The sequence below is a fragment of the Lactuca sativa genome, chromosome 1 (assembly GCF_002870075.4).
Source record: "Lactuca sativa cultivar Salinas chromosome 1, Lsat_Salinas_v11, whole genome shotgun sequence".
Taxonomy (NCBI): Eukaryota; Viridiplantae; Streptophyta; class Magnoliopsida; order Asterales; family Asteraceae; genus Lactuca; species Lactuca sativa.
The window spans coordinates 155,692,228-155,836,406 of record NC_056623.2 but is presented as its reverse complement, the minus strand read 5'-3'; the positions used below and the strand labels follow the sequence as shown (position 1 = coordinate 155,836,406).

Here is a 144,179-nt window from a genome sequence, read left to right as displayed (position 1 = left end):
TGTTTATTGATTAAATTATGTGTTTTCTCACTTCTCTCGGTTGGTGCAAATCAACAATGCCTGACTTGAAGTTTGCAGACATCCATAACCTTGCCATTTTACTGGTTGATCCACCAACCGCACACAGTGATTTCAAGTCCATGGTTCATGGATTGAAGAGATGTTGCTTAGCTTTTGCCCTCACATCCACTCAGTGATCTACCAAGGCTTGATAAAGTAGTTTTGGAGCAAAGGCATTGTGATCGAGGAGAAAATGATGCAGTCTCCGTAGAATCAACTATCAGTGGGAAGAAGATCATTGTGATGGAGCAGATCATCCGTGAAGTATTGCAGATTGATGACAAGCAGAAGTTTCCAATAGACATTGACATGGATCATATCGAAACAATCATTGAACAAATGGGCTATGAAGGGGTGTTTCGTCCGAAAATCAAGAAACTTTTGCCACCCTACTGGAGGTTCCTAGCTCATGTGTTCGTGAGCTGCATCTCAGGACAGAGAGTCGGAGCTGATGAAATCTCTTTACTCAATATGGGGCAATTGTTGCATTAGCTACGGGTCTTGACTTCAATTATTCAAAGTACATCCTGAATGAGATGGTCGGGAACGTTAAAGGGAAGAAAAGAGACAAAGTTTTGATGTTCCCAAGATTCTTGTAGATGATCTTCAATAGCAAGCATCCAGAGATTTAAAGGAAAGGAGAAACACTTGATGTTAAATCCCTTGGTTCGAATACCTTCGGTTTAATGAAACAGAACCTCAAGGGTGAGTTCATGTTTGAAGGGAAATATCCAGTGGTGAAATTTAGTCAATTTGCTGAAGTAAGTGATGGATTTGAGACTGAGAGCTCCTATGTTCATGTAGAAACCGAAGATGAAGTAATAACTGCTTCCAAGCATGAGGAAGAACTTGTTCCTCTTGTTGTGATCATGGCAGAGGTACATGATCAAATGAAAGACGTGGAGGTGCAGGAAGATTATGATGCTGTGGGTTATGATGAGAATGATGATGGTGAGAATGTTGATGATGAGGTTGTTTATGAAGATGATGTGAATTTGTGTGGTGCTTTATCTGGTTTCAATAATGATGACATTCGTTTTGAATTCGAGAATGATGAATATTGACCAACGAATGAAGAACTCAACTCGTTCTTTGACAATGTCGATGATGTTGTGCAAAACACAACAGAGACATGGGGTTGATAATGTTCTTAAGACGACGCCTCCTTCCGATGATCACATGGTTGGTGCTTCAATCAATCCGGATGCAACCTCAAGGATTCCTCCCCTTCCGGTTGTCACTCCTATTTCTTTGCTGTCTGAGAGTGATCTTGCTATGACCTTTGCTTCCCAGCCTCCGTTGAAAAGAAGACGAGCTGACCCGAGGCCGGGAGTGATTATTAGAGATCAAGCGCCGCCAACGCAGCTAACAACCACAACCGCCGCTACACCTTCTATGCCAGCCCATGATAGTCAAGTGGGGCCAAGCACTGTTTTTGAAACCAAGATCTCTTTAGCTCCTGGGGGTTCCTCTCCTTTAAGGCTTGTGCATGACGTTGCCTCTGAGAGGCTTGCCAGGTTCTTGGCAGAACAAGACACATATCTCCCTTCTCGTGGAAAAGGCATATCTATCAGGGAAGGCAACTTAGGGGGAGCATACCCATCTGTTACATAGCTAAGGGAGGAGATTACTATCCTTAAACAGAAGCTCATTGAGAAAGACGTTCTGATAGGAAACCTCGATATTTGAGTTTCCAAGCTTGAAGCAGAAAACTCTTAGAAGTCTAAATAGATCTCCAACCTGCAGCTTAATCTTGGTGCCCTATCAGCAGGTTACTTTGACTTGAAGAACAAAATTATTGTCGAATTCGGTGACAAGTTCTAGATCGCAGTTGAAGAGCCTAACGCCACTGAAGCTTCTCCTAGTGCCCCTGTCCAGCCTACACAGCAAGATCCTATTATGGATCCACCACCCATCAGAACCACAAGAATTGTAAATCAATTCGAAACAGAACCTGCCCAAGCCAACCCACGAATCACCATCTGGCAAGCTAAATGGAAGGTTACAGCTCAGAAGAAAGAGGAATGGATCTTCATGAAGAATTCTGATGAAAATCGTTGTCGAGACCAGCCCCAACTTACAATAACCGAGCTTCAGAAAAGGAGTTTCGGCGACAAATTTGGCAATCGATCAGGGATCAAAATGTGGGGATTTCAGGATGAACTAAATATGTGGGTGTTGAAAAGGAACCTTGGCAACCCGGAATACTATAAAGATATTCACAACTTTTGTTCCTGGATGAAAGTTGATCTCAAAGAACTCTTAGAAGCTCCGTTCCACAATCCATCTCACAACCCCAAGGCCTTTGACTTCAAGCGGTTTTTGGAGAACCAGGTCAAGCAGAAGTTTGCTGGAATGAAGAATGCGAAATCACTTATTATGAATGACAAGGATGTGATCGATCCCCGAACCAACAAGCCAATGAAACTTGTGATGTGGCCTCCTACTAAACAGTTGAAAGAAATTCTTATTACCTAAAATTTTAATGAAGGATGTCTAGACACTATGGAATTTTGGGCATTTGATGAGGGAATAGCCACTGCAGTGATCAAGTTCCCAGATAGCATTATTCATCTTGTTGACGCTAAGGATCTTCTATGGTTCAGGGAGCGAGATATACACACCTTGGCTAGCCATCAAATTTACTACAAATCGGAGCTTATGGAGGTGGCTTCCAAGGATTTCAGAAGTATGGTTGCCAAAATCATTGAAAAGAGGATTTGGATGGGGGCTAGGGAGGGTCGGATGTGATGCAAATCAAGAAGACCTGATTACATGCTAGCCTAAAACCAAGGGGGATTGTTAGGTCATAATTTTGTGGTTTGGGCTAGGCAACTATCTGTATAGGTCTGAATAGGGTTTGGTCAGGTGTTTGTAGGTTTTGGGTTATGTGTTCACGGTTGTATGGGTGTTCACGGCCGTGAACCCGTTTGCGGTTTGTCGTGTCTTATAAATAGGTGTGTATCCTGTCTGTGAACAGTGACGTTGTTTATGGTGTATGTGTGTGTTTGTCAAAGTGTACCTGTCGTTTAAGCTATAAAATGTGTGCATTGCTTGATTAATTCCTTCTTTTACTCCATTCTTGTGTTTGATTCATCCTTGCTTGATCCATTGTTTGATCACTGGTTTGGTTCCTGGATTTGTGGGACTTTACAAGTTGGCAAGTTGCAAAGTGGAATTTCATGGAATAACATCATTTTCACATTTTCCTAAAGTAACTAAGATTAAGAATTTATAAAAAACATTTGGTTACTTTATAATTATCATTATACTTTTAATGAAAATTAATGTCCTATCCTACTCGTTCGGCTAACGACCCTCCACCAATCAAGGAAGTGGTGGGTGAGAGTGGACACCCATTCAACTGCCATTTTATAACCAGTTTCCTTATACCCCCTTATATATTGGCTTCACGAATGAGGCCTACTTACAGTAAGACTGACTTGTCTTATACATATACATATATATATATATATATATATATATATATATATATATATAAGTATTAACTTTTAATAATATAATAGTATAAGGTTTGAATTTTAACATTTTAAAATTGTAGGGTTTGGAATTAAATGCTTCATAAGTTAGACTTTACAAATTCCAAAACTTGAGAGCAAGTTTTGAAATTCTTCCAAACTTTTGGGTTCAACAACTTATGAGTTAAATGTTTTTAATGAATGAGACTTTTCATGTTCCGTAACTTGAGGACAAGTTATGGAACTCTTTAAAGAACATTTAGATCAATTTTAACTAATAAGTTATCATATAATTTATCATTGATCTAATCTAACTCACAAGGCAAGATAATATCAAATCAAAATTTACAAACAAATAGCTTATCATATAAACTAACAATAATATTGAAATTTTGACAATTATCTTTTAGTTAGATGAGGATAATCACTACCATATCAGAAAAAATACAGATTTTATGATACGAAACAGTTTGTGGTAATGCTCCTAATATAATTTAGGCCAAAAACCCAAAAAACTGCCAACAGACTGTCTGACTCGCCATGTCAGATAATGGGCTAGTCGAGTTCATCATGAACTCGCTGAGTTCCTTGCTGAAATCGTTGAGTTTAGTTTGGCAGAGAGCATTTTTCAGTTTGCTTCAACTTTGAACAATCAACAATGCAACAATATAATAGATAACTGCCCTAGGCTCTGATACCACTGATGGGTTTTGAGCATTATAACAATCTTATGGTGCACATCCAACCCTAATGCTTTGGATCTAAGTTTTCTCTAGTTATACATGCAAATTTCTTTTCTAAAGCATGAATCCTAAACTAGCTTACAACTTGGCACATGAATCATAAAATCTAGTTAGAAGATTACCTCTTGTTGTAGCTTGTTGTACTTGACCTTTAAGAACTTAGCACCCCAAGTGTGATGCCTCTAATAAGTCACAAACACCACCAATAGTTGGAGGATTATGAGAAAGATCTGCTAGGCACCAAAATGTGAGTATAGTATCTCTAAGATTACCCGTGTGTCAAATTTTAGGCGAAGGGGTTACATATTTATATTGTAAGAATCCAAGAGTTATGTGTAACCCTAATTCTTACACTTAGGCTTATGATCCATAAATCATATGGAATAACTCTTCATCGACTCTTACATGAAATTAGTGTTGGATTAGATGTCTAAGCCCATAAGTATAATTGGTGTGTACTTAACCCGAGAATAGCGTGGTCCATTTGGGTTGCATGGCATCGGAACAATTGGATAGACAAATGAGAAAAAGTATACTTATGATTTGTTAATATATTATTAGTTCTAATATATTAATATGAAATCATATTATTTAATTTGTATTGATCAAGAATTAATTTGGAATTAATTTTGTGATCAAAATAGACTAATTGAATATACGGGGATTGATTGTGTAAATAATTCATTCTTATATAGTGGGCTTATGATCCATGATTCATTATATTGGGTTAGAACCCACAGGGTGACCCATGGGTGCTCCATGGGGGTTAAAACCCATGGATCATGGAGAATGTGAAAAGCCATGCACATTAGGGTTTGCATGGTGTAACCCTAATTGCATCACACTATACAAGGAGCCCCTTGGTTAGCAAAATCGGCATTAAGACATTAAAAGAGGGCTAGCCGATTTTTTGTGAAAATATTCTTCTTCTCAAATTATTCCAATTGTTGGTGGTGTTGTGTGATTCCATTTGAGGTGCAACACTTGGGGCACTAAGCTCTTAAAGGTTCATGACTTCAAGCCCCATCAAAAGGTATGTCATCTAACTAAAATTTTGTAGTATAGTTCCTCCATTGTATGCTAGTTAGAATGATGCTTTGGAATATTGAATATTTGCATGTATAATAGAGAAAACATAGATACAAATCACATAGGGTTGCATGTACACCATAGGAGTGTTAGAATGCTTAAAACCTAACACTTAGCCCATCTTGGGTCAATAGCCCAAACCATATGTATCATTGATTTACACAATCAACCCTTGTATATTTAATTAGTCTTTTTTGATAACTTAATTAATTTCAAATTAATTCTTGATCAATAAATAACATGATTTCACAATTAATATATTATACTTATAATATGTTAATAAATCATATATAAATCCTTTCTTAAATATCCATCATATAAGATCGTTGTGGTGAAGGCAACCCAAAAGGATCATGCTACTCACGGGTCAAATACATACCAATTATAGTTATGGGCTTAGACACCTAATCCAACAGTTGCATCATGTGACTGAACAAGAATGCTATAGAATGGAATATGCTCTAAAAAGTGACATTGCAAGAAACATACAGTTTCTAATTTGATGGATCATTGCACCGACAACCTTTCCTACTAATACCATATCCTAGAAAAACATAAAGAGCTGATTTCATAGACAAATTATCTCTCTTTACATGAGGCTTCAAGACAAAACATGTACACCCAAACACTCGTAATGAAGAATAATCTCGAAGTTGTCCAAACAACATTTAATAAGGAGACTGCCTTGAAGTGTATGTAGTAGGAATGCGATTAATAACATAAGTGGCAGTATGAACAGTCTCTCCCTAAAACATATTTGGAACTTGAGCAGAAAGTTGTAAGGATCTTGCAGTTTCTAGGAGATGTCAATGTTTTCTTTCTACAACACCATTTTTCTAAGGAGTTTCTATAAAATATTATTGATGTACAGTGCCATCAGATGCCAATAAGTGTTTTCTTTATGTACAATAGAGTGTTGAGTCTTGACAAGAGCTCTAAATTCACTATATATGGTGAAAAAGCTAGCATGCGCTACATAAAATAAACCCACCTATAGTGAGTGTAATCATCAATGAATGAAACATAATAGTTAGCTTCTGATCTATATATGATCGTAGATGGATCCCACACATTAGAATGTACGATATCAAAGGGATCAACACAACGAGTGACACTTTTATTAAATGGTAAAGAAGAACATTTTCCTACTTTACAACCACAACAATAAAAAAAGTCATCAGTTTTCAAAGAACTAAACACACCAGTGGAAACCAAAAGCTGTAAATGAGACGTTGAAACATGTCCTGAACGAGAATACCAAAGATAAAAAAGAAGACGACGAAGGGTTTAAATGAAACGACGACAAATCGACACTGGATGTAGTAACATCAACAACATGTGGCTGCTCCAAAACATAGAGCTCCCTGAGTCTATGGCCTATCCCAATCACCCTCCGAGACTGAATGTCTTGTAAACATCAGAATGAATCAAAAAAGAAGACCTAACAACAAGATTTACACAACTGACTGACCGACGCAAGATTCAAAGCAAGTGTGGGAATGTAATACACATTGGTTAAAGATATATAATGAGTGACAATAGAACCAACACCCTCTACTGACATGAGTGTAGCAATAGCAGACATAATAGAGACATGTGTAAGAGAAGATAATGAAGGAATATATAACAAATGTGGTGGCATGTTATGAGATGCACCCGAATCCAATATACACAAGGATGAAGGAATACCTAACGTGTTAGAAGAAGACGGACCTGAATGAGACATGAAAGCTGACATGGTAGTTGGAATTGCAACAATGAACTATCTGAACCACTCAACAATATGCAGATCCAAGGCTGATGGTGGTGTAAAATATGTTTCATTCCCAACTGAAGGTGTAGCAGCAACGTAATGTGGTGGCCTAAAAGATGGAAGTGAGGGAAGTCACTTTCCTGAAGACATGTTATGTTGTGAAGGATGAGACTATGCAAGTGACCTCGTTTGTTGTTGCGGCTGATTTCCCGCGCATGTCAGCAAATGGAAATTTGCCTTCCCACTGTTGATTCGGTCTTCTTCTTACAAAAAGCACACACATCAAATGCCACTTTGGGGTGATATTGGTTTGAAGACTGAGTTTGTTATGGAACAACAAAGACAACATGAGTGGCTATGTTGGGAGCTTTGTTAACATGGGACTTGATACGAGTTTCTTTAGCAATTAACTTGTGAACAACCAAATCAACAATGGGAAGAGGTATGTGTTGCAAGATTGATCCATGCAGGCCTTCAAAATCTGAACGTAATGCCATCAAGAGTTGAACCAAGTGTTTCACTTCCCTTCTATCAATATACAGCCTAAAAGCCCTCAACACATTAGGTTCTATAAGAGCCAACTGATCCTACAAATCCAACATAGTTGCATACAATTCATAAACATTGAGATTGTTCTGTTAAAGGGCTCAAATATCAAACTCTAACTGATACTTTTGTGCAAAGTTAGAGTGAGTATACAGCCTAGCCAAGTGATCCAAAATCTCCTTTGTCATGTCATACTTAGCCAAATGAGTACCTATATACTGGATAACAAAATTATTAATCCAAGTAATCATCTTGTAGTTATCAGTCTCCCATAAATCCAATAAGGTTGCATAATCATCAGGCTTCTCATCTGTTGATTTCTTCCCGTCACCTGTAACAATCCTCCACATGGTCCTGCCTCGCAAGAAATTCTTCGTAAAATAACTCCAATAGGCATAGGTCTTTCCATCGAGTTACATGCTAATGGACTGAAGAAAATCATCTCTCGGGGACATATTTCCAATATCAGTCAAACAATAATAACCAAAACAATAGCAAATATGAATAGCAGCAGCAACAATCAAGATCTCAAAATAAAAAAATCAACAGATGAAACGAAACCCTCAAAGTCGTTGAAACGAATAAACCAAATCAAAATGACTAGAAAAGCGAGCGAGAAAACCATATACAAAATTGCAAAAACATAAACGTGAATAATGCTGATGAATAGTAACACTTATGAAAAGTGCCGGTGAATATTAACTTCGATGAATAGTTACTTCAATGATCAATATCTTTGATGCACAGTACCTCGATGAATAGTAGTGAATAGTAACTCGATGAAAAGTAACTTTGATGAATAGTGTCGTGCCTACTACAACTCACCCTCAAAACGAAAGTACAAATGATCAACCAAGCCCTGATACCATCAAAACTAACAACTAAAAAACATATAACGGCTAGGGTTTCATATTATTATCAAAGAGAAGTACAAATACAATGAAAGGGAAAAGACATAATATATAGACTAGCTAATTAGGGCTTCCTAGTGTAGCGTCTGGTTCCCGGTATGTATTTGAACTTATAAATTATTAATTTTATAAAGCAAATCGACAAGTTGGTAGCCCCAGACTCGTCAAGCAGAGATGATATGTGTCGTAAGTTTTAAGAAACCAACTCGACGTGTTGGGAGGCCTAAACTCGACGAATAGGCTGGGTGAAATGAAACCCTAATTCCGGGGCTTTTCACCCTATTTAAACACCTTAACCCCCATAAGATGACCTCATTTCTAGCCTTCATTGTTCAAAACCCTAGCCTCGAAACCCTAATCTAGTTTTGAGAGTTTTTGTCACACCCCCAAACCAAGGATGGCGGAAATGTCCGGGGGGGGGGGGGGGGGTGGACTTCATCTATAGTATCACAACAACGAGTATAATAGTGCTCAAAGTAAATACAACCAATCATAAATATAATCAGGAAAGAATTACATGGTTTCAAGTATTACATATTTCAATGATTTATCATGACATGATATAAAAATAGTTGTTCAACGCCGTAGCGTTCCATCCTCAAAAGCTTGTGGTTATTTGGTTTCATTGATTTCCTAAGAATACAAGTAATTTTGAAAAAGTGTCAACAATTCAGTTGGTGAGTTCATAAGCTTTTTAGATAAAGAGTTTGGAAACCGTTCTTTGTAATGTGTTGTGTGTTACCAAGAAAAATCCAATATTTTCCTTATAAAAGTTATGTGCTCCTAAATCCTAAGACCAAGAATAAGCAAGTATTTTCCATACATAATGATATAAACGTGGTTTTAAATCGGCATAAAACCCTTTTAGATTTGAGGAAAATCCCGTAATGAATGGCGTGTAGTCTTAAATACCAAGACCAGAAGTGTACAGTAATATCCGTACTTATTGATATAGAAAGTGATTTTAAATCGACATAAAACCACATTTGATTAATAAAAATTCCCGTAAACTTTATGTGTTGTAGACTCCCTATGTGAGTTGCTATAACCATACTATGACTGAATGAACCTACCACGACGTTTCTCAGGCATCAAAAACTGATATGACACTTGTCACCCGTAGAGCTGCAGGTCCCACTATAGCTAGCAGCAAGGAGTGGGGTATCGAACCCAATATAGATCTATACACAACTGTCACGTTCTCCCTACAAGAGACTCTGCTTATAACTACCAAGAATTTTAACCCGTACTCTAGGAGTATTGAGAAGAATGTCTCACAATTTAAGTTAACAAGTTTACGTGTGGTGTGCGTGAGAGTAAAAACCTTTTTCTGTGGGAATAAAATGTGACAACCCGAAGTTTGCTCCATCGTCGTAACCCATTTCCATCCATAAAGTTCGTCTTTTTCGAATCGATTTCGTTAAAGTTTTAAATTAAGTCATTATTTTTTAGGCTTCTATTATCACTTAATTGGTACCCAAACACGTTAATAACTCAAGAAAATATTACAAATTATCAATTAGAAAAATTGTAGTTTCGACCATATCAGGTAACGACAACTTAATCGGGTGCTTGGGCCGTAAACACCTAATAAGGCTCCTTAGCCTTCAAATCCGAATTTAAACTTTGATTTTGGACCTCAAACATGAGTTTACGGCCAAGGAGCATGCTTGGGCCGTAAACACCTAATAAGAGGGTTTTTATGCCTTTAAACCCCTCCAAACCAATTTTGGGACTTAGATACGACTATATGGCTTACCAATTCGGACTTAAAACACCTTAAACATGGTTTTTGAGGAGTAAACATGATTTTACTGCCCAAGAACAAGCTTGGGCCGTAAACTCAACATTCATGGAGAGTAAACTCAAAACCAAGTGCTTAAAAGCCATTTAAACACACCATTAGCCTTGGAATAAATTCTAGAACCAACCAAAATTAGTTTTGGGGCCTTAAACATTATAAATACCTTCCTTTTGAGTGTTTACGGCCATGACTCCCCAAGAACAAGTTCCAGGGCCGTAAACTCCTTTACATAGGTCAAATGGTGCCTAAAATTCTTCCCAAGGCTTGGAAAAATAGTTTGAATCACATGTGATTGTCCTAGCTTCACCAAATAAATTAAGGATTGAGTATGGGGGAGTTTACGGCTGTAAACTCCATGTTTACTACTATAAACTCCAATAAATGGTCCTTAAGTGAGTTTAATCCATTCCAAGACCCTAGAATTAAACCTAGCAAATTTTCCCAAGTGTTAACTTGCCATTTAGCACCATAAAACCCCCAACCATGAGTTCACGGCTGTGAACTCATGTGGTTATGGTCTTAGGGCCAAAAACTCCATAAGGAGTTTACTCTTGAAGAGTAAACTCATTTCCCAAGTCCCACACGTCCTTAGATGTCACCCGGGTCGCTCCAAACACTTGATTTGAGGTGCTTTTGCATCCTAGAGTAAATAATCATATCTAATTAGTGAATTAAAGTCTAATTAGATACAAATGTGTATCATTTCTCATTTCATAGGAACCACACGTGTTTTCAAGCCTTGAGCTAACGTTTAGCATCCAAACCGACACATTCCGCGATTGGTGAGTTCATACCCCTACCCTTTTTCCGTGTTTTTCAATGTTTTCAGGGGGGGGGGGGGGGGAATACAAGCAAAACTACAAATGTTTTCAAAAACCTAATACTGATGTATTTCTATAAAAATCTGGCTAACTTTTAAATATCTTTACCCCTTATGTATTATGTTGAGCATAACGGATGTTTTCTCGACTATAATTACGTGAATTTTAGTAAAGGAAAAAAAAAACCAAACCAATTAAATTATTATGGGAATAATTTGGGATCTTTAGTTTTTGTTTAATGAGTACAGATTTATGTAAAGTTAATAGATAAACTATGTCTGATTCAGTTTATCTTCGTTTAATTTAAAAATATATTGCCAGATAATTTCATTGTATCTAACTATTTCTACTGTATTATGTTTCGATACGATTTGTATGTCTGATAACGTCTGAGAACCCCGTGAATAACATGATACTAGCTTGTGAGATTCGTCATCATTATCAGTAAATCCTCCCCGGAAGTGTAACCAGAGTCTCCTGGAGGGAGAGCGTGGAATTTGTGGATAGATCTATTCGGGACTTATAATCCCACACCTAAACTGCTAGCTACAATTAGGCGGGCACGCCTGGGGTGACAAATTCTGGATATCGTCCGACGTCTGACAAACGTCAAGGAGGTCTCGTTGTCGTATTAGCATGGTTACCCGACTCACAATAAGTATTAATATAAGTTTATTCACGGATTGAATTTCATATCTACTTTCTATCTATAGTTCTTACATCTAGTACGAGATGGTAGTCCCATGGTTTTGTATCTTATATCTAGTACGGGATGGTAGTCCCATGGTTTTCAACCTATATCTAGTACGGGATGATAATCCCATGGTTTCGAATCTATATTTAGTACGGGAGGATAGTCCCATGGTTTTCAATCTATATCTAGTACGGTATGATAGTCCCATGGTTTTCAATCTATATCTAGAATGGGATGATAGTCCCATGGTTTTCAATCTATATCTAGTACGGGATGATAGTCCTATGATTTTCAATCTATATCTATCTATAGTTTTGTGTATATCAAACTATCTTATACTGGTACGGGATAGTAATCCCATGATTTTCAGTAAATAGTCTTATGTGTAAAACTATTCAATGTGGTTCTTAACTAAAACTTTTCTTTTAGGAAAATATAGGATTTTCCTGGGATAACAATGTACATAACCGGAATCGTGTAAGAAAACAGTTAACCAAACATTACTCTTAAGAAAATATGGGATTTTCTTGGATTTGTAACTTTTTTTGGAAAACCAAAGGAAACCTAAACATTTTCAGAAAAACAAACATCTTATGAACTCACCAGCTTTATGCTGGTTTTCAAACTGCTTGTATACTCAAGTCCGCGTTAGATAGGTACCCAGCTATCCTTTTGGAGAAGACGGAGCGTACTGAAGATCTCGTCTTATCTTTTGTTCATATATACCTATGTATAACACTTGAAATACTTTACTTTTGAACAATTGTAAATTTCAATATGTAATGTAATGGTTGTTTACTTTGCTTACTATGTGCATTGGATTTGATACTCAATGTGGAGTCTGCCCTGGAAACGTTTCCGCCTTGGTTTTCGGGGTGTGACAGATTGGTATCAGAGCCCTTGTTTATAGTGAACTAATTATACCAGACCTTACATGGTATAAGACTATAAACAATAAGGGGCCTAAGTGATCTGAACTAAAAGTATACTTCAAAGTATAAGTATTTTCAAAAGTATACAAGTATACCTAACCGTCGAGATCCGTAACTACAAGTAGAACAAAACATAAGTAAACGGGTGTTGTACGTTGTGGTTAAACCTGGGCAGTTATGTAGTCGTGTCTAGGATCAATATAGCCTGGCCAACTATATTCGTTCGAGACACGGCCAACATGTGCTTGGGAGTGACTGTGGTGTGCGGCATGCCTAAAACTTACCCAATACCCAAACAACGAACCGTCGTCACAGCGAATCATGAAATACTATGGGAGTATTTCTCGAGCCAAATTCTTTGTAGAAATCCTAATTTTAGCGTTCCTTCTCAATCATTCCTTTAGCGATAATTTATCTGCTTTGATAACTCTTTCCTGCTTTATCGCTTAATAGAATTCTATATCTGTCCTAATGAGATATCCCTTGTATCATATCTCTTGATTCAATTCAGAGGACTTATGAACCTCTCTTTCCTTATCTTTTTAGATCAAGATGCCTCCAAGAAAAAGACCCAGTTCAAAGAATAACAACAACAACCCTCCGCCACCACCACCTCCTCATCAATTTGACCTTGTATCACTTCGGTCAGTTATTACTGCCGCAATGACAACAGCCATGTCGCAAATGAACCCCGGTAGTTCAGGAGGTGGTCCCCAGCCACAAAACCAGGGAAGTAGCCAGGGACACTTTAAAGGAGTGTTCCTGTAAATATTTTATGAACGTGAAACCTACATCCTTCGATGGCACTGGAGGTGTCATTTCCCTAACTCGATGGTTCGAGAAAATCGAATCTATTTTTGAAATTTGTGCTTGCTCTGAATCGGATAAAGTGAATTTCACCGCTTGTACCTTCACCGATAAAGCCTTGACTTGGTGGAACAGCCGAGTCAAATCCTTAACTTTACCTGTAGCTAATACTATGGGTTGGGAGGTCATCAAGGATCTTCTTCTTGCTGAGTACTGCCCACGGGGCGAGATGCAAAAGTTAGAACATGAACTATGGAATCTAAAGATGCAAGGTTCTGACATAGCCTCTTATACTTCAAGGTTCGATGACCTGGCGCTACTCTGTCCGGGAATGGTTACCCCAGAGAGTAAAAAGATTGAGAGATTCATCTGGGGGTTGACCCAGCCAACGAAGGGAAATGTCTTGGCCGCGAAGCCAGACACCTACGACAGCACCAAATGTCTTGCGCAAATCCTGATCGATCACGAAGATAACCCCGATGAGGAGACCACCGATCCTGGGCTAATTAAGGGTAGTGGTGGAAGTAAAAAGGAATTCTGGAACAAGCGGAAGGCCCAAAGTACACAGGGATCTTCCAAGAAACAGCAAACAATACCAGTCCACGCTGCTACTGTCCCTGCAGCTGTCTCTACCGTCGGATCCACAACTCAGACTCCTACCAGTGGATATACCGGTACTCTTCCCTGGTGCGACAAGTACAGCTACCATCATCGTACTCCTGGGCCATGTCGCGAAAGACTCTACAACAACTGTTGCAAGAAGGGCCACCTTGCTCGAAACTACAGAAAACCAGCCCAATCAACCTACCAATCATCCTGAGCAGGAATCAGTCCGGCCTGCTACGGTTGCGGCGAAGCCGGGCATTTCAAGCGAAACTGCCCCAAGGAAGCAACAACTGGCAACACCGAGAAAGTCCTAGCTATGGGACAAGTTGAGGCAGCCGCCGATCCCACCGTTGCCATGGGTATATATGCTTCCTCGACAGCCCTTATACTTACAAACTTTTTCGATTGCATTGTCGAAAGAGAATCTGTTATTCAATCAAACATTATCTTAACCTTAGTCCTCCATTAATAACCGCAATGCCTACCGTCGAGATTTCTATCAACGAGAAAGAGGACATTAGCGATATATTCATAGGTTGAACCCTTACCCTCGACGATCATCCTTTTCCCATCGATCTTATACCATTTTTTCAATTAAGAGCTTTGAATTAATCATTGGCATGGATTGATTGAGTCTCAATCGTGCTGACATCCTTTGTTCCGAAAAATCTATCCATCTCAACCTTCCCCCGATCAAACTCTTATCATCTGAGATGATAAACTTAGTTTCAGCTGTTATATCATTTCGTACATCAAAACTCAAAATGGATCCCCCGAAGGGAGTGCCATAAATTCCTAGTCTATGTGACCATCGAGAAACAAGAAGTTGTATCCCCGAAGTCTGCAATTTTCCTGATATCCTTCCAAAGAGCTTCCAGAAATTCCTCCCGAACGACAAGTAAAGTTTCGCATCGATCAAATTCCTGGAGCAAACCTTGTAGCCAAATCTCTGTATCGATAGACTTCAGCAGAAATGCAAAAGTTACCCAGTCAGCTACGAACCCACAGGAATGATGTTTCCAAAACAGCATTCAGGACTCAATATAGTCACTACGAAGATGTAGTGATACCGTTCGGTCTAACCATTTTCTTTGGCCATGTAGCAATCGAAGAAGGCATGTCACATTCTGAAACGCGTATCCCGAGGTGCATAGAACTTTTCGAAATCCTCATTAGGATCGATTTTGTAGCATCCAAACTACGACTACCCTCAGGACTTAGAAGCATCCATCCGGCATTTCACGTCACTGTCCTTAAGAAGTACCTACCCAAACAAACCCTAGTAATTCCTTCGATGTGACCGAAATCAGCGAAAGTCTGAACCTCATGGAGAAATCAATCGAAATCATAGATCGAGAGATTTAATGTAGGAAACAAAACTGTATCCCGATAACGAAGGTTCGTTGTAATGCCATACGAAGACACAAATCCATTAGGAGCGTGAAGATCTGATAAAATTGAAGTATCCATATCTCTTTCGAAATCCTTGAGTCGTATTTTAAAGTTTGAATTTCGGGACGAAATTCCCTCTAACGGGGGGATAATGTGACAACCCGAAGTTTGCTCCATCGCCGTAACCCGTTTCCGTCCATAAAGTTCGTCTTTTTCGAATCGTTTCCGTTAAAGTTTTAAATTAAGTCATTATCTTTGAGGCTTCTATTATGACTTAATTGGTACCCAAACACGTTAACAACTCAAGAAAATATTCCAAATTATCAATTAGAAAAATTGTAGTTTCGACCATATCGGGTAACGACAAATTAATCAGGTGCGACCAAAAGCCACGTATAACGTCGGTATCGGGTAGAATTCCTCCGTGTCCCAAACTTAGAACCTATTTAAAGAGTTTTAAGCTTCCATTTGAAGCTTTTGCTCTCTCTCACTACTCTCTCTCTCTCTAACCTCTCTCCTCAAACCAAAGAACTAGGTCCAAAACTCCAATTTAAGGCTCCAAATCCTTGAGGTAACTTCCCTAACTTGTTATTCAACCTCCTTAGCCTTCAAATCCGAATTTAAACTTTGATTTTGGACCTCAAACATGAGTTTACGGCCAAGGAGCATGCTTGGGCCGTAAACACCTAATAAGAGGGTTTTTATGCCTTTAAACCCCTCCAAACCAATTTTGGGACTTAGATACGACTATATGGCTTACCAATTCGGACTTAGAACACCTTAAACATGGTTTTTGAGGAGTAAACATGAGTTTACTGCCCAAGAACAAGCTTGGGCCGTAAACTCAACATTCATGGAGAGTAAACTCAAAACCAAGTGCTTAAAAGCCATTTAAACACACCATTAGCCTTGGAATAAATTCTAGAACCAACCAAAATTAGTTTTGGGGCCTTAAACGTTATAAATACCTTCCTTTTGAGTGTTTACGGCCATGACTCCCCAAGAACAAGTTCCAGGGCCGTAAACTCCTTTACATAGGTCAAATGGTGCCTAAAATTCTTCCCAAGGCATGGAAAAATAGTTTGAATCACATGTGATTGTCCTAGCTTCACCAAATAAATTAAGGATTGAGTATGGGGGAGTTTATGGCCGTAAACTCCATGTTTACTGCCGTAAACTCCAATAAATGGTCCTGAAGTTAGTTTAATCCATTCCAAGACCCTAGAATTAAACCTAGCAAATTTTCCCAAGTGTTAGCATGCCATTTAGCACCAAAAAAACCCCCAACCATGAGTTCACGGCCATGAACTCATGTGGTTATGTTCTTAGGGCCGAAAACTCCATAAGGAGTTTACTCTTGAAGAGTAAACTCATTTCCCAAGTCCCACATGTCCTTAGATGTCACCCAGGTCGCTCCAAACGCTTGATTTGAGGTGTTTTCGCATCCTAGAGTAAATAATCATATCTAATTAGTGAATTAAAGTCTAATTAGATACAAATGTGTATCATTTCACATTTCATAGAAACCACGCGCGTTTTCAAGCCTTCAGCTGACGTTTAGCATCCAAACCGACACATTCCGCGATTGGTGAGTTCATACCCCTACCCTTTTTCCGTGTTTTTCAATGTTTTCAGGGGGGAATACAAGCAAAACTACAAATGTTTTCAAAAACCTAATACTGATGTATTTCTATAAAAATCTGGCTAACTTTTAAATATCTTTACCCCTTATGTATTATGTTGAGCATAACGGATGTTTTCTCGACTATAACTACGTGAATTTTAGTAAAGGAAAAAAAAACCAAACCAATTAAATTATTATGGGAATAGTTTGGGATCTTTAGTTCTTATTTAATAAGTACAGATTTATGTAAAGTTAATAGATAAACTATGTCTGATTCAGTTTTTCTCCGTTTAATTTAGAATATATTGCCAGATAATTTCATTGTATTTAACTATTTCTACTGTATTATGTTTCGATATCATTTGTGTGTCTGATAACGTCTGAGAACCCCGTGAATAACATGATACTAGCTTGTGAGATTCGTCATCATTATCAGTAAATCCTCCCCGGAAGTGTAACCAGAGTCTCCTGGAGGGAGAGCGTGGAATTTGTGGATAGATCTATTCGGGACTGAGAATCCCACACCTAAACTGCTAGCTACAGTTAGGCGGGCATGCCTGGGGTGACAAATTCTGGATATCGTTCGACGTCTGACAAACGTCAAGGAGGTCTCGTTGTCGTATTAGCATGGTTACCCGACTCACAATAAGTACTAATATAAGTTTAGTCACGGATTAAATTTCATATCTACTTTCTATCTATAGTTCTTATATCTAGTACGGGATGGTAGTCCCATGGTTTTGTATCTTATATCTAGTACGGGATGGTAGTCCCGTGGTTTTCAATCTATATCTAGTACGGGATGATAATCCCATGGTTTCGAATCTATATTTAGTACGGGAGGATAGTCCCATGGTTTTCAATCTATATCTAGTACGGGATGATAGTCCCATGGTTTTCAATCTATATCTAGTACGGGATGATAGTCCTATGATTTTCAATCTATATCTATCTATAGTTTTGTGGATATCAAACTATCTTATACTGGTACGGGATAGTAATCCCATGATTTTCAGTAAATAGTCTTATGTGTAAAACTATTCAATGTGGTTCTTAACTAAAACTTTTCTTTTAGGAAAATATAGGATTTTCCTAGGATAACACTGTACATAACCGGAATCGTGTAAGAAAACAGTTAAACAAATATTACTCTTAAGAAAATATGAGATTTTCTTGGATTCGTAACTTTTTTTGGAAAACCAAAGGAAACCTAAACATTTTCTGAAAAACAAACATCTTATGAACTCACCAGCTTTATGCTAATTTTCAAACTGCTTGTATTCTCAAGTCCGCGTTAGACAGGAACCCAACTATCCTTTTGGAGAAGACGGAGCGTACTGAAGATCTCGTCTTATCTTTTGTTCATATATACCTATGTATAACACTTGGAATACTTTACTTTTGAACAATTGTAAATTTCAATATGTAATGTAATGGTTGTTTACTTTGCATACTATGTGCATTGGATTTGATACTCAACGTGGAGTCTGCCCTGGAAACGTTTCCGCCTTGGTTTTCGGGGTGTGACATAAAACCTTCCGAAATGTGTTTGTTGTGTTAATGGAAACATAAACCATACCTATTATAGTTTATCACGTTTAAATGTAATAGTTATAACTTTGTTTATTATGGTTAACTACTGTACTTGTGAAGGTAAAAACCCTTTTGTTTACCGATATGTATATATACCTTTTACTAAAGTGAAGCAACATGCAATATAACAACTAATTAATTACCATACTTTTGTAGGTAAAAATCCATTTGTTTTCTGATGTATGACTATATACAAAGACAAAATGTCATCTATTTGCAAAAACATATATTCACATAAAGATATACACCTTGCTCAACATGTTACAAGATGGAATGAAATTGATAGCATTTTTCTGTTGTTAACATTTTCTTTTACTGTTTTTATAAAATTTATAGAAAATCATCAAAGGTCCAAATCAGAATCCATAAATTCTAAGAGTTTGGGAAATGAGTCTAGTTTGTTCATAATTTTTATTTTGAATTTTAATGACCTCCAACTTGTGTGAAAAAGTCCATAATCACAGACTGGTCCGGATATGCTCTTGAAATGATAGGAAGTTTTGTAAAAATAACCATAAATTGTAGAAAAATCGTGTGGAGATGTGCAAGTAGTCATTTTAAAGCTACTAACTGGAACTACTAACACCTAAATCAGTTTTGAAAACTAAAATGTTTAAGTTTCCCAAAACAGTTTGTGAATGGAGTTGAACTTTTTTGATGAAGGCTGTTAAATGAGTTTAGTTGTGTTCTTGGTGTTTTAACTTCTATTCCCCCCCCCCCCCCCCTAAAACTTAAGAAAAACATGAAAATTTAGGAATATGAACTAACCTTATATGATTTCATTGGGTGAATGTTGAAGATGAGAAGTGTTCAACTCAAGAACACTTGAAGAATCACTTGAAGATTCGAAGATCTAACATGAATGTGATGATGTTTGTGTAAAATATTTATGATTTGAGTAAGACGGAATGTAATAACCATAAGGAGGATGATGAAACTTACCAAAAATGAGAGAAAACTTAATGATCAGCCCTTAAATCTCAAATTTGAGTGGGAGGATTTGAGAGAAAAGTGGTGTTTGATACTTGGTGGAAATGAGGAAAATGAGAGAAGTGAAGAGTGAGATAGAGGGTTTTCTTGCTCATTTGGACGTGAGTTTGTTGGGAAATGAGTGGGCTAGTGCCATGAGGTGGCTAGGAGTGGTGGGGAGTACAATAGCTGGTCAAAGGAATGGGCATGGAGTTGTTGTTTGTGTCAAATATTATGGCAAGATCCACACTCCACCTTAAGATCTCACTTAATAGAGTTTATTCTTAAATAAATATTTCCATAAAAATATGTTTAAATTATGAATATTTAGGGTTTTATTTGTTAAAATATGATTTTTGGAGAAAATCTCGTGCTAAAATAATTAAAAATGGGCTTAAAACGGAGTCGTGGTCGAAAACCGGGTGAAAAATGGCAAATCCGAAGTCAGGAGGGTGACTCCGGCCTTCAGAACATTGGATCCGAAGTGGGGCTTGGCCGCTGAAGTGGGTCCGAAGGAAAAAGGGTTGCGGTCCGAGCAGCTACCGCGGTGGCTTCATCAGCAGGGAACCATAGGTGCGCTACGAGGGTCCGAATGCTAGCTGGCTGCGGCTGGTGGCTGCGGCCAGCTTGCTTCGGCTCGCTGGCTACGGCTAGTCAAGGACCTTGGTCTCGGTTTATGTGGCCTCGGTTCCAAGAGGGTTTTGGCCCCTCTAGAGAGGCTTCGGCCCTAAGAGGCTAATTTCCAAGGACTCTTCCCGTATAAAGTGGTTTTTCACCAATTCAAGTGTCGGGATGCCCCAAATGATCAAAATAAATTCAAAAGAGATTTTGAGAGAGATTTGGGAGAGATTTGACCTTCTTGGAGAGATTTGTGAAAGATTTCATATTCTTGGAGAGATTTCTCATATAAGGAGATATTTGGGAGAAATTTCACATTCTTGGAGAGATTTCTCATACAAAGAGAGATTTGGGAGAGATTTCACCTTCTTGGAGAGATTTGGGAGAGATTTTACATTCTTGGAGAGATTTCTCATACAAAGAGAGATTTAGGAGAGATTTCACATACTTGGAGAGATTTCTCATACGTAGAGAGATTTGGGAGAGATTTCACATACTTGGAGAGATTTGGGAGAGACTTCACATACTTGGAGAGATTTGACATACTTGGAGAGATTTGGGGTAGCGAGAGATAGAGCGTAAGAGATTGGGAGAGACTTCTTTTGTGACCTTTTTGAGTGCTTAGCTCCGCAACGCAAGGTCCGTAAGCCCCATTAAGCCAAGTTTAAGGATCTTACACACTCCAAATGAGTATGCAACATTGTTTTATCGGTTTTGTTCGTTACTTACCACAATTTTAGGTTAAGAAAATCTAGATGTATGAACTTTTCAATTTATGATTTCTCATTAGAATAGCGAGTTGTATAGTAATCACCTAAAGTAAGCCCTAGTACACAAGGGTTAGTTGGGTTGATCGGTTTGACTTGTTGACTTTATTTGACTTTGACTTGAGCAGAAAGAACAAGAACGTGTAGAAAGATTGTATATCAAGAAGTTGGGCTTCGTTTCTGATTTATTTGAGGCATAAAGCTTCAACCTTGTCTGTGGCATGCTTAGATCTAGTGTTAGGATGTTTTATTTTATATTTTGGTCCAAGTATTATGGTTGTTGAGATTTGGACGTCCCATTTGGGCAAATCCTTCAGATCTAAGGTCTTGAGGGGCTTTCATGGCATACAGGTGCCAAATTTGTGGCCTTGGGAGCCCCATGCAACCTCTAAGTTCTTTTTTTGGCTTTTCAAGCTCCAAATGGCCATGCATGTGGACAAAGTTTAGGACTTTACATGGTCCTTTACTCTCTAGAGTCCAGATCTATGTCCTTATGATCTATCTTGTAGTTTTGGTGGTTTGTGGATTAAGACTTAAGCATTTTAGGATTAGGGTTTGAGCTTATTTCCTTTATACAGGGGACTAATCGGTAAATTTGGAAACTTTACCCTTCATGAGTTATTTCCAGTCTAGATCCGGAATATAGAGATTTGGGTTGAAGATTAGTCGCTTAATTCATTAAGTGAGATTGGCAGACTGAGGAACTCGACGAGTCCATAAGGGGACTCGGCGAGTTGGTTTGGGGTTGTCTCGATTCTTTTGGAAAAAGAGGAACTCGACGAGGTCATAAGGGAAACTCAACGAGTTGAGTCGAAATATCACGATTTAGAGGTTTGTGGGGAACTTGGCGAGTTGATGGACAACTCAACGAGTTGAGTCAACTCGGAGTGTTGACTTTGACTTTGACTAGGGTGTTGACTTTGATTTTGACCTTGACTTTGGCCAATAGTTGACCCTTAAGGGTTATAAGTATGGAATGGTACTTTAGGAAATCTTTTATGTTTAGGAATTTGAGTTCGGTTGATATTCGGGACTAGGGACTGTTCAGCTACTTTCCAGTATTCGAGGTGAGTTACCTTCCCAATATAAGTGGGTCGAAAGCACCAATGCCGACCCACTAGTAGTTGTTATAGTAGAGATGATTGTCTTTGTGATAATTGTATGGTATGCTACTATATGTTGAGATTTATGTTTATGCTATGTTATTATGTGGTAGTGGTAGGGGTGAAATAGACCCTGTAACCGGTTGAAATAAACTGGAGGGTAGGTCGGGCACCCATATATGCCTGACATTATGTTATGCTATGTTATTATATGTTTCTGGTACCGGTGAAATAGACCCTGTAACTGGTTGAAATAAACTGGAAGGTAGGTCGGGCACCCAGATATGCCTGACAGGGTAGGCCGGGCACCCATATATGCCTGACAGTATGTTGTTATGTGGTATTATGGTGAAATTCACTATGCTTCGTGCTTACGGTTTTCAGTTTTGGTTTCAGTTTGGTAGTTGTACAATGATATTACCTTTCTATGACATGTTTTGGTTATTGGGCATACTGTTTTTTTTTTTATGATATGATTTGCACTATCGGTGTTTCAAACTACTGGTTTTATAACTACTTAATTAAAAATGAAATTTTTGGTTCTAAATTTTGGGATGTTACACCTAGCTAAAATGCCCAATCATTAAACCCCAATACAAGATAAAACCCAAAATCTTATTAGGTTAACAGATAAAATAGAAAGTTGGACGTATTTGGGGGTGCATCACCTAGCAAAATCATTGGTTTTTCAAACAAATATCATGTCAAAGGGCACCGGAGCGATGACATTTTGGTGGAGTCCTTCAATAACATTCTATCAAGTAATGATGAAATGAAGAAGCATATGGAACTTTATGTTTCTTCATATAATAAATTCCTTTATTTTGTAATAAGTTTTTTTGGGAAAAGTAACTTCGATGAATAGTAACTTCAATAAATAGTAACTTCGATGAATAATGACGTGCCTGCTACAACTCTTCCTCAAAACGAAAATACAAATGATCAACCGAGCTCTGATACCATTAAAACTAACAAGTGAAAGGCATAATACGGCTAGGGTTTCATATTATTATCAAAGAGAAGTACAAATACAATGAAACAGAAAAATATAATATAAAGATTAGCTAATTAGGGCTTCCTAGCTAAAATGCCCAATCATAAAACCCAATACAAGATAAAATCCAATATCTTATTAGGTTAACAGATGAGAATAGAAAGTTGGACGCATTTATAGGTGCATTACCTAGAAAAATCATTGGTTTTTATAACATATATCATGTCAAAGGGAACTGTATGGGAACTGTAACGATGATATTTTGGTGGAGTCCTTCAATAACATTCTTTCAAGTAATGATGAATAGAAGAAGCATATGTAGCTTTATGTTTCTGCATATATCAAATTCCTTTATTTTGTAATATCTGTTTTTGGGAAAGGGAACTTGACTAACGAAAGTTTTCAGACCAACTTTTGCGCACCAAATAATTTTCCGCAACAAACATGAAATTTTGTCTCATGTCTTTGAGTCGCTGCAGACAAACCTTTATAACAGAGGCTGAGTAGTGCCAAAATTTGAACATAAGTCAATAGATCATAATAAGTTTTTGTAATATGACATGTGTGTTTTTAAGGATTACAGGTTGTTCATGGGTTATCTAATTGTCCACTAAGAAAAACGTACTAAAGTACCATCAAAATTATTTTTTAAACTCAAAACCATTTCGACTGCAATGTATCCATTGTAATTATGAATGCATGTATCCAAGTGGGTTTTCTCCAATAAAAACCATTACACTACATTGTCAAACATGCATCCAATAACAATTTGGTAAATTGGATGTCCAATGTACAGTGTCGTAATAGAAAAAGAAGAATAGAAATATAATTTATTAATGGGTTTAGGTTAATTTTGGTCACTTAACTTTTGATTTTGTGTTCATTTGGTCACTTAACTCTTTTTAAGCTTTAAAAGGTTATCAAACTTTTGACATTGTGCTCATTTAGTCACTTAACTTTTGGTTTGATCACATTTAGTCACTTAACTTTTAGATTTGTGCTCATTTAGTCACCCAACTTTTAAAATTGTGCTCATTTAGTCACTAAACTTTTGAAAAAATTTAAAAGTTTAGTGACTAAATGAGCATAATTTTAAAAGTTTAGTGACTAAATGTGACCAAACCAAAAGTTAAGTGACTAAATGAACACAAAACCAAAAGTTTGATGACCTTTTAAAACTTAAAAAGAGTTAAGTGACCAAATGAGCACAAAACCAAAAATTAAGTGACCAAAAATGACCTAAACCCTTTATTAATATGAAAAAAATGGAAAGATGATGTTATATATGGTAACCACAAATCAATAAGGATTATATTTTCAATGTTATGTGTATGATTCTATAATCAGTTTGATTTGTAAAATTCAATGGTGTGCCAAGAAAAAGTAAAAATACAATGTTTTAATGAGCCAGAAATGAATTAATATATAACTATAATTTTATAACCAAAATGGAAGTTAAGATTTTTATTTAATATATAACGATTTATCAATAAACTAAAGGTACAATTGAAAAACTAATGTCTAAAATTAATATTTTCGAGCTCATGTTTGCAGGTGCCTATCGGCTAGTAACAAAATATCGGCTAGTAACAAAATACAAAACATATATTATGATAGAAAATGAAATTAAAAACAAAATCTATGTTTTATGTTAAAGTTAAAATAGTCATTAATCGTATTCAATGTTGCAATCATTTTGAAGGTGTGGACAAAGTGTTAAGATAATTCAATATATGGTTTATTAAAAATCGTATTTTTCACATTTCTTTTAATATATTGGGTTATAACATTATTTTTATGGATTTAAATGAGATTTAACTAATATAAACGATACATGTTGGGAATATTACAATTGTTTTCTTTTCGTTTAGAGATCGCTCCATGTTCATGAATTCATTTATGTAAGCTTAAGTTATTCTATTCAAACTAAGTATTGTGTTATTGTATAATAATTGTGGGCCAATCATTTTACTTAATTTTGGAAAGTGAATAATACATATTATTAAATTAAATATAAATAAAAAATACCAACTAATTTCATTCTAAGGGTGTTTTAGTCAATTAACATAAATTTAAAAAAGGAAAATTACATATTTTAAGGAAAATTGATTCTATTAATTTTAAAAATCTGATTGTATGGATGATAATTCTCATAATTCGAAAATTCTGACGGAATATGTTTATCAATATATTGAAAAATAACAAATATGATTGAACCATACAAGAATTATACATTCTGACATAATACATATTTTGATTTAAGGAACTTCTTGAAGAATAACAAAATTTTGGATACAAGTTAAAAAAAACTTTCATTACATTCTTAGAAAAGAAAAAAAAATTCAAACTATTATATGCGAATGTTACACTTATTAATAATACAAAAAACACAATATATGAATCATTCTACCAGAATATAATTACATATTTTTTTTTTTCATTATATTGTATATTATTCTGGTAAAATAATCCATTCTTTTTGGAAGATTGGTGGTCATTGTTCATCTTCATCCCATACAATGTTCATCTTCAAGATTCTGTTCTCACAAATTCAGAATTCAAGATTCCATTCCAGTAGAATGTTGTAAGTTTCATATATACCATGTTTTGCTTTGATATCTCTCGTTTCGTACCTACAAAAATAATGGTATTCAACACTTGATCATTATAAACCAACAATATAAGATAAAATTCAAGCATAAAGAAGCAAACCAAAATAAAGTCACGCAAAACCCATTAAAGAGAAATGGATTCGTGATTCCATTCCAACAGAAAACCATTGTACCTTACATTCATTTATATCATATTATCGTTAATCTATGCCTTGGAGCTTGTAAATGTAAGCAATTTTGCACAGGTTTCGTTCAATGCTACCATTCAATACTGTATTTTTGAATCATTCAACAGAAGATTGTATGATCATCCTACTGTTTTAGAGTGGAGTCATCAGTTTGTTATAATCACATACAGAGGAAACAAAGAAATTATCAGGACAAAATAGATCACCAACTTATAATATATATATACAAAATTAGGGATTTAAAAATCCTAATGTAATGAAGAAGAAGAAGTAGGAGGAGGATACCACATCTCCTTATTTGTTCACGAACAAACCCTCAATTCTTTTACCAAAACCAGATTTCAACCTTCTCTCTTTCAACACCGTCCAGTCCAGTCGTCCATGGAGGCAGTTTGTAGAATGTAGAAAAGAAAGTACTCGTATACAGTTTGTAGAAGTATTATGCAAAGCAAGAAGTAAAAGTTGTGACCAATTGCATGATGATGTATCCACACCAGCATTTCTGTAATGTTAACAGTCCATGTCAGCTTTCTTATTGATAATGAATTCAAAAAGCACTGGCTCAACTTTGAAGGCAGTTGATTTTGATTGCTTAATTGTAAAATTGAAACTTCACTTGCTAAATTTTTAAGAAAATGGGAAATGTAATAACATGTAAATAAGGTAAATAGTCACAGGCATTTGATTAAACAGCTTGCATACAATCTAATTTCTAATCTTTTGGTCATTCTAAGCAATTTGATTTCAAACCTTTCTATTAATTTTGAGCGGTTTTTACATCATCTAAACTTTGGATCCTCAGAAATCCAAGTCATAAGACTAAACAAATCAAGACACTTCAAAACCAGCAAACCTAGATGAACATGGTTATTAACATCAATCAATGAACCCAAACAACAAACAATTAGAAACATGAATAAGAAACAAGAGTTCTGTAAACCAACAAACAAAATAAGCAAAAGTCATCATCACTAACAATATCGGTAACCTTGAAATCAATATTTCGGTTTCAACAGAAACAGGAAAAAAAAAAGAAACCAGGAAAAGAACGAAAGTCGAAAAGGTTGAAGAAAAATGGAACCTGTAGTTGTGGGGTGCGAAGGTCTCTAGTCGTTGATACGAATTTGCTTCAGTTCATCTCCCTCGTCGCTCTTGACACAAACCTGCTTCCTTTCCCTCTCCGATTGGCTCCGCCCTCGTCTCCCTTCCAATTCATTCGCTGCTTGGGGAACCAGAACCGACACCAAGAACATCCACAACCTATGGATCGAGCTCTATAAGGGAGAAAGGGTTGTTGGTGTCACAAGTGTCAAGCCAATGCCACCGAAGCCAACGATCTTCTTTACCTTCCCCATTCGTGTGGCTGCTGATCGGGCCAGAAAGAAAAGAAAGAAAACGCCGGTGATAGTCGGTTTTCTAGTCCATGATTTAAATCGGAGAGATTAGGTCAATACCATGATTATAGGGATTAATTTTGGAAGTTACTAAACAAATTACTAAATTAACCTTATTTATTTATTTAATTATTTAATTATTTATTTAATTTTGTTTGACCCACATTTATGCATACGATAACACAATACTTAGTTTAAACAAATGAAGCTACCTCTAATAAATTAGGTTAATAGAAATTAAGCATATTTCCTTTTGAGATGATAAGTGTGTATTACATCATGACATCTAGTACTATCTTATCTTCATAAATTCATTTCAACTTTTATTTTGGACGACCACCATTATGACCCTTCACTTATCAATGGTGTATACGTTTCTTGTCTATCCTGTGTTTCTTCTTTCTGTGCTAGCAAAGATAAAGAAGTAGACAAAAATAGAATATAGTCTTTAGATTTTAGTTGATGATGTAACTTTGATTCTTTAGCCATGTGAATATTGTTATCAAATGGAGAAATTGCACAGCGTGCTAATTCAATAATGTGGACCATAGGGCAAAAACTACTACATATGGTTTTTTGAATAACCAAAATTTGTAAAGGCATACCAACTACCACTTTCCATATATACATATAAAAAAATTACAAGCTTTTTGGGAAAATATGAAAATGACCATGGGAGTTGTAAGTGGACATTCATTATCTTAAGTCTTAAGCATCATTTCTATCAAAAATGCATATTCGAGAATTCCTTTCACGAGACAAAATTTGAAATTTTGGAGCTCGTTTATGATTTCCAAACACGTTATCCGTGTCTTGGTTGAGTTTCGAAATTCTTTTATATATGTTTGGGTTGAGTTTTAAAGTTTGTTCATGATTTCCTAACATGATCTTTATATTACATACCGAATAATATAATATAATATAATAGAAAGGAGACAAGAGAAAATAACATTTCTATTTCATTAGAAAATGAAGATTCAATACAAAATATGAGAAAAGTGATGATGTCAAATGATACGAAAGAAAAAAAAAATGATGTTGCAAACAAATATAAGAGTTTGAAAATTCACACTTTAGAACTAACCAATCTTTAGTCTTTTTTTGATTTAAAGAAATGTTGTCACTTTACGAAAAGACAATAATTGAGATGATGTTCGAAATATATATAAAAGAGTTTAAATATTCACATTTTAGAACTGAGTGATCATTTATTCATATTTATTTAGAAAAAACATGGTCATTCTATAATATTCCATTATGACAAATGGTCATATTGATGAATTAACCTTTTTATAACTGCAAATTTGGTTCTTATGGTTTGCAAAATCTTTTGGATGGGGTCCAAAAAGTTTCCAGCTTGCACCGAAGGTCCAAAATCAAAGTTTTTCATTGTTTTTGGTCCAAAAAAACTTGAAAAGTCGGTTTTACCCTTTTTCATTTCATTTTCTATTTTCTTTATTTATTTTGGTATTTAAATAATTAAAAAAATAAAAAATAAAATTTCTCTCTCTCTCTCTCTCTCTCTCTCTCTCTTTCTCTCTCCTTTTACCCTTATTTGTCGGACACTATTATTCTTTACCTTCTTCATTCTACCGTCACTGCCCTTCCTCCAAGAGAAACACCGAATTTCACCATAGTCTTATACCATCAGCATCCTGTAAGCAAATATCGGTCTTCTTACTATCGCTCTTCACCTTCTTATAATCATTAGTTCTTAGATCGGATTTAACGGTTTAGGGTTTTATGCTCCCTCAATTTGGTCACTGAGATTGATGAAGCATGAATGACACATGTGTGGATCATTGATTTGCAGGTTACAATAGAAGACGGAGATGAAGGTTCAGGTCAACAATTGAAGTTCATAGGAGTCACCATCACTGTCCTCTAAAATTGTTCTCATCTTTTATCCTCACAATAAAATCAGAGCAAAAACCGTTCCACAGCCCCATTCACCGACCTTCACCACCACTCATCGATTCCGCCATTATAATCGATGATATTACAACGTTTTTTTGAAAACAGATTGTCACATGGATTGGTAATAGAAGAAAGGTTTTAGAACGAGAAAGAAGGAGAGAGGAAGAAATATTTTGGGATGAATGGGTTTTTATTTATTCTTTGGTTCTTGTCGTTGGTATGTATAGTTTCTATGCGATTTCATCCACAACTTTGAACCCTACAATCTTGTTCCTCAGACGACTTTGAATTGATGATTGTAGTTACTTCTCCAGGAGAAAAAGCTTGGGGTGGGGATGCACAAGAAATCGATACAAATATATATGTTTTCTGGACTCAATCCTATTGATGAGATTGTTTCCAGTCGATGTTGGTGCTTTGCGTTGGAATGTGAATATGTGTGTTACTGTGTTTGGCTTTCAATTTCTTTATATGGCTTGATTTTGGATTTTTTTCATCAATTTGGGGATATCTTAAGAAGATGAAGTTCATGATATTTGAGAAGACGAACGGAGAGAGAGAGAGAGAGAGAGAGAGAGAGAGAGAGAGAGAGAGAGAACGGTGAGTTGGGTGGCGATACTTTTTTTTCTTTTCTTTATTTTTAATTTGTAACATCCCGAAATATCAAGAGTAGAGTTGAAGGGCTAAAAGAGTAAGTTGTGAAAGAGTGACTCGGCGAGTCCGTGGATGGACTCGGCGAGTAGAGTCGCGACTGGGTCGCGTGCTAAGTAGCCAACTCGGCGAGTCAGTGAGGAGGACTCGGCGAGTAGGCGCTGATTGGAGAAAACCCTAATTCTCGGGATTGAGCCCTATATAAGGAACATTATGTTCCTTCCCCAGCCTCTTTACTCCCTCCTTGAGTGCTAGAAACCCTAAATCGCAGAGGAGATCCATTGTTGAATGGATTGAAGCTTGGAGAAGTAATCTTTGAAGGAATTTGTGGGAATTGAAGGCTTGGGGCAAGGGGCTTTGCTTGGAATCAGCTTCATTTCAGTTGGGGGCGTCCATTGGAGGTAATATCTCGTTCTTGGCCTGATTGTATGTTGTTTCTTCATTTTGGGGTTTGTGGGATCATGTTTAAGGATGTAAATGGATGTCTAGAGGGTAGATCTGAGGTTGCTACCTCAGATCTGGAAGGGAGGAGAATCAGAGAGCATGAAAGTCCCTGTGTTGGAGTGTTTAGTGAGGCTTGCAAGTCCCAAACCCTAGTTATAAGTGATTAAGGCCTAGATCTCTTTGGATTCACGTAAAGATTGCCACTTTACGTGATGGTTGAGTTGTAGGAGGTTGGATCTATGTTTTGGATCATTTGCATGGCCTGGAATGCTTCTGAATGGATTCAGAATGGTGGTACTCGGCGAGTCACATGGGTGGACTCGACGAGTTGCTTGAAGATGAGCTGGGACTCGACGAGTTGGAAGAACAACTCGGCGAGTCGGATGATGATAGCCTTGGACTCGGCGAGTCTGTTCTTGGACTCGGCGAGTCTTGTCGAAGAGTCCCGATATTCCCTGGTTGAGTCGAGAATCGGTGAGTCAAGGGATGACTCGGTGAGTTGTGTGCGAGTGGACTCAGAGTTGTTGGACTCGGCGAGTCTCGGAGTGACTCGGCGAGTTAGGTCGCGGATTGAGTGAAGTTCTGATTATAGAAACTCGGCGAGTCATAGAGTTGACTCGGCGAGTAGGGTCAGTCAGGGGTTGACTTTGACTGAGGACTTTGATTTTGGCCAAGGGTTGACCGTTGACTTTTAGGGTTTGGTCAGCGATGTGGCCTTTGGGCCAAGAGAGGGGTAAAATAGTCTTTTACCCTTAAGAGGGTGCATTGAGAGGATTGATTCTAGTCTCGAGAGTTATAGTCATGAGAGTTTTGCCTTACGTGTTAGGCGGTGGCGAGTTCGAGGTCCGAGTATGGAGATATCTGCTTTTGCTTGCCAGGTGAGTCTTCTCACTATACTTTACCTTGAGTAGGTAACCAGAGTTATGTGACAGAGTATTTCTATGCTATGTATGTTATGTGTTGTACTGCATTATTCCTATGTGATTTATGCTGTGCATGTTTGTAGAGTTGGAACCGAAGGGTTCCTAGAGTTAGAACCGGAAGGTTCACAGAGTTAGAACCTGAGGGTTCACAGAGTTTGGGTGCACGGACCCATAGAGTTATAGCCTCGAGTGGCTTATATGTGTTATGTGTGTGGTATTTTGGGGAACTCACTAAGCTTCGTGCTTACAGTGTTTTGTGTTATGTTGTTTTCAGGTTTCTTTCAGTATCACGGTACGGCACCGGCTTGATTGTACACACCAGAGCAAGAGTCATATCTTGGAGGATCCTGGTTTTCTATGCAAGTGAAAATGGAGCCATGTTTTGTAATTTGATTATGAATGAGATTTTTAACAAGTGTTCTAAGAATAAAATGATTATTTAAAAAGAAAATTTTGTCTTGAAATTTACGGTGTTACAAGTTGGTATCAGAGCCTTGGTTTGAGGGATTCGGATGCGCCTTCGGGTAATTCTGGACTCAAACTGAGGAAGTAAGAAAAGTTTTCAAAGAAATAATTTTCTAAAGCGAATAAGAGTTCAAAGAGAAAACGAGAGAGAACAGTGTGTACAATCAGCCAGAGCCCGAACGGTGATTTCCCAAAATACCCTTACTTTTGTGTTATGAGATATTTATGATGCACTTTATGAGATATTATTGCATGCTAGAGACAGGCTAGGTATTCCATATATTAGGAGTAGAGTGGCCTGATTTGTGATGCCTTAGCCTAGGAATTGCTGTGATATGCGTTGTGCTTTTGAGTATGTGATGAGTGAGAATATTTGATTGGAATCCTTTAGGGGATTTGAGTAGTGGAGTAATCTAGGGAAGATACCTAGATGAGTACTGTAGTACTTGGAGAAAGAATAGTTAGAGCCCGCGAGGGGAGGAGTTGCAGAGTTCGGTGGTACTTCCGAGGATGAGCAGAGCAAGCGGAGTTATCACCCAGAGTGAGTTATATATATTCTTCGATGCTCGAATGCTGCTTGCTTCGTGCTTTGTGGAACTCTCGATGATGGGAGTCAGCTACCAAGCGAATATGACGATATTCAGGAGGTAGATGGCTGGCATCATTAGGAGCTCTTCAGCAGCTGATGGCAGAGAAGTGTGGGAATCTGAGAAGAGCCTAGGGAGTAACCTTAGCCAGATGAGTGCACTGGCAGGGTAGAGAATTTCGCTGGGGAGCGAGCGCGCGATGGAATGGGTGAACGAGAAGGTCAAGCAGCTACTTAGGAGCTCCGGGATAGTCCGTGTGGAAAAGTATGGGTAGATGTGGAAGGTAGTATGGGCCCGTACTACTGAAAGCAGAGGACCCATACTTGATACAGGGAGTATTCTGAAGATTCTAATGAGCGCATTAAGGAGTGATGTATGGTTGAGTACCATACATCGGAGCAGATTGAGGAGTGATGTTATGGTTCGAGTATCATACATCGGAGTAGATGGAGGAGTGATGCTATGGTTCGGGTACCATACACCGGAGCATATTGAGAAGAGATGTCATGGGATGAGTACCATGGTTCGTAGTGAATGATGCTTGTGATTCTCTGGTTATCCGATCATGATTGATGAGGTAGAGATTGGACGCTATGGGTTTTAGGCCTGTAGGCCATGATTGAATTTGGAGAGGCGTCCCTCGAGGGGGAAGGCGAGAGCCTATCAGAGTATTTTGGTAAGGAGTTAGAGGGAGAGGAGAATTTCGGTCTGAGTTGAGCAATCAGTCGATAAAGGAGGGGTCACCTTCTATGTGAGTGGTGCTATTTATGTTCGTGTGCGGAACATGAAAGGCCTGGTGTTTAGTTTTGGGGTTTGGGGGTAAACCCTGCAGGTCGTTATTGATGATGATTTCTTCCAGAGTATCAGGTAGCATGTGTGCCGCGAGGCAGTGATTTGTCATGAGCAGATAGACAGTTGGGACTGAGATAGTCGAGGACCACACTACACCTAATTGAGTATAGTAGGATGTATTATAGTGGTATCGGTGGGGAGTTCAGTCGAGTTTAACAGTGCAGAGAGTTTTCTATCTATGTTGGGTGCTGAATATGGGAGTGGGTCCCTGTTCTTGGGATGATCCCGGTGTTGGAGCAATGTTTGATGAGTTGAGGTGAGGGGTACAATGATTTTGTGGTTCGGTCTATGAACCAGGGATGTTATTGAGCAGTTGAGTTGTTTGGTACTTGATTGGTACGAGATTTGGAACGACTAGAGGCAGTCGTGGCGAAAAGTTCTTGAGGAGTTCATCTGAGGATCAGAGTTATGAGATCGATTAATTTCCTTAAAGTGGATTATCGGGTGTTGCGTAGCACTTTCCAGGGGCAGGTGCGTTATTGCTGGTGGAAATAGTTCGTGAGGTTGTTGATGTGTCAGATAGTGATGGTTCGAACCCTAAGTGGGGGAGAACTGGGTGGTTTATTGAGAGAACCAGAGATTGGTGCAAGAGCGGTTAGGGGTTGGATGCAGAACCTGCGGCTTGAATTCATGAGATCAGGGTCATGGGTGATTAAGGAAGGTGCAGGGCGAGATAATGCATGTGATATATGTCTAAGAGAAGGATGGGTGTCTCCTCGGCGGGTGGTCAACGATCAGGAATCTGATGGTGGTCAGAGTCGTCTCAAGTGGAAGGCTCGTAATGATGGTATGGGCAGTTGAGAACTTCTGGGTTGAGATATGGGTAGCCGATTATCGAGTAGCCCATTTCCCGGGCTAGGATGTGTATTCTTGCTTGAATTTTGAGTGGTAGTGGAAAGGGTTTCGGAGGATCATCAGTGTGTTCTGAAGGGTTAGCGCCTTCCTTGTATTCCAATTGAGTGTTTGGATGCACTGGAGTGGCGCATCGTGTGATATCAGAAATTATTATGGGATTCAAAGGAAATGTATTGTCGTGAGGTATTGGGAGTAAGGGAATCAGTGGTTGTGGCAGGATCTTGTGATGTTCTGTTGGGATATTCTAAGGTATCCGGGTATGATACCTTTATTTCGGAGTTACTCGTAAATCTTGAGTTGAAACGATTTGTGGTGTATCACGTATCTACGGATCTAGTGGGAGCCCTTCGAGTATGGGCATCCAGGGAGATTATTAAGAGAATGGAACTTCGCTAGGGTGGGCATTTTGATATGTCGATTGCTTCCAGAGTCTGGAGTGTGTATTCGAGCCGAGTATGGGTAGCTACCTGTGATAGTCTGCGGAGCATGAACTAGTGGAGTCAGAGGGTGTTGTGATACTGCGGGGAGCCGTAGTACTCACTAGTCAGAGCGTGTTGTGATACTGCGGGGAGCCGTAGTACTCACTAGTCAGAGGGTGTTGTGATACTGCGGGGAGCCGTAGTACTCACTAGTCAGAGAGTGTTGTGATACTGCGGGGAGCCGTAGTACTCACTAGTCAGAGAGTGTTGTGATACTGCGGGGAGCCGTAGTACTCACTAGTCAGAGGGTGTTGTGATACTGCGGGGAGCCGTAGTACTCACTAGTCAGAGGGTGTTGTGATACTGCGGGGAGCCGTAGTACTCACTAGTCAGAGAGTGTTGTGATACTGCGGGGAGCCGTAGTACTCACTAGTCAGAGGGTGTTGTGATACTGCGGGAAACCGTAGTACTCACTAGTTAGAGGGTGTTGTGATACTGCGGGGAGCCGTAGTACTCACTAGATGGCAAGAGAATGTGATGATGGAATGATCTCCGATCAGTGTATGATGTGGAAGGGTTTTGGGCTTGAGTGTCCCTAGTATTGAGTTCTGGAGCCTGGGTGTTGAACCGGGGGCGAGACTGGGGTCACCGTCTCTGTCGGGAGATGCGGTGAGATGCGCAAGGGATATGCGCAGCAGAAACCAGAGATTAGAGTTTAGGCGATCCTCGGTTGGATTGTATTTTCTCGCATGAGGAAAAGAGAATTTTGTGACTTGCGCGTCCCTGGGCCGGGATAGTGGTCACGGGGAGGAAATTAGTGGGTTATTTGGATCATGATGATGTCTGAGGACACTTCAGAGCGAACGAGCGATTCAGACGCTCGAAGACATGCTTCGGGCATGTGTATTAGATCTCGGAGGGAGTTGCGGCACGTATTTATCTTTAGTTGAGTTATCCTATATCAACAGCCATCATTAGTGCATTTGTATGCCACCCTTTGAGCTGTTGTATGGGAGGAGGTGTCGGACCCTCATTTCTTGGGGAGAGGTAGCGCATGGACCCGAGGGCCCTTGCGAGCAGATCCAGAGCATGAGTGATACATGGAGTAGTGGCAAGGTTGGCTAGTGGTTTCCCTGGGTAAGGGAAGGGGAAGGATATGTAACCCCGGGGGGGGAAGTGTTGGTTCATGGAAGTGAAAGTAGTAGTGAGAGTGGATGATTTGGAGTATGGTGGTTGAACATTGTGTCTGTGACAGTGGTATGGAATGACATCATGTTGGGATGTCTGCTGAGGACGCGGAAGGGGTTCCGTGAGAGTAGGGCCAAGAGTCTCAGGATGAATGCAGGGAGGGAGTCGGGGACTCCCAGCTTGATTCTGATCAGGGTATTGGATATGTACTAGTGGTTCATCCTGGGGGGATGTTGGGGGATATCATCAGTGTATCGGGTTTTTCCCAACCCGAGGGTACTGGGCAAGTTCAGCATGCGTTTGTGATTGCAAGAGGAGAACTCGTGGGAGTTGTTCTGAGATTGAAGAGTGGGTCTTTCTGTCAGCACGGAATGGATTAAGTGGGATTCGGATTGGGGATCCGATGGTTCATGGCTTTCTAGCCCTTATGGGTCGAGCGGCTGTTAAAGATTTGGAGCAGTGATACATCTCGAGTACTTCTCGATTGTTGAGTGTGATTATCAGAGGGTACAACCGGTGCCCGGTTGAGACGGTGGTCAGGACACCGCAAGGAAAGAGGAAGTGAGTTCGGGTTTGATGGTTATGCTTTGAGGAGCCTGGTCCAGTTAGGGCCAGGTGGCGCGTCGTGGGAGTATTTGGAGTTGAGTTGCCATAGGCTTCGAGGACGAAGCCTAATCTAAGTGGGGGAGAATTGTAACATCCCGAAATATCAAGAGTAGAGTTGAAGGGCTAAAAGAGTAAGTTGTGAAAGAGTGACTCGGCGAGTCCGTGGATGGACTCGGCGAGTAGAGTCGCGACTGGGTCGCGTGCTAAGTAGCCAACTCGGCGAGTCAGTGAGGAGGACTCGGCGAGTAGGCGCTGATTGGAGAAAACCCTAATTCTCGGGATTGAGCCCTATATAAGGAACATTATGTTCCTTCCCCAGCCTCTTTACTCCCTCCTTGAGTGCTAGAAACCCTAAATCGCAGAGGAGATCCATTGTTGAATGGATTGAAGCTTGGAGAAGTAATCTTTGAAGGAATTTGTGGGAATTGAAGGCTTGGGGCAAGGGGCTTTGCTTGGAATCAGCTTCATTTCAGTTGGGGGCGTCCATTGGAGGTAATATCTCGTTCTTGGCCTGATTGTATGTTGTTTCTTCATTTTGGGGTTTGTGGGATCATGTTTAAGGATGTAAATGGATGTCTAGAGGGTAGATCTGAGGTTGCTACCTCAGATCTGGAAGGGAGGAGAATCAGAGAGCATGAAAGTCCCTGTGTTGGAGTGTTTAGTGAGGCTTGCAAGTCCCAAACCCTAGTTATAAGTGATTAAGGCCTAGATCTCTTTGGATTCACGTAAAGATTGCCACTTTACGTGATGGTTGAGTTGTAGGAGGTTGGATCTATGTTTTGGATCATTTGCATGGCCTGGAATGCTTCTGAATGGATTCAGAATGGTGGTACTCGGCGAGTCACATGGGTGGACTCGACGAGTTGCTTGAAGATGAGCTGGGACTCGACGAGTTGGAAGAACAACTCGGCGAGTCGGATGATGATAGCCTTGGACTCGGCGAGTCTGTTCTTGGACTCGGCGAGTCTTGTCGAAGAGTCCCGATATTCCCTGGTTGAGTCGAGAATCGGTGAGTCAAGGGATGACTCGGTGAGTTGTGTGCGAGTGGACTCAGAGTTGTTGGACTCGGCGAGTCTCGGAGTGACTCGGCGAGTTAGGTCGCGGATTGAGTGAAGTTCTGATTATAGAAACTTGGCGAGTCATAGAGTTGACTCGGCGAGTAGGGTCAGTCAGGGGTTGACTTTGACTGAGGACTTTGATTTTGGCCAAGGGTTGACCGTTGACTTTTAGGGTTTGGTCAGCGATGTGGCCTTTGGGCCAAGAGAGGGGTAAAATAGTCTTTTACCCTTAAGAGGGTGCATTGAGAGGATTGATTCTAGTCTCGAGAGTTATAGTCATGAGAGTTTTGCCTTACGTGTTAGGCGGTGGCGAGTTCGAGGTCCGAGTATGGAGATATCTGCTTTTGCTTGCCAGGTGAGTCTTCTCACTATACTTTACCTTGAGTAGGTAACCAGAGTTATGTGACAGAGTATTTCTATGCTATGTATGTTATGTGTTGTACTGCATTATTCCTATGTGATTTATGCTGTGCATGTTTGTAGAGTTGGAACCGAAGGGTTCCTAGAGTTAGAACCGGAAGGTTCACAGAGTTAGAACCTGAGGGTTCACAGAGTTTGGGTGCACGGACCCATAGAGTTATAGCCTCGAGTGGCTTATATGTGTTATGTGTGTGGTATTTTGGGGAACTCACTAAGCTTCGTGCTTACAGTGTTTTGTGTTATGTTGTTTTCAGGTTTCTTTCAGTATCACGGTACGGCACCGGCTTGATTGTACACACCAGAGCAAGAGTCATATCTTGGAGGATCCTGGTTTTCTATGCAAGTGAAAATGGAGCCATGTTTTGTAATTTGATTATGAATGAGATTTTTAACAAGTGTTCTAAGAATAAAATGATTATTTAAAAAGAAAATTTTGTCTTGAAATTTACGGTGTTACATAATTAAAATAATATTAGAATAATTATAAAAAATACAAAAAAGAAAATAAAAGGGCATAATCGTCTTTTCAAAAAATTTTGGACCAAAATCACATAAATGTTTTGATTTTGGACCTTCCATGCAAGCTCGAAACTTTTTGGACCCTATCCAAAAATTTTTGAATACCACAAGGACCAAATTTGTAGTTTTGTCTTAAAATTATTAAAAAGAGGAAATGTCAAGGGTGAGAGTACATAGAGTAGTGGAGGGTTGAAGTGCTTGGGCAACGGTACCGCCAATGCAACCATTAGTATCTACGGTACCACAAATGAAGACCAGAAGCATTGGCGAACCCATCCAAATGCTTTGTTGTTGCATGCTTTGGTGCTTCCCTACTCTTTGATCGATGATCGGTCAAAGAGTATAATTTTCTTTTTAAATCTTTATATAAAGTAATCAAGCCTCAATCCAATTTCATTACGGTCTATCTCAATTTCATGACATTTTCTGTCAATTGCATTTCAATGTTTTTCGACAAAATGAATTAAAACACCAATTATAGTAAAGGATCGTATTGTAGATGATACATCTTCATTCGACCATGAACCTAATAACGATAATTTGCTAGTTGTAGTATCTTGTACTACACAAGCGGTGTTTCAAAATAACAACAGTTCAAGCAGCATTCACGTGAGAAACACAATCCATATAGATCGTATAGACCCTGAACAAGTAGTAATCCGACATTACTTTGCAACTAATTCAAATATTGCGAATGAACAATTTTGCAGCAGATTTCGTATGAGCGAACGTTTGTTTATGTGACTTGTTGGTGACATGAAAAATGAATTGTCCCTATTTTCCAACATAATTGGATAAATTCTCCAACATAATTAAGTGGTAGCATTGACTACACATTGTAATTGGATAAATTCTCCAACATAATTAAGTGGCGAATACACAAGGGGTTATCATGAGTATCTAACAATGATACTATAAGTGGTGGCCTCACAAGATTTATAGTTTTGGCGTGCATATTATGGCATAGCCGGTTCGAATAATGATCTGAACGTCCTCAACATATCATTATTGTGTGACAAGAAATATTGTTGAACAAAACCCAAATTAATTTTAATTATGATTTTTTTTAATTACGATTTTTTTTAATTGTGTATTTTTATTATGTTGTACTCTTTTCATTTGTATTAGTTTTTCAATTAAAAAATGTTATTTTTCTTTACTTTTTGAAAATTAATTATATTAAAAATAGTGATTTGACAAGTTGGTTGGAAAATATATCCTTTTCATGTGTGGTTGAAAAAGATGGAAGAAAAATGATAAAGAAACATTATATGGTGCTGACCTAGCAATGAGTCGAATAGGTTGGGGGTTTCACTCCCTCCACCCTAAGGAAGTGATTTTGTAACTAGATCTCCAGTTAAGTTTTAGTTTAGACTTCCTATGAAAAAACTAAAAAAGTGAGTTCAGAAATAATTTTGTTAAGAATACCATATTTTCTTGGTTTTTTCGGTCCAAACATCAGAGAATTTTTATAAGGGAATATGACTCTTGAGGTTAACTAACTATTGTGTTTGTTTTCATTTGGTCTGTTTCGTTTTTTTGTATTCAATATACCATCGAACTTGTTGTTTGTGTTCACCATAACCCTTTTGACCGACTTCTGACCTGTGATAGTCGGTCAAAGGGTTATGGTGAGCACAAACAACAAGTTCGATGGTATATTGGGTATAAAAAAAGAGGGACCAACTGGGAACAAACTCAATAGTTGGCTACCGTCCTGAGTCATTTTCCCCGAAAAGTTAAATGAAATTAAAGTTTCAAAATTATCATAGATTGCCACATTCTTTGGCCTTAACGTATATGAAGAGCGTTTCGGAGGGGTAACTCCGTTAAAACATGGTCAATGCTATGCTTATTGTGGTTAGCTGTCAACACCTCTCTGCTCAGCATAAACGTTTACATCAATTTATATTATGATAATGTGTCTGCAAAAGCTACATGATATTGTACATATTGATGTTGTATATTATCCCAATAATTCGATATTAAAGCTAAGTAAACTCAAAAATCACAACACTTGTGATTCCACTCGTTTGTAGACTTGTCTAGAATCCACGATACGATAAATCATTTGATTGGAAATGTAAATGTAGTAATGAAATGCACCTGCTTAGTCAAGATTCCCCTAATAAGTATTCAAGTGCATTACAAAGTTGTACATGTATAGATAATGTTCTTCCATGGGCTATGTTTTGAATATAAGCAAGAATGAATCTCATAAAGTCATTAATATCAGCAGGAGATGATGTGATATTTGATGTAAATAAGTAAAGGGAAAATGAATCAGGTGGGCAACCAACTGTTGCATTTGTTCTCATTTAGTCCCTTTCCTTTTTTTGTACTCAATATACCATTGAACTTGTTGTTTGTGTTCACCAGAACCCTTTGACGGGCTATCACCGGTCAAAAGGGTTATGGTGAACACAAACAACAAGTTCGATGTTATATTGAGTGTAGCAATAGCAGACATAATAGAGACATGTGTAAGAGAAGATAATGAAGGAATAGATAACAAATGTGGTGGCATGTGATGAGATGCACCAGAATCCAATATACACAAGGATGAAGGAATACCTAACATGTTAGAAGAAGACGGACCTGAATGAGACATGAAAGCTGACATGGTAGTTGGAATTCCAACAATGAACTATCTGAACTACTCAACAATATGTAGATCCAAGGCTAATGGTGGTGTAAAATATGTTTCATTCCTAACTGAAGGTGTACCAGCAACGTACTGTGGTGGCCTAAAAGGTGGAAGTGAGGGAAGTCACTTTCCTGAAGACATGTTATGTTGTGAAGGATGAGACTATGCAAGTGATCTCGTTTGTTGTTGCTGTTGATTTCCCTCGCATGTCAGCAAATGGCAATTTTCCTTCCCACTGTTGATTCGGTCTTCTTCTTACAAAAAGCACACACATCAAATGCAACTTTGGGATGATTTTGGTTTGAAGACTGAGTTTGTTATGGAACAACAAAGACAACATGAGTGGTTATCTTTGGAGCTTTGTTAACATGGGACTTGATACGCGTTTCTTTAGCAATTAACTTGTGAACAACCGAATGAACAATGGGAAGAGGTATGTGTTGCAAGATTGATCCATGCAGGCCTTCAAAATCTGAACGTAATGCCATCAAGAGTTGAACCAAATGTTTCACTTCCCTTCTAACAATATACGGCCTAAAAGCCCTCAACACATCAGGTTCTATAAGAGCCAACTGATCCTACAAATCCAACATAGTTGCATATAATTCATAAACATTGAGATTGTTCTGTTTAAGGGCTCAAATATCAAACTCTAACTGATACTTCTGTGCAAGGTTAGAGTGAGTATCCAGCCTAGCCAAGTGATCCCAAACCTCCTTTGTCATGTCATACTTAGCGAAAGGAGTACCAATATACTGGATAACAAAATTATTAATCCAAGTAATGATCTTGTAGTTATCAGTCTCCCATAAATCCAATAAGGTTGCATAATCATCAGGCTTCTCGTCTGCTGATTTCTTCCCGTCACCTGTAATAATCCTCCACATGGTCCTGCCTCGCAAGAAATTCTTCGTAAAATAACTCCAATAGGCATTGGTCTTTCCATCGAGTTGCATGCTAATGGACTGAAGAAAATCATCTCTCTGGGACATATTTCCAATGTCAGTCAAACAATAATAACCAAAACAATAGCAAATATGAATAGCAGCAGCAATAATCAAGATCTCAAAATCAAAAAATAAACAGATGAAACGAAACCCTCAAAGTCGTTGAAACGAATAAACCAAATCAAAATGACTAGAAAAGCGAGCGAGAAAACCATATACAAAATTGCAAAAACATAAACGTGAATAATGCTGATGACTAGTAACACTTATGAAAAGTGTCGGTGAATATTAACTTCGATGAATAGTTACTTCAATGAACAATATCTTCGATGCACTGTACCTCGATGAATAGTAGTGAATAGTAACTCGATGAAAAGTAACTTCGATGAATAGTGTCGTGCCTACTACAACTCACCCTCAAAACGAAAGTACAAATGATCAACCAAGCCCTGATACCATTAAAACTAACAACTGAAAAACATATAACGGCTAGGGTTTCATATTATTATCAAAGAGAAGTACAAATACAATGAAAGGGAAAAGACATAATATATAGACTAGCTAATTAGGGCTTCCTAGTGTAACGTCTGGTTCCCGGTATGTATTTGAACTTATAAATTATTAATTTTATAGAGCAAATCGACAAGTTGGTAGCCCCATACTCATCAAGTAGAGATGATATGTGTCGTAAGTTTTAAGAAATCAACTCGACGTGTTGGGAGGCCTAAACTCGACGAATAGGCTGGGTGAAATGAAACCCTAATTCCGGGGCTTTTCACCCTATTTAAACACCTTAACCCCCATAAGATGACCTCATTTCTAGCCTTCATTGTCCAAAACCCTAGCCTCGAAACCCTAATGCAGTTTTGAGATTTTTGAGCTAATTTTGTGCATTCTTGGTGATTTTGAAAAAGAATGAGTTCGAAGAATAACATGAACGTGTAGAAAGATTGTAGATCAAGAAGTTGGGCTTCATTTCTGATTTATTTGAGGTATAAAGCTTCAACCTTGTTTGTGGCATGCGTAGGTCTAGTCTTAGGATGTTTTATTTTATATTTTGGTCCAAGTATTATGGTTGTTGAGATTTGGATGTCTCATTTGGGCAAATCCTTCAGATCTAGGGACTTGAGGGGCTTTCATGGCATACAGGTGCCAACTTTTTGGCCTTGGGAGCCCCATGCAACCTCTAAGTTCTTTTTTTGGCTTTTCAAGCAACAAATGGCCATGCATGTGGACAAAGTTTAGGACTTTACATGGTCCTTTAGTGTCTAGAGTCCAAATCTATATCCTTATGATCTATCTTGTAGTTTTGGTGGTTTGTGGATTAAGACTTAAGCCTTTTAGGATTAGGGTTTGAGATTATTTCTTTTATGCAGGGGACTAATCGGTAAATTTGGAAACTTTACCCTTCATGAGGCATTTCCAGTCTAGATCTGGAATATGGGGATTTGCATTGAAGATTAGTGGCTTAATTCATTAAGTGAGATTGGCAGACTGAGGAACTCGACGAGTCCATAAGGGGACTCGGCGAGTTGGTTTGGGGTTGTCTCGATTCTGTTGAAAAAGAGGAACTCGACGAGGTTATAAGGGAAACTCAACGAGTTGAGTGGAAATATCACGATTTTCAGGTTTGTGGGAACTCGACGAGTTGATGGACAACTCAACGAGTTGAGTCAACTCGGAGTGTTGACTTTGACTTTGACTGGGGTGTTGACTTTGATTTTGACCTTGACTTTGGCCAAGAGTTGACCCTTAAGGGTTATAAGTATGTAATGGTACTTAAGGAAATCTTTTATGTTTAGGAATTTGAGTTGGGTTGATATTCGGGACTAGGGACCGTTTAGCTACTTTCCAGTATTCGAGGTGAGTTACCTTCCCAATATAAGTGGGTTGAAGGCACCAATGCCGACCTACTACTAGTTGTTATAATAGAGATAACTGTCTTTGTGATAATTGTATGGTATGTCACTATCTGTTGAGATTTATGTTTATGCTATGTTATTATGTGGTAGTGGTAAGGGTGAAATAGACCCGTAACCGGTTCAAATAAACCGGAAGGTAGGTCGGGCACCTAGATATGTCTGACAGTATGTTATGCTATGTTATTATGTGGTAGTGGTAGCGGTGAAATAGACCCTGTAACCGGTTGAAATAAACCGGAGGGTAGGTCGGGCACCCAGATATGCCTGACAGGGTAGGTCGGGGACCCATATATGCCTGACAGTATGTTGTTATGTGGTATGATGGGGGAACTCACTAAGCTTCGTGCTTACGGTTTTCAGTTTTGGTTTCAGTTTGGGAGTTGTACTCTGATATTACCTTTCTATGACATGTTTTGGTTATTCGGCATACTGTTTTTTTTATGATATGATTTGGCACTATCGGTGTTTTAGACTACTGGTTTTATAACTACTTAATTAAAAATAAAATTTTTGGATCTGAATTTTCGCATGTTACACCTAGCTAAAATGTCCAATCATAAAATTCAATACAAGATAAAACCCAAAATTTTATTAGGTTAACAGATAAAATAGAAAGTTGGACGTATTTGTGGGTGCATCACCTAGCAAAATCATTAGTTTTTCTAACAAATATCATGTTAAAGGCCACTAGAGTGATGACATATTGGTGGAGTCCTTCAATAACATTCTATCAAGTAATGATGAATAGAAGAAGCATATGGAACTTTATGTTTCTTCATATAATAAATTCCTTTATTTTGTAATATGTTTTTTGGGGAAAAGTAACTTCGATGAATGGTAACTTCAATAAATAGTAACTTCGATGAATAATGGCATGCCTGCTACAACTCTCCCTCAAAATGAAAGTACAAATGATCAACCAAGCTCTGATACCATTAAAACTAACACGTGAAAAACATATAACGGATAAGGTTTCATATTATTATCAAAGAGAAGTACAAATACAATGAAAGGGAAAAACATAATATAAAGATTAGCTAATTAGGGCTTCCTAGCTAAAATGCATAATCATAAAACCCAATACAAGATAAAACCCAATATCTTATTAGGTTAACAGATGAGAATAGAAAGTTGGACGCATTTATGGGTGCATTACCTAGAAAAATCATTGGTTTTTCTAACATATATCATGTCAGAGGGAACTGTAGCGATGATATTTTGGTGGAGTCCTTCAATAACATTCTTTCAAGTAATGATGAATAGAAGAAGCATATGTAGCTTTATGTTTCTGCATATAATAAATTCCTTTATTTTGTAATATGTGTTTTTGTGAAAGGGAACTTGACTAACGAAAGTTTTCAGACAAACCTTTGCGCACCAAATAATTCTCCGCAACAAACATGAAATTTTGTCTCATGTCTTTGAGTCGATGCAGACAAACCTCTAACAGAGGCTGAGTAGTGCCAAAATTTGAACATAAGTCAATAGATCGTAATAAGTTTTTGTAATATGATATGTGTGTTTTTAAGGATTACAGGTTGTTCATGGGTTATCTAATTGACCACTAAGAAAAACTTACTAAAGTACCATCAAAATTACTGTTTAAACTCAAAACCATTTCGACTGCAATGTATTCATTGTAATTATGAATGCATGTATCCAAGTGGGTTTTCTCCAATAAAAACAATTAAACTACATTGTCAAACATGCATCCAATAACAATTTGGTAAATTGGATGTCCAATGTACAGTGTCGTAATAGAAAAAGAAGAATAGAAATACAATTTATTAATATGAAGAAAATGGAAGGATGATGTTATATATGGTAACCAAAAATCAATAAGGATTATATTTTCAATGTTATGTGTATGATTCTATAATCAGTTTGATTTGTAAAATTCAATGGTGTGCCAAGAAAAAGTAAAAATACAATGTTTTAATTAGCCAGAAATGAATTAATATATAACTATAATTTTATAACCAAAATGGAAGTTAAGATTATTTAATATATAACGATTTATCAATTAACTAAAGGTACAACTGAAAAACTTATTTCTAAAATTAATATTTTCGAGCTCATGTTTGCAGGTGCCTATCGTCAAGTAACATAATACAAAACATATATTATGATAGAAAATGAAATTAAAAACAAAATCTATTTTTTATGTTAAAGTTAAAATAGTCATTAATCGTATTCAATGTTGCAATCATTTTGAAGGTGTGGACAAAGTGTTAAGATAATTCAATATATGGTTTATTAAAAATCGTATTTTTCACATTTCTTTTATTATATTGGGTTATAACAATAATTTTATTGTTTTAAATGAGATTTAACTAATATAAACGATACATGTTGGGAATAGTACAATTGTTTTCTTTTCGTTTAGAGATCGCCCCATGTTCATGAATTCATTTAATAAATTAGGTTAATAGAAATTAAGCATATTTCCTTTTGAGATGATATGTGTGTATTACATCATCACATCCAGTACTATCTTATCTTCGTAAATTCATTTCAACTTTTATTTTGGACGACCACCATTATGACCCATCACTTATCAATGGTGTATACGTTTCTTGTCTATCCTGTGTTTCTTCTTTCTATGCTAGCAAAGATAAAGAAGTAGACAAAAATAGAATATAGTCTTCAGATTTTAGTTGATGATGTAACTTTGATTCTTTAGCCATGTGAATCTTGTCATCAAATGGAGAAATTGCACAGCGTGCTAATTCAATAATGTGGACCATAGGGCAAAAACTACTACATATGGTTTTTTGAATAACCAAAACTTGTAAAGGCATACCAACTACCACTTTCCATATATACATATAAAAAAATTACAAGCTTTTTGGGAAAATATGAAAATGACCATGGGAGTTGTAAGTGGACATTTATTATCTTAAGTCTTAAGCATCATTTCTATCAAAAATGCATATTTGAGAATTGCTTTTTCAACAAAATTTGAAATTTTGGAATTCGTTTATGATTTCCGAATACGTTATCCGTGTCTTGGTTGAGTTTCAAATTTTTTTTATATATGTTTGGGTTGAGTTTTAAAGTTTGTTCATGATTTCCTAACATGATCTTTATATTACATATCGAATATTATAATATAATAGAAAAAAGACAAGAGAAAATAACATTTCTATTTCATTAGAAAATGAAGATTCAATACAAAATATGAGAAAAGTGATGATGTCAAATGATACGAAAGAAAAATAAATAAATAAAATGATGTTGCAAACAAATATAAGAGTTTGAAAATTCACACTTTAGAACTAACTAATCTTTAGTCTTTTTTTGATTTAAAGAAATGCTGTCACTTTACGAAAGACAATAATTGAGATGATGTTCGAAATGTATATAAAAGAGTTTAAATATTCACATTTTAGAACTGAGTGATCATTTATTCATATTTATTTAGAAAAAACATGGTCATTCTATAATATTCCATTATGACAAATGGTCATATTGATGAACTAACCTTTTTATTAAAATTGTTAAAAAGAGGAAATGTCAAGGGTGAGAGTACACAGAGTGGTGGAGGGTGGAAGTGCTTGGGCAACGGTACCGCCCATGCAACCATTAGTATCTACGGTACCACAAATGAAGACCGGAAGCATTGGCGAACTCATCCAAATGCTTTGTTGTTGCATGCTTTGGTGCTTCCCTACTCTTTGACTGATGATCGGTCAAAGCGTATCATTTTCTTTTTAAATCTTTATATAAAGTAATCAAGCCTCAATCCAATTTCATTCCAGTCTATCTCAATTTCATGACATTTTCTGTCAATCGCATTTCAATGTTTTTCGACAAAATGAATTAAAACACCAATTATAGTAAAGGATCGTATTGTAGATGATACATCTTCATTCGACCATGAACCTAATAACGATAATTTGCTAGTTGTAGTATCTTGTACTACACAAGCGGTGTTTCAAAATAACAGCGGTTCAAGCAGCATTCACGTGAGAAACACAATCCATATAGATCATATAGACCGTGAACAAGTAGAAATCCCACCTTGCTTTGCAACTAATTCAAATATTGCGAATGGCCAATTTCGCAAAAGATTTCGTATGAGGAAACGTTTGTTTATGTGACTTGTTGGTGACATGAAAAATGAATTGTCCCTATTTTCAAATATTTTCAAAGAGCATGGGACACAAGTAATTAGAGAGGTTTCAATGGGGTACAAAAATAGGTATCAATAGTACTTCAAATAGCGTATGGAAGCAACCCATACTCGTTAGATGAGTATCTGAATATGACATAAATAACATCATGTAAAAGTCTTTAAAATGTTTGTTATAGTGTTGTCCAAATGTATAAGGTCGAATATTTACGTCATCCAACATCCACTTACGTTCAACTTTTGTACGAAGCACACGAAGCCATGGATTCCATTTAATGCTTGGTAGCATTGACTACACATTGTAATTGGATAAATTCTCCAACATAATTAAGTGGCGAATACACCAGGGGTTATCATGAGTATCTAACAATGATACTATAAGTGGTGGCCTCACAAGATTTATAGTTCTGACATGCATATTATGGCGTAGCCGGTTCGAACAATGATCTGAACGTCCTCAACATATCATTATTGTGTGACGAGAAATATTATTGAATAACACCCAAATTAATTTTAACTTTCAATTTTAGTGGCTAAAGGCCAATAAAAAAATTTCTAGGCTAGTTTTGTGTACACTTTTTGTTGATTCACGTGATCATCGTAAAGTATTTCGAACAATTGTCCATTATCCATGATCGAAAACTATGGACAAATGTTGTCACGATATTTATGTGTCTAAATCATAGAGTGGAATTAGACACATAAATATGGGCTAAAAGGTAATACCTATGGGCGCCATATAAATTATTTTTACTGCTTGTGCTTTCAAATTCTTTTTAGAATACAATCTTTTTCAGAATGTTGTCTCCTAAACTAACATCTTAGAGATTGTGAATCGTGAGTCATATATGAAAATTTATATATTGTAATCTAGACATTGTAGAATTTACTGTACAAAAGTCAAATTGGGATTAGGATCTCCTCCAAAGAGCTAGTATGTACAAATTGACACCAAAAGTGATGTGCTATGGGCCAGACCTTACAATGATTTCCCTAAGGAGTGACTTTTGTGAATTATAGTATTTGTAGTACGTGTATGATTTTTTCTTTCTTTGAATAAATTCCTATATATTAAATTTTATGATCCTACAAGCTCATCAACGTCTTCTCCATTTTGTTGTTCAAACCAAAGATTTTTTTTAAAGCTATTTAATTTAATTATAATTCTTGTTGTTGAGAGAGTCAGTGTACTTACACACTCTAATATGAAGATGAATATGGTAGTGAGTAGTAAAATATAAGGTCTATATGTATCTGATTTAATACATTTAGAAACACTTATTACCAATATAAAATCATAAAATAATTCAGCTTCAGATTCGAGATTTCTTTAGGAAGGACCTCATGTTCATGTTCTTACATCAATCATTAATGAAACTCAAGTCACACTTGGTGGAGGTGTCACTATGTCTAGACCAATAGCCAGCGTCCTCTTAAAACAACCTCTTAAAAATGGAAAATGATGAAATAGCACTTAATGAGTTGTCCTATGGTGTTTCAGCAGACATCTATGATCTTATCATGAATTTCCATTCTATACAATATATATAGGTAACTCTCAAAAACATGTTGAAGAGAACGGAGCAAGCACAAGACAAAAAGCTAACCACCATGCTGAATGATTTCAATAACTTCAAAGCTCTTCCTCAATAAGCTCTTGATGACTCTTTCATGAAATTCGTCTTGATCATAACTAGACTCTTAAATTCAGGTACTATTCACATTAATCATGAAACTAATCTTCAGTTTCTTAATGGCTTAGGAAGACAATGGACGATGGCAAAAATGGTCATTCAAGGAAATGGAAAAATTAATGCTTTTTCATTGTATAAATGTTTTGGTGAACTTTGGGCTCAAGAAACCATTCTGCTAAAATATTGCATGGATCTTGGAGGACCATTTACGTCGACTGCTCACTCATTGCAGTTCGTAAACAAACCACTATAGTACCCTCAGTCAATGAATCCTCATACCAAGTTCAAAATGAAAACTCCCAACAATCATATGAACAAATCATGGACTTAGAGGAAGAATAGGACTTTCAAATGCTTTGGCCCTTATTAGTTAATAGTTTAATAGGGTACCCTAGGTTACAAAAAAAGAAAGCAATAGTTACCTCATCCTCCTTTCAACAAAACATACAATCCTAAAAAAAAACCCACATCAGCACTTCATGTAAGCCATTAGATATCCAAGAAATCCACCATATCACCTACAATCTCAACAAGGGATCTTGAAATTTTGCACATGAAGGAAGGAGAAACGCTTGATGATTTTTGACAAAATTATTTGGTTTAGCCTCAAAAGCACGAATCCTTGGATAGGAGCATGAAGAAGTAGATTTCGTGATAAGGTTACATAACTCGATGTCTAATTCATTTCTTCAAATCATGGTTTCAATAAAACATTGTTTTGAGTTGGAATTGATGTTATTTAACAAGGTTGTTAGTAGATTGAAGGCATACTAGGACCATATAAAAGGACCCAAGAAAGAGGAGGACATTGAAGGTGTTGTTGTTGGGTAGTGAAAGAGAGAAAGGTTGTGGGTCGTTAAGAGGGAGGTTCAAATCGGAATGAATTTGGATGTGTACGAGAAAAAGTTTGTGGGTCATTAAGATAGTAATGAATGTGTTCGTGATAAAATCCATGTTAAATGTTATAAATGTGGTGAACTTGATCAATATAACAATGGGATAAGCAAGAGACAAACTTGATTGAAGAAGAACCTACACTGTTATGAATGAGTGGTTTGACCAAACCGATTAAGGGTGGTGATTTTTGGGTTTCGCATATTTGATTCATTTGAGTTCAAAAAATCACATTCTAAGTCTAGTGATATTTTCAGAAGTTTTGTTATTTAATACATTTTTTACAGTAATTATGCGTAATTGTGTTTGACTCAAACTCTTTTAGTGTTAGTATAAATATGGCGTGTAGGTTACATTGTAATTTATTCCTAACATTTTATTTTCTTAATAAACAAAAGCCTTAGGCATCAAACAAGAAATATGTAGTAGGATAATCCAACGTGTAAAGACACATCAATTCATTTTAAATGAAGAAACAAACATTACCATTTTATCCTTTGTTTTTTCATTTCCAAGGGACTAATTTGTTTTTATTTTAGTCCATCTAAAATTATTGCTTCTAATTATTCATATTATAATTTATCTATAAACTATTAATTTACTATCAAGGCCATACATCAAATGCTTTTATTTGGTTTCGCATTCATTAGAATACTACCCATATTGCTAAAATACATACATTTTTTTAGGTTATTAACATATTATTAGATGCATAACGTTGTATATTAAATGACCAATTTACCCTTCATAAAGTTTGTCGATACTGGGTTTTTTATATTTAATGGATTCGTAAAAAAAAATTTGTTAATATATTTGATAGGAATATTTTTATGAGTGTAATTACTGCTATATATACATGCATCTACCCCTATAGTAGTTTAAGATAAGAGATGAAAACTAATAAATATAATCCTAAACTATTATTGATTCCTTTAATTTTTTCCCTGCAAGTTAGTTATCTATACATTTTCATTTTGACATATTCGAACTACAAAAAACAGCCTATATATCGACGACATCTTTAACACCCCAAATCCCAGGAGCTTGGAAAGTGGTTTTGGTGAAGAATGATTAAAGCCAAAGAAGATTGGAGCAAAGAAAGGCTACTGGATCTGACTCTTCTGCCTATTGGCCTCATCTTAAAGGTGTTGGTGTTTGGAGCTGTATTTGGAGGAGTCGACAATATCATCCTAAGCTAATTGCGAGGTGAGTTCTCCTCACTATATCAGCAGGATCTAAGGCACCATGTCACACCCCAAAACCACGAACGGCGGAAACGTTCAGGGGTGGAGGACGTCATGTACAGTATCACAACAGTGTAATATAATAAATAAGCAACAACATCATCCATTGCATTACAAATAGAATTTTAATACATGTGTGTTCTTTCATTGTAGTAAGACACCAAAAAAATACAATCAAAATAGAAGACAAGTCTTGTCTGCTCCGTCTTCTCAAAACCTGGCCATCGTACCTGCCTACTGTTGACCTGAGAATACAAGTTATTTTGAAAGCGAGTATCAGCTTTAAAGCTGGTGAATTCATAAGAAATTAAGTGTCGTTGTCTTGCTTATGAAAATCTGCTATGAAGGCCATGTAAGCCTTTAAATGAAAATGTTGAGGTAAGTATGAAATCCCTAGGAAAAACCCTTATTTTCTATAAGTATGAAATGTTGTCTAATACCAAGACCCAAATGTTCTGTACGTATGAAGTGTAGTCTTCTACCAAGACCCGAATGTTCTGTTTGTAAAATGATAGTTTTTGCTTTGTATTGACTAGTACTAAAAGTGCTTAGTCTAACTCATCGTTTATGTGAATGTATCACAAAATAAAGTAAACAGGAAAATGTACTACTGTAAGTGTTGTCACTGGGTACTAGGACCAACACAACATCGCATTAAGCGAAATATGTAACCTAATGAGCATCCGAAGATTGTCCAAAACAAGTATTAATGTAAGTGTCATCGCTGGGTACTAGGAGTAACACAATCATCGCAATAAGCGAAAGGTATAACCTAATGAACATCCAAAGATTGTCCAATTGTCCTCTGTAGCAGCAGCAGGCGGGTGGAAGGCTTAGTCCCAATCGATCTACCTAATATAAGTAGTAACCTTAGACCTCCGTAGATGGTCATCGACCACTGGTGCTAATCAGTGGGGTTCGGAATGGTAAGTCCCGCCGAGGTATCCCATTGAACCGAGATAGGAAGAACAATTTACACAGTAAGTACTAATAAATCATCCTCATAGTCCTAAGTACAAGTATCTAGGTAAGTGAATACAGGATAATGCACCTATGTAAAAGTGTTCCTGTATGGTATTCATGTATGTGTGTCCATGTAACAGGTAAGTATATGTAAACATATTCATGTATCAGGTAAACATCTGTAAGTACTCATGTATCAGGTAATGTACTCGTATAGACTCATGAATGAACTGACTCTTGTGTGATTCCTTGTAATAGAAGTAATGTTTGAATGTCTTCAAATTATCCCTATGATAATTTACTGTAATATAACTGGTTGATCATGTAGGTTTATACACTCTTACTACTCAAGGGTGTGGGAAACTAAATGAAAGATGTAAACTATAACATCAATACATATATAAGAATATAAGTGTATATGCATAGTTTAGTTCAAGAATGAAAAATGATTTTGTAAGACATCTTATGAGTTTTGAACAATAATTAACAATGACTTGATGTCATTTTAATAAACATTTCAAAGGTAAAACATTTGGTAACAATGTGTTTGTAAGATGTAAAACCATTTCATGCATCACATTTTGTAGCATGTGAAATCTGTTAAATGACAAACACAGTTATAAAATACATATCAATGATTAAATAACATGTTTGTTTCTACTTGTATTCCCCCCATTAAAGCATTTAAAATCATTTAAAATATTGATTAGGGGTATGAACTCACCTGCAGTTGGTGATTGGGATGAACTGAATGGTATAGGATGGCTAGGTGTTAAGCGAGGACTTGTACACGCACTACGATCCTAATGAACATATAATCACACATATATGCACTCAATTAGACTCAAATCACTAATTGATAATGTTAAGACATCCTAGACATAATAAACACTTTACATAAGTGTTTTAAGCCTTAAGGATTGCATCTAAGCTATTGTGGGACAAGGTATTTGTGTTTAGGGTTTCCAAAGGACCCTATAAGTGAGTTTACTCTCCATATAACATCACACATGGAGTTTACGGTTGTAAACTCTTGAGTTTACGGCCGTAAAATCCCAACCATGGGGTTATGGTGTGTTTTGAAGTCCCAAATGGTTCCTAGAATTATTCCAACTTGGTGGCTAAGTCCTTGGAAGGGTTTAAGGTCTAGAAATACTCCAAATAGGAGTTTACGGCCCTGAGGCCAATCCCCTTAGAGTTTACGGCCGTAAACTCTAAGTATGGTCTGTTTTTGATGCTTTTAAGTCCTTTGCACTTGTGGTATAGGTTCTAGACTTTTATTCCAAGCATATGAAGGCATTAGGCACATCTTGGTGCCCCTTTTAGGAGTTTACGGCCCAAGAACCATGTCTTGGCCGTAAACTCACTTTGTTAAGTGATTTTGATGTGGTTTGGTCCCTCCATTAAGTGGGTAACAATTTCTTGTAAAGGTCTAGGGCTTTAGGTGTCATAAAAACACCCCTTTTGTCCATTTCAATGGAGTTTACGGCCTAAGACACACTTGGGCCGTAAACTCTCATTTGTTTGTGTTCTTTGATGTGTTTCATGCCCTCGATTTAATGGGAACAAGACTAGGTAATTGTCTAAGGCTTTAGGAGCCTTTAAAAGTACCATTTAGTGTTTGAAATTGGAGTTTACGGCCTATGATAATCTTCGGCCGTAAACTCCCAAACTTGGGTGGATTTTTGGTTGTTTTCTTGTCCCTAACATGCATACATATGAGTCTAAGGCTTTAGCATAACACAAGGGTCGGTTTTGGCTTCATTTCGGGAGTTTACCGCCCAAGAACACCTTGGGGAGTAAACTCCTAGATCTAATGATTTAGCCATCTAAATCATGTTATAATCATCTAATAAGAATTCTAATCACTACTAGAAAGAGTTACTCACATTTTGGTATAATAAACCCGAAGATCCGTGAGAGAGAAAATGGCTTTTCTCTAGTTGGAAATGTGAATAGTGAATGAATTTGGTTCAGAAATCTATTTATAGTCCTGACATATTTTGGCAGAAAATATTTTTATTCCTGAAATGATCTCTAATATAATAGAGTGTTGGAATAACATTGTTGCACAAAACCCTAGTGCACCCACTCTCCTGATATTTCCTGAAGTGTAAACCCTGAATTACTCAAACTATTGTGAAAAAGTCTGAAAATTAACAGTGACCACTATAACTTCTATTGAAGTGATATAGATTGTACAGAATGGAAATTTTGGGTTGTCACATCATCCCCCCGTTAGAAGGAATTTCGTCCCGAAATTAGAATTTAATCAAGTAAGAATTTACAAATAACAAAGCAAAAAGGTTAGGGTGTTTCAGTTTCATCTGATCCTCATGTTCCCAAGTGAATTCCGGTCCACGCTTTGCATTCCAGCGCACCTTCACTATCGGGATACGACTCTGCTTTGTTTGCTTGACCTCTCGGTCCATGATCTCTACTGGTTCCTCCACGAAGTTGAGGCTCTCGTTGATCTCGATCTCGTCGAGTGGAATAACAAGAGTCTCGTCGGATATACACTTTTTCAAGTTTGACACATGGAAGGTAGGATGTACGTTACTGAGTTCGTGCAGTAGATTGAGTTTGTAAGCCACAGGGCCGATTCTTGCGAGAATCTCGAAAGGCCCTATGTATCTTCGATTGAGCTTCCCATGCTTTCCAAAGCGTCTCAAGCCCTTCCAGGGTGAGACCTTCAGTAGGACTCGGTCGCCCACCTGGAACTCTAATGGTTTCCTACGCTTGTCAGCATAGCTTTTCTGTCGGTCTCTAGAGGCTTTTAATCGTTCTCAAATTTGAACGATCTTCTCTGTCATTTCCCAAATGATCTCCGGACCCGTGAGAGTGCTTTCGGGAACTCGTCCCTTAGCTAACTGGGTATCACCCACTTCAGCCCAGCACAGAGGGGATCTGCACTTTCGGCCATAGAGGGCCTTGAATGGAGCTGCCTTTATGCTTGTACGATAACTGTTGTTGTAGGAAAATTCAACAAGGGGTAAATGGATATCCCAAGCTTTTCCAAAGTCAATCACACAGGCACGCAACATATCTTCTAAGGTTTGGATACTTCTCTCACTTTGCCCGTCGGTCTGTGGATGGTAGGCTGTACTCTTATCCAGCCTAGTTCCTAGGGAACTTTGTAATGACTGCCAGAACCTCAAAGTGAATCTACTATCTCGGTCCGAGATGATAGATAAAGGAACACCGTGCAGCCTTACAATCTCCCTAATGTAAGTTCTGGTAAGTTTCTGCATCTTGTCTGTTTCTTTGATCGGTAGGACGTGTGCAGACTTGGTTAGTCTATCGACGATGACCCATATGGAATCAAGTCAACCCGTCGTCTTGGGCAACTTGGTTATGAAGTCCATAGTGATCCGCTCCCACTTCCATTCTGGTATCTCCGGTTGTTGTAGGAGACCGGAGGGTTTCTCGTATTCGACCTTGACCTTTGCGCAAGTAAGGCATTTACTCACGAAGATAGCAATATCTGCTTTCATGTTAGGCCACCAATATAACCTTTTAAGATCCAGATACATCTTATCTGAACTCGGGTGGACGGAATAACGAGTGTTGTGAGCTTCGGTCATGACCAAGTCTCTGAAGCCACCGTGTTTCGGTGTCCAGATCCGATCCATGAGGTATAAGGCTCCGCCACCCTTGACTTCCAAGTTCTTATCCATCCCTCTAAGGGATTCACCCGCCACGTTTTCAGGTTTCAAAGCGTCGAGCTGAGCCTCCTTTATTTGCGTGGACAAGTGCGAATGGATAGTTAGAGTCAAAGATTTGACTCTACGACCAGTATATTCTTTCCGACTTAGGGCGTCGGCTACTACATTGGCTTTACCCGGATGATAACGAATTTTGCATTCGTAATCACTAAGTAGCTCGACCCACCATCGTTGTCTCATGTTGAGCTCTTTCTGGTCGAAAATGTGTTGTAGACTCTTATGGTCTGTAAAGATCGTGCTTTTTGTACCGTATAGATAATGTCGCCATATCTTCAGAGCAAACACAACTGCTCCTAGTTTGAGATCGTGGGTTGTGTAGTTAACATCATGTGTCTTCAGCTGTCTCGAGGCATAGGCTATGACTTTACCTCGCTGCATCAGAACACATCCGAGTCCTTGATTGGATGCATCACAATAGACAATGAAGTCTTCTATTCCCTCGGGAAGGGATAGTATCGGGGCGATGCACAAGGCTCGTTTGAGAGTTTGGAACGCTCTTTCCTGTTTCTCTTCCCAGCCGAAGGCCACACCTTTCTGGGTCAGGGTTGTAAGAGGTTTGGCTATGCTGGAGAAGTTCTGAATGAACCTGCGATAGTAGCCAGCTAGACCTAGAAATTGACGAATTTCTGTAGGTGTCTATGGTGCTGACCAGTTCTCGATGGCCTTAATTTTGGAGGGGTCCACGTGTATACCTTCTTCGCTAACCACATGGCCCAAAAATTCGACTCGCCGAATCCAAAATTCGCACTTGGAGAACTTCGCGTAGAGCTTCTCCGATCGCAATGTTTCTAAGATTTTACGGAGATGTTGACTATGTTCTTCCTTACTTCGAGAGTAGATGAGTATGTCATCAATGAAGATGATGACGAACTGATCCAAGTAAGGACGACACACCTTATTCATCAGATCCATGAATATTGCGGGCGCGTTAGTTAATCCGAACGGCATCACTACAAACTCGTAGTGCCCATAACGAGTTCGGAAGGCTGTCTTGGGAACATCCTCCTCTAATACCCGTAGTTGGTGATATCCGGATCGCAGATCTATCTTCGAGAAGTAGTTGGCTCCTTGAAGTTGATCAAACAAATCGTCAATGCGGGGCAAGGGTTAACGATTTTTAATGGTAAGTTTGTTGAGTTCTCTATAGTCGATGCACATGCGAAACGATCCATCTTTCTTCTTGACGAATAAGACCGGTGCTCCCCATGGTGAGAAGCTTGGTCGAATGAATCCCTTCTTGAGAAGTTCGTTAAGTTGACTGGAAAGTTCCTGTATTTCAGCCGGTGCCAGACGATAAGGAGATTTAGCTACGGGGGTAGCCCCTGGCACTAAGTCGATTCTGAATTCGACTTGGCGTTGTGGTGGTAAACCGGGAAGTTCTTCTGGGAATATGTCGGGGAAGTCGCGTACTTCTGGGATTTTCTGGATATCTTTCTGTTCTTGGCTGGTATCGACGACGTGTGCGAGAAATGCATGGTACTCCTTCCGCAAGCACTTCTGAGCTTGAATGCACGAAATGATGCGAAGGCTCGTACTAGGTTTGTCGCCGTAGATAACTATGGTTTCGTTGTTAGGAAGGTTAAGACGAACTGCTTTTTCGAAGCACATAATGTCGGCACGAAGAAGACTCAACCAATCCATACCGATGATAACGTCGAAACATTTAATTGGGACTGGCATGAGATCTATCTTGAAACTATGGCCATCTAAAGTTAAAGTACAACCTACGTATATGCAGTTTGTGCTCTCTGTTTTCTCGTTAGCCATTTCTACCGTGAATGAATTATCTAAGGCACGTGGTTTTTGTTTAAGCAGGTGTCACACCCCCAAACCAGAACGGCGGAAACGTTCGGGGGCGGAGGACGTCATATTCAGTATCATAACAGTTCATAGAAAGGAGAGTACACACCACCATATATATTAAAGTTTCCAAAATGTTTACATAATTGTATCCGTTACATGTTCAAAAGTTAAATACATAAACATCTTTCAAAAGAAGTAATTAACGTCAGCACGTTAATCTCCAAAAGTTGATTTCCAAATCTGCTTAGCGGTTCCCTGAGAATACAAGTTATTTCAAAGAAAAAGTGTCAACATTTAAGTTGGTGAGTTCATGAGTAGTGTTTTGAGAAAATGTACGCCATTCGAAAGTTCGTGTATGTTTTCCAAAAAACGCAGTGTTTCAAATGTAAAGAGTTATGATTTGTTGTGTTTGAAAATGAATGTATTAGATCCAGAAAAAATCCCATATTTTCCCTAATGGTTGAGATATGAGTTGTTGTATTTTCCAAGAAAAACCCTTATTTTCTTATAAAAGTATGAAATGCATATGAATGTTCGTGTTATAAGTTGTAAATGGTTGCACCAAGAAAATCCCTTATTTTCCTATTAGTTGTTTGGTTTGTATACAGGAAAAACCCTTATTTTCCTGACATAACTGGTAGTCTCCAAGACCGAAAATCGCAAGCAACCGACGTGCTTGTAAGTTGTGTCATAGTTTTACATAGTAAAGCTATATGAAGATCGCACTTGTTAGATGAAGAATAGTTTTAATAGCTACTCGTTCATAAAAGCATAATACCATAATAATTGTATATCCGATGAGTTTTATAACCATACTAAACATAATATGCCTGTAGCGACGTTCTTCAGGCATCGTAGCGTTATGACAACTGTCACCCCAAAAGACGGACTGTAGCTAACAGTCAGGGCACGGGATCATGACTTCCCGTATAGATCTATACACATTTGACACGTTCTCCGAACGGGAGACTCTGGTTATAGACAGGACTTGTAGCGATACCTTTTCTCAAAAAGGCAGTGTTTGAAGATGTACACGTCTCACGGATTCTCAACTAAGTCTGTATTAAAGTAGTAGTTTGTATGCAAAGTTTATCCTTTTTCACCATGTTTGACAAAGCATAAATCATAAGTTCTTTGAATGCATAAAATGATTTAGTAAAGAATGTTACCCTTGATATGATGTATTTGTATGTAAACATATAAATAAAACATATTTCTATTTATAAACATATTGTATCCCAAGAGGGTAAAGTTGTGTTGTGAGGTGTTTTGCATCATAATAACTTCGTAAGATAGTTAAAACAACAGTATGAAAAGTATATCAAAAGATTGATGTTTCACACGATTTTAGTCGTGTGTTTACTTGTATTCCTCCCCTAAAAGAATATAAAAGCATTTAAAATGTATTTAAAGAGTGTTCGAAGGGGATATGAACTCACTTGATAGTTTGAAGATAGCGAGATGGAAAACCGGACAAAGTTTCGTCTCGGGAAACGGATTTTCCTCCGGATTCTCAGGAATCTTGGGAGTAAAATCGACCCTCGGGACTTGAGCAAAAAGACCAGAGCTTCGGGTTTGAACGGGCACGGAAAACGAGGCAAGAGTGTGAGATAGAGGAGAGAAATGAGCATTCTTCTCGGAAGCCCTCACATTCTATTTATAGGAAGGCTGAACCGCCTCGGTACACGGGGCGTACGCTCGTACGCAGCGCGTACGCGTACGTCATGCATGACCGAAGCATCGACTGCCTTGGCTTCGGATGGGACGGGTCGGTGGGGAGGCGGGTCGGATGGGACGGCGGGTCGGATGGGACAGTGGGTCGGACGGGTCGGTCGGACGGGCGGGTCGGACGGGTCGGAAGCCTCGGATAGGGCGACGTGGACGTTCCGAGGCCAAGTCTCTCGGGTACGCAGCGCGTACCTCGGATGAGGACGCTGACTCCTCTTCGGATAAGGTCCGAATTTTGATTTAAATAAATATATAATTTATTTAATAAACTTTAAAAATTCATATCTTCTTCATATGAACTCCTTTTTCGATGGTCTTTATATCCACGCGTAGGTGAGACTACACTCTACAACTTTTGTTTAGACTCCGTTGGCAAATTCCGAAATTATTTTTATTATTTATTTTATACCTCATCGTGTTTAAGGAATTTCTTTAAAAATTCATAACTTCTTTATCTGACGTCGGTTTTTGCCAGACTTTTTACTGCTGAAATACCATTGTCGAGACCTTCGATTCTCGTTTAGGTCATTCCGGCCAAAAGTCGCTCGATCTCTGATTCGAGTTTTTACGTAACTTCGTATTGCCGGTTTTTGTCGGAAAACTTAGAATGGTCATAACTTCTTCGTTATAACTCGAATTTTTGTGTTCTTTATATGCATGGAAACCTTAAGACGATATCTATTACATAGCGTACTCCAAACAGAGCCTTTGAATACTTCATTTTTCGATGATATTCTAATTACTTTTTCAAAGAGGTTACAAGACTCGAATTTCAAGGACCTGAAATGACGGGTTGTTACAGCAGGTGTGCAAATTTGTGACTTACAAAACTTTTCTCGGCTCCACTATCGAAAAGTATGCAAGCATATGAGTTATCAAGGAGGAACGTACCAGTAACTATCGTAGGATCAACTACTGCTTCCTCGTGGCCTAGGGCCATAACTCTTCCTACCCCTCCAGCCATTCCTGCTTCAGGGCAGTTCCTCTTGTAGTGGCCCACTTCGCCACAACCGTAGCAAGTTTGGCCCATACCAGCGTTAGGAGCCTGGGCGGCTTGAGCTGTTGGAGTCTAGCAGAAACGGGCGGTGTGCCCCTTCCGGTTGCAGTTGGTGCATTGCATCTCCCTGCAAGGCCCGCGGTGTTGGAAGTTGCACTTGGTGCACTTCGGGAGAGATCCAGCATAAGTTTTTGCTGGTAAGGGGTTCGCAGGGACAGCGGGAGTCACTATGGCAGCATTGATTGCCACAAGTTGTTGTCTCTTGGAGGATCCTTGCGAAACCCCTTTTTCCTCTTAGACCACCCTTTCTGGTTGTTGCCAGGGATGGACTCTTGGGGTACGGGTGTAGGGATTGTTGTGTTTTGAGGTTTCCGGTGATCGATAAGAGATTGTGCCAGTTCCTTGGCGCTATCAAAAGTAGTAGGCCTGGAAGCGATCACACTTGACTGGATCTGGGGCGATAGTCCCCAGATATATCTGTCGATCTTTTTGCTCTGGAGAGCAACCATATCAGGGCATAAGTTTGCGAAATCACAGAACCTATTTTTGTAGGCCGTGATGTCGGATCCAACCATTTGTAGACCCCAGAATTCTTGCTCGAGTTTTTGTATTTCACCTCGAGGACAGTATTCTTTCATCAGCATGTCTTTCAACTTTTCCCAGCCGACGGAATACGCCACCACCAAAGTTAGATAGTTAACATGGCTATTCCACCATGTTAGTGCTCGGTCAGAGAAGGTACAAACTGCGAACTTGACCTTGTTGCGTTCTTGGCATCCGCAGATCTCGAAGACAGATTCCATCTTCTCAATCCATTGTCTCAACACCATAACACCCCCAGTTCCATTGAAGCTGCGGGGTTTGGCGTTAGTGAAGTCCTTGTAGGTGCATTCTCGAGGGTGTCCATGGCTTTCGTCGTGGTTCGAGGGTGGTGCACCTGTTCCTGATCCACTAGGGGCAGGAGCGTTGATTGCTGACACAGCAGCTGCAACTGCTGTTGTGAAAGCTGCCTGGAACATGTTTGCATCGAAAGGATTTGGTGGTTGAAGAGGTACTGGTGGTGGTATCGGTGCTTCGTTGTTTGGGTTACGCCTTGTACTTCTGCGTGGCGGCATCTTTAACTATATGTTTAAAAGATGATGACATGGATAAGAATAAATGATTAATGAATGTGCCTCATGGACTAATCCCCATAGTCCAACAACAGAAGGAATAGCTAAAATAGACGACTGACTAAGGTACTTATAGTAAGACTAAATACCCATATGGTATTTCTTTATGGTTGTGTTGGTAAGTTTTTAGACTTGTTGCCATATCACAACCATTCTTGGGCATATTCTAATCACTCCTCAGACCAGCATAGTTGATCAGGCTATTCCACTCCTAAGACTAACCGTATATCCCCAGGCTTACTTGTGATATTCAACAATCGTAATACTTTTGTTCTTGTCGTTGTGACACTGATTTTAGTATGAATGCAGGCACATATACTTACTTAAATATTTTACTATTTAAAAGTATAACTCTGAGACAGAGTGTTTTAATCCCGATGTATTTATAGTTAGTATATCTTTTATGTGTTGATATACTATATTCACTATCAACAATGCTCTGATACCAATCTGTCACACCCCAAAACCACGAACAGCGGAAACGTTCAGGGGTGGAGGACGTCATGTACAGTATCACAACAGTGTAATATAATAAATAAGCAACAACATCATCCATTGCATTACAAATAGAATTTTAATACATGTGTGTTCTTTCATTGTATTAAGACACCAAAAAAAAAAATACAATCAAAATAGAAGACAAGTCTTGTCTGCTCCGTCTTCTCAAAACCTGGCCATCGTACCTGCTTATTGTTGACCTGAGAATACAAGTTATTTTGAAAGCGAGTATCAGCTTTAAAGCTGGTGAATTCATAAGAAATTAAGTGTCGTTGTCTTGCTTATGAAAATCTGCTATGAAGGCCATGTAAGCCTTTAAATGAAAATGTTGAGGTAAGTATGAAATCCCTAGAAAAACCCTTATTTTCTATAAGTATGAAATGTAGTCTAATACCAAGACCCAAATGTTCTGTACGTATGAAGTGTAGTCTTCTACCAAGACCCGAATGTTCTGTTTGTAAAATGATAGTTTTTCCTTTGTATTGACTAGTACTAAAAGTGCTTAGTCTAACTCATCGTTTATGTGAATGTATCACAAAATAAAGTAAACAGGAAAATGTACTACTGTAAGTGTTGTCACTGGGTACTAGGACCAACACAACATCGCATTAAGCGAAATATGTAACCTAATGAGCATCCGAAGATTGTCGAAAACAAGTATTAATGTAAGTGTCATCGCTGGGTACTAGGAGTAACACAATCATCGCAATAAGCGAAAGTTATAACCTAATGAACATCCAAAGATTGTCCAATTGTCCTCTGTAGCAACAGCAGGTGGGTGGAAGGGTTAGTCCTAATCGATCTACCTAATATAAGTAGTAACCTTAGACCTCCGTAGATGGTCATCGACCACTAGTGCTAATCAGTGGGGTTCAGAATGGTATGTCCCGCCGAGGTATCCCATTGAACCGAGATAGGAAGAACAATTTACACAGTAAGTACTAATAAATCATCCTCATAGTCCTAAGTACAAGTATCTAGGTAAGTGAATACAGGATAATGCACCTATGTAAAAGTGTTCCTGTATGGTATTCATGTATGTGTGTCCATGTAACAGGTAAGCATATGTAAACATATTCATGTATCAGGTAAACATCTGTAAGTACTCATGTATCAGGTAATGTACTCGTATAGACTCATGAATGAACTGACTCTTGTGTGATTCCTTGTAATAGAAGTAATATTTGAATGTGTTCAAATTATCCCTATGATAATTTACTGTAATATAACTGGTTGATCATGTAGGTTTATACACTCTTACTACTCAAGGGTGTGGGAAACTAAATGAAAGATGTAAACAATAACATCAATACATATATAAGAATATAAGTGTATATGCATAGTTTAGTTCAAGAATGAAAAATGGTTTTGTAAGACATCTTATGGGTTTTGAACAATAATTAACAATGACTTGATGTCATTTTAATAAACATGTCAAAGGTAAAACATTTGGTAACAATGTGTTTTTAAGATGTAAAACCATTTTATGCATCACATTTTGTAGCATGTGAAATCTATTAAATGACAAACACAGTTATAAAATACATATCAATGATTAAATAACATGTTTGTTTCTACTTGTACTCCCCCCCCCATTAAAGCATTTAAAATCATTTAAAATATTGATTAGGGGTATGAACTCACCTACAGTTGGTGATTGGGATGAACTGAACGGTATAGGATGGCTAGGTGTCAAGCGAGGACTTGTACATGCACTACGATCCTAATGAACATATAATCACACATATATGCACTCAATTAGACTTAAATCACTAATTGATAATGTTAAGACATCCTAGACATAATAAACACTTTACATAAGTGTTTTAAGCCTTAAGGATTGCATCTAAGCTATTGTGGGACAAGGTATTTGTGTTTAGGGTTTCCAAAGGACCCTATAAGTGAGTTTACTCTCCATATAACATCACACATGGAGTTTACGGTTGTAAACTCTTGAGTTTACGGCCGTAAACTCCCAACCATGGGGTTATGGTGTGTTTTGAAGTCCCAAATGGTTCCTAGAATTATTCCAACTTGGTGGCTAAGTCCTTGGAAGGGTTTAAGGTCTAGAAATACTCCAAATAGGAGTTTACGGCCCTGAGGCCAATCCCCTTAGAGTTTACGGCCGTAAACTCTAAGTATGGTCTGTTTTTGATGCTTTTAAGTCCTTTGCACTTGTGGTATAGGTTCTAGACTTTTATTCCAAGCATATGAAGGCATTAGGCACACCTTGGTGCCCCTTTTAGGAGTTTACGGCCCAAGAACCATGTCTTGGCGGTAAACTCACTTTGTTAAGTGATTTTGATGTGGTTTGGTCCCTCCATTAAGTGGGTAACAATTTCTTGTAAAGGTCTAGGGCTTTAGGTGTCATAAAAACACCCCTTTTGTCCATTTCAATGGAGTTTACGGCCTAAGACACACTTGGGCCGTAAACTCTCATTTGTTTGTGTTCTTTGATGTGTTTAATGCCCTAGATTTAATGGGAACAAGACTAGGTAATTGTCTAAGGCTTTAGGAGCCTTTAAAAGTACCATTTAGTGTTTGAAATTGGAGTGTACGGCCTATGATAATCTTGGGCCGTAAACTCCCAAACTTGGGTGGATTTTTGGTTGTTTTCTTGTCCCTAACATGCATACATATGAGTCTAAGGCTTTAGCATAACACAAGGGTCGGTTTTGGCTTCGTTTCGGGAGTTTATCGCCCAAGAACACCTTGGGGAGTAAACTCGTAGATCTAATGATTTAGCCATCTAAATCATGTTATAAGCATCTAATAAGCATTCTAATCACTACTAGAAAGAGTTACTCACGTTTTGGTGTAAAAACGCGAAGATCCGTGAGAGAGAAAATGGCTTTTCTCTAGTTGGAAATGTGAATAGTGAAAGAATTTGGTTCAGAAATCTATTTATAGTCCTGAGATATTTTGCCAGAAAATATTTTTATTCCTGAAATGATCTCTAATATAATAGAGTGTTGGAATAACAGTGTTGCACAAAACCCTAGTGCACCCACTCTCCTGATATTTCCTGAAGTGTAAACCCTGAATTACTCAAACTATTGTGAAAAAGTCTGAAAATTAACAGTGACCACTATAACTTCTATTGAAGTGATATAGATTGTACAGAATGGAAATTTCGGGTTGTCACACACCAATGCCTGACCTTTTCGGATTTGTATCCGGGTTATTTCATGCTATGCTTATTTATTTTCATCCTGGTAGTTAGGATGGTGATATGCTTAGTGACCTGGTGGGTCGGTATGTTGGTATATAAGATAATGCTATGTTATTGACCGATTAGGTGTGTATCCTAGTTATAGGATGTTGCTATGCTATTTGATTTGTTAGATCATTTTAACTGTTATATATCCTAGCGTATGATATTTATGTGCACATGTGTGTTGGTTAAGGGTTAGGTTGAGGCAGTCCTGCTTTGTGCTGAAAGCCAACATACCGAGGGCGGTTCGGATAGATTGTAGGCTCTGTAAGGGGTTCAGTTAGGTCGAAGGCCCGACGAGCAGTCCGGATGGGCTGAAGGTATGATCGTGCACCTCCTTATGTTTTATGATTTGTTTATAGGAAACTCTGACATTATATTATTTTGAAAACAAACTTTGTAATAATCATTGGTTTTGAAATATTTTAGAAAGGTTAAATCTGGAATAACTTTTATGGATATTACAAGTTGGTATCAGAGCCTTGGTTTAAGTGAATTGGATGAAAAAATCATGTGCCTCCAGTCTCAAACTGAGGACAAGATTTTATAATGATTTTCCAAAAGGCTTTCAAAGTACTAAAGGTGGATGCAAGTGTACGATCAGCCGGAGCTTGAGGATAGACCCCAAAATACCTTACAGATTATTTAATTTGTGATATGATAGAATAACATGCTACTACTAGGCTAGGGATCTTCAGGAATTAGATGATAGAATTGCCCACTTATGTGATGCCTGATAGCCTGGGGTTTTCCTTATATGAAATTGACATCATTACTGTGGTTACTTGGTGTATGCACCACGACCGTACATAATTAAGTTCTTATAGCCTGAGAATGTTTGGTTTAGCCTTATTTCATGTTCTTGTTTGATGAACGGCTTAGGGTAGGATCAGGTATTCGAGAGTCTATGGGGTCCAACGTTATGTATGGTTAGCATACACGAGTATTGTAGGGTTGGTGGAAGTTTCATGGGTGGGTTGTGTGGGGCCGGTAGGCTAGTTATGAGATACTTTGCATTCCTCTAGGAGTGAGGGTTGAGCGCTCGCCATGGTTATGTATATTGTTAGGGCGTTGTGATGATTGTAACATCCCGTTTTTTGGTATTTGTTTTTCTTTTAAATAATAAATAAATAAATAAATAGTAGTTAATAATATTAAATAAATATGTAAGGTAATAATTAACCCAATAGAAAATTAATTATGTTTGGGAGTTGAAATAGTCATGTTTGGAAACTTTCATCATAATGATTTTGAGAACTAGGGACCATTTATGCCAATATAGGAAACACAAGGGGCCAAAAATGAAATATATTATTTCTACCATATTTTTGACTTGATCATGTGGCTGCATCTTATAGCCCAATATTGATTCTTGCATTAACTTTTCCTTAGCCCTAGCCCAAACCTTTTATTCATATTGGAGGTTCGGTCCCTAATTCACATTAGAGACGTGTTGCATGTGTGTTCGGGTTTTCTTTGAGCGGTAGAAAATAGAGAGCGGGAGAGATCGAGATTGAAATAGGGAATACATGGAGGCGATAGTGATCAAGCTTCGAAGGGAAGGCTAGTTGTTGGTGTAACCTTGGTGCAAGTAAGTTCTTTCTTTCTTCTTCTTTTGGTTCGATCTCCACCCCCATTAACATCACCACCACCGCCAAGGTGGTGGTAGCCACCTTGACCACCACTGCCATGGTTGTAGTGGGTGGTGGTTTCCAGCCCCATTGGGATTTTGGGTTGAATTAAGTGTTATCTTGGGTTCAAACATTAAACCCTAGTTGGTGATTATATCATTTAGAAATTGTAGTTTGTATTGGCTTTTAAAGCAAGAAACTTCAAGGGTAAGGGTTGAGATTCTCATTGATTTTTTTATTAATGAAGTTCCCAACTGTTAAAGACTCATTTGGTAGATTATAAACCTCGTTGAATAAGTCTTAATGGGTCAAGGATTGAATTAACCCTAAAAAGCCAAGTTGTGAATTTCTGGAAATGCCCTAATTTGTCCATATTTGTGAGAGGTCGTATCTCGGTCATAAAAAACCCTTTTTAGTCAAAACCAAGTTCCTGAGTTTCGTTTTTGAGTCCTTTATATTTCTTTAGTTTTGACCAAAATCCAGAAATCCCCATAACTAGGGTGAAATCGACCATTTATCCAGACTGGTCCATAATGAACTGTTTCGCGAGAAAGTTTTGTAAAAATCACCAAAAATTGTTGAAAAAACATATAGACGTGTGCGAGTACTAATTTTAAATCTAAGGACCTGAACTTCATGCAAATAATTGTTTTTGAAAAGTAAGTTGTTTAAGGAGGTAAAAACAGGTCCCGAACAGACCATAACTTCTATCTATAAATCTGAAAAAAAAATAACCCATGATTCATTGTACTTTTGAGATATCAAAGGACCATAACTTAACTCTTTTTGGTCATTATTAGGAAGTTGAAGGTTGATCTGGTGTGAAGGGATGTTTGGATTATTTGAAGGGTGTTTGACTACTTGAGGTGAGTTCCTCACCTCATAACCTTAGGGTATTATATGTCTATTGTTAGGTCGGGTGAGACTAGGAAGAATATGGTTGATAGTTAAAGTAATACTTGTTACATTAGTTATATTTGATGTGATACTTTGTTATGTGGAATTTATATGCATGATATGTTTGGGATCTATGGCTAAATACCGAGCCGACTGACCGAAGGTCATTGTGCTAAGTTAGGGGGACCGAAGGCAGAACCGCCAAGTCCGTGGACTCGAAGGCTGAATACCAAGTATTTATTTTGGGTGTTGTTTGGGATGTGTTTGCAAATAGATCACAATATGTATGATCTTTATTGTTTATATATTATATGGATGCTTGCATATTTACCGATGGCATGGAATGTAGGAGTAGGGTGTAATACTTCTATTGTTATGTTGTGTTGAAATTCACTAAGCTTCGTGCTTACCCTTTTCTTTATAAAATGATTATTACAAGTACATATGGTATGAATGAGGCTTTAACTTGACTGTACACTGGCACGGTTGAAGATTGGGTCCTTGTCACAGACTCTTGATATGGGATTTTAAGAATATTATTTTTCTGCTATTCTTTTGAAGTATAAATAGATTAAAATTGATGGAAGTATGTTTTGATTTTGAAATGTTATTTGAATACTTGAAACTTAACAGTTTTGTTAATTAATGGATTTGATGGTTTTTATTATAAATATAATGTTTTCAAAAGTTTAAATTTATTGTAAATTTTGGGACATTACAATGATACTTGAGACAAATATGGGTAGTTGTGGAAGGTAGTATGGGCCTGTACAACTGAAAGTACAGGACCCATACGCGTATTAAGGAAATCATAACCCATAGTGTTTTGGTTGAGGGTTGGTTCCCAATTATTATGTGGATTATTTCATATTCTTCCTGGTATATTTTCAATATGGTGGTTATGAGACACTATGTGATTGGATCCGGATCGAGATCAGGACCAGGAGATGGTGGTCAGGATGGATCAGCAGCGCCCGAGGTCATTGGTCAGTTGAGGACGGATGAGTTGGATGCCATGATTCGTGAGATCCTGCATGATGAGATTGCTACTCTGTTCCGGGCGCAATTACCGGAGATGTTTGGGTCTATCAAGACCTCTATGGTGTACTTCAATGGCCGATATGCAGCCCTTACTGAGGTGGCTACCGCGACAGCTACAGTAGTCGTAGCAACGACAGGGGGAGGATCCAGTCGGGCTTTTCAGCACCGGGACTTCGATAACATGAAGCCCTACCTTTGATGGGACTCAGGATCCCATCAAAGCCATGGGGTAGCTTTTTGACGTGGAGGGGTGTTTCTTCACGTGTTCATATGCTACTAACCAGAAGGTCAGATCCGCCCTGAACCTGCTAAGGTTTGGGGCAAAGAACTTGTGGAGGTTGACGACTTGATCTTACACTGATGATCGGATAACTGCGGTTACTTGGGAGCAGTTTCGGGATGTGTTACGCGCTCGCTACATTCCGTAGGTCGAAACAGTTAACTCAGCTGTTTTTGGAGCTGAGGCAGGATGGTGAGAAAGTGACGAAGATCACTTGTATGTTCATGGAGAGGGTGATGTTTTGCCCAGATTTTGCTGCTGAGCAAGCTCAGATGACACGCTATCTGAGCATGCTCAAGACTGACATCCGTCAATTTGTTGCTACCCAACAATGTGATACCTTGCTGGAGTTATAGGAGGCCGCTAGGCAACATGAGTTAGAGATCAAGCTGCAGTTGAGGGACCAGTGGCAGACCCCGACATAGTCACATCCAGTGCCAAAGCGGTTTAAGGACGCTGATACGAGGATAGGAGGACAGCGTGGCCTCACTTTTGGGAAGTGCGGAAAGGCTCATATCGGAGTTTTTTGACCTGCTAGTGGATGCCAAAAATGTGGCAGAGAAGGGCACTACGCGAGGGACTGTCGTCAGTCTGCCCTTGCTCCAGACTTGAGGATCTGCTATCATTGCCACCAGGTTGGTCATGTGAAGACCAATTGTCCACAGCTAGCTGCCAGGCCAGCGCATGCTCCAGCCCGGCTACACTGAGGATTACTGATAGGAGTCAAGGTAGAGCCACGTCCCCGAGGGCTTAGGGACGCGCTTTCCAGCTAACAGTGGAGGAGGCCACGACAGCACCAGATGTGGTTGCTGGTATGTTTCTATCCCTTACCTTGTTTATTATATCTGTTTTATACTCATCTATGATTGTGCCCGTGATTATGTACGTTTTTAGTGAACTCCTTACCTGCGTCGGTATTATTTGACTCGGGGGCGAGTCGTTTGTTTGTCTCTCATACATTTAGTATGGAGATTAGTATGCTACTAGGAGAGCTGGAGTGTCCAGTGCGACTTTCTATTGCTAACGAACACGAGGTTTCGGCTTCATCAGTCTATTGAGGTTGCGTGTTGGAGATCTTCGAGGTATCTTTCTCGATAGACTTGAATCCGATTCCTATGGGGGATGCTTGTGTGATAGTGGGACGGATTGGTTGAGTCGTTTTGGTGCCATGATCAACTGTGAGAGTCAACAGGTAGTAGTTCGAACTCCAAGTGGGGAGAACTAGAGGTTTACAGTGAGGGCACCAGATTGCGTCCCAAAATTTTTTCAGCTGCCAGGGCTCGGTAGTACATTTAGCACGGGTGTGTGGGTTATCTAGCGTATGTGGTGGATACGCAGGTCAGAGATCAGGTCTCCGTATTAGAGGTTCCGGTTGTCAAGGAGTTTGCTGACTTGTTTCTGGAGGAGTTTCCTAGAGTGCCTCCGGAGAGGCAAGTCGAGTTTAGGATCGACCTAGTGCTTGGTGTAGCCCCTATCACCAAGGCGCCATATCGATTGGCACCACCAGAGATGCAGAAGCTGTCATCACAGCTACAGGAACTACTGGGCAAGCAGTTCATTCAACAGAGCAGTTCTCCATGGGGAGCACCGACTCTCTTCGTCAGGAAGAAGTATGGTTCATACCAGATGTGCATTGATTACCAGGAGTTGAACAAGTTAACGGTGAAGAACCGTTCTCCACTCCCGAGGATAGATGATCTTTTCAATCAGTTACAGGGAGCATCTTGGTTTTCCAAGATAGACCTAAGGTCCAGGTACCATCAGGTCATGTTTAGAGAGGAGGAGGTGGAGAAGACGGTGTTTCGGACTCGTTACAAACATTACAAGTTTGTGGTGATGCCGTTTGGGCTCACCAATGCGCCGACGATATTTATGGATCTGAGGAATCGGGTCTGCAGACTAATGCTCGATCGCTCAGTCATCATATTCATAGACGATATATTGGTGTATTCCAAGACCCGAGAGCTACATGAGGAGCATCTACGGGAGTTGTTGGGAGTATTGAGACGAGAATGGCTATATGCTAAGTTCTTGAAGTGTAAGTTTTGGTTGCGAGAGGTTCAGTTCCTTGGACACCTCATTAACCAGGAGGGGATTTTGTTCGATCCAGCTAAAATCGAGGCGGTTATGCAGTGGGAGGTCCCAAAGTCTCCTTCGGGTATGAAGACCTTCTTGGGATTGGCACTATATTACCGAAGATTCATAGGATTTCTCCAATATTGAAGTACCTCTCACTCGTCTGATGAGAAACAGGTGGATTTCCGGTGGGGCCCTGCGCAGAAGGGGGCATTTGAGACCCTCCGACAGCGACTTTGCGAGGCTCTAGTGTTCACTCTTCTAGAGGGAGGTGAGGATTTTGTGGTATTCTTTGATGCATTCATCACAAGATTAGGAGTGGTCCTCATGCAGAGAGGACGGGTGATAGCCCACACGTCGCGGAAACTGAAGCCGCACGAGACGAGATATCCTACTCATGATCTAGAGTTGGGAGCGTTGGTATTCTCTCTCAAGATATGGATACATTACCTCTATGGGGTCCGCTGTACCATATACATGGACCACAAGAGCTTGAGAGACATCATGTATTAGCCGAACATGAACATGAGGCATCACAGGTGGTTGAATATAGTCGAGGACTATGACTGTGAGATCCTTTACCACCCAGATAAAGTGAATGTGGTTGCGGACGCTCTGAGCCACAATTCAGCTGGATCTTCTACCCTAGTGACATGTATGAGGATATCCGTGGATTATCCACTTGTGAGCTTGATCAGAGAATCTTCGGCCGAGGGTGTATGGTAGGAGAACCGGAAGCTGGAGAGGATTAAGGGTGAGATCACCCAGTTTATGTAGGGTAATCAAGGGTTATTGACCCGATGTGGTCAGGTCTGGGTTCTGATGTCTGGTGGGGTCAGATAGATTGTATTGGAGGAGGCTCACAAGTTTTGCTTCTCCATTCACCCAAGGCCACCAAGATGTACTGAGATTTACGTCTGTGTTACTGGTGGTCGTGAATGAAGCGAGAGATTGCTTGGTACATGGATAGGTGACTGACCTGTAGGATTGTCAAGGCTGAGAACCAAAGGTTGCATGGCAAGCTGCAACCTCTCTAGGTTCCCATGTGGAAATGGGAGCAGATCACGATGGACTTCATTATGAAGTTGCCGAGAACGGCGCACAAAGGGTTCGACGCCGTATGGGTTATCGTTGATGGATTGACCAAGAGTGCCCATTTTCTACCCATGCGGGAGAGTTCATCGGCCGAGAAGTTGGTCGACTTGTATATTTGCGAGATTGTTGCTCGCCATGGGGTTCCGGTTTCTATCGTCTCAGACCATGATGTTTGGTTCACCTTCTGTTTCCGGCAGAAGTTCCACGAGGAACTGGGCACGCGGTTCCATTTCAGTACCACATATAATCCACAGACTGACGGCCAAAGTGAGCGGACTATATAGACTATGGAGGACATGCTAGAGCCTACATTATTGACTTTGGTGGGAGTTGGGATTCCTACCTACCTCTTGCTGAGTTTTTTTGAACAACAGCTTTCATTCCAGCATTGGCACCCCATCTTTTGAGCTATTGTATGGGCGGAGGTGTCGCACCCCAGTTTATTGGGGCGAGGTTGGTCACACGGTGATGGATCAGACCGAGGTAGTGCTGTAGACTACCAAGATGATTCAGTAGATCAGACAGTGGTTGCAGACTACACAAAGTCGGCAGAAGAGTTACGCCGACCGGCGCCGAACTGAATTGGAGTTTCAAGTCGGTGACATCGTACTGCTGAAGGTCTCACCTTAGAAAGGTGTGATATGCTTCAGGAAGAGGGTGAGGCTGGGTCCCCGATATATCGGGCCGTTCAGAATCATTTCCAGGGTTGGCAAGGTGGCGTATAGACTGGATCTTCCAAAGGAGCTGAGGCAGATCCACGACACTTTGCATGTGTCACATTTGCGAAAGTGCATTCTGGATGAGGTGGCAGTAATATCGTTGGATGATATTCAGGTCGATGAGTGCCTGAATTATTTAGAGAGGCCCGTGGCTGTTCTTGAAAGGAAGGTGAAGGTTCTACGGAACAAGGAGATACCCTTGGTAAAGGTTCAGTGCGAACATCTGAGAGGATCCGAGTGGACATGGGAGTCGGAGGCTGAGATGTGGGAGCATTACCCCAAGTTGTTTACCATAGCGGACTTTAGGGACGAAGTCTAGTTCAAGTGGGGGAGAATTATAAGACCCTGAATCCCAGGAGCTTGGAAAGTGGTTTTGGTGAAGAAGGATTGAAGCTAAAGAAGCTTGGAGCAAAGAAAGGCTATTGGATCTGACTCTTCTGCATCTTGGCCTCATCTTAAAGGTGTTGGTGTTTGGAGCCATATTTGGAGGAGTGGACAGTATCATCCCGAACTACATGCGAGTTTAGTTCTCCTCACTATATCAACAGGGTCTAAAGCACCAATGTCGTCCCTTTTCGGATTTGTATCTTGGTCATTGAATGCTATGCTTATTGATTTTCATCTTGGTAGTTAGGATGGTGATATGCTTAGTGACCTGGTAGGTTGATATCCTGGTATATAGGATAATGCTATGTTAGTGACCGGTTAGGTATGTATCCTAGTTATAGGATGTTGCTATGCCATTTGATCTGTTAGATCGGTTTGACTATTATACATTCTAGCGTATGATATTTATGTGCACATGTGGGTTGGATTGGAGGTTAGATTGAGGCGGTCCTGCTTTGTGCTGAAGGATAACATACCTAGGGCGGTCCAGATAGATTGAAGGCCCTGCAAGGGGGTTCAGTCAGGCCAAAGGTCCAGTGAGCGGTTCGGATAGGTTGATGGCCCTGCGAGGCGGTCTAGACGTGCCGAAGGCTCAGAGAGCGGTCCAGATAGGCTACGGCTTGCGAGACGGTCTAGTGTTGCAGAAGGCTCATTATGCATCATGTTTGCTTATATGTTTATATGATATGGTTATGTCTGTATGGCGTTGATATTTTGGGGGTAACTCACGAAACTTTCGAGCTTACATTTATCGATTATTGTTTCAGGTACTTCTGACTGTCGCGGGAAGGCAAAGGCGTGATCGTGCACCGACTTATGTTTTATGATTTGTTTCTAGGAAACTCTCACATTATACTATTTTCAAATAAACTTTGTAATAATCAATGGTTTTGAAATGTTTTAAAAAGTTTAAATTTGGCATAATTTTTATGGATGTTACAACATCTATGCCGACGACACGTGCATCACTATAAATCACCCTATGCCAAACACCTAGTCGTTAGGGGCAGAGTTCAACAATTTAATTTGAATAGGGAACCTATACTGATTACTAGTTTCTCGTTATAGAGTTAGCAGGAACGATGTAATACCCATATTTTTTTAACCAGATATCACTTTAAAAGATATAAAATTATAAAAGACGAGTAAGAGGAATAGAACATGAAGTTACTTTAAATTGAGGAATGTTTTTTTTAGCAAAAGATAATTGAGAAATTTTATAGAGCTTGTTGAGAGGATTTTGTGAATATAAAGATCGTTGAAAATGGAGTTCGTATGAGAATGTTATATTCATTTGAAGTTTAGATGAAAGTACGTTGATATTTTGAGAAAGTCAATGAAAGTCAAAATCAATGGCCAAACCTTGAATCCCACGACATGGAGGAATGTTTTCCACGATGTGGCATTAAGCATATCATGACATGGCTATATGTATGTCACAACGTGAATAGTGATAAATCACTGGAACATTTGAGATTGATATGTGTCAAAACTAAAGTTTATTGGTCCTCACGACATGTAAGATATATGGTCACAACGTGACACGATTCAGATTATTTAGACACTAGGAAACAAAGTACAATACATGTTGAAATCGGGGTACGTCAGCTCGTCACAACGTGACACCTATATGGTCACGACGTACGTGCGTTTGGCTATAAATACAAGAGTTTTCGTGTCATTTGCGAGAGTTTGGCATGTGGGATCAGATATGATGCTTTGGAGTTGTTTATGGGATATTATATCAGATAAGTTATACATATATGTGAGATACATGGGTGAATCACGCGTTCGTGGGGGTGCTACCACATGACAAGTTGAAAGGCAGCGGAGGATTAAAATCAGAGCTAGAATAAGTCTGCTGACTAGCCAGTTGAGTAACACTAGCATCCATTGGTGTATTATCTGTGATATACATTACATGATTTGTATAAATGATTATTAGTTATTAATCATAAATTGATTGACATTGGAGATAATGATTATTTTAAGAGATTAACATTTGATTGAAAGATTGAATTTGATTAATGAGATAAATTATAATTGGGAGATAGATCACATAAAAAGATAGATCATTTATGAATGATATATTAGAATTGCGATATGTTTGATATTAATGTTATCTGCAATGTGCGATGTATGAATTATCTAAAGACCTAAACAATTCACTTTGTTGAGAGCTTATTCATTACTATGAGTTAGATCTTTTTAGAGAAATACATTTTAATTGATTAATTAGTTACGATTTACAGATAGATCAAAATTGATAAATTGGTCATGATAGAGTGATAAATTATGATAGAAATATTAATACCATTTGAGAGAAATAGACATTAGTAGAGAGAGTAATTAGTTTTAAAAGAGAGATAGATCCTGATAGAGAGAATTATTAACATTGAAAGTGATAGATTATGATAGAGAGAGAAATAGATACATTATAATCGAGATGTAGATCACTGATTGAGAGACAAAGCTTAATTCATTGGTTGATTGCAAATGATAAATTCATCTTAACGGAGAAAAAGTGACAGTGTGTGTTTGTGAGAGAGAGAGAGAGAGAGAGAGAGAGAGAGAGAGAAAGAAAGAGTGAGTAGAGAGTTAGAGACAAAAAAGAAGGAGAAAGATTGAGATATGGCATTAATCGAGGGAGTACCTAAGATTGATAGATAAATTATTGGCTTAAAAATAGATTATTGATTTAGAGATAGATTATGAACGAGTGATAAATCATTACTGAGCGACAGGTAAAGAGAATACTACCAATCATGATGTGATGACTAGATCACTACGACGTAGTGAAGATGATACCACAACATGATGTTAAAGACTGAGAAAAGAGACAATGGCACGATGAGAAACTTATTACGACGTGCTGCTTATTGGAAAATTGATTTATGGTATATATAGATATAAATCAAGTAGCATTAAGTGAATAAATGTCAAGAGTGTATACAATAAGAGTGTATTAATTAAAATAATGATATAACTCCTAAATAAAGATAACGTAAGAAATTAGGATTTAGATAAGAGATGATTAGATTATAAAAAATGAGATTGGTAGAGAAATAACAGAACAAAAGATAAGATAGAGTATAAGAGTGTGAGTAGAAGTGATAAAACCCCTCCCAAGTTGATATAACATAATGAAGATGATCTAAGGAAACATATTAGATAAGTTATGATAGAGATAGAAAGAAGGATATAGCTACAATGAGATTGACTAATGAGAAACTTCTATTGAGACCACATGATTTACATAATGGGTCCTTGAGAGGTAACTGGATCTCACTGTGTAAAAGATCGAGATAAATGAGGATTTTGATTGAAATCATAGACTTACATGGTTATTTCATATAGACGATTGATAGACTTACATGATTTATCTATAATAGACAATTAGATCATTTCATGTAGATGATTTAGACTTACACGTTCAGAACCATGAGAGGTGATTGGGTTTACTCATGTAGGCAACATTTGTGATTGAGTCTCCGAGAAGTAACAAGACCTAATTCCAATATGATATCTATTCTGATTGATTTGAGTAACTGATATGAGTAAATGATATTGATTCGAGAAATTGATCGGAGTGATTCAAATAATTGATTTGAATGATTGAATTTTATTAAGAGTGATCACTATGAGAAATTAAATTGAGTAACCCACAGATCCAAGTAATTGATCTAAGAGATTGAATTTGATCAGAGTGATTGAATCTAATAATTGATTCGAGCGGTTGGAGTGATCGGAGAAATTGATTTGAGTAGATAACATTAATTCAAATGATTTGAGTAATTAGTTTGAGTGAGTGATACTAATTTCAGTGATTAATCCAATTAATTTAAGTAATTCACTTGATTAAATTTAGTAATTGATGTGAGTAATCTGATTAATAGATTTAGTAATTGATGTTATTGAAAGTGACTGATATGAATAATTAATTTAAGCAACTGATAGTTTCATGTGATTGGTCCGAGTGATAAATATTGTTTTGATTGATTGATATAATTTATTTGAGTATTTAATCTAAATAATATGAATGATTCAATTGAGTAATTGATCATCAGTCTGAGAGTGTTCATTTAAGCAATATATCGAAGTGATCTAAATAACTAAATTAAATGATTAATATTGATAAATAGTTATTGATTTAACCAATCGATATTAACATGAGGGATTGATATGTGTAACAAGAGTAATTGATCTGAGTAGTTTATGAGAAATTTAGTAGATTAACCGTACAAGGAGTATTAAATAGATTGAAGTGATTAAGATGGATTTGAGAAATTGCGAACTCATGAGACAAACATTTTCCTAATTTATTGTGGAAAAACCGTCTAGAGAATAATCAATTAAAATGACTGATTAATAATTTGAGTATTTGATTAGATTAAATTGAATGAGCAATCTGGGTGATTGAATGAGATTGAATAGAGTGATTAATATTGATCAAGCGATTGATTTTGGTGGTTAATTGGTCTGACTAATTTAGGTGATTCAACCGAGTTAAATATAGTGATCCAAGAGACGAATATGCGCAATTGATAGTAATCTGATCTATTGAGAATAATCTAAATAATTGGTATCGATCAGGATGATTATTTAGAGTAATTAATTTGAGTGAATGATATGAGAGATTGACTTGGTAATATGAAGAATTAAATTGAGCAATAAATCATTGATTAGAGTAATATGAGTGATTGGCCAAAGTAATTTGAGTGCTTTATAGATATTCGAGAGGATTAACTACACTGAGAGCACTGTAGAAGTTAACAAGATTAATTTGAGAAATATACAGGCTAGCAAAGATAATGAGAAATGAGTGATATAATTTGAGATATAATTTACTATAGATCGATCCGTGAGGTTCTTAGTCGATACCCATTATGTGAGCGAGTTTAAGAGTTTCTATTTCATATATCTGACAATTAGCGATATACTCGTAGCTTAGAAAATGAGTTGTAAGTCGAGTACCAGACGATAATTGAGAAAGGGAATAGAGAAATTTGCCAACAATGAGTGATGATATGTTAAATGCTACCGGTTGTGAATGAGATGATTAAGATTCTGAGTATTACTTGGAGTATTAATTGATCTTGATAATTAAGAATAATCTTAATGATTAACAGGAGTACCTATCTATAATGGCAGAATTATTTTCCCTCCAAATTAAAATCGATCTTTACCAAAGAGTAAGTGTATTTAATATAGTGATAAGATTGTAACTTGAGATTTTGAAGAGAGATTTAGTTTAATAAACCCTTACTTAGTGAGATTCCGAGGTTGAAAATTTTTAAGCGGGAGAGAACTTATAATAACTTTTGTAACTTGGTATCACTTCAAAAGATATTAAATGATAAGAGAATAGTACGGGGAATAGAGCATGGAGTTACTTCAAATTGATGTAAGTTTTTTTATTAAAAAATAATTGAGAAATGTTATTGAGCTTGTTGACATGATTCCATTAATATAAAGATCATCGAAAACGGAATTCGATAAAGTTATTCGGTGAATATAAAAATCGTCGAAAACGGAGTTCGTTAGACCCATAAGTCTTTTACTTTTTTCTATCCATAAAATGTTCTTTATGACAAGAAATTTCTGAATTAGCACACTTCCTCGTTCAAACCCAAATAATCTTTTTGTAAACTCAATAGTTTACACCTAATATGAATTCAAGAATTTTTTCCAAATAGTTATTCTCTTTATAATTTTTTTTTTCTATCCACTCCACACAGAATAAACTAAAGCATCAACAGTAATCTTTTAATGAAATTTTTAATGTTCTTACTAACAAGTATCTTTATAGTATGACAATCAAAGAATTCAAAGAATAATTTTTGACATCAATATCAAGCTTTTTGCCTGATACATAAAGGACACTTAGTTTCTATTAAAAAATGTTAGAATAAAATTATCATCCATTTGGAGCTTGATAGTAACAAGTGTCCAATATAACATTTGCAGCATATTATTATTAGCCCTTTTGGTAGACATGGATGTTTTTATTAATGTTTTATGTTAAACCATTGAATTTTATAAAATGGAAAGAAAAAAGTAAAATACATCTAGAAACATCACCAATTGCCAAAGCATTTCATGAATGAATCTAAATAACATCTGCAATGACTACAAAATATCAATTAATGACGAAATAAAAATAAAATTTACATAAACAATCTACTATTATTTTTAATCCAACTCAACTGAAATTTTGATGACCAAAGTAACCATTCCTCTTGATCTCGTGTAATTTCTTGAACAAACTATGCACATACGAACCAACAAACATAAAATAATCAAGAAATTTGCATCTTTTGATTCTAGTCCAAACATGAAAAATAGGCCCTTCACCCAATTTTTTTTTTGGCAATCTCCTGTTTTGGCAAGAAGATCAATAGTATAACATGCTAAGATTATCTCCTTTTCTTTACAATTACATTACCTATTATGTTGCTATTTTTTATTCCCAAAAGGGACAAAAATACCCATCATAACCACCACATGTTGCTTTATGGACATGTATGTAAATTGTTTTTAAAATCACCTAACCTAAAATATCTACTATTTTTTTTTCTTTTTCTGCACATTTGTCAAAAATACTCTTTCCTTTTAGTAATTCTTCTATATTTAATATACCAATTGACCCATCTTTTTTTTTTTGTGATGCATAAATAAATTTTCGAAATCCATACCTACTTCATTACCTTTTGGCTATAACCTTATGGTCCAATTCTTATTAAAACTAGTTATGTGGCCCATGCTTCACATGGGTCGACCTAGAAAACCATTAGAATATATCACATTAATATATTTGTAGAGACAATTTCCATGGGTATTATAATAATTAAATACGATCCATATAAATCAAGAAGACTAATCAAAATTTACCTGCCTAGGTTTATGGCATGAAAGTGTGTTACAGTAAGGGCAATTCTTACTGTAATGAAAGAAAGAAGGAGTTGAGACATAAGAGAGAATAAGGGATGAGAGAGAAAGTCTTTCTGTTATTACTCAAAAACTAACTGATCTATTACATCAGAACAATATGCATACATCTATTGTGCACGTGACTCATTTACTTGTAACTAACTTCACTCCCATATCATATTTTCCCCCTGCAAAAATTGACTTGTCCTCAAGTCAAATCAACATCAGAACATATAAATCCGGGATATTGAGCTTCCAAGTACTCAACTGATTCCCATGTTGATTTACATTCTGGAAATCCATCCCATTGAACCAAGTATTGAATCTGAGAAGCATTTTGAAAATTGACAGTTCTTTTTCCCAAAATTGCAGCAGGTTGTGCTTTTTTTTCCACGTCATTACCTTGAAACCAGGGAGGAATATGAGCAGCCATAGGTAATTTCCCAAAAAAACTTCTTAAGTTGTGAAACGTGAAACACATCATGTATTTTGGCTTCTATGGGTAATTTGACTTTATATGCTACTGAACTAATGATTGCAGAAATTTGAAAAGGACCATAAAACTTCTTAGCTAACTTCTGATTTGCCCGTAATTGAACTGATTGTTGTCTATACGGTTGAAGTTTAAGCCATACCCAATCCCCAATATTAAATGTTCTCTCCGATCTATGTTTATCAGCTTGTTGTTTCATTTTGACTTGAGCTTTTGTTAAGTGTTGTTTCAAAGAATGAATCATCATTTCCCTTTTTCTCAATGATCTATCAATGGATTCCACATTTGATTCTCCTGGAAGATATGGCAAATGTATTGGAGGTGGCTGATTATACACTACTTCATAAGGTGTCATACCAATAGCATTTTGATAATGAGTATTGAACCACCATTCTGCCAAAGGTAACCAAAAACTCCATTCTTTTGGTGTTTCCCCACACATACACCTCAAATAAGCCTCTAAGCATCTGTTCACTACTTCTGTTTGACCATCAGTTTGGGGATAGTAAGCAGAAGAAAGCTTCATCTCTGTTCCATGTAAAGCAAACAATCCTTTCCAAAATTGACTCAGAAAAATAGCATCTCTGTCACTTACAATGGTCCGCGACCATCCATGAAATTTGAATACATTATCTAAATAACATTGAGCTACTTCAATGGCTGAAAAGGGATGTGATAATGGCGTAAAATGAGCACTTGTGCTTAGTCGATCAACCACCACAAAATAACATTTTTGCCTTGACTTTTAGGAAGACCTGTAATAAAATCCATTGAAATGTCCACCCATACTTCATCAGGAATTGGTAGAGGCTGTAAAAGCCCTGGATATGCTGTATTTTCTGACTTGGAAGCTTGACATATAGTACATTGCTTAACAAATCTACTCACATCCTTGGTCAAACCCTTCCAAGTAAACAAACTCTTGACCCTTCTTAGTGTGTTATCTCTTCCAGAATGCCTGGCTTCCCCTGTTGTGTGCTGCCATTGAAGTATTTTCATTTTTAAGTCTTCACTATCACCAATACAAATCTTTCCTTTCTTCCTTAAAATGCCATCTTTGAATGTATAATGTGGTATCAGTTGTCGTTGATCTAGTAGTTGGATTATTGCTGTCACTTTTCCATCTAAAGTATAACTATTCTTGATGTGTTGAATTAAATCAGAACATACAAGAGAAATAGTCATGCATAAGATCTCTGAACCTTGAACTCTTGAAAGAGCATCAGCAACTATGTTTTCTTTTCCACTTCTATACTGAATTTCATAATCGAAACCCATACGTTTGTGATGAGATTAAAACTTAATCTTGAAGATCGATTAGATCTTAAACAGGTGAATAAATATTTAAACAGTAAGAACGAATGCAAAATAAAGAACAACTCAACGATGAATCAAACAAGTCGAATGATTATAAAATAAACCCTCAGAAGAGCTCGATCAAGAACATCAACTATAGAGGGTTGGAAGATTACAAGAACGATAAAGAAATCTGGAATGCTATCGTAATCGTCTAGATCAATCGTTCAATTATTCTTAACCTAATATGCATGCAAGCATATACTTATATAGTAACCTAGCAAGCTCACGGTATGGACAGGCCCAAAACCGGAGTACAAAAATAATGGACTAACAGCCGAGCACAAATGACGCAATCTTCAAACGAATCTTCAGCCCAACAATCTCCCCCTTTGCGTCAATTGGAGCGAGATCTTCACTTGTTGCTTGGGCCAGCAGCTGAAGCAGGTACCTTCTTCACAGTGTTGAATAGACGCTTGGTGAGAGCAAGTATTGTCTGTCTAAACCTGATGTACCATTGGATCATGTCGTTGAAGTACTTGACATCATCCACTGCATTCTCTTTACACCTTCGAATGATCGATAACACATGCTCTAGACAAGCAGTGGTGTAAAGATGTTTGTCAGCTAAAGCAAAGAGACATTTCTGTCGTTCTGCTCTAGTGAACATGACCGAATTACGTCTCGGATCAATCTTGCCCATTTGCATTTGATTGAGATCACTGGCCGATCCCACAGGAGCTATCTTCGGTTTCTTCTTGAAGACTGTGGCAACCTCCTGATCCATTAGGGCAACCTCCATGATGTAGCAAACTAACATCCTTTTGATATGGTCTATAATGGGACCATATTCGGCTTCATCATTCAAAAGGATATTATGCAGGACAATCCAACCATGAGGTTCGGTAGATCTGCCAAGGATATCAGATGTTCAGTTCTCGCAGACCCTCGAATCACCTTGAACCGAACGTTTATGAACCTTCCTTCGGTGTAAGGCTTTAAGACCCGAACGTTCACTATCTTCTGGGCGCTCCATGTTTGATACTGAGGACGAGCCGCCTTCAGATAGAATTCGATCAACTCCCTATCCACCTCAGGGTTCGGATGAGGGACTTCAAAAATGTTAGAGAAGGCGTGGAAGATAAACGCCTTTCGAGTCAACGGCATGTCGAACTGCGAATCGACAGAATTATAGCAGTCGAACGAGATAACCGGCTCAAGCCATAAGATGCTAGGAGTATCTATGGCCTCTTTAATCAAGCGCTCTCGAGTCCAGGCAGGGAAGAGAGTCTTCCTGCTCTCGAGGAGATCGTGGGCTTCCTTTTGCTTGCGTTCGGCTTCTTCAGCCTCTCGTGCCACACGATTTACATCATCATCCACATTGCGACTGTTTTTACGTGTCAACATGTCCGCAATGGTTTCATCATCTTCATCTTCATCTTCATCTTCGTCCTCAGCTATGTTTTTGCCTTTACCCTTCACACCCGAACCCGAAGCTTGACCAGTCTGAGGTGGTTCGGTTGTGTGAGTAGCTTTGGAGGAAGGAGGTGGTTTCGATCCGGACTTTACTTCTCCCCCTTGTTTCGGATCGCACACGAAACTAGGTAAGCCTTCGATTTTGCTGAGAAGGTCCATGGCCGGAGCAAGTTTTTCAGCAAGGGTTCGCCTCACCGAATTATTGAGTATTGGATCGTGTGCTTCGAGGATGTTTGATAGTGCAGCGTGTACATCCGAAACACATGTTTTTATTACCTCCCGTTCGGATCGAAGAGCTTCAAGCTGTTGTTGTGAGTTTGAAAGCTGCGTGCTCTTGACCTTAAGGGCGGTGGTTTTGCTTGCCAGAACGTCCATCAATGAGTTTTCAGCTGCGAGATCCTCCTGAAGCTTAGCGAGGCGCTCATCAATGGAGGTACGAAGGGCCGAGTTGTCATCGCTAATAGATTGGCGAAGTGAAGCGAATGACTGTAACTCCGTTGAGACGAACTTGGCCAACTGTTGAACAATTGGTTCCAAAGTCGTCTTTGTGGCATCAGCGCTCTCCTGTAGGGACTTCAACAGGGAAGAAGCGTCTGAGAATAGTTTATCGACTTTTTCGGTCGCAGCCTCACATGCTTTTGTGGAGGCGTCTATGGCGGCAGTGGCTGAAGCTACCGAATCATGCTGAGCCCTGGAGAAGGCATCAACAATCTTCTGAAGAGCGGCTTCAGAGAGAGATGACTGTTGGTTGGAAGATGAAGCGAGAAGTAAGTCAACCTTCTCGTTGAGCTCCTTAAGATGCTTCTTTGTCACTGGAGCATCATCCTCTTCGTCACTTTGAACTTAAAACGGACTAAAATAAACCGAATCGAAGGTCGTGTTTTCACCGCCAAGAAACGGGTTATCTCCATCAAAGGCATGATCTGGAGATGGTGGGGGTGGTGAAGCTGGGGGTGTGGTGGTTTTGGTAGGTTCAGGTTGAGTGGGTGTGGGGGTAGTTTCGGGTGGTGGTTGAGTATGGGTAGGTTCGGTTGTATGCTGGGTTTCGGTTTGAGGTGGTTCGGTGACGGGTGGTGTTTCGGTTGTAGTGGTATGAACCCCCGTATCAGATACGTTGGTTGGAACCTTGGTAGTGGTTGTGGTGGTATCTGTGAAAATGGGTGGTGGTATAGGGAAAGAGGTTGGAGGAATAGTGGTAGTGGGGATTATGGTCGGAATGGAAGTAGGGATGGTTTGAGGAGGTGGAAGAACTGGTGAATTATGAAGTTCCATGTCTGGGGTAGGGGATCGGGGTGGTGTGTTGCCTCTTTGAGGGGTTTCGCCTCCTTGAGAGCCGTCCGAACCCGAACTCTCGTTTTCTGATTCACTCGAAGAAGAGGGGATGAGAAGTTTTCGCTTTGGTTGAGTCTTCCTCCTCTTCGGCTGCGGTGACTGGGCAGGTTTCGTTGGTTTCCTCTTCCTGGGAGAAGGACCTTTAGCAGCTTTGGTCACTTGCTTCCCTTTGTCCGCCTTTTTGTCCCTGTTCACCGGTTTGTCAGCATCATGGATGGACTTCAGCATTTCCGGTGTTAGTTCCCTAGGTCCAGTTGCCCTGAATTCCTTGACCGTCCGGATTAGCCTGCTGTCAGAGGGAATGTCGCCATACATTGTCTCCGGAATAGAGCCAATGAACGAGAATTTAGATGCATCCGAGACGATGATCTTCTTGGTATGAAACGTACCGATAGAAGACATCGATGCACCAACAGCAGTGGGAATGTCAAAATTATCCATTGCCCATTTTGTGATTAAAGTCCAGAACCGGGCATACGACACCTCAGAATGTCGTGATGAAGAAGAAAGGCTCTGGATGAGCTGTTGCCAGAGAACCAACCCAAAATCTAAGTTGACCCCGTTGTAAACTGCATACATGATCGACAAGAACAGTCGACTAGCGCCATCGGATCCTGAGCTCCGTTCTGATAAGCCCTTGAAGAGGACTGTGAACATGCCGTTCCACTGTGGCGGCAAGCAAGATTTCTTGAACTTTGCGACGGAGGTGAGGACCTCCGTGTACCCCATATTGTAAAACATGTTATACAGATGCCCAACCGGAATCGTCTCCGGATTTATTCTCGATGGGTCAACAGCCAACCCTAGCATTGTGCAGAAACGTTGTCGAGAAACGGAGGTCTTGTGTTCAGCAACCTCGAAGAACACCCGCTCGACTGCTTTTTCGTAATAGGCAGTCGCATAAACCTGCGAGAGAGACGCCATGGGCACAGACTCAATCCTAGAGAGAGCCGGAGCGATTTGGGAGTACTTCAGGCACTCGATGATCGGCGACATGTAGGAGTCGTACGCCAGAGGGTTGAGATCGATCACCAGGCATTGTTGAGGACGAATGGGAAGGATGTGGGAGGTAGCATGGACTGAGGATGATTCTGCCATTGTTGAAGGTAGTAGAAGAAGAAGATGAACAGTGAAGCTTTTGGGAGTTTTTGCTCTCTAGAAAATCCGGAAGCAGTAAAAAGGTAAATGAGAGTGTAGACTGCCTTTTATAGTGAGGGAATGGTGAGAGAAAAATCGTTTCAAATCTTCTATGCGATGATCACGTAGGAGAGAGAGTGTCAGATTCCTAGGATCACGCCACCCAACAAGCGCCGTTTCAGAAGAAAACCGGTTCAAATCCTCACGCGCCTTTAAGTGCCAGAGAGAAATCCCTTGAAATTCGCACACGCGTCCATGATGTCAGTAAAAGTATGGGCGTTTCAAATCCACACGCGCCCCATTTTTACCGTCGTTTGAAATTCAATCCTTTTAACTCCCGCCGAGTCAGCAACCTTTCGTCTTATCTTTTAAAGGGCATCTTTTGAATTAAATACCCACGTGGATTATTTTTGACCACAGCTTCATAATTAACCACCAAAGCAATAATACAGCCTGTAATAATTAGTAACGGAATTTTGGAAAATCAAAGATTTTCGTGCTAAGAGTGTAAAAAAAAAGAATAAAGCAACTCTTTTAAGGAATAAATGTGATGTCAATAAAGACACGAAACAAGTGATCCCGGGCACGAATCTCTTCCTTCAAGATCAAGAGAGACCTTAAAGTGTTTATGTGGATTCCTGTTGAATTACGATCAAACATTTATGAAGAAATGTTGAAAGGCTTGTTTTAATTAGGCTAAGTAAAGGTGGCTTTCGCTTTGATTCAGCAATTCTAATCTTGAAATAAGAAAGAAAGTGAACAAAGTACTTGTGAGACCGGTGTAGTCTGTTGAAGAAGTAGGTGGGAATTAATTTTAAATAGCTTGGAAAAGATAAAATCTCAAAAAAAAAAATTAAAAACTGGATCCCAAGGGAAGAAATGTTATGGTTTTTAACAATTTCATAGGAATCACACACAAAAAAAATTTGAGATGTCAGTAGGATACATCCATCAATTCGTTGGTGAAAACTTGAGCAAATTAATTGTTCACCGTCAATTCGTTAGGTGTTGAATTTTGGGTTTCACTCAGCTCGTAGTGACACGAAACTAAGATCACAAACACAGATGTTGTGTAACCATAAACTTCAGTGGTAATTTCTGAGAGTCTCAAGGGTTACGTTGATGAAACGAATATAATGGAGAAATGTAATGGAGATGGTATAAGAAATTAAAGTACCTCTGCTGCAAAAATAAGGACCAAGCAGAAAAACTCTTAACTCATGTGAGAAGAGAGTGAGGTAGCTCACGATTAGAATAAATGTAGTAGCCTTATTGGGAAGACAAGGTTTGTTTATACCAGGTCATGAAGGCTTTTATTCAGAATCTTATGAGGCTTGAGACACATACAACAACATGCTTCTAGGGACACTTAGGTAATCCATCAATTATATCCCCATTAACGAACAATCACACAAACAAAATTAAAAGAGAGAGAAAAAAAAATTATTTTTGGAGTTTTTGAAATAGATAAAATAAAAAATTAAAAAAAATTAAGCAAGAAAAAAAAACTTATGAAAAATTTGGTAACCGAACCCGAACGTTCGGTTGGTGTTGGTTGGGAAAAGTTTGAAAAACCGAACCCGAGCGTTCAGTTCGTTTCGGTTTAAGAAAATTTTGAAAAACCGAACCCGAGCGTTCGGTTGGTTTCGGTTGAAGAAAATTTTGAAAAACCGAACCCGAGCGTTCGGTTGGTTTCGGTTGAAGAAAATTTTGAAAAACCGAACCCGAGCGTTCGGTTGGTTTCGGTTCAAGAAAATTTTGAAAAACCGAACCCGAACCTTCGGTAGGTTTCGGTTTTGGAAAATTTTGAGAAACCGAACCCGAACCTTCGGTTGGTTTCGGTTTTGGAAAATTTTAGAAAACCAAGGAATTTAGACATGTAATCAGAAAATACTTTTAATAATAAGATAAACAATTTTGTACAAGAAATATACAACCAAGAAAACTACCTTTGTAGTAATGAGCGAGTCAGATGATTTAACCGAGCCCGAACGTTCGGTCAGTTTCGCTTCTTACGGTTGAGGTTGAGAGGTAGTTTGAGGTACTGACTCTGATTCCATCATACCTAGCCCTTGCAATATTCTGTTGAATGATGCTTCAGGAAGAGCTTTGGTAAAGACGTCAGCCAGTTGATCAGTGGTTCTTACGAAATGAACTTCGACGTTTCCATCTTCTACGTGATCTTTGATGAAGTGATACCTCAGTGCTATGTGTTTGGTTTTAGAGTGTTGCACTGGGTTATGACAGATCCTAATTGCACTTTCAGAGTCACAATATAGTGGGATCTTCTTCATATTGAGTCCATAGTCTCGAAGTTGACTCTGGATCCAAATCACTTGAGAGGTGCAGGATGCAGCGGCTATGTATTCCGCTTCGGCAGTAGACAACGACACGCACGTTTGTTTCTTGGATTGCCAGCTAACCAACTTCCCGTCAAGGAATTGACAGCCGCCAGTGGTGCTTTTTCTGTTGAGTCCACATCCTCCAAGGTCTGCATCTGAATAGGCTTGAACGAAAAAACATGAGTTGGAAGGATACCATAGACCTAAGGAGGCAGTTCGCTTCAGATAGCGTAGAATGTTCTTCACTACAAGCATGTGAGGTTCACGTGGGTTTGCCTGAAATCGAGCACAATAACATACAGAGAACATGATGTCAGGCCTGCTAGCAGTAAGATACATTAGTGAGCCTATCATTTGACGATAGAGCGTGATATCAACGGCCGGTTTGTCTAGGGATGGGGTTAGCTTGGTGCCGAATGCCATTGGGACTTTGACTTTGGAGTCTCCCATCATACCAAACTTTGCTAGGAGAGTCTTTGTGTAAGCTTCCTGATTGATAAAGATGCCTTCGGGTCCCTGTCTAATATTTAATCCAAGGAAAAAGTTAATAGGACCCATTGAGCTCATTTCAAATTTAGTCTCCATCAGCTTTCGGAATTCAGCTGTTAGGCTGGGATTCGTTGAGCCAAAGATGATGTCATCGACATAAATTTGAACTATCATAAGGTGGTTACCTTCCTTTTTGCGAAAGAAGGTTGGGTCAACCGAACCTTGTTTGAATTTAGACATCTTTAAGAATTTAGTTAGCGTTTCATACCAGGCCCTCGGAGCTTGTTTGAGGCCATACACAGCTTTATCCAGAATGTAGCAATGATTTGGATATTTTTCGTTCACGAACCCCGGAGGTTGCTCCACATACACGGTTTCTTCGAGTTCTCCATTAAGAAATGCACACATGACGTCCATTTGGAAAACTTCAAAGTTTTTGTGTGCAGCGTAAGCAAGAAAGATTCTTACAGATTCCAGCCTAGCTACAGGAGCGAAGGTCTCTTCATAATCGATGCCTTCCTCCTGACAATATCCCTTTACCACTAGACGAGCCTTGTTCCTTATAACATTCCCTTCCTTGTCCATTTTATTCCTAAAGACCCATTTGAGACCAACAACCGAGGCATCTGGAGGAGTTGGAATCAGGCGCCAGACTTTGTTCCTTTCAAATTCGTTCAGTTCATCTTGCATTGCTTGAACCCAATCGGAGTGATCGAGAGCAGTGTTAACTGTCTTCGGTTCAACTTTTGATACGAATGAGTTAAACATACAAAACTCAACCTTTGAAAATAAGGATGTCTGCTTTGCCTTGAGTTGTGATCGGGTCAGGACCTTTTCAGAGACATCACCAACCACTTGAGAGATAGGATGATCTCTGGTCCATTTGACAAGAGGAGGGTAGTTTGGATCAAAGGTGGGGTCTAGTTCAGCGTTGATCATTTCTTCTGGCTCGGATTGGCTTTCATAGTCGAGCGTCATATCAGCTTGCTCCCCCTCGATAGATGAGCTTTCTTGAATGATTGGAGAAACTTGAGGTTCAGAGGTTTCTTGTGGTGCTTGGTATTCAGGCGTTGATGCACCTTCAGTTGGTAAAGCACTTTCGGTTGAAGAAGTACTTTCGGTTGCAGTTGTAGAGTATGGCTCCCCCTCAGCATATGAGCTTGGCTCCCCCTCAACTGAAGCATCGTTGAATGGAGGTTCATCAGAATTCGATCCTCCTTCGTTCATTCTCTTAGCAGCTTCTTCGACAATTTGCTTCATATGGTCTACCTTGTTGTCTGTTGCTCTTGCTTCTGAGAGAGTAGCTTTCTCTGGTTCGTCAAATAGCTCCATAAACTTCTCGAATAGATTAGCGATCGAGACTGTGACCTGGCCAGTTTGAGGAAAGATTTCCCCGGCGGTATCTTCTTTGGCCTGTAGCTTTTTGACATAACGATCGTCAAAGGTCACGTAATATGTTTCTTCGATTTTTCTCGAACACTTGTTGAGGACTCTGTATGCTTTGGATGTGAGAGAGTAGCCCAGAAAGATTCCCTCGTGGGCTTTGACATCGAACTTATTGCGGTGCTCTTTAGAGTTAAAGATGAAACACCGTGAGCCGAACACATGGAAAAATTTCACATTGGGCTTCCTGTTGTTGAGAATCTCATAAGGTGTGAGCGTGAATCGCTTTTTGAGATAGGACCTGTTCTGTGTAAAGCAAGCAGCAAAAATAGCATCAGCCCAAAAATAAAGAGGTAAGGAAGCGAAACTTAGCATAGTTCGGGCAGCTTCACACAAAGATCGGTTTCGTCTTTCGACAATTCCTTTCTATTGAGGAGTGTAGGGAGCTGAGAAGTTGTGACTTATTCCCTTTTCTGCTAGAAATTCTTCAAATTCCCTGTTCTTGAATTCCAGACCGTTGTCGCTCCTGATGTTGCGAACGACCTTCTTGAGCTGTACCTCAATCTGCTTGATGAACACTTTCAGCTTTTGAGTCGCTTCAGATTTGAGCTTTAGAAAGAACACCCATGTAAATTGTGAAAAGTCATCAACAATAACAAGAATGTACTTGCTACCACCGATGCTTTCGATAGATGATGGACCACACAAATGAATATGAAGTAATTCGAGTGGTTCAACAACTTTTGTGTTAATTATGGATGGATGAGTTTGACGACTCTGCTTCCCCATTTCGCATGCAGCACACAAATGATCTCTGTCGAACTTGAGCAGTGGAAGGCCTCGAACATGACCTCCAGTGACAAGTTTGTTAATATCTTTGAAGTTGAGATGAGAGAGTCTTCGGTGCCACAACCAGCTTTCGTCAGGTTGAGCTTTTGATAACAAGCATATAGCTGGGTTTCCTTTGATGGGTTTAAGATTTAGAGGAAACATTTCACCCTTGCGTTCCGACTTGAGAATTACTTTCTTTGTCTTCTTCTCAATGATTTCAGAACCTTCATCGTCGAATGAGACTTTGAGACCTGTACCTCCAACAAGCTGAGATACACTGATGAGGTTGTGTTGGAGTCCTTCCACATATGCCAGCTTCCTTATTGTAAAATCACCATTAGTTATCATTCTGTATCCCTTTATGGTGCCGAAAGAATTGTTTCCAAACTTGACGTTGCCACCATTCGAAAGAGATCTGTATTCCTGGAGCTCCTCTTTCCTCCCTGACATGTGATGCGAGCAGCCACTATCGATGTACCATTCTTCGTCGAACTGCTCGTCACTTATAACCTGCAAAAGTTAAGCAGATTTAGGAACCCAAAGTTTCTTGGGTCCTCGTGAGCTTTTCATGGGAACAGGAATAGTAAGAGAGATGTCAACAAGATATGTTCGTTTTATAAGTGTTGTTTCATATTTCCTTTTAATGGTAAAAACTTTGATTTTGTTAGGATTAGGTGCGTTTGGTTTAGACTCTGGTTTGGATGCATCAACCTTTTGTTTGCCTTTTTGTTCAGCTGTCGAATGAGATTTTTGAGAACTGACAGAACGAGCTTTAGAGCTAGATGGAGATGAATTAGAAGAATTAGAAGAAGTGGGCTTAGATTGAGATGACTTCTTGGCTGGAGACTCTAGGTGACCCTTTTGCTTTTGATCATTGGTGGGACTGACCTTAGAGTTTTGATCTCTTTTGACTTCAGAACCGAACCTTTCTTTCGGTTGAAGTCGTTCTTTGAACCGAACCTATGCTTTCGGTTGGAGTCATTCTCAGAACCGAACCTTTGCTTTCGGTTGGTATTTTCTTTTGAACCGAACCTTGGCTGGTTGTTGTGGCTCTCATGCTTTTTGACAGGATTGTTTTCAAACTTCAGATTCTTGTCTTGATGAGAGAAATATGCATTCTGGGATTGCCAGAACTGTTTCCTTTCAGAGAGATTCTTCCTGTATCTCTGGTTCCTTTCACGTTTCAGATTCCTCATCTGCTTCGGTTGATGATGGATATTGGCTTTCATTTTCGGTTTCTCCTTAGCTGGTTCACTTTGAGTTTTGGGAGTTTCACTTTGAACTGAGGAACTAGAAGGAATGTCTTCTTTTACAAAACTTCCATTCTCTTGAGGAATGTCTTTCGTACCACTAGTACTTGGCACATCGAAATTATCCGGCTTGTTCAGAGGTTCTGGTATATATCTACCTTTACTTATCCATGAGGTTCTTTCTGATAAGCCTACGGTTTCATCTGCATTATCGATTGGAGCTGACCAGAAGAACTCATCACATCCATCAGCATTGTCTTCGTTTACAATAGCTGTGAGTTCAGCGGTCTGATGTTCGGTTACTCCAGTGACCTTGTACACTTGATTTGGAGTGGTCTGGACCTTTTGATATACAACCGCTTTCTCTACTAAGATCGGGGACTTTTGTTGGGACAATCGAGCGAACTCCACTGAATTTTCAGAAATCAGATTCTTGTGGTTTTCAGGTTCGTTTTTTACAAATTCTGAGCAGTCAACCATGTCCTCTACAGAAATTTCACTCATGTTGTCGTCCTCATTAAGCTCAGATGCATTTTCAACATCAATCTTGTTTTCTGAGCTCAAGTTGGAGTTTAAAGAGTCAAATTTTTGTATGGTTTCGGTTCTCAGTTTAAGTCTATCATTTTCATCCAAAAGATTTTTAAGCATGTTCTTGTGGTCCTTGGATTTAAAGAAAGATTCTATTTTGTCCAGTCCATACATGTAGGTCGGATTGACGTCATCAGATGATATCACACTCTCACAATTATAAGCTTCGGCATCGATTTCGTCCTCCTTAAACTCAAGGAAGGGCAAAATCATGCGATGGATCTTTTGGCCTATTTCACAGTCCAAGTGAAGCTGAGTAATATTAGAATAAAGACGTTTTGCAATTAAACAAAAAACATTCCGCTGTTTTAACAATTTTAAATTGTCTCTTTGTAAATAAATGTTTTCGTCTTTTATTTTAACTAATTCAGACTCCTTCAACTCGATCCACATGCGCCGCTCCTCACTCTTCGATGACACCCTGCTTAATTGATCAGTTAGGTTAGAATTGGTGACTCGAGTTTGAGTTAAGCTACTATCTAGATGAGAAATTCTTGTATTAACATTTTTTAGTTCTTTCTCATATGAGGATTGTGGTACTTTAAATGAAACAAAGACCGATTGTACCTTCTTGATCAGTTCATCGAGCTCGTTGAACTGCACGCTGAGCGGTTTGGCCGTAAAGCACATGTCCTGCTGCTCCTTCAGTTCATCGCTTCCTCCATCAGTGTTGTATCCCCTCATCTGAGATACATCGGACACCATCAAGCACCGTCCTCCACTACTTTCCTCCTTTTCCACACAAGCCTTTCCATGCGAAGGCTTCCTCACTTCATCATCTTCTGAGTCGGTTGACCAAACTTCAACTCCACCGAACCCGTCATCAGCAACCGAACCTTGCACAATAAGAGCATTCATGGAAGGGTTAGCGGTAGATTTCTTCTTCCTCATGTCATCAAGCTTTTTCTGTAGCAAAGCTTCCTCATCCTTTTCCTCATCTTTTTCAGCCATCTTTTTAAGGACACAATCCTTAGCATAGTGATTCTTCCCTCCACAGTAGTAACAGCTTACTCCTGAATCACCATCTGCTTTCGGTTCCTTCTTGGGCTCTTCAACCTTCGGTTCATTATTAACCTTTTCTGAACTGTAACTCCCCTGCCAGTTTCGGTTTTTGTTGCTGGGAAATCTCTTCTTTATGAACCTCTTGGGGTTAGATACCATCATAGCATAATCCTCAGACGTGAGGTCATACTCCTCCAAGTTGAGGTCTTCATCCTCCATCACAGATTTACTTTTTGACAGGAGGGCCAGAGAACCTAGGCTTGAAACAACGTTCTTTTCCTGCAGCACAATCTTCTCCCGAGACTTGAGAATACCCACCAGTTTCGCCAAAGAATATGATTTAAAGTGCTCATGGGCTTTGACTGTTGACACCACTGCTCTCCATTCTGACCTTAGACCATTTAAGAATGTAACCTTCTGCTCGATAAGCTTCCTTTCGATATCATGTTTGATCATCCTGCTGAGAAGATGATTGAAGCGATCGAACGTCTGGGTCACGGTTTCTTCGACTCCTTGCCTGAATTCTCCAAACTCAGATAAGAGCAAGGTTTGGATAGAATGTTCAAGATCCTCGTCTGTAGAGTACAGTTCGCGAAGTCTATCCCAAACTTCCTTTGCCGTCGTGCATGAGCTGACCAACCTGAAGGTGTCGGACTGAAGTGCGAATCTTATCAATCTTAACGCCTTGATATTACACTGGAATTTATCCTTTTCATCTTGTGCAATATCTTTGACATCCTTCAGCAGATCGTTATACTCCTTTTGAGTTTTAACAATTCTTGACATTGCAGAATGGGAAAAAGGTCCATTAATGATTGCTTCCCATATGAGGTATCCATTATCCTCAAATCCTATAACGTAGTCTTCGAAGTGATGCGCCCAGACTTCATAATCATGGGTATATAGGATTGGAATCTTCGTCGTCGAGCCGATGTTGTTGGAAATATTGATAGGATTTGATTGCGATTCGTCCATTATGATCGAACAAACCTGTTAAAAGATCAGACTTGTAATAACTCAGATTAGGGCAAAACAATAAATATCAAGATACGTCAATAATGAGATGACGGCTCAATAAATATTAGTAATTGTGGAAAAACCCTAATTAAAACCTTTTCACAGAAAAGATGTGTATCGATTACACAGCCTCCTGCTCTGATACCAATTGATGAGATTAAAACTTAATCTTGAAGATCGATTAGATCTTAAACAGGTGAATAAATATTTAAACAGTAAGAACGAATGCAAAATAAAGAACAACTCAACGATGAATCAAACAAGTCGAATGATTATAAAATAAACCCTCAGAAGAGCTCGATCAAGAACATCAACTGTAGAGGGTTGGAAGATTACAAGAACGATAAAGAAATCTGGAATGCTATCGTAATCGTCTAGATCAATCGTTCAATTATTCTTAACCTAATATGCATGCAAGCATATACTTATATAGTAACCTAGCAAGCTCACGGTATGGACAGGCCCAAAACCGGAGTACAAAAATAATGGACTAACAGCCGAGCACAAATGACGCAATCTTCAAACGAATCTTCAGCCCAACAGTTTGGACAACCAAAATTGTTGAAAAGGGGTAGATATCTTTTGTTGTAATAACCATTTAAGACTATTTTGATCTGTTTTGATGATAAAATGTTGCCCTGACAAATATTGTTCCCACTTTTGAACAGCAAATACAATTGCTAACAATTCTTTCTCATAAACTGAAAGTTTCTGCCATTTAGGTCCTAATGATCTGCTAATATATGCCAAAGGATGATCTGATTGTGTCAATACAGCTCCAATTCCATCATTAGATGCATCTGTTTCAACTATAAAAGTGTGAGAGAAATTAGGAACAACCAATACGAGTGCAGAAACGAGAACCTTTTTAAGCTTGTCAAAAGCTATTTGTGATTCATCAGTCCATTTAAAAGACTCTTTTATTAAAAGATTAGTAAGAGGCCGAGAAATGACAGCATAATTCCGAACAAATTTTCTGTAATATCCAGCAAGTCCCAAAAAACTCCTCAACTCTTTCACATTTGAAGGTATCGCCCAATTTGACACATCTTTTATCTTTTTTGGATCTGTTTCAACACCTTTTCCTGAAATAAAATGTCCAAATACTCCACTTTTTCTATTGCGAACTCACATTTAGAAGCCTTGGCATACATTTGATTTTGTCTCATTAACTCAAAAACCATTTTTAGTTGTTGCCAATGTTCATCAATGGACTTGCTGTACACCAATATATCATCGAAAAAGGCCAATACACATTTCCTTAATAAAGATTTGAAAACGTTGTTCATCCAATACTGAAAGGAAGCTGGAGCATTAGTTAGCCCAAAGGGCATAACTAAAAACTCATAATAACCGGTATGAGTTTTGAACGCGGTTTTATATATATCACTAGAATGAACTCTTAGTTGGTGATACCCTGCTCTTAGATCAAGTTTACTAAACACTGTTGCCCCAGCCAATTCATCAATGAGTTCATCTATAACCGGAATAGGGAACTTATCTTTGATTGTTTTTCTATTCAATTCTCTATAATCCACACATAAGCGCCATGAACCATCTTTCTTTCCCACTAAAACAACTGGTGAAACAAATGGGCTGGAACTATTCTGAATAATTCCATTATCTAACATTTCTTGGACTAACTTCTCAATTACATCTTTTTGTTTAAGTGGGTAGCTGTATAGTCGAATACTTATAGGTCCAATGCCTTCTTCCAAAGGAATTTTATGATCAAATGTCCCCCTTGAAGGTGGTAAGCCTTTTGGTTCTTCAAAAACATCTTTATATTGATTCACAAACTGTTGCACTTCAAGTATCATCTTCATTTCTGATGTCATACATGCTGGTTTTACTTCTTTATCCTCATCTTGTTTTGTTAGAAGTTGTAACAGGTACAATTGACTTGCATTTTGCACCATTTTTTCTGAAACTTCTCCGTGTAATATCTTGATTTTATGAAGTGCCTCTCCTTTTAGAACTATAGTTTTACCTTCCCATTCAAATTTCATGATCAGTTTCTTGAAATCCCATTGTATAGGCCCTAATAATTCAAGCCATTGTATGCCTAAAACCATATCATGACCACCCAATGGTATAAGCAATGTATCCGTAATGAATTCCATAGATTGTATCATCCAAGTGAAATTTTTGCAAATGTGCTGACAATGAAGATGATTTTCCCCAGCTACCCCTACATTTTGGGTTGCTATCTGTTCAACTTTGCAGCCTAGTCTTTTAGATGAGTTTAAATCCAAGAAGTTGTGAGTACTTCCAGAATCGATGAGAATATGTATAGGCTTTCTACCTACAAACCCCACAACTCTCATTGTTTGATATCCTTGAATTCCTGACAAAGCATTCACTGAAATACATGGTTCTTGATCACCCAAAAGAATCATATCAATGTCATCTTCGTTTTTAGCACTATCATCTTCATCTAAACCCATAATCTCTACTGTAAAGATTTGAGTTTTCTGGAACTGACATTTGCGATTCCTGTCATATGGTTGGTCACAATAATAGCATAGTCCTTTTGCTTGTTTTTCTGCTCTTACTGATGCAGGAATGTAATTTCTTTGACCATTCTTTTGAGGAAAATTTTGAATTGGGTTTTTGAGGGGAATAGTTTTGGGAGTTGGAAGTAATGGTGGTTTAGTATTTTCAAGCAAATGAATATTAGAATGAGGTTTATTGGCTTGAATATAAGGAGATACTGTCTTTTGGGAAGTGTATGATGAAGGTTTGGCATAAGCACTTAGTGATTCTTCCTGTAATCTTGCAATTTCAATTGCATCAGCTATTGATTTAGGCTTAAATGCTTTGACAAATGGTTTAATATTAGGTTTTAATCCTCCCAAAAAGCTATCAAGAAAATATTCATCGTTGAGATATGGATTCCTTTGCATCATTAACCCCCTGAGCTTTTCAAAATTGTCCACATAATCTTCTATTGAACCATTTTGATACAGCTTATTAAATTCCTCAACCACATTAGTGCCAATATCATCTTTAAATCGAGCATACAAGGCTGGTAGGAAATCATTCCAATCGCTATTCTTATTAACAACCAAATAGCTAGAGACCTAAGACTCAGCTTTACCTGTCATGTGTAATGATGCAAAATCGACCCATTGATCTTCAGGAATCTTGCACAGAGCAAAATATTTGCAACATTTCTTCACCTAATTTCTAGCATTCATACCATCGAAGACTGGAAATTCAATTTTAGGAATATACCCCAAGGTTCTTGGTTGCTCATGTCTGATTGGCTCTATTCTGTTTTGCCCTAATCGTGATTGATGTGGTTGATCGTTGTTCGTCTTCATCATGCTCATCAATTCCGCTAAATGAGTCTCAATCGATGTGAATTGATTTCCAATACATGCAAATTGTGTCCTCATTTCACCTTCCATGGATTCTTGTCTTTGTTCCATCGCTCGTATCTAATCTTCCATGATTTTCTAAAGTTGATTGACTGTAACCTTCTTCCCAATTGGTGACAAAATTTTTAATTGATTCAGATCTGATTGAAGGAATAAGTGGTGGAACTCATAGTTGGATCAAGAACGCTCTGATACCAATGTTACAGTAAGGGCAATTATTACTGTAATGAAAGAAAGAAGGAGTTGAGACATAAGAGAGAATAAGGGATGAGAGAGAAAGTCTTTCTGTTATTACTCAAAAACTAACCGATCTATTACATTAGAACAATATGTATACATCTATTGTGCACATGACTCATTGTAACTAACTTCACTCCAATATCAAAGTGACGCCATCAAAGTGAAAGAAAGAAAGAAATCTATATCTTATGCATTTCTTTATTCACCATCTTCAGCATGAAGTGAGAAGTTGAACCAAAAAATGGTGCCTTATACTACCTCTATTGTGGAAAATACATATGGAAAATAGCAGGTACCTCAAAAAAACATATTCAAAAGTGACTCTATTTCAGATTACATATGGTGCCTTATGTAATCTAGTGGTGTTAACTTGGTTGTTTTTGCCAACAAAAAACTGAGATGGATTAATTAATAAAACTGACATGGGCATTACATCAAACACCTAGTGGGTAAAAGATCTATAAAAGCAATTCCCAACTATCTTGTACTTTCCTTTTAACTTTGCATCATCAGAGAACAATGAAACGTCCTTCATAGCATAGATTTCGCTAGAGCAACAATATAATGTGATGAAACCAAATAAGAGAATAAACTAAAAAGATAATGAAATTAAAAAAAAATAGAAGAATAATTGTACTTCATACCTATTGAATCCAACATAAACATCACTCAGCCTCCACACACATTTTTTTATAAAATAAAATAACTGTTAATGTAGGAATGGGTAATAGAACAACAACACGAACACCATGATATAAAGTGGAAACCCGAAATTGGGAAAAAAAACCACTATGAAAATAATATTCTTATTAACGGTTTATATTGTTGACAGGTCTCTAAGGGTGAGGAGAGAAAGAAGATGTTGGAATGAATACAATATGTCATGTAATGGCTTTTATATAAGGGATTTTCTAATATGTACCCTAAGGGCACATATAAGAAGCATTAATTGATGATATATATTACCATATTTAATTATAAAATACATTAATAATAAGAAATATTATCATAATTAAATGTGAAGTGCATTAATAATTTCCATAATAAATGTATTTCGAATTTAATTATGGTAATATTTTTCATAATTAATAATTCTTATGTGTGCCCTTAGGGCACATATTACAAAATCCCTTTATATAATAGCCTTACAAATACTCTTAACAAACTCTAAAACCTTTAAATAGGAAACTTTCCTAATATATGACTTACTTGATAGCCAAGCAAATAAGGTTTAGGATCATTATCAACAAACTTCCCATTGAGATGAAACCGATCTTTAGCAAAAAGAAGCTTCAAACTTCAAAAGACATAAGAGGAATAATAAGACGTGTCAAAGTCTCTAATGATTAAGGTATTATAAACACATCATAGACAAATGTAATGATGCCAAACTACTTGTGCCAAAGTGGTCTTCATTTCTTAGCAATAACATGCCCCCCGCAACATATGTCCAAACTTGCTAAAATAATCCAAAACTTGAGATGACATAATAAAGAAGTAAAAACTTCAAACCGAATTTTACACGGCATAAACATCTTTCGACCAAAATATCTTTCAGTATCATAATACCTGAAAAATACCCTATGATATTAAAATCTTGAAAATATCTTAAGATATTAACTGCTAGAAAATATTTTACGGAATTAATGTCTTGAAAATACCTTGTGGTATGATAATGCTTAAACAAGTCCAAATATCTTTGTATAAATTTCCTTCAATGAACAAGTCATTGGATCTTGGTATTCCAACACTCCAAAAGTCTAAAAACATCTAGAAGTCATCAACACAAAAGGCAATAACCCAAAACTCCAAAAGAGTTCAATCCACAATGAAGTCCAATTACTTGTAGATGATTCCAAACATCTCTCTTCTCCAAAATAATCCAATGTGTCCTCATACCGAACTTGAGCCAAAAAATCTAACATCTTTGCTTGCCAAAAGGAAAGTCATGAGCCGCAATGCATGGTAATCCATAAAAAACGATTTTAAATTACCTAAAAAAATATTAAGGGTCAATCGATTTATAAAGGCCAACAAAATCAATTTTTAAGATGTGAAAATTGATTTAAGTGAGTTGACAAAATCAATCTATAATGATTGAAAAATTGATTTGTAACCACAGGTTAAAAAAATCAATTTATGAAAGGTTTTGAAATAAATTTTAAGGGCTGCTAATTTGGCTTAGAAATTAATTTATTTGACTAGTAAAGTGATTATAGTAGCGGTCGTGTTCTTGGCTAAAATAATATGATACTAGTCGAAGATATAAGGGTTTAAGGAAAACATATTTGTTGCTATTTATGGCTAGTTTAAAGGTTTGAGAAAATAGATAAATAGTGGCTTGAAAAGAAACATCAATACGGGCATATGCCTATTATACATGTTCCAGAGAAACGATAATAATATATGGGTCAAGAGAAAAACACTTTAAAATAACATATGTGAGGTTGAGATATAGGGTTATGAGTTGGAAAAAATCGATTTATGTTGCAAATACATGGCTAGGAAAAATCGATCAACATGCCTGGTTTAGACTATGTTCAAGGTGGGTATTGGAGCAGGCCTATAATTTTAAGGGCTCCAATTTTCTTTAGTAGTATATATAATTTTCAATCCAGTCCAAATGTGAATATCATCATTTCATCAATCATCTCGTGTACGGGAGAAGGAATTCGATGAACAGAAGCATCACGTACGTATCGTGATAGCGTCGTTCAAAAAAAAAAAAAACGATCAGTGCGTCGTAGCAAATAGCAAACAAACCGACAGCAAGGGTGAAACTTCAAAGGTGGATTATATTCGGTGATTCTTATTTCCTGCTAATGAGCCAATCAGATAAATGTAATTGTCAATTGCATACTTGAATGATTCATAGATTATATTCAGTGATTTTTATGATTTATGAGAAACTGAGGATTATCACTTTATAATTGTCAATTGCATACTTGAATGATTCATAGATAATTAGATTATCTGTTTAATAAATTTATTCAGAAATATGATTAATAGATTATCAGTTTAATAATTGTCAACTACATACTTGAAAGATTTCACTATATAATATTATAAAATCATAGTTTTATTCTGAAATACGATTCAATTAGATTATAGAATGTTTAATTAATGAATAATGATTCTTAAATAGATTATTAGAAACTAAAATGAATATATGAGTTTATGTTTATTGTAAAATTGTTTATCATAAATTAGGTTATCTGATTCTCATATGTTTATTGTAATTGTATGAATGTTGAAAGTTGAAAACTTGAAAATGTTGAAAGTTGAAAACTTGAAAGTTGAAACTATAGAACTTTTAGTGATGAAGCCTAAATAACCATCCGGCTACCAAAAACATAAAATGAGAAAACTAGATGTAGAAAAGAGAAAGGTTGATGTCGGTGTTAAAAGAGATAATAGTATGTTGAAGATCAAGAGCATGTAGAAGTAGAAGAGGTGGAAGAGCAAGATCTTGTTAAAGAACTGGTTGATATATATATATATATATATATATATATATATATATATATATATATATATATATATATATATATGATCCAAAAGGTGGGAAAAACTTAATTATGATGAGATTAAACTTTTGGTCGAGAAAGGTCCTCAAGGAGATAATAGTAGTATGTATGGTCCCTACTATAAATTTGGTAGACAATTTCTACAGCTTTATATACAAGAACTTTATCAAATTTAGGGAAGTGTGATAGAGAATGACTAGCATATTTGAAAGAGCTAGACATGGTATTTTGTTTCTATTGTAAAGTGTTTAGAAAAGGGATTTCAAAAGGAAAATTGGATGGTGAAGGTTATGCAGAGTAGCACCATGTTATTACTAGGGTTAAAAAACATGAAATTTCATTAGATCATCTTACAAATAGAAATAAGTGGTTTGATATGCATAAAAGATTGAACTTGAATGAAACAATTGATAAAGTTCAATACGATCAATTCAAGAAAGAAAGAGATTACTAGAAACAAGTCCTTTTGAGAATCATTGTAGATCAAGAGCATGTAGAAGTAGAAGAGGTGGAAGAGCAAGATCTTGTTAAAGAACTGGTTGATATATATATATATATATATATATATATATATATATATATATATATATATATATATATATATATATATGATCCAAGAAGGTGGGAAAAACTTAATTATGATGAGATTAAACTTTTGGTCGAGGAAGGTCCTCAAGGAGATAATAGTAGTATGTATGGTCCCTACTATAAATTTGGTAGATAATTTCTACACCTTTATATACAAGAACTTTATCAAATTTAGGGAAGTGTGATAGAGAATGACTAGCATATTTGAAAGAGCTAGACATGGTATTTTGTTTCTATTGTAAAGTGTTTAGAAAAGGGATTTCAAAAGGAAAATTGGATGGTGAAGGTTATGCAGATTGGCAGCATGTTATTAATAGGGTTAAAGAACATGAAATTTCATTGGATCATCTTACAAATAGAAATAAGTTGTTTGATATGCATAAAAGATTGAACTTTAATGAAACAATTGATAAAGTTCAATACGATCAATTCAAGAAAGAAAGAGATTACTCGAAACAAGTCCTTTTGAGAATCATTGTAGTAGTGAAGTTTCTTGCTAAACATAATTTAGCATTTCGTGGATCCAATGAAAAGTTGTTTTAAAAAGGTAAATATGAATTGTATTTTTTTTGTTCTAATTCCATCAACTACCTTTTTGTTAACTATTATGACTTATTCCACTTCTTAGTTTCTAGCTGTATTTAAAAGGTAATGGAAATTTTTAAGATGTCATTGAAATGTTGGAAGAGTTTGGCCCGGTTATCGAAGAGCATGAGTGGCAGATCACAACTAATGGGCTTCATGTGCATTATATTGGCTACTTAATCCAAAACAAACGAATATCTTTGCTAGCTCAAGAAATTAAAAAATAACTTATCAAGAAGATATAGGAAGCAAAGTACTACTCATTCATACTTGATTGTACTCCCGATTTATGTCAACAAGAACAGATGACTATAATAGTGATGTATTTAAAGTTATCATACAATTCTGTTACTATCAAGGAGTCCTTTTTAGGTTTTTAGAATGTTGATGATACCTCCGGAAAAGGACTATTTGATATTACACTTGAGGAGTTAAACTCTCTTGATCTTAAAATTTATGATATACATGGTCAAGGCTATGATAATGGAGCAAACATGAAAGGAAAACACCAAGGAGTGCAAATGTAACATCCCAAAAACAAGGGCTAAAATTTTCATTTTTAATAATAACATAACATCCATTTTTAATAAAGTTACAACTATTTATTCAAAAACTATTATTCTGAAATCATAGTTAATAAGAAGGTAAAGTGGAATCTCAAATCATATTCTTTTAATATGTGTGTACAGTCCTGCCTTCGCAATCCGATAAGTACTTGTAAAATATTTAATTCAGAACTGTTAGCACAAAGGTTAATAAGAACCCCAAAATACCACATACAACACACCACAAATAAACAACTATGGGCTATTAGCAACCCTAGAGACTACCTGAAGTCTCAGTGGGCAAACAACACATCCAGTGGGTTATCAGCAACCCTGAACACTACCCGAAGTCTTAGTGGGCGAACAACATGGCCTATGGGTTATCAACAACCCGGGAGACCTCCTTAAGTCTCAATATTCACAGTAACACATATCACACTAAAAGAAAAAAATGACCCAGTTGATCTGCATGTATATACTACCACATAGGGAAGTATAGTGAGAAGACTCACCTGAACTATTCAACAGAAACCTGACAGTTACCTCAACATCAGAACAACCAATCCAAACTTTGTAAAACCAAACCGAGACCAATCCTTAGTCAAATACTCAATTCTACCCAAGTTTGACAAAAAGTCAAACCAGTAAAAAAGTCAACGGTCAAAGTCCACAAGATCAACGGTCGGCTTAGACAAAGTCAGCATCATGTCGTGAGCGTTCCTTTATCATATCGTGAGAATGCGATGACAAACACAATCACGACTATCGGCACCATCACGTCATGACACATCTTATGTCACGTCGTGACTTCAGGTCAGAAGCCCAAAATCTGAATTAAGTGCTTAATCTCTTTAGACCATTGGCCATAACCTCAGATCTGGCTTCTAGATAGCTTCATAATGCATAAATTTTCCAACTTTATCCATTAGGATTATCCAAACAACCAAGATCTAGTCTTTATGGTCTCAAAGGGGCGAAGAATGCATCTTTCTTAGCTAGATCCATTAAGTCCAAGTCTCCAACCTTCAAAGCTGAATCAACATAATGTTTAGACGGATAAAATTTTCAATGTTATACATAATAGTGTCTCAAGCTTTCAAGATCTAAAATTTAATACACCAAAATTGCCTAAGCGACCAAAATAACTAGCATGGCTGAAAGGGAAGGAAAAAGATCAAAACATTCCTAGTCCATGAGGTCCAAGGAAACATTCTAAGCTGATTAAAAGGGTGTCGGAGTCAAGATCTGAAACATACAATGTTCTTGGGACCTTGGAGAGTAATAAAGTTGCAAAATTTATTCCCAATTCTCACTCAAAACACATTAAAATGTACCTAAGTGCTAGATACACTTAGATCCAAAGATGAAATGCAATAAAGCTTCGAACTTTGTAACATACAAAGTTCTTGAAGGTAAATGAAAGTTGAGATCTTTAATTCCCAGGCTTCAAGGATCAATCTTGCAAGAAAACATTGCTCAAAAACCACTAAAAACTCCAAAAATGGATGAGAGATGAGAGAGGAGGCTCGAATCTTGAAAATGGAGGCTAGGGTTTCTCCCAAGAGGTTCTAGATATGTTGGAGGCTAAGAAAATACCCTATAACATGAATTATTAGCTTTAAATACCTTGAAAACCCTAAAAATTTTGCTTGCTTTGGGCTACATAGTTCACATTTCGTGAGAATATATTATCTCCTTGTGAGGACTCTTACATCATGAGAATTAATTCTCAATTCGTCAGACCGGTTTTTCACCCAATTTCACTCCAACTTCAAACAATTATAACTTCTTTGTTTCAAATCCATTTTCTTACAACTCTCCCCCACTTAAGCTAGATTTTGCCCACAAAATCTGGATTGGCTAGAATTTAAATTGCGCTAACACACTCCATATGGTACCTCCAACCGCTCCCCATAAGCAAAAAGTCCATATCGAACTCGAGAGACCATCCGGAACCCAACTGCTGCTAACAAACCACCGGGTCATTTGGAACATATAACTGCAACAACTTTTTCTCTCTCCCAATGCTAAGACCAAACTCATAGTGAATCCATTTAAACATAACTTCCATAATTGTATCTACTAACCATCCACCAAAACTTCCCAAGAGACTTATAACCTTCCGTATCACTGGCCTCCTAAAATTCTAATCAGCATACCACTACCCCAATGTTTATCCAAACAGCTATGGTTCATTAGTGAGCGAAGAACTATTAGCAGTCCTAAGGACTATCAATAGTCCTGGAGTTATCAGCAACTCTGAAAATACTCATGACATTCATCAGCTAATAATACTCAACTAGTTTTTCATGCACACCACTCTGACATAGGTAATATAAAGTGAGATCTCACATGAAACCTCATCGTAAAAAGAACACGAGTCCACTCTACAACTGCCCGACTCAACCTGTCAGTCACTGAGCCACCAGTAACAACACTATACTGCACAAACGCCCTTCTATGCCATACAACTAAAAAACCAACACATGTGTCTCTGCTACAAAAGTTCCAAACCTACTTACAAAAGTGCAATCCACGATAGCTCACTATACTACGTGATGCCATCCAACGATTCGGATAAGGAAGTCACAGCTCCTCGCCGTTCCTAACATAGCTCGACCACGAACTAGAAGACTACTAGCCAACATCCAACAGGCCTAAACACACACCATCATCATCCCACTGACCGGAAGAGGCCCAACCAACATCCCAGTCATCACTTTCCAAAATACTGGAGCCATACTATTCTGAAACTTGCACTATTCTACTGTCCAACTACCACTGACACATCATCAGACGAAACATGACCAAACACGATTAGGAAACAAAATAAATAGCCAAACGGCTGCTCCAACTTGTAAACACAACATAACACACTTCTTAAGAGAGAAGACAATGCAACTCAGGCCAATTGTGTTCCTTCTTAAACATGACCTTACCCATGGTGATGTACCAGCAAATCGAATGAAACGACGAACCCTACCACTATTTGACACATTCTTCCATTAACCATAAAAAAATCCGACACTTTGATGCACTAAACATATCTAAATAATGCACATGAGATCAATAGAGAGTTTAATTTCGAAAAGGATTCCAAATTTAATAAGAAATAGTGCCAAAAATCCTACTTAGATGATTCCAATTCTAACCAAGCCGATGCGACCTGCCAAAACCGAATCTTGCGTAGCCATGATAATATCTAGAAAACTGAACAACGCTGCTTTGATATCTAAACTTCTAATAACTAAGGCCAACTTCCACATCGAACCCACTAGAGACCATAATTTCGTTGGATTAGTGTGTAAGTCCATAACTATTTTGGTATGTACTTTTCCCGATTATGAGCATGGTCATTTTGGGTTGCATTCACCATAGTAACTTGTAGGATGAATTATGGAGAAAGAGGATTAATTATGATTATTTAACATCCCAAAAATCGAGACCGAAACTTTTTATCTTAGTTGTATTACTTGAGAAATGAGTTTCATGAAAACATTACTGATATCATAAATCCATAAACCACAATTATATGTTTCAAAACCACATTATCAGTAGTAATAATATCAGAGTACAATCCCAGAAATCTCAAAAGCGGAATCATGCGTATGTGTGATGCGCTGCTACACCACTAGCTCTTTCCCATTAGAAGAGGAGGTACCTGAAACCAAAACTGAAAACCGTAAGCACAAAGCTTAGTGACTTTCCCCCAGCATGCCACATTCCACATAACATTGCCTTTTCCTTGATATCTTTCAACCGGTATTCGGTAACTAACCTCCCATTCATTATCTTTTTACTGGTAGTTGGGAACTAACCTCCCCTTTGGTATCTTTCAACCGGTAACCGAGAGCTAACCTCTCCTTCGGTATCTTTCAACCGGTATCCAGGGATGTTTCACCCCTACCACTACCACATAATAACATAACATACTAGCGCATAAAACATACAATTAGTGGCATACCAGATAATTATCATACATACAATCATCCAACTACAACTCCCACTAGTGGGCCGACATTTTGGCCTTAGACCCACTTCTACTGGAAGGTAACTCACCTCAATGTCGTGTAGTGTCTACACTGTCCTCGATATGGAGATCGACTCCTCTAGACTCCTCAATCCCAATGCAACAGCATATCTATATTACCAATTCCTACTCATAACCCCCCACCAGGGTCAAATATAGTCCAAGTCACATTCAAGGTCAATACCTTGGTCAAACTCGACCTTCGGTCAAAGTCAACATCGGGTTGACCAGACTCACTGAGTTTGCTTACCAACTCATTGAGTCCCCCTGTCTACAAAATATACAACCTCATCCTTACTCTCCGATTGTTGCAACAGCTCGATGAGTCCGCCTTTAACAACACTTCAAACCATCTTTAGCTGACTCGTCGAGTTCGTCCATGAACTCGTCGATTTCATCTTCATCCATATGAAGATGTTCAGTCTATGACTCTCTGAGTCCTCCCTGGACCCGCCGAGTCCGTCTTCATGAGGTTTGGACATCTCCTTGAACTCGCTGAGTTGGCTCATATACTCTTCGAGTTCTATAACTACCAGACTCCTAATGATCCCAAGAACGCAGGGACCTTCCATCTTAGCATTTGGACCATCAACAGAAGGGATTTGATGGAAAATTCGTCCCGACTCATCGAGTCACATGAATGAATCGCTGAGTCTAACCTTGTCTAAAACTATGCAGTCGATTATAATGGGTCTTAATGCATCAAAACCATAGATCTGACCTCTTAAGGTCCATTTTATACGTAAAAGTTCCAATCTTAAAGTCCATGCATGAGGTTTATGGCTCAAGAAGCCATAAAAATGGGTTTAGATGATGCATGGGTCTCCTATGGCCATAAAGTTGGCACCTTTATGCCATGGGAACCCTTGATGGTTCCAGATCTGAAGTGCAACCTCAACCACGCCCACAAAATCCGATTATAACTTCATAAAGTCGAAAAAGGGGTAAAAAACGGCCCTAAAACTAGATCTAGGAGATAGATGGTCAAGGTTCAAGCTTTTTACCTTGAATGAACTGAGAATGAAGCAAAACCTTTGGATCTACTAGCTTCCACTTAATCTCCCAAGCTTCCTATTTCTCTTCCAACTTCAAATGCACACAAAATCACCAAAAGAGCTCAAAACCACACAAAAAGGGGCTTAGGGTTCGAGTTTGGGTCTTGTGGAAGTGAGAGGGAAGGTGGAGGCTGATTTAGGACGAGTTAAGTTGTTTAAATAGGATGCAAACCCTAAATATTAGGGTTTAATCCAGCCAGCTCCTACTCGTCGAGTCAGTGTTCCGACTCACCGACTAGGTCACTAACCCGGTCAATCCAAAGTGGAGTCTACTCGACGAGTTGGGCCTCCAACTCGCCGAGTTCCAGAGTAAAACATGAGTTTTCATTAATTAAAATAGTTACCAGGAACCGGGTATTACAAATCTCCCCCACTTATTTTAGACTTTGTCCTCGAAGTCTGCTATAGAAACCAGGAAAAGCTTTGGGGTAGTGCTCCCTTATCTCGTCCTCCGGCTCCCAGTTCCATTCCGAGCCCTTGTGGTGCTCCCATTATACCTTCACCAGCTTCACCTTCTTATTCCTCAGATCCCTAGACTTCCTGTCGAGGATAGCTACTGGCCACTCGATATGGTTCAGGCTGTTATCCACCTGAATGTCCTCCAAGGGCACCATTGCCGAGTCGTCCACCAGGCACTTCCGAAACAGGGAGACGTGAAAAGTACTGTGAATCTGACAAAGTTCGGCTGGTAGATCCAGCCTATACGCCACCTTGCCCACCCGGGCTACAACCCTGAAAGGTCCAATGTACTTGGGACCTAACTTGCCCCGCTTCCTAAACCGGATTACGCCATTCCAAGGCGACACCTTCAGGAGTACCACATCTCTGACTTGGAACTCCAGGTCCGAATGACGCTTGTTGACATAACTCTTCTGTCGACTTTGAGTAGTCTGAAGCCTGCTTCAGACCTGTTGGATCCTCTCTATAGTCTTGAGTACCACTTCGGTACTCCCCATGACCCTCTAGCCCACCTCACCCCAACATATCGGGGTCCTGCACTTCCTCCCATACAACATCTCAAATGGAGGACAGTCGATACTCGCTTGATAGTTGTTATTATAGGAAAACTCAGCCTAGGGAAGGTAAGTATCCCAACTACCTCCGATGTCCAAAATATATGCGCGCAACATATCCTCCAAAGTCTGGATGGTCCGCTAGCTCTATCCATCCGTATGTGGGTGAAAAGTGGTGCTAAAATGCAACCGAGTACCCAACTCGTCATGAAACTTCTTCCAGAATCTAGAAGTGAACCGCACGTCCCTGTCCGAAATAACCAAGTCTGGCACTCCATGTTGAGTCACTATCTCCCTAATGTAAATGTCATCCAGCTTTTCAACCGAAATGCTCTCCTGAATCTGTATGAAATGAGTGATCTTGGTCAACCAATCCACTATGACCCAAATCGAATCTACTCCCCGCACGGTCCTGGGAAGCTTTGTGATGAAATCAATAGTGATATCATCCTATTTCCCCAACGGGATATCCAACGGTTGGGTCTTGCCTTGAGGCCTCTAGTGCTCAGCCTTGACCTTCCTGCAGGTCAAGCATCTCTCAACGTACCACGCTACATCCCGTTTCATGCAGGTCCACCAATAATCATTTCGAAGAGCTCTATACATCTTCGTCGCCCCAGGGTGGATGGAAAACATGGACTTGTGCACCTCCTCCATCAATACCTAGCGTCTACCTCCATGATATAGGAACCACACCCTCCAATGTAGAGTCAATAATCCACCTCTTTCATAATTAAAGGAGGAAACATGTCCCACAATGCGCTCACTCCTACGATGCTCCTCCTACACCGCCAACTCCTGGGCCTCTCGAATCTGCTCCAACGGCAGGGTCACGACGGTCATCCTCAAGCAAATATCCTTGACCAGGGATGTCTTGCGACTAAGTGCATCGGCCACCACATTGGCCATCCCCAGATGGTAGAGGATCTCACAATCATAATCCTTCACTACATCAAGCCATCGATGTTGCCTCATATTCAGATTCGGCTGGTCCATGAGATATCAAAAGCTCTTATGGTCCGTGTAAATGGTACAATGGACCCCGTAGAGGTAATGAAACCAAATCTTGAGGGCAAAAAAAACTGCCCCCAACTCCAATTATGCGTCGAATAGTTCGCCTCATGCAGCTTCAGCTACCTCGAAGCGTAGGTGATAACATGCCCCCTCTGCATCAATACCGCACCCAAACTCGAAATGGACGCATTGCAGTATACCACAAAATCATCTACGCCCTCTGGAAGGGCTAAGATTGTAGCCTCACACAATCTCTGTCTCAGCGTCTCGAATGTGGCCTGTTGCTCTGGCCCCCAACAGACGACCACGACTTTACTTGTCAACCGGGTCAAAGGTACGACTATCTTGGACAAGTCCTGAATGAACCACAGATAGTACCCTGTCAATCCCAGGAAGCTCCGAATCTCAGATGGAGACCTTGGGACCTCCCACCTCATCACGACCTATACTTTGGCCGGGTCGACTGAAATCTCGTTCAGGTTGACAAGGTGCCCAAGAAACTGCACCTCGCGCAACCAGAACTCATACTTGGAGAACTTGGCATACAAGCTCTCCCTCTGAAGAGTATCTAATACCTCCTGCAAGTGCTCCTCAAGTTGCTACCGAATCTTGGAATAGACCAAGATGTCATCAATGAAAACTATCACAAACCGATCCAACATCAGTCTACACACGCGGTTCATGAGATCCATGAACACGGCAGGAGCATTGGTTAGCCCGAAAGGCATCACCACAAACTCATAGTGGCCATATCGTGTCTGGAAGGTAGTCTTTTGCATATCCTCCTCTCTGACCCTCATCTGATGATACCCCAAACGTAGATCAATCTTGGAGAACCAAGATGCTCCCTGAAGCCGGTCGAAGATGTCATCAATCCTCGGGAGTGGGTAACGGTTCTTCAACATTACCTTCTTTAGCTCCTAATAATCAATATACATTCGATGCGACCCGTAAATTTTCTTCACAAATAGAATCAGGGCTCTTAGGTTGAACTGCTCGGTCTGATGAATCTCTTGGCTAACAGCTCCTACATCTGTGTAGACAACTCCTGCATCTCAGGAGGAGCCAGTTGATACGGTGCCTTGGCTATCGGGGCAACACCAGGAACCAGGTCGATCCTGAACTCTACCTGTCTCTCCGGGGGTATCCCAGGTAGCTCCTCTAGAAATACATCTGCGTACTCTAGTACTACCGATATGTCACTCATCGTCGCCTTACCCGCCTCCCGAGTATCGAATACATAGGAAACATACCCTGTACACCCCTGCTGGAGATAGCGCCTGACTCTCGCTCCTGAACATTAGGCTAGTTTGTGTTGTGGCCTCTCGCTCTGAATCACCAGCTCTCCCCCACTTGGGGTCCTTTCCCGAATCAACTGCAGTGCACAATCGATCATTGACCCATCGGGGCTCAACCAGTCCATGTCTATAATAACCTTGTTCCCCCGTAGTGGTATGGCAACTAAATATACCAAGTAGCGCTCCTCGAACAACCTCAAAACACATTCCCTAAATACATTTGATACCAACTTGTAACATCCCAAAAATCGAGAACGAAGTTTTTTTTATCTATATTGTATTTCTTGAAAAATAGGTTTGATGAAAACATTACTGATATCACATAGATCCATAAACCACAATTATACATTTCAAAACCACATTATCTGTAGTAATAATATCAGAGTACAATCCCAGAAATCTCAAAAGCGGAAGCGTGCGTGTGTGTGATGAGCTGCTACACCGCCGACTCTTTCCCCTTAGAAGAGGAGGTAGCTGAAACCAAAACTGAAAACTATTGGGTTTTGATCATTCTAACACTCCTATGGTGTACATGCAACCCTAAATATCTTGGATCTATGTTTTCTCTATTATACATGCAAATATGAACTTTCCAAGGTATTACCCTATCTAGCATAGAATCTTTGATACTTGGGTAATAAAATAGATAGAATACATACCTTTTTGATGCAACTAGTCTTCATGAACCTTGAGTGCCTAGTGCCCCAAGTGTGACACCTCAAATGGTTCACCCAACACCATGAACACTTGGAATAACCTTGAGAATAAGGATACTTTGGTTCTCTCTAGTGAAATCGGTATTGCCCTTTTGTGTACACACACTAGTGCTAATTTCACCAACCAAGGACATGTTTATATAGTGTGGAGATTAGGGTTAAACCCTAATACCGATGACCTTTCATTTCAGATGATCCATGGGTTAAACACTCCATGGACTATCCATGAATGCTTAGCCCAACCTAAATGAACTTGGCCCATCATACATATATAACTAAGAGTCCATATTTAATTAGTTCCTTTTGATCACTTAATTAATTACAAATTAATTCTTGACCAATACTAATTAAATAATATGATTATATATTAATATATTAGAACTTATAATATTTTAATATAAATCACTAGTATCCTTTTTTCCTTATCTTGTCTATCCAATTGTCCCGATGCCATGCAACCCAAATGGACCATGCCGGGTCGGGTCAAGTCTTACCAATTATAGTTATGGACTTAGAGATTAATCCAACAGTCTCCTACTTGGATAAGTCTAAAACTATTATTGCAAGTGTGACTTCATAACCCCACTAGCAATCATAGCTCTCAAAAGCTTCTGTTGAACTCTGACCTTGCTGATGATCTTTGACCTTTGTCAATGACTTGTCCATTAGATAAGTGATCATATATTCCTCCATTCTAGATATCATATGGACTGAGACATGGATTATAATCATTCTCTCTGTCCATTTGTTGTTTCCCGATTTCCGATTTATCACGACTGACTGATTGAACAAATAAAATCAGTCCTGGCTTCTTGGCCAACCAATCACACGTGTCATCATTAAATCAACGAGGGCCCCACGTATATCGCTTTTATCCAGAAGGTAAAAGGAATGGATAAACTTCGACTCATATGGCTTGCTCTACTACTTGTTGAATCATACACAAAGAAACATTTTATAACATCGAGTTACCAATGCGTTTTCATGCAATCAATATATAACCAACTCATAGTAACAACTCATATCTCTAGGTTTGAAGAATATAAGATATTATCGTCTCATGATCACTTGTGATAAAATCCATGAAGTGATTCAAGTAAGCGTGGGTTGAATCCAATACTCAGAACTTATGAGCAATCATGAATGATGTAGCACCTCTTGGCTAAGTCCCATACATTGAACATCTACAAACCCGATTCATGACCGTCTTTCCTTAATACCTACTTCCAACGTATTATCGACTGTGGATGGTATTCATTCGAAAGCAACAACCTAGTTATTCTGGAAGTCAAAACATGCAAAGTGAAACACAATAATAATCGAATCCAATATGGTCTCAAAACTTATGAATATAAATATAACACCATTTATTTATCACCATATGATTACACATTATTGATTGTAAACTGTTTCAGCTATCAACTTATACTTGAATTAAAACAGTAGTAGTCCCATGCTCCAAGCTTGTAAACTATGTTTTCTAAACACTAGTCATGCCATACACCAAGTATGCACACTATGTTTGCCCAGACATTAGTTATGTCATACACCAAGTATACACACTAAGTTTGTCTATGATCTTTATTTTGTGAAATAGATCGATTGAACATAACTCCAATGATTCTCATTTCACAGTCCAAAATTCTTACCGCAAATGCAATAATTCCAAATTCCTGTCACTTACCAAAATCTGTTAGATTTTAAACTTATACGTACTGATCCTCTTGTAATGATTATGCACAAAGTTACATAGACTTGTCAACAAACATTATAGAGTATTCCAATGGAGATCACCTCCATGGAAACATCCTTCTTGCATTATGGTTTCTAATCTTACACAGATTGAATCCACCTATGGAGACAACTCCATATTCCCATTTTGAGTACAACTTATGAACAAAAGGTTCCACTTTTCAGACTATGTCAATATGGTCCTCTACAAAAATTAACACTATGCTTCCAACTGTCCCTGAGCAACCAATATTTGGTAAACCTTAGATTGTCCTCGACAATTGCTTAATCATTTTAGTCATATCCATTTGTAGACATTTCCCCTTAATGCCCAGAGCATTTAGAAAATTTAGAAAGGATGAATATTATAGCACATGCAATCGATCCTATATCCAAAGCATATGGGACAGGATTCATGATAAAGACATGATACTAAACCAGTATTTTGCTACAATATTTCTATTTCTATTTGCCAAGTTCTCATAATTCAGATTATGAAAAGGGATGTCGTAATCATAATCGAATTTTAGAACGCATATAATGGACCCATTTATAGAATTTCTTTATGTTGACCCATTTATATATATATATATATATATATATATATATATATATATATATATATATATATATGTATATCTCCTTGACTAAGATGATTAAAACCTCAATCTAAGCTTAAAAACTCACTCTAAGCCTTTTAGAATTGACATGAAGTATAATTTCATCTCCCTTAATTATAGCAAAACAACTTTTTCAACCCCTGCAACCTCACGAATTGAAACTTTTGTTTTCTATAATTAACATTGTTAACACGTAATACTTATCATAATTATCATGCTCCCACTAACATGATGATTATCAGCATAACACTTATGCTCCCACTAGCTTTGACATGTATCCAGAGAACAACTAGACTTCTAGAAATCAATACTTTATTGACTTCCTTACCCAAGTTTAGATTTCTGATACTAGATTGCTTTGATAAGACTTTATCAAAATCATACACCTTATCTTAGATAGCTCACAGGCGTGTCTAAACAATTTCAAAACTATGGAAAGGGATGCCGTAATCATAGTCTCAAATGTTTAGACCTTTTCCATTTCTCATAAGTCCATGCTAGTGTGTCGGTTAACCACGCACGCTCCACTAGCGACTTTGAGAACTACAAAGATTGGTATCTACTTAAAATCTACTTGGTGGAAGTGTTTCCTCACCATCATTTTCATGAATCGGAGAGAAACCTTATGACCCTTAGATTTTATGGTGTATGTGTTCTTATCCACGTGAATTTGTCAAAACCACAAGCACAAGACAAGGTTAGTGACAAATTCAAACACATATGGACTGAACTTATGCAATCTTAACTTCTTGCCGCTTGGAAGTACAAGGGCCTGCCATTGCTTCCAAGTAGTTATGCAAACAATTGAGAACATGTAGACCTCAAATGTATATCAAACTTTAACTGGAATGGACACAAAAATGTCAAAACAATAGGTTACAAACCTCTATTTGTGTGCTAGTGAGGAAATACAGGTTTTTATTCTTGATTAGTTCTAGAAGCTATTTCAGTATCTTCTAGACTCCCACTGTCCTCTTGACATCTGACTCTCTTGTCAAATATTCAAGAGATAGTGCAGATTCTTTATCAGGAATAACACTTCACACAATTGGACTAAGTTGGTCTCTGTTTTATCCAAAACATCACAACCTACCAATTTCAAATGTACAAGAGTAGAAAACCTTTTACTCTTAGATTTTACTAGTGTTAATAAACCTTCTTTAAGATGTTTCACTCAAGTTACAATCTTGGAGTATGACTCTAAGAATTGTTTTGGAATGAAGTATGACTTATCTTCTTGATTTAACCATTTCAACAATTCATGACTCCTCTTCTTAGTCAAAAGAATGCACTAAGATGACCTTAGAGGACTAATTGTGATATGATTTTTAAATCATTAAGATGATCAAAAACATGATACTAAAGTACTCTCCCATCTTTTGAGATTTGAGAAACTTTTATCTTTCTGCCTAATTTGATTCGTCCCATTCGTACTGCCATACATTGAGACTTTTTCCAATGTTTCAGAATTATACTTAGACTTGTAAGTATAACCATATTTACTAAACTTTAGTAAATCATGACGAATAGTCTTATCGATCTTTTGTGGTGGACTCTAATTAGTGTACAAGGATGTATACTCGATCCCTTAGTCCTTTCCTTGTTCACATAAGGAATTAGTCTTAATTTTCCAATGCTGAAAGCTCTCATTCATCATACTATACAACTTCCATGATTCCAAGTTTCGGTCCAATTGAAACTAGGGTGATGAGAATCTTTTCTTTTTTGGTAAATATAGAAACTACAACAAATGAAAGAATCAAATTCATTTTCCAATATTGTTGTCAAATGAACCATATAAGAAGCAACTTTCGACAAATGCCATTGTAAGGATTCTTAAAATAAATAAAATTAAAACAATTTTCTTTCATTTTAAAACTTTTGCGGAAAAAACTTATCCTTCCAATGCAAATGAAATCCTTGTTGTTATCTATTCCTAAGCAGAATACCATAACTCTTTAAGAAACTGCTCAAAATTCTGATTACCAAACCATGTGATCGAAAACCATCTTCACGAGCATATACTTCCTTTAAGCTTCCTCTTTTCTTTGACTCTTAAGACATCACCAAGTGACTCAGTCACATTATGTAATAAGAATCTCTAAATAGGAGGTTAATAGAGTTAAACAATGGACTTTACCTGAAGTAGAGTCAAACTTATTGACTTTAGCATCCTTAGGTAAATTTGGCAGCTTTGCAACCAACGCCCCTTCCTTTGGCAATAGAAACATATGGAATATTTGGGAATGGTACTATCTCAGACCTACCCTTTCTCTTTACCATTTGGTCAACCAAGTTGACTATGGCCGATCCTTTTCCATTGGGAAGAGAATGCTTTTTTTGGATTTCCAGTGTCACAATTTTCAATGTCCATAAGGTTTTGGGTAGTTGATCTTCTAATCACATTTGCTTTACTAGTGTTGCAAATCATTTCTGATTCAGCAGAACCAAACAAATAGATATGATCATTAAGGGTCTTGTCAAAGTCTTTTTCATAGGAGTTCCAAAGGAACTCACTATGTGACTTAGGAAGTGAGTGGATATCAAAGTTCCTCAAGACTTTGACACCTAACTCTCTCGACTTGTCAATATGTGACTTCATATCGAAGATGTGATCACACCTAGACCTTGCTTGACAATAAGGCTTGAGTGACCTTAACCTTTTCAAGAATTTGTGGGTTAGGGAGAATAGTTGGAGAAGGTGAAAGAAGTATGATTTCCATGAACCAATCATGGGACATCATCTTTATTAGGAAAACTTGTTTCCAGAGATTTGGGATGATCACAGATGTCTGAACTTGACATATTATATGGGATATATTCAAGTAAGTTGATTTAAGTCCTTAATATAACACCCAATATGAAATATTAAGGCTAGGACCCAACAAACTATTTTCTAACTTGGAAGAGGGATGCCGTAATCCAAGCTATAAAATATTTGAAGGTAGGTGAATGACGATTCACCAATTTCCACAATGAAAACGAAATAATCTTATTAGGTTTTACTTGGATTTGAAACTCCTAGATATTTTGAGATTCATTGAACTTTTCGAAGGCATGTTTCAATCTCGAGTGTGCCCTTTAGTTTTTCTGACTGGGATGTCGAGGATCACAAAACAAGGTGTGAATAACCATGAAAATATACTTGGAACCCTTAATATTTACCCCTCAATCGATGTTCCAGTTAACCACACACGCTCCACTGATACTATGATAAAAATTAACTTACCCTTTGCCTACCTTGTTAAATTAAGCTAGTGTTCCGGTTAACCACACATGCTCCACTAACCAACTTAAGCAACATGCATAGTTTAATTTCATGGGTTAGCACCAAATTCACATTTTCCTAAGTAACAAAGATTGGGTATTAATAAGAGTTTAGTTACTTAGTATTTATCATTAATACTTTTAATGAAGGGAGAATTATAGTCCTTGTCCTACCCGTTCGACCAACAACCCTCCACCAGTCAAGGAAGCGGTGGGTGAGAGTGGACACCCGTTAAACTGCCATTTTATAGGCAGTAACCTTATACCCCCTTATAGACCGGCTTCGTGAATGAGGCCTACTAATGGTAAGACGACTTTACTCTTATACATACATATATATATATATATATATATATATATATATATATATATATATAGATATATATATATAAATATTATTAACTTATTATATTATAAAGTATAAGGGTTGAATTTTTACTTTTAAAGTTCTAAGGGCTTAACATGGAATTAAAGTATTCATAAGGGAAAACTTTACAAATTCCAAAACTTGAGGGCAAGTTTCGAAACAATTTCAAGACTCTTCAATACATAACTTATGATTTTAATGGTTCATAAAAATGAATACTCTTAATTTTATGTAACCTCTTACTCTTTAATAACAATTTTAAAGAAGTGTCTTTTGGTAATCCATAACTTGAAGACAAGTTATGAACTCCATAAAAAACATTTATGAGAAGAAACCTTTCATGTTGTACCCTATGGCACTTTTATGAGTTTTAAGATTCATAAATGTGACCTTTTATGTAACTTGAGGACAAGTTACAAAAAACACATTTTATGAACCACTTTTTGATTAATTTGTATTGAAAACAACTAAAACACAATTTTTTTATTAATCTAAACTAACTCATAAATCAAGGAAACAAAACTTTTTTCATGTTCCATAACTTAAGAACAAGTTATGGAATACTTTAAAACATTAACACCATGTTTTGTAACTCCATAAAAAACTTTGAATCATTTTTTTTAAAACCTTTTCATATCCATAACTTATGGAGGTTTCAAAAAACTCTTTAGATCAAAATTTTAAAACCAATAAAATAATCATATCATTTTATCTTTTACTAAATTTGACCTAATTCATCTCAGATAGCAAATGATTCAAATTTTACAAATAATTTGTTTTTTCACAAAAACAAGTAATTATCTTAAAATTTGACAAACGTCATGTTTTTTTCTCTTTTTTTTTCAACTTTGAAAATAAAATATTTGCATCAATATAACAGAAAAATAACCCTTGGCTATGATACCACTGTTGGGTTTTGATCATTCTAACACTCCTATGGTGTACATGCAACCCTAAATACCTTGGATCACTGTTTTCTCTATTATACATGCAAATATGAATTTTCCAAGGTATTACCCTATATAGCATACATTCTTTGATACTTGGGTAATAAAATAGATAGAATACATACCTTTTTTTATGTAACTTGTCTTCATGAAGCTTGAGTGCCTAGTGCCCCAAGTGTGACACCTCAAATGGTTCACACAACACCATGAACACTTGGAATAACCTTGAGAATAAGGATACTTTGGTTCTCTCTAGTGAAATCAGCCTTTCCCTTTTGTGTACACACACTAGTGCTAATTTCACCAACCAAGGACATGTTTATATAGTGTGTAGATTAGGGTTAAACCCGAATACCCATGACCTTTCATTTCATATGATCCATGGGTTAAACACTCCATGGACTATCCATGAAAGCTTAGCCCAACCTAAATGAACTTGGCCCATCACACATATATATCTAAGAGTCCATATTTAATTAGTTCCTATTGATCACTTAATTAATTAAAAATTAATTCTTGACCAATATTAAATAATATGATTTTTTATTAATATATTAGAACTTATAATATATTAATATAAATCACTAGTATCCTTTTTTCCTCATCTTTTCTATCCAATTTTCCCGGTGCCTTGCAACCCAAATGGACCATGCCGGGTCGGGTCAAGTCATACCGATTATAGTTATGGACTTAGACATTTATCCAACAAAAACCGTAAGAACAAAGCTTAGTGAGTTTCCCCTATCATGCCACATACCACATAACATTGTCTATTCCTCGGTATCTTTCAACCGATAGCTAGCTACTAACCTCCCCTTCGGTATCTTTCAACTGATAGCTGGGAACTAACCTTCCATTCGGTATATTTCAACCGGTAACCGAGAGCTAACCTCTCTTTTGGTATCTTTCAACCGTTATCCAGGGACATTTCACCCCCTACCACTACCACATAATAACATAACATACTAGCACATAAAACATACAATTGGTGGCATACCAGATAATTATCACACAGAAAATCATCCAACTATAACTCCTACTAGTCAACCGACATTGTTGCCTTAGACCCACTTCTACTGGAAGGTAACTCAAATCAATGTCATGTGGTGTCCATACTGTCCTCGATATGGAGACCGACTCCTCTGGACTGCTCAATCCCTACACAACATCATATCTATATTACCAATTCATACTCATAACCCTCCACCAGGGTCAACTATAGACCAAGTCACAATAAATGTCAATACCTTGGTTAAAGTCGCCGTTTGGTCAAAGTCAACGTCGGGTTGACCAGACTCATCGAGTTGGCTTACCAACTCGTTGAGTCCCCTTGTCTATCAAAGCTACAACCTCGTCCATACTCTCCGAGTCTTGCAATAGCTCGACGAGTCCGCCTTTTACAACACTCCAGACCTTCATCAACTTACTCACCGAGTTTCTCCTTGAACTCGTCGATTTCATCTTCATCTATGTGAAGATATTCAGTCTATGACTCATCGAGTCCTCACTGGACCCGCTGAGTCCATCTTCATGAGGTTGGGACATTGCCTTGAACTCATTGAGTTGGCTCATATGCTCGTCGAGTTCTATAACTACCAGACCCCTAATGATCCCAACAACCCAGGGATCTTCCATCTTAGCATTTCGTCCATCAACAGAAGGGATTTGATGGAAAATGCATCCCGACTAGCTGAGTCCCATGAACGACCCGCCGAGTCTACCCTTGTACAAAAATATACAGTTGATTATAATGGGTCTTAATGCGTCAAAACCATAGATCTGACCTCTTAAGTTCCATTTTATACGTAAAGTTCCAATCTTGACGTCCATGCATGGGGTTTATGGCTCAAGAAAGCCATAAAAAGGGGTTTAGATGATGCATGGTCTCCCATGGGCATAAAGTTGGCACCTCTATGCCATGGGAGCCCTTAATGGTTCTAGATCTGAAGTGCAACCTCAGCCACACCCACAAAATCTAATTATAACTTCATAAATTTGAAAAAGGGGTAGAAAATGGCCATAAAACTAGATCTAGGAGATAGATGGTCATGGTTCAAGCTTTCTACCTTGAATGAACTCAGAATGATGCAAAACCTCTGGATCTACTATCTTCCACTTAATCTCCCCAGCTTCCTCTTTTTCTTCCAACTTCAAATACACAGAAAATCACCAAAAGAGCTCAAAATCACACAAAGAGGGGCTTAGGGTTCGAGTTTGGGTCTTCTGGAAGTTAGAGAGATGATGGAGGCTGGTTTGGGACAAGTTAAGTTGTTTAAATAGGGTGTAAACCCTAAATATTAGGGTTTCATCCAGAGAACTCCTACTCGTTGAGTCAGTCTTCCGACTCGCTGAGTAGGTCACTAACCCGGTCAATGCAAAGTCGAGTCTACTCGACGAGTTGGGCCTCCAACTCGCCGAGTCCCAGAGTAAAAGATGATTTATCTTTACTTAAAATACGTAACAGGAACAAGGTGTTACAGATTTATTAATATATTATGAGAACAATATATTAAAAGAGAAATCATATTGTTTAATTAATATTGATAAATAATTAATTATTATGGTCAAAAGAGATTAATTAAATAAAGGGGACTGTTATGCAAATCATTGATAGTTGCATGAATGGGATGATAGATTCCATAGAGTTGGAGTGGATGAATTTGATAGGGAAGCCCATAAGAATTTGTCGAATGTCTCTAAGGAGGGAGTCAATGGGCTGCTTAGGGCTTAAGAAATAAGATTAGGGTTTCCTGGTTGAAAACCCTAGAAGCCTGCCTATATAAGGAACCCCTATGACCCCAAAAACTTGGCTAATCCTTCTCTAGGAGATCTAGAACGTTTTTGGTGCCTCCTCCCCCTCCTTATCCAAAGGTGAACTAGCTGATTCCACTGGGTACTCGACGAGTCAAATGGTCATATGGAGGGACTTTTGGGTTTCTTGCCTATTTTTTTGTGCGATAATTACCAAAAACGTTTTTTATTAATCAAATTCGATTTTTATTGATATTATGTGATTATCCTTGCCAAAATAGAAGATAATTGTCATTTAATTTAATAATTATTTCCTTATATGATAAATTTTGATTATTTGAATTATTTGATGAATTATCTTGCAAGTAATTGGATTTGGTCAAAATTAGATAAGCACCAATTAATTGTTTAATTGAATTAATTGAATTTTGATCTAGAATGTTCTTGATAATGTTTTGAAAAGTTTCAATACTTGCCCTCAAGTTAGGGATTTAAATTTTTTGATTAAAAAGTTTAACATTGAAATATTTAAATTCTAAACCCTGATGTTTTGAAAAGTTCAAAACTTGCTCTCAAGTTTTAGAATTTAAAATTTGATTAAAAGTTTAATTTTGAAATATTAAATTCTAAGACCCTGGTACTTTGAAAAGTTCAAATTACACCCTTACGGTTTTATTAAATTAATTAAGTGTATAACTAAAAGAAAGTTAATAAATCCATAATGATTTGGTTTACATTTAATTAAATTAAAAGTATAATTTATTAATTTAGACAACCTAGAATTTTAAAAGTGTAAAATACACCCTTATACTATATATAAAATTAAAAGTTTAATATTATATATTTATGAGTAAAGAGTCAGTCTTACCGTTAGTAGACCTCATTCACGAAGCTAGTCTCTAAGGGTGTTTAAGAAAATTGCCTATAAAATGGCGATTGAATGGGTATCCACTCTTACCCACCGCACTCTTAACTAGTGGGGGGTCGTTAGCTGAACGAGTAGGATAGGACACTACCTTCCATTATAAGTATAATGATAACAAAGTAACTAAACAGTTTTATAATATTCCCAAATCTTAGTTACTTTAGAAAAAATGTGAAATTGTATGCTATTCCATGGAATTACACTTTGTACCCTTGCGGAGACATTAGTGGAGCGTGTGTGGTTAACCGACACACTAATTTGGGATTGCCATTGGTGGCAAAGGGTGTCTCGATGTTTTTCATAGATCAATGGAGCATGTGTGGCTAACCGGCACATTGATTAGGTGATAATGACATTGAGTGCACCAAGTATATTCACATGGTTAATCACACCATATTTGTGATCCTCAGCATCCCAGTCACAAATGAAGGGCATAATCAAGATTAAACATGCCATTGAAAAGTTCAATGAATCTCAAAAGATCTAGGAGTTTCAATTCATTTAAAACCTAAATTTCTTTTCGTTTTTCACGGTGGAAATTGGTAAATCGTCATTTACCTACCTTCAAATGTTCTGCAACAGGATTACGGCATCCCTCTTCCAAGTTGTAGAACATTGTGTTGGTTCCTAGCCTTAATATCTCATTTGAGTGTTTTATTAAGGACTCAATCAACTGACTTGATTTTCTCCCGTTTTGCAGATGTCTTATTCTAGCTATGGTCTTCCTAAACCTCTTTAAGACGATGTTCCACGATACGATCGAGGAACTCGAGATCATTCTTCACTTCCTCCACCTCCTCCTATTGTTCTCCCTAACCCACGTGATCGAAGGCTTGAAAAGTTCAAGCTCACTAAAGCCCTTTTGGAAAGTAAACACGAAGATGGGAAACCTGTGTGTGCACATTGACAAGTAAAGGATGTTGGGTGTTGAGATTTTAGGTAAGTTGGTTGTTGACTGGGTTCTCTAGTCACTTCCTGACTCATATAGTGAGTTCATTGGAGAGTACTATATGATGGATCATGACGTGACCCTCATTGATTTGACCTATTTGCATGTTGTTGCTGAATCAACAATGATTTGGCGCACTGGTCAAGCAAACTTGATTGGTCAATGAAACTTCCAAACTTCAATCGACGCCTACAAGAATGGAAGTCCAGAAAAGTCTAATTTGGAGATTGTTCCATGCATTGTTCCAAAAGAATCCATCTGTTTTTACTGCTAAGAGAAGGGGCATTGGTTACGAAGCTGCCCTGACTACTTAAGAGATCAAAGAGACGGGAGAGTCAAGACGTATGGCTCTACTTCAGGTAAAATCCATTAACTGACTCTTTAAGTTCCTATTTTTTGATTCTTAATACACAATGTGATGAGATTGCATTTTGATGTTTTGTAGGATCAAATAAAAGAGAGGAAGCTTAAAGGAAGAAGTGAGCTGAATCTGATCATGAAGAAATGGATTTCGATTGCATGGATTCGAGGATTGGATATTTGAGCTGCTACTTTAGAGTTAGGATAGATTGCTAAGGAATATTTACACAGTTTTCATTTATAATAGCGTTGTAAGGACAAGATTTTTCCGCATTTTATAAATAAAATAAAATTTGATTTTGTCATATTTATCCTTGCAATGGCGTGTATGAAAAATTGATGTCTGTGTATTTTCTATTATTAGGAATGATGGATGTGATTCTTTATTATGTTATTTGTGGTAGTGTCGAGAATTTGTCAAATAAGGAAAGATCCTCATCGCCAAAGTTTCAATTAGACGGAAACTTGGAATCATACAACTTGGTTTGTGTGATGAATGATAAATTCCGTATTTGGGAAATTTAAGACTAATTCATTGACAAAGAGTCAAGTGAGGGACTAGGAGATCCAGTTCACAATGTTGTGCACTGGTCAATTCCACCACAACGAACGATAAAAAATTATTTGTCATCATTTACTATAGTTTAGTAAATATGGATATTCTTATAAGATTAAGTATATTTCTGAGTTGTTTAAAGAGTTTCAATGAATGGAAGAACAAATAATAAGAGTCAATTTGGTAGAAATATAAAAGTTTCTCCATTTTTGAGAAGAACGGAGAGTACTTTTATTTTGTTTTATGATAGTCTTAATGATTATGAAACCATATCTCAATTTGATCCTCCAAGTAAATCTTAGTGCATTAATATGGCTAAGAAGAGTAATCGGGAATTGTTGAAATGGTTAAATCAAGAGGTGAATCATACTTCGTTCAAATATCGAGTCTTAGAGTTAAGATTGTGACATTGAGTGACACATCTTAAGTAGGTTTGTAACACTTATCAAATGTGGAATAGAGAAAGTTTCCTTATTCCTGCGCATTTGAAATTGGTAATTTGTGATGTCTTGAAGAAGACAAAGACCAACTAGAACCAATTAAGTAAAGTGTTATTCTTGATTGGATTTCGCACTAACTCTTGAATATTTGTTTTGTCAAGGAAAGTTTCTTGACAAGAGAATCATATATGTCAAGAGGTCAGTGGGAGTCTCAAAGATATTGAAAAGGTTCAAGAGCTAATCAAGAGTAAAACTATAGTTAATCACTAGCACATGACTTGAGGTTTGCAAGCTATCGTGTTGACATAATTTTGTTTCCGTGCCATTCCAGTTTTAAGTCAATTGTGCATGTGAGTTCTATGAGTTCTTATTTGACTGCATAAAGATAAAGCTCCCTGATCAATCGAAAGTACATTGATAGGTAGGGGTGAGCTGCTTAACAAGCTGGAAGCGATGGTGAGCATTCGTGCTACCATGAGCAAGAAATCAAGATTGAACAAGTTCAATCCATATGAGTTCGATTTGTCACAATCATTATCTTATGATTATTGTTATGAAAAATTCACATGGATAGGAACACATACATTACAAAATCTAAGTGTCATAAGGTTTCTCTCCTTTCATGAAAATGATTGTGACGAAACTCTTTCACTAAGAGAGATTTTAAGAAGATAGCAATTATGAAAATTGTATTCTCAGAATTGATTATGATTACGGCATCCTTTTTCATAGTTCGAATTATGAGATTTAGCAATTAGTATGAACATTTGGGACTTATTGATATAAATTCTGAATTAGTTTAGACACACATGTTAGTTATTTAATGAAAGGTGTATGAGTTCAAGAAGCTTAGATAAAGGCTTATCAAAGCATCTAGCATTGGAAATATGAACTTAAGAAATTCAATAAGCATTGTTTTTGTTGATGTGTTTTACACAAAATAACATCCTATGTGCTCATGCAAAACCCTAAAGCTTTGATCTAGGTTTCACTACTGTATATGCAATTAATCCAGACTTTCAAACCCTAATCTAGTATACATATTTCAAAAATATCAAGTTATACTAGATCTAGATGATTACCTTTTGCAGAAAGCTTGAATCTTCATTTTCTTGAGCTTAGAGACACAAGTGTAACACCTCTAATGGATTACAAACACCACAAGCAAGAAGGAAATTATGAGAGAGGAGGGAGGAATGCTAAAATCGGCCCTAGGGTTCTCTTGGAATAACAGTGGCCAAAAATTTCAAGTGTGGGGTCTTATTTATACTGTTGGCTGCTAAGGTTTCAGTCAAAACCCTAATGGACAACTTAGAGATTAAGTAGCCCAAGGAACCTTCTGGAATAATGCCTGATTGGACGAAACTATGATGGACTCCTCATGATTTTCGTCCAAGCCTAGTCCACAAGGCTTCTCAGCCCAAAACTCAATTATCGCATATTTGACAATTTAAGTCCCCTTTATTTAATTAATCTCTTTTAGTCACCAAATTGATTCCTAATTAATTTATGAATAATACTAATTAAATAATATGATTTCTCCTTTAATATATTATTCTTATAATATATTCAAAAAACATAATATCCTCTCTCTCTCTCTCTCTCTCCTTAAATTACCTTGTCAAGTTGCTTTGGTGAAGGCAACCCAAAAGGACCATGCACAACCGGGTCAAGTACATACCACATATAGTTATGGACTTAGACACTAATCCAACAATATCCCACTTGGATAAGTCTAATAACTATATCTCACATATGACTTCAGAATCCGGTTAGCAATCGCAGCTCTTATACGCCGCTATCAACTTTGATCATTAACTTGTCCTTTAGATAAGGGATCATATAATCCTCCGTTCTAGATATCATGTTGAAAATTACATGGAACATAGTATCACATATTGTCCAGCATATTGTTTCTCAATCTCTGATTTGTTTGACATAGAACATAGTTGAACACATCAACTTTTCTCTGACCGGGACCGACACATAAGTCAAACCAAATCATCGAGTGGCCAAGGTATCGGTTTTATCCTCTTAGGAAAAAAGGAACAAATAAACTTCGACTCATATGTTTTTATTGTTTACTAATTAAATCAAGCACAACAATGTGTTTAATAACATCAAGTTGTTGATGCGTTTACACATCATCAATGCATAACCAACCAGCAAACAATAACCATATCTTTAAGTTTTAAGATTATAAGATATTATCGTCTTGCGATCACTCGAAATAAATTCCATGAAGTTATACCAGCAAGCGCATGTTTATTCCAATGCTAAAATCTCAATTCATAAGAACTCATGAACTTTGCAGCAACCTTTCCTATGTCTAAAACCTTTTAGACAATCTACAAACAAATTCATGACAATCTTCTTTCATATCTACTTCCAACATATGAACGACTGTGGACTGTTCGAATAATCTTATTATTCAGGAACTCAAAACATGCAAAATGAAACAATAAGTAAATGATCAACATAAGATAGTAACTTTACTCATAAATAATACACCTTTATTTATTCATCAAATGTTAATTACAATCTATCAATTACACGTTTGTAAACTATCTAATCAAATCTAATATTGTCCTTCAGCCCAATGTTCCTAGCATTCTGCAAGTGCTTAACCCTACTCATTCCCTTCGTAAGGGGATCTGTTGGGTTCTCTTCTGACGATACCCTCTTTACCACGAGGAGTCCCTCTTCTACCCGATGTTTGATGAAACGGTATTTTTTGTCAATATGTCGGGATCTGCCGTGATCCCTTGGTTCCTTGGTTAAGGCAACCGCACCTTCGTTATCACATAAAATTTCCATAGGCTCCTGTATGGATGGCACAACTCTAAGGTTTTCAATGAAGTTCTTCAACCACATGGCCTCCTTTGACGCTTCGCTTGCCACAATGTACTCTAATTCACACGTTGAATAAGCTACGGTCTCCTGCTTGGAACTTTTCCAAGTCACTGCTCCTCCATTTAGGGTAAAGACTCAGCCTGACTGCGATCGGTAATTATCCAGATCTATCTGGAAACTAGCATCACTATACCCTCGCACCCTTAAGTCATCACTCCCATCGAGGACTAGAAACCATTCCTTGGTCCTCCGGAGGTAATTAAGAATATTATTGACTACAATCCAATGGGCTCTACCAGGATTTCCCTGATATTTGCTGACCATGCTCAAAGTGAAGGCTACATCAGGGCGAGTACAAGTCATAGCATACATCATCCAGCCAACTGCGGAAGCATAAGGTACTCAGCTCATATAAGCGATCTCTGCCTCTGTACTCGGGCTCTGAGTCTTACTCAGCTTGGTATTGCTTTGGATTGGCAACTCCCCTTTCATGGAGTTCTCCATACTAAAACATTTAAGTACCTTATCCAAGTATGTATCCTGACTGAGTCCTATCAGTCTCTTACTCCTGTTTCTCACTATCCTTATTCCCAGAATATAGGTAGCCTCTCCGAGGTCCTTCATAGCGAAACACTTCCCAAGCCACGACTGGACTTCCTTCAGGGTTGGGATGTCGTTTCCTATGAGCAGTATCTCATTGACATGCAATACGTGGAAGCTCACTATACTCCCACTGGCTTTGACATATACACAAGATTAATCTTCACTTCGCAGAAAGCAAAACTCTTTGACCTTCTTGTAAAAAGAAAGATTCATTCTGCGAGACGCTTGCTTCAATCCATAATTGGATTTCTCAAGCTTGCACACTCTATTGTGGTGCTTCGCATCGAAAAAACCCTCTGGCCCTCAGCCAACTTCTCATTAAGGAAAGCGGTTTTTACGTCCATCTGCCAAATTTCATAGTCATGAAATGTAGCTATTGCGAGCATCACCCTAATAGACTTTATATTCGCAACTGCTGAGAAGGTTTCGTCGTAGTCAACTCCTGGAGTTTGAGTGAAACCCTTCGCAACCAACTGCGCCTTATAAGTGTGCACATTCCCATCCATGTCGGTCTTCTTCTTGAAGATCCACTTGCACCCAACTGTCTTACGACCTGGCACATTGTCAACCAAATTCCAAACTTGGTTGTCGTACATGGACTAAGTCTCGTTGTCCATTGCCTCTTTCCACTTTGCAGACTTTGGGCCTTCCATGGCTTCTTTGTAGCTGCTATGTTTGTCCAGATTTACTAGTGTGTTATCACTTATAAATGTATCCCCTTCAGTAGTAATATGAAAACCATAAAACTGGGGCTGAACACTAACCCTACCGGAAGGTCTAAGAGGTAAGGACTCGTCAACCGGTTCAACAGGAGTTTCCCCCTCAGGTTGAGCGCCAGTGTCAGAGGTTCCTTGTTCGCTCGAATCTTGAAGCTCTTCAAGATCGATTTACCTCCCACTGTCTCCTTGGCCTGTGAGTTCTCGCTCTCGGAAAATTCTTCTCCTCGCAACGAAGAAAATGTTGTCACTCGGTCGATAAATGAGATAACCAAAGCACTTCTGTGGGTAACCGATGAAATAACACTTCTCACTACAAGGTTCAAGCTTGTCCTGAGTCTCTCATCCTACGAAAGCCTCGCAACCCCAAACCTTTATATGTGTTAACGAGGGAGCTTTCCCTATCCATATCTTGTGAGGTGTTTTGGCAACCTTCTTTATGGGAACTAGGTTAAGGATATGGACATCAGTCTCTAAGGCATACCCCCAGAATGAGATTGGTAACGAAGCCCGAATCATCATGGAACGAACCATGTCTAACAGGGTTCGATTACGTCTCTCAGTGATACCATTCAATAGGGGTGTCCTGGGAGGCGTCAATTGCGACACGATTCCGCATTCCTTTAGATAGTCATGAAATTCAAGACTTAGGTGCTCTCCACCCTGATCAGATCGAAGCATCTTGATTTTACTGCCTAGTTGATTCTCCACTTCATTCTTAAACTATTTGAACTTTTTAAAGGTTTCTGACTTGTGCTTGATTAAGTAGATATATCCATATCTACTATAGTCATCAGTAAAAGCCACGTAGAAGTGGCAAGCATCCTTTATGGTGGATCTAAAGGGTCCACATACATTTGTGTGTATAAGATCCAATAAACCCTCACCCCTTTCAGAAGTGCCACTAAAGGGTGACTTAGTCATCTTCCCAAGTAAACAAGACTCACACACGTCGTCGTCCCTAAGGTCGAATGACTCCAACACTGCATCCTTTTGGAGTTGGGCTATGCGTTTCTTGTTAACATGGCCAAGGCAACAATGCCACAAACATGCTTTGTCTAAACTCATGGACGAATTAATATTCAACAAATCATTTCCTAAGTTGTCTATAACCAACACATATTCATATATTCCATTACAAGGTAGTGCTTTAAAATAAAAGACACCATCGAGATAAACATTAATAGAACCATTACTATTATCAAATTAATATCTGAAACCTTGTCTATATAAACCATGAAATGAAATGATGTTCTTTTCCATATCTGGCAAGTAGCAACAATTATTTAAATCTAATCCTAACCCATTACTCAACACTAAAGAATAAACCCTGATCTTGGTGACATACGATGATCTTCTGTTTCCCATGATCAATTTTATCTTTCCATTCTCCACTTCCCTACTTTCTCTTAGGTTATGCAAATCAGAACAAATGTGGAAACCACATCCAGTATCAAGATCCCATGAAGCACCAAGTGATGAGTTATTAGATTTAATAGAATACATACCTTCAAAGCTGGGCTTTATCTTCCCATCCTTAATATCTTGCCGATATTTAGGGCATCTTCGTTTCCAGTTGCCCTTCTCATGGCAATAGTAGCACTCTGCATCCTTGGGGTCAGAATAGGGTTTGACAGAACCAGCTTTGGTCCCGCTAGAAGAGGAACCATAATGGGAATTTCCCTTAGGTTGTCTCTTTTAGGGAGCCTTCATCTTCTTACCCTTTCCATGCCCAATGGCCAAGACAGGGGCGTTTGCAGCAGGAGATGGTGCAACAGACTAGTCCTTGAGATTGCTCTCAGATGTCCTCAATAAATCTTGAAGCTTACTCAAGGTGACCTCCTCTTTGTTCATGTGGTAGGTCATTCTGATCTGGTTGTATCAGGAAGACAAGGAGTGGAGGATGATGTCGATGGCTAGATCCTCATCAAAGTTAACATTTAACTTGAGAAGACAATCGACATACCTCTGCATCTTCTGCAAATGAGAGGTTAGGGATCCTCCACTCCCCTTCTTAGCAGTGATCATCAAAGTGAAGATCTCATAGCGCTTCTACTTCACGCTTTGGTGGTACCTGTGCAGAAAGTGTTGATACATTTCGTAAGGATACATGTTGTAACAACCCGAAATTTCATGTCAATTCTTGTACCACAACTTGTAATTCAATCCGATCAACCAAATGTCATTTTCAATTTCGTTACCAATATTCGTCATTTTATTAAGTCATTAATTTATATTGATTTAAAATGACTTAAGGGGTGTCTTAATACATTTAGAAATCATTTTAACACCCAACTTTAGTGATGGAATATTTCTAGAAATTTCCATATCGAGTTACGGTAACTCAATCGGGTACGACCAAAAAACCTCATTTAACGTCGGTATCGGGTAGAATTCGATCGTGTCCAATTCCCGAACACTATATAAACATGATTTAGACTCCATTTGAAGCCTTTGGCCAAATTCACACTAAACTCTTACAACCTCTCTCCTCCAAGCTAGAATTAAGGTCCAAATCACAAGTTTAAGGCTTCAAATCTTTAAGGTAACCTCTCTAGCATGTTATTCAACATCTTTAGCCTTCAAATTGATGACTTAATTGAGTTTTGGGGTCAAGAACATGAGTTTACGGCCAAGGAGCAAGCTTGGGCCGTAAACTCCATTTTATGGGGTTTTAAGCTCTTAAACTCCTTCCAAAACTCAATTGGACTTTAGATATGGCTAAGAGACTTCAAGTTATGGACTTAGAACATGTAAGTCTTTAATTTTGAGGACTTTGAAGGAGTTTACGGCCAAGGTATAAGCTTAGGCCGTAAACTCATATTAATGGGGTTTTTCATGCCCTTAAACCCTTCCAAATCACCTCTATGGCTTAGATATGAATTATAGGACCTTGGTATTAGCATTTGGACAATTGAAACATGATTTTTTGGGGACCTAGATGAGTTTACGGCCAAGGATAGTGCTTGGGCCGTAAACTCCCCAAAACTTGACATAAAACCAATTCTAAGGTGTTAGAAAGCCATCCAACACCACCAAAAGCTTTGGAATAAGTCAAGGGACCAACCAAAAATACTTTGAAGGCCTTAAACACATCTTTTATGGGGTTTCTAAGAGTTTATGGCCAAGACCTATTCTTTGGCCGTAAACTCCAAAATCTTTGGTGTTAGAATGCAAACTAAACAACCCTACAGCCTTTAGATGAATTTTAGAAGCCATTCTATGCTAGTTTCAGGCCTTGAAACACATTGTAGCTTGTTATATTAGAGTTTACGGCCATGAAGGGGGTTTCATGGGCCGTAAACTCCATAAATCCCTTATATGTCACTTGCAAACTCATTTCTAGGCTTGTGGGAATTTTTAGAATCACATGTGATTGGTTTTAACAACATTTAACATCATTTTCATAAGGATAAAGGAGTTTACGGCCAGGAGCCTATGCTAGGCCGTAAGCTCCCATAAATTAATCATTTTGGTGATTTTAATCCATTCCATGCATTTAGATCAAAGCCTAGAATCATTTCCCATGTCCAAGTAAGCCATTTAAGCAATTTAAACACCCAAAACCACACCCACATGAGTTTACGGCCGTAAACTCATGTATGTGTGTGTTTTGTGGTTGTAAACTCATTTAAATGTTTACTTATGGAGAGTAAACTCAATTCCCAAGTCCCTAGTGCCTTTACAAGTCCTTAAACGCCACCTGGGTCACTCCAAACGCTCATTTTAAGGTGTTTAATCACATTGGAGTGTAATGTTCCATATGATTAGTGAATGTATCCCTAATTGTATATATATGGACATTATTTCATTTTACATAGGGTCATCGCGAGTAATCAAACCCCGAACCAACGACTAGCATTCAAAACCGACACGTTTCCGAGTCCGGTGAGTTCATACCCCTACCCTTTTTCACAGTTTTCACTGTTTTTAGGGGGGGGGGGGGAACACAAGCAAAGTACAAGGAAATTCTTGTACTCAAAACATATTTTCAAATGCGTGTTTATTAATTCATATGCTTTTGTTACTGATTATCACAACTAATAACCATTTGAACATGCAGATCACTTAACATATATTTGTGAAATAGGTCTTTAAACTGTTATGTTTTACATATATTTCACAAATGATTTTCCATATTTTATCAGTTAAAAGCATTACATAAGACATTTGAATATAATATCTGTACACTGTTTTGTCCTCACTAACACTCCACATATATATACGTGAGTGGAGGACTATCATATTATTACTAGTAAAATTTGTCAATCCTATATAATTGGAGACACGTCCTTGGAGAACACTCCACCAAGGTACGCGAGTGGAGGACTACACCCATAACCAGAATCTCTGGTATTTAGAGAGCGTGACTTGAGTGTATCGATCTATACGGGGCTGACTACCCCACACCTGGCTGCTAGCTACAGCCGAACCGAAATGGTTCAAGGGTGACGAAAGTCATAAGTATGTGGACGACTTATTGCCACATGTGGGCTACTTATTGCCACAGGTTTTAGTCTATTGTATGGTTATGGAACTCGCAATTGGGATGACAGAGATTTACTTATAGTAATAATGAATCACTCTATACATCTTTTACATCTTTCACATCTTTCACATCACTGTAACCAACATTCAGGAAAGTACGGGACTTTCCTGTGAAAAACATGGGAACCAATCACAATTGCATCTTTTACATCTTTACATCGTTTACCTTTGAAACCAATATGCAGGAAAGCATGGGGCTTTTCTGGGTAACACTTACCTAACTAGTAAAAGTAACAAACTGGATAACATTACATCTTTCACAATTTGTAATATACAATAAGGAAAGTATGGGACTTTCCTGGTAACACATGATAAGCAAACAGATCAGTTTAATCAGTCAGATAACTAACTATACATTTTCACATGAATAAACATATTTTCAATGCACAAACTTATCATACCTTTCATTTGTGAATCAATAACTAACTATTAAGAAAATATGGGATTTTCTTGGTACATTCGACATTTCAGAAACAGAAAGGAAACTCGAATCATGTTCACAAACAAAACCGCTTAGAACAGGTACCCGAAGATTTCTTTTGATCAGAAGATGGAGTACATGAAGACCCGTTTCATTTTGTCTTTATATACTATGTATTACAACTGTAAAAACTTTACTTTTGAAACAACTGTAAAACTTTATTATGTAATGTAATGGTTGTTTTACTTTACTTACTATGTGCATTGGATTTGATACTCAACGTGGAGTCAACCCTGGAAATGTTTCCGCCTTCGGTTTTCGGGGTGTGACAGATTGGTATCAGAGCCCTTGTTTATAGTGAATGAAGTATACCAAACCTTACATGGTATAAAACTATAAACACAAAAGGGCCTAAGTGCTCTGAATTAAAAGTATCTTCAAACTACAAGTATTTTCAAAAAGTATACAAGTATACCGAATCATCGCTATCCGTAACTACAAGTAGAACCAAACATAAGTAATTGGGTGTTGTGTATTATGGTTAAACCTGGGCAGTTATGTAGTCGTGTCTAGGGTCAATATAGCCTGGCCAACTATATTCATTCGAGACACGACCAACATGTGCTTGGGAGTGACTGTAATATGCGGCATGCCTAAAACTTACCCAATATCCCAAACAACAAATCGTCGCTGCAGTAAACCATGAAATACTATGGGAGTATTTCTTTAGCCGTTTCTTTGTAGAAATTCTTGTATACACGTTAATCCTTGATTATTACTCTTGCGATAAAATGCTCTATATATATAACTCCTTTCTGCTTATTCGCTTAGTATGATGCTATAATTGCTTTGATGAGATATCTCCTGTCCCATATCTCTTGATTCAATTCAGAGGACTTATGATCCTCTCTTTCCTGATCTTTTTAGATCAAGATGCCTCCAAGAAAAAGACCCAGCTCAAAGAACAACGATAATCCCTCTTCACCGCCACCCCCTCCCCAGTTTGACCTAGCATCACTCCAGACGATGATGACAGCTGCAATGGTAGCAGCTATGTCGCAAATGAACTCTAATAGTTTAGGAGGTGGTTCTCAATCTCAAAACCCTGAAGGTAGTCAGGGGCATCAAAGAGGAAATTCTTATAAGGATTTCATGAACGCGAAACCAACTTCCTTTAATGGCACTGGAGGTGTCATATCCTTATCCCGATGGTTCGAGAAAATCAAGTCCATCTTCGAAATCTGTGCTTGTGCAGAGTCTGATAAAGTTAAATTTGCGGCTTGTACCTTCGAGGATAAAGCCTTGACTTGGTGGAATAGCCGAGTCAAATCTCTGACCTTACCTGTAGCCAATGCCATGGGCTGGGAAGCCATGAAAGAACTTCTCATTGCTGAGTACTGCCCCCGTGGTGAAATGCAAAAATTAGAGCACGAGCTTTGGAACTTGAAGATGAAAGGTTCTGACATTGCTGCGTATACTTCCCGATTTGATGACCTCGCACTTCTCTGCCCGGGATTAGTCACTCCTGAAAACAAAAAGATCGAAAGGTTCGTTTGGGGGTTATCTCAACCGACAAAGAGTCATGTTTTGGCTGCTCGTCCGTATACTTATGATAGTGCCAAGACTTTGGCTCAAATTCTGATTGATCACAGCGACGACGTTAAGGAAATCACTACCACTTCTGAACCGACTCAAAGGAGTGGTGAAAAGAGGAAATTCTGGAAAAAGAAGAAGGGTCAATCTTCTCAAGGATCTTCCAAGAAACATCAGACGGTAGCAGTCCATGCTGCTACTGTTACTCCTGTCACTGCAGTTTCTGTCATGGGATCCACAGCTTCAACTCCTACCAGTAAATATGCTGGTAACCTTCCCCTGTGTGACAAGTGTAAATACCATCATCATCCTGGTCCTTGCCGAGAATTGTCTTGCACCAGTTGTGGTAAGAAAGGACACACGGTTCGATTCTGCAGAACTCCTACCCAATCAGCCAACCAATCATCAGGAGCAGGTGTTAGTCAAGCCTGCTACAACTGTGGAGCAGTTGGGCATTTCAAAAGGAACTGTCCCAAGAAGTCAACTGCTGATAAGACTAGAAGGATTCTAACCATGGGACGAGAGGAAGCGGTTGCTGATCCCACTGTTGTTTCGGGTACGTTCCTTCTCGACAATTCATATGCTAGTATACTTTTCGATTCAGGTGCTGAAAGGAGTTTTGTTAGTCATGCATTCAAACATAATCTAAAACCAAATCCTCAACCATTAACTGAAACGTTTACCGTCGAGATGGCTAACGGTGGGAAAGAACGCGCTAACGATATATTCATAGGTTGTACGCTTACCTTAAACGATCACTCATTTCCTATAGATCTCATGCCCGTCTCCATTAAGAGCTTTGATGTTATCATTGGCATGGATTGGTTGAGTCCCAATCATGCTGACATTCTTTGTTACGAAAAAGCTATCCGTCTCCATTTTCCTTCAGATCAAACTCTGGTAATCTATGGCGATAAACCCAGTTCCAATCTTCATATCATCTCTTGCATCAAAGCTCGAAAGCTCCTCCAAAAGGAGTGCGTTGCATTCTTAGCTCATGTGATCAACAAGAATCAAGAAGTTAAAGACCTCGCGAGCATCCCCGAGGTCTGCAATTTTCCCGATGTGTTCCCTGAAGAGCTTCCAGGAATTCCTTCCAAACGTCAGGTCGAGTTCCACATTGACCTAATTCCGGGAGCTACTCCCGTAGCAAAATCTCCATATTGTCTAGCTCCAGCAGAAATGCAGGAGTTATCCAGTCAACTCAATGAGTTGCTCAGTAAAGGATTCATTAGGCCGAGTTCCTCACCCTGGGGAGCTCCGGTTCTGTTTGTCAAGAAGAAAGATGGATCCTTTCGGATGTGTATCGACTGTCGTGAACTGAACAAATTGACCGTTAAGAACCGATATCCTCTTCCACGTATAGATGACCTCTTCGATCATCTTCAGGGAGCCAGCTACTTTTCTAAGATAGACCTTCGGTCAGGGTACCATCAGTTGCGAGTTCATGAAAGTGATGTGCCCAAAACAGCTTTTAGGACTCGGTATGGACACTACGAGTTCGTAGTGATGCCCTTCGGTCTAACCAATGCACCGGCTGTGTTCATGGACCTTATGAACCGGGTGTGCCGTCCCTTTTTAAACAAATTCGTCATAGTGTTCATTGACGACATCCTCGTTTACTCCCGAAGCAAAGAAGACCACAAGCAACACTTGAAGCTAGTGTTGGAGACCCTTAGATCCAAAAAACTATACGCGAAATTTTCCAAATGTGAATTCTGGATACGGAAGGTAACTTTCCTCGGTCACGTGGTAAGCGGGGAGGGTATTCATGTAGATCCTTCCAAAATAAAAGCAATAGAGAATTGGTCGGCACCGAAAACACCCACAGAAATTCGTCAATTCTTGGGTCTCGCCGGCTACTATCGGCGATTCATTCAAAACTTTTCCAAAATCGCCAAACCTTTAACCACTCTAACACAGAAAGGTGTACCCTTTTGTTGGAGTGATAAGCAAGAAACTGCATTCCAAACGTTGAAGAAAGCCTTATGTAGCGCGCCTGTTCTGTCTCTACCTGAAGGGACAGAGGATTTCGTCGTCTACTGCGATGCGTCTAATCAAGGTTTAGGCTGTGTGCTTATGCAAAGAGGAAAGGTGATTGCTTACGCCTCAAGGCAGTTGAAAGCACACGAGGTCAACTATACTACACACGACTTGGAACTAGGAGCTGTAGTCTTTGCATTAAAGATTAGGAGACATTATCTCTACGGAACCAAGTGCACAATCTTCACTGATCACAAGAGCCTACAACACATCTTTAATCAAAAAGACTTAAACATGAGGCAACGGCGATGGGTAGAATTACTCAGTGATTATGAGTGTGAAATCCGTTACCATCCTGGCAAGGCCAACGTGGTAGCAGATGCCCTTAGTCGAAAGGATAGTGCAGGCCACAAAGTAAAGAACCAGACGATGACCATCCATTCCAACCTACCCGTGCAAATCCGAGAAGCTCAATTAGAAGCTCTGAAACCTGAGAACATGACAACTGAAGCTTTGAGAGGGATGGAAAAGAAACTTGAGATCAGAGGTGACAAAGTTCACTGTTTCATGAATCGAATCTAGATTCCCAAATCCAGAGGATTCAGAGAAATAGTCATGGAAGAAGCGCACAAAACTAAATACTCTGTTCACCCAGGTTCTGACAAGATGTACTTTGATCTCAAGAAACAATATTGGTGGCCAAACATGAAAGCTGAGATAGCTACATTTGTGGGCAAGTGCTTGACTTGCGCCAAAGTCAAAGTCGAACATCAGAAACCTTCAGGTCTGCTACAACAACCCGAAATCCCCGAGTGGAAATGGGAGATGATTACCATGGACTTCATCACCAAACTACCCAAGTGTTCTAGTGGGTACGATACCATTTGGGTAATTGTCGATCGTTTGACAAAATCCGCTCACTTCATTCCAATTAAAGAATCATACAAGATGGAAAGACTTGCGCAAATCTACATCCAGGAAGTAGTACGTCTACACGGTGTACCTGTATCCATTATCTCTGATCGAGATAGCAGGTTTACCTCCAGATTCTGGCAATCCCTTCAGAAAGCCCTTGGAACCAAACTAGATATGAGCACGGCATATCATCCTCAAACCGATGGACAAAGTGAAAGAACAATTCAAACCCTGGAAGACATGCTTAGGGCATGTTTCATCGACTTTGGAAAATCGTGGGATACACATCTATCCTTGATCGAATTCTCGTACAACAACAGTTACCACACCAGCATTAGGGCTGCTCCATTCGAAGCCCTATACGGTCGTAAGTGCAGATCCCCTCTGTGCTGGGCAGAGGTGGGGGATACACAGTTAGCCAGGAATCGAGTTCCCGACAGTGCTCTCACTGGTCCTGAAATCATCCGCGAAACCACTGAAAAGATCATTCAAATCCGTAACCGACTGAAAGCCTCACATGATCGTCAAAAGAGTTACGCTGATAATCGTCGGAAACCCCTTGAATTCCAGGTTGGAGATCGGGTTCTGTTAAAAGTCTCGCCCTGGAAAGGCACTGTACGTTTTGGTAAACGTGGGAAACTTAATCCAAGGTACATTGGACCCTTTGAGATTCTCTCCAGGATCGGTCCAGTTGCCTATAAACTTCATTTACCTCGCGAACTCAGTAACATTCATCCTGTCTTCCATGTTTCAAATCTCAAAAAGTGCCTATCCAATGAAACCCTAACGATTTCATTAGACGAGATCGAAATCAATGAAAACCTTAACTTTGTGGAGGAACCAATCGAAATCATGGATCGAGAAATCAAACGTACGAAACAGAGTCGCATCCCGTTGGTGAAGGTTCGCTGGAATGCTAAACGAGGACCGGAGTTCACTTGGGAGCGAGAAGATTCGATTAAACAAAAATATCCACAACTCTTTTCTAATCCATGATTTGTATCTTGTCTTGTGTCTTAAACTTTGAATTTCGGGACGAAATTCCCTCTAACGGGGGGATAATGTAACAACCCGAAATTTCATGTCAATTCTTGTACCACAACTTGTAATTCAATCCGATCAACCAAATGTCATTTTCAATTTCGTTACCAATATTCGTCATTTTATTAAGTCATTAATTTATATTGATTTAAAATGACTTAAGGGGTGTCTTAATACATTTAGAAATCATTTTAACACCCAACTTTAGTGATCGGAATATTTCTAGAAATTTCCATATCGAGTTACGGTAACTCAATCGGGTACGACCAAAAAACCTCATTTAACGTCGGCATCGGGTAGAATTCGATCTTGTCCAATTCCCGAACACTATATAAACATGATTTAGACTCCATTTGAAGCCTTTGGCCAAATTCACACTAAACTCTTACAACCTCTCTCCTCCAAGCTAGAATTAAGGTCCAAATCATAAGTTTAAGGCTTCAAATCTTTAAGGTAACCTCTCTAGCATGTTATTCAACATCTTTAGCCTTGAAATTGATGACTTAATTGAGTTTTGGGGTCAAGAACATGAGTTTACGGCCAAGGAGCAAGCTTGGGCCGTAAACTCCATTTTATGGGGTTTTAAGCTCTTAAACTCCTTCTAAAACTCAATTGGACTTTAGATATGGCTAAGAGACTTCAAGTTATGGACTTAGAACATGTAAATCTTTAATTTTGAGGACTTTGAAGGAGTTTACGGCCAAGGCATAAGCTTAGGCCGTAAACTCCATTTAATGGGGTTTTCATGCCCTTAAACCCTTCCAAATCACCTCTATGGCTTAGATATGAATTATAGGACCTTGGTATTAGCATTTGGACAATTGAAACATGATTTTTTGGGGACCTAGATGAGTTTATGGCCAAGGATAGTGCTTGGGCCGTACACTCCCCAAAACTTGACATAAAACCAATTCTAAGGTGTTAGAAAGCCATCCAACACCACCAAAAGCTTTGGAATAAGTCAAGGGACCAACCAAAAATACTTTGAAGGCCTTAAACACATCTTTTATGGGGTTTCTAAGAGTTTACGGCCAAGACCTATTCTTGGGCCGTAAACTCCAAAATCTTTGGTGTTAGAATGCAAACTAAACACCCCTACAGCCTTTAAATGAATTTTAGAAGCCATTCTATGCTAGTTTCAGGCCTTGAAACACATTGTAGCTTGTTATATTAGAGTTTACGGCCATGAAGGGGGTTTCATGGGCCGTAAACTCCTTAAATCCCTTATATGTCACTTGCAAACTCATTTCTAGGCTTGTGGGAATTTTTAGAATCACATGTGATTGGTTTTAACAACATTTAACATCATTTTCATAAGGATAAAGGAGTTTACGGCCAGGAGCCTATGATAGGCCGTAAACTCCCCTAAATTAATCATTTTGGTGATTTTAATCCATTCCATGCATTTAGATCAAAGCCTAGAATCATTTCCCATGTCCAAGTAAGCCATTTAAGCAATTTAAACACCCAAAACCACACCCACATGAGTTTACGGCCGTAAACTCATGTATGTGTGTGTTTTGTGGTTGTAAACTCATTTAAATGTTTACTTATGGAGAGTAAACTCAAGTCCCAAGTCCCTAGTGCCTTTACAAGTCCTTAAACGCCACCCGGGTCACTCCAAACGCTCATTTTAAGGTGTTTAATCACATTGGAGTGTAATGTTCCATATGATTAGTAAATGTATCCCTAATTGTATATATATGGACATTATTTCATTTTACATAGGGTCATCGCGAGTAATCAAACCCCGAACCAACGACTAGCATTCAAAACCGACACGTTTCCGAGTCCGGTGAGTTCATACCCCTACCCTTTTTCACTGTTTTCACTGTTTTTAGGGGGGGGGGGGAACACAAGCAAAGTACAAGGAAATTCTTGTACTCAAAACATATTTTCAAATGCGTGTTTATTAATTCATATGCTTTTGTTACCGATTACCACAACTAATAACCATTTGAACATGCAGATCACTTAACATATATTTGTGAAATAGGTCTTTAAACTGTTATGTTTTACATATATTTCACAAATGATTTTCCATATTTTATCAGTTAAAAGCATTACATAAGACATTTGAATATAATATTTGTACACTGTTTTGTCCTCAGTAACACTCCACATATATATACGCGAGTGGAGGACTATCATATTATTACTAGTAAAATTTGTTAATCCTGTATAATTGGAGACACGTCCTTGGAGAACACTCCACCAAGGTACGCGAGTGGAGGACTACACCCATAACCAGAATCTCTGGTATTTAGAGAGCGTGACTTGAGTGTATAGATCTATACGGGGCTGACTACCCCACACCTGGCTGCTAGCTACAGCCGAACCGAAATGGTTCAAGGGTGACGAAAGTCATAAGTATGTGGACGACTTATTGCCACATGTGGGCTACTTATTGCCACAGGTTTTAGTCTATTGTATGGTTATGGAACTCGCAATTGGGATGACAGAGATTTACTTATAGTAATAATGAATCACTCTATACATCTTTTACATCTTTCACATCTTTTACATCACTGTAACCAACATTCAGGAAAGTACGGGACTTTCCTGTGAAAAACATGGGAACCAATCACAATTGCATCTTTTACATCTTTACATCGTTCACCTTTGAAACCAATATGTAGGAAAGCATGGGGCTTTTCTGGGTAACACTTACCTAACTAGTAAAAGTAACAAACTGGATAACATTACATCTTTCACAATTTGTAATATACAATAAGGAAAGTATGGGACTTTCCTGGTAACACATGATAAGCAAACAGATCAGTTTAATCAGTCAGATAACTAACTATACATTTTCACATGAATAAACATATTTTCAATGCACAAACTTATCATACCTTTCATTTGTGAATCAATAACTAACTATTAAGAAAATATGGGATTTTCTTGGTACATTCGACATT

At 38.2% G+C, this 144,179-nt stretch overlaps 1 protein-coding gene across 1 annotated transcript; it reads right to left on the bottom strand.

The window, feature by feature from the left end:
* Positions 1–96,209: 96,209 nt before the first annotated feature.
* LOC111908894 (uncharacterized) lies at positions 96,210–99,112 on the bottom strand. Its single transcript, XM_023904689.1, has 3 exons — positions 98,881–99,112; positions 96,811–98,706; positions 96,210–96,745 (listed from the first exon to the last, which is right to left on the bottom strand). The coding sequence occupies exons 1-3, from the start codon at positions 99,110–99,112 to the stop codon at positions 96,210–96,212; spliced, it is 2,664 nt and encodes an 887-aa protein (XP_023760457.1).
* Positions 99,113–144,179: the final 45,067 nt, after the last annotated feature.

Bases quoted from the DNA above. Each gene is read 5' to 3' on its own strand.
- LOC111908894 (XM_023904689.1), bottom strand. From the start codon at position 99,112: ATGGAACAAAGACAAGAATCCATGGAAGGTGAAATGAGGACACAATTT. The intron at 98,707-98,880 runs GTATGAATGCTA...ATTTCCTACCAG, and splicing joins TGAATTTCCAGTCTTCGATG to CCTTGTATGCTCGATTTAAA. The intron at 96,746-96,810 runs GTGAGTTCGCAA...GTGTTGAAACAG, and splicing joins GTATGCCAAGGCTTCTAAAT to ATCCAAAAAAGATAAAAGAT.